The sequence below is a fragment of the Notamacropus eugenii genome, chromosome 1 (assembly GCF_028372415.1).
Source record: "Notamacropus eugenii isolate mMacEug1 chromosome 1, mMacEug1.pri_v2, whole genome shotgun sequence".
Classification (NCBI taxonomy): domain Eukaryota; kingdom Metazoa; phylum Chordata; class Mammalia; order Diprotodontia; family Macropodidae; genus Notamacropus; species Notamacropus eugenii.
The window spans coordinates 452,329,067-452,437,920 of record NC_092872.1 but is presented as its reverse complement, the minus strand read 5'-3'; the positions used below and the strand labels follow the sequence as shown (position 1 = coordinate 452,437,920).

Genomic DNA, 108,854 nt, shown 5'->3' with positions numbered 1-108,854 from the left:
CCCACCATCCACTGGCCACGTGACTTCATGTTCCCCTCTCTGATAGGCTTTTTCCTCAAACAACTTGTCAAACCTGCACCCAAGTTTTTGATCTTTAACCTGACCATGTTAGGTCGCAACTCTGATCACCCAAAGCTGTGGAAACAGAACTTCTTCCTTGTTTCCCCAAAACTCCCTCTTTCTCTTTATTAAAAATTTCTGCTTTCACACCTAAATCCAATTAATACCTCTTCACTTTCTTTCCCCTATGAATTCTTCTCTTCATCTGTCTCCTCTTTATATAAATATAGGAAGGGAGCAAATTGACTAACGTATTGATAAATATAAGGGGACAGTTCCCTTTCATAAGTGCAGCTACAGAGACTCAAAAAGGCAAATCAATGAATTGTCCTTTTAGAAGTTCCATCTCATACAGCAATCTGGGGAGGAACATCATCTGATGCAGTTTTCTGGTCTGGATGCTTGTTCAAGCCATCTTCAGTACAGCATCTCAACATCTTCTTCCCTTTATCTTCTTGTAGAAATCCAGATGTCCACTCTCCTACAAAACTGACATTGATACAATTTTAGATCATTGTTTCAGTATCAAAATTGGAACTTTGATCAATTGTTATGTTTAAGAAATTCACATTAGGACCCAATTTTTGCATTTTACATTATTAATTCACTATTCATTTCCTCCATCAGGAGGATGAGATTTCACTAAGGAATTAATAACAGGCTCCAGTACATACTTAAATACAATAAATAAATTTTTTAAAAAACAGTACATATCACATCATAAAACAATTCCAACTTCTGGTCATGTGATGCTTCTTTTAAAGCATATACAAGATGAACCACAAAACATTCTTCTTTTAACATTAACCAACTGAGACAAGAATAATATTAGCTAAGTGTGCTAACCTCACAGGCCCTCAATCTGTCTCCATGCTATTACTAAGAATTAAAGGACCCTAACTTATTGTTGTTGATCTAAAATCCTACGAGTTTTTTATTAACAGATCCCTGAAATCCTAAAGCAATCTCTTTATACAAACTTTAGCACCTCCCAGATCTGAGAGAAAAAAGATTTTCCCTTCCTTTATCTTTCTTTTCACATTCAAAAACTTGTTCAGAGTATAGAATGCAGAAAGATTTTTTTAAAGGTTTTCAAACTCTCTGTTACCATTCCTGCAACCAGATCAAGCCAAACAGCAATATATATATACATATGTATGTATATATGTTTGCACATATATGTGTACATATACATACATAGATACACATACATATATACATGCATATATACATACATAGATACATATATATGTGTATACACACACATATATGTATATTCTGTCTCAATCCCCCACCCTACACATTCCTCTGAAACTGCTCCAGAGGGGGTATAGGAGAAGGGGAAATAAAGAGAAGGCATTCCTTGCTGGTTGGCTACATTTAGAATTTTATGAAACACTTCACAAATACACACAGACAAGACATATAACACAGCATTATAGAGTGCACATCAATTTCGAATTCGAATTCAGACTTGTCAAAAACTCGTGGTTATTTACTCTGTTTGATTTCTAGTCAATTTTAAGGATTTAATCCCTCCCTAATAAGCTCACTCCAGCTTCTGGGACAAACAAGAACCTAGAGGTCGTTTGTCTATCCTCTCCAGATGACTTAGAAAATGCCTGCCGCTGTTGAGACTAAAGTCCATGGGCCCCAGCAACCAGCATAGTCCTTTTCTTTGGTAAACTCCTGACCTGGGAGCATCCTCCCAATAATTCTAGGGACTCTGTCCAAGTTCACTCGTTAGCTTAGGGTCAATCAGGAGACTCCTGTGCAGGGATATGTCTAACAAAAAGATTTGCAACACTGTCAGTAAAAGAGCGACCTGAAGTGCAAGTTCCCTGGGCTGACCTTATCTTTGTCCGGTATACCAGTTCACCTGGTCAGCTGACAAGTTTCCTCCCCAATTCCTCTGGACTCCCTGTCCATGGTCTGAGGTTGCATGTTTGAACCAAGTACATTTAACTTACAGGTACTATTAAAAAAAAATTTTTTAACGGGAGTGCTCTCTCTATGTCTTATCTCATTCTGCCTGAGTCAGCATATCAGGCCCCACATTGGACATCAAATTGTTAGAGACATGCTTGACACACAAGAAAGTGTCAAGGAAAATTTATTAAAGTGGAGTTCAGAGGAAATGAACACTTTGGCCAAAGCTGACTCCACCCCTCTTCAGGAGGAGGGAGTGCCTTCTGCATTCGTGAACAGGTAGCTTCCAAGTAAGGCTATAGGAAGACTACAATTTGTTCAGACTAATGTAAGCCATTTATACAGTTCTGAATTTTGAACTCTGCGCCCCATCATCCACTGGCCACATGACTTCATGTTCCCCTCTCTGATAGACTTTTCCCTCAAACAGCTCGTCAAGCCTGTACCCAAGTTTCTGACCTCTAACTTGACTGTGCTAGGTCGCAACTCTGATCACCCAAAGCTGTAGAAACAGAACTTCTTCCTTGTTTCCCACAATGGGAACATTTAAACATACCTAAATTAAGTCAGTCAATTGTCCAGAATGATGTGCTGCAAAATGTAGTGCAAAATCTGTGGAAAGGCAGCCAGAATGAGCAGTTGGGGCTTCTTCAAGGAAATTTAATTTGACCCCTTATGCATCTGCTGGAGCTGAAGGTATAGGTGGGGTGTGTGAGAGGAAACCCTTGTCTTTGAAGAAGGGGTGGGGGGTGGGGGAGGGCTGGAGCAGAGGCATTGAGGATAATAATAGTCAGCCACAGGCAGCATTTACACAATCATCTAAAGATTACAAAGTGCTTTTTGTATATTATTTCATTTGCTCCTATGACCCTACTAGGTTATTATCTCCACTTTAATGGTGAGGAAGGTTAAATGTCTAGTCCGGTCATACAGTCAGTAAGTGGTTGAAGGAATATTTGACATTAGGTCTTCTTTGCCTCAAGTCTCCTGTGCCCCTCAAGTCCAGGCATCTCAGTCACTACTTTGAAACCTCATAAACAGTAAATCTGGATTTGGAAATATACTCTTGGAAAAAATTCTGTTACTTCAAAGGGAATGGGGTGGGAGTAGGAGTGGAATATGCAAGAGACAAATTTCCATTCAATGTAATGGGCTGTTGAGAGGCAGCTTGATGTGCCACACAGTGCTCCATCTCACCCCTGCCGAGAAATAGGGAGAGGTGTTTTCTCCCATCACTTCTTTGAGGCCAAGATTGGTCACTACAATTTGAAAGCATTCAGTTTTCATTGTTTTGTTATTTCTTTTCCCCCATTTACATAACTGTAGTCATTCTGCATAATATTTCCTGGTTCTGCTTATTTTATTTTGTATCAGTTCACATGAAAGTTTCCTTAGAAGCTGTTAAGTCCAACTCTGCTCATGTCACAGGTGAGGTTAGTGAGGCCCAGACAGGATAAGAGACTTGCCCAGGATCACACAGAAAATAAGCAACAGATCTGAAGTTTGTACCCAGGTCTTCTGATTCCAAATTCAGTGCTCTTTTTTTTTACTCTACCTCATTCCCTAAGGCATGTGCCTTGAATAATAAGAGTTAGAGCTGGAAGGGAAGAGGAGGAAAGGGGAAGGGAACCAGTACTTATTAAGCACCTATTATGTGTCAGGCAATATGTTAAGTGCTTTATAAATATTATATTATGTTATGTTATATTAAGCTGGGAGGCAACTTGGAGGTCATTGAATCCAGCCTCTCATTTTTACTGCTGAAGAAATGGAATCCTAGAAGCTCCTGACTTGCTGGATGTGAAATAAAACCAAGGGCAAATGTGGAAAAAGTTTGGCATGGTGGAAACAGCTCTGGGTAGAGTCATAATAAGATCAGAGAATCTTGGTTCTAATCCCAGTTTATTTTACACACACACACACACACACACACACACACACACACACACACACACACACACACACACACATACACGCACGCACAATGAGACAAGGAGAGAGAAAGAGAGAATGAGAAGATTCATTCTTTAACTGTCAGTAGCTGGACACTGCAGAATTGTAAATTGTAATCTGAGTAGTCTGGTGGGTTATTATTGTATAGAAGTTTGAACATTTTGCAAAGCAGCTGACATCCATTTGTAATGATCCGATGATTTTTGTGTAAGGGAGATTTTCCAGGAAAGGTACCATGAAGTTCTTACCAAATTTTCATAAATATTCTTTACAGCAAAGACTTAAAGGAGCCTGGATTATAATAGTTATTCTTAAGACCACAAAAGGGATATTAGGGTTCAAATATATCCTGTGTTTTTCAAAATACCTCCTTTTTCGAGATTGTGTACTGATGTTCTGAAAAAAATTAGTCTTGAGAGTTCTAATTGTCCTATATTTTAAAGGTATACATTTAATACACAAATGAGACCAGTAATCCAGTAATTTTTATCTTATCTTTGAACATGGGAAAGAGGAACATGCTAAAAAATTTCTTGACCAAAAACATTAGAATTGCAGTCAACACTTCACTATAATTCTGCATTAGATCATTATGTAATCTTGTGCTATATTGTCTCAAGAAGGGGTCACTAAAAATATGAATATCATTATTAATGAAAACTAAAACCCTAGTACTTTTTGAAAATGTAAGAACAAAAACAAAACTCAAAAGCTACCTTGACTGCAATTAAAAAGGGAAATTATTGTAGGGGAAATTGTTAAAAAAAAGTTTTTTAGTGTCCTCTTATTCATTTTAAGAAATCATAGACAGCTATGGGTAAATTGATAAGCTATGGCTCTAGTGACTAAAGAGTCTTTCCTTGACAGCAGCTGGCTGATGAATTTTTTTAGATTTTTAATTTTAATATTTTTAAAAATTTATTTTATTGCTAATTTGTGGAAAAAACAAGCATTTCTATAACAATACAATAGAAGATTGCACATGAAACTGTAAACTCTAACATGTACTAAAATGATACTGCAAGTTTGGTTTAATTTGCATTTTATTCATCAATGGATTTAGAGCAGTTTTTCATATGACTCTACCTTGTTGAGATTCCTTCGTTGGAAAACTGCCTGTTTATATCCTTTGACCATTTATCAGTTGGGGAAGGCCTTGTATTCTTACAAATTCAACAAAATTCATTATATATTTTTAATTTCAAACTTTATCTGGGAAACTGTTTTTCTCCATTATCTGCTTTCCTTCTGATCTATGCTATATTTGTTTTATTTGCACAAAACCTTTTCTTAATGTAATTAAAATTATCTATTTTATATCTAACTTTGCTTTCTGTCTCTTGTTTTTTTTATAAACTGTTCACCTATCCATAAATCTGATAAGTAATATGTTCCATGTTCTTTTAATTTTCATGTAATATCTCTCTTTGTACCTATGTCATGTATCCATTTTTTCCTTATCTTGGTAGATGGTGTAAGATATTGGTCTATGTCCAATTTCTGCCATACTGCTTTCAAGTTTTCCAAACAATTTCTACAAAATAATGAAATTTTCCCCAAAAGTCTTAATTCTTTACTCTTTTTTAAATACAAGGTTATTATGTTTATTTATTTATGCTGTAAATTGTACATTTTTTCTATTCCATTGACCTGAGTTTCTATTTCTTAGTCAGTAAAATAAGGAATAAGAGGGTAAGAGGAGAAAATAAAGTAACAGGGATAGGGTAAAAAGAGGCTGAGAAGGAAAATAGTGAATAAAAATAAGATGGAGGAAAAATCACAAGTAGTAATTATAACTTTGAATGTGAATGGCATGGACTCACAAAACAAAAATGGGTAGCAGAATGGATTAAAAATCAGAATACAACAGTATGTTGTTTACAAGAATTACATTTAAGAATGAGAGATACATACAGTTAAATAGAGAGTCATAGTAGAATTTATTATGTTTCAACTGATGCAAAAAAGTCAGGAGTAGTAATTACAGTCTCAGACAAAATTATGGCTAAAATAGATTTAATTAAAAGAAATAAACAGGATAACTACATTTTGATAAAAGGTACCATAGACAATGAAGCAATATCAATATTGAACCTATATACAGCAAATACTATAGCATCTAAACTTTTAAAAGAAAAGTTAAATGAATTACAGGTCAAGATAGATAGTAGTACTATAATAGTAGGGGACTTTAATCTTCCCCTCTCAGAATCAGATAAATCTAGCCAAAAAATAAATAAGAAGATGTTCAGGAAGTGAGTAGAATCTTAGATAAGCTAGATATGTTAGATGTCTGGAAAGAACTGAATGAAAATAGGAAAGAATACACTTTTTTTCTTAGTGATTTACAAAGATTGGCCATATATTAGTATATGAAAATTTTACAGTTAAGAGCAGAAAAGCAAAAACATTAAAAACATCCTTTTCAGATCACAATGCAATGAAAATTATATTTAATAGGGGACTAAGGAAACATAAATTAAAAACTAATTGGAGATCAAACAACCTAATCTTAATGAATGTATCATAGAAACAATCAATAATTTCATTAAAGTAAGTGACAATAATAAGACATCATATCAAAACCTATGGGATATAGCTAAAGTAGTGATTGGAGGAAAATTTATGTCTTTAAATGCTTTTATCAATAAAGCAGACAGGGCAGACTAATGAATTGGGTATGAAATTTAAAAAACTTAAAAACCCCCAATTAAGCACTAAACTGGAAAAACAATTGCATTAAAAAATATATCTAGGAGTTAGTTTTGTGAAGAAACAAATAAAATAGATAAGCAAGTGATTAATTTGGTTTAAAAAAGTGAGAAGAAAACCAAATCAATAGAATTAGTGATTCTGAACTGGGTGAAACTGAAAATGGTGCATATACCACTAACAAAGAGGAAGTTAAAAGAATGATAAGTAGTTATTTAACAAAATAATATTCCAATACATTTTACAATTTAAATGAAATGGAAGAATATTTACAAAAATATAAATTGCCTAGACTAGAAGAAGAGGAAAGCATGAGGAAAGATGTAGTTCTCATTTATGAGCAAGTAAATATAGATCTCAGGGCTATAAAGATGACATCATGACTTCAGTTCCTATGACTGCCTTCCCTAATTGCAGTCTTCAGTTCAGTGGGCTGAAACATACAATTCTGAACCATGCTGTTTGCCTTCAGTCCAACCACACAGCATGGCCAGGACCAGAATTCAGTAAATAGAAGCAAGGGGCCAAGTAGCCAGGGACAAAAGGCTATTCCCACCCTGCCTTCCTCTATCCCTCCCTCCTTCCTTTCTTTTAAAATAAATTTTTATTGATATTTTCTGTTTTTACATCTCTGTAGTATCTCATGTATGCCTCCCCCAGACCTTCTTAAAGAGCCATCCCATATAACAAATAGTATTTTTTAGAGAGGAAAAAAGTCAGTACCATTGGAAAAGTGCAAAAACATGTGCAATGCTTGACACCTGTGGACCACGCACCTCCCTGAAGGGGTAGATTGGGAGTGTCTTCTCATGTGTCTTTATTCAAGTCCTGTTTGGTCTTCATAATTTTGTTACTTTTACTTTTATTTTTTTTGGTGTCATTCTTTCTATTTATATTATTGTACTTACTATGTATTGTGTTTTCTTGACTCCACTTTACATCAGTTCGTATAGATCTTTTCATGCACCTCTGTTTTCATCAGACATATCATTTCTACCAGCATAGTAATATTTCATTGTATTCATGTACCATAGTTTGTTTAGCCATTTCCCAGTTGATGGGCATCTACTTTATTTCCAATTCTTAGCTCTCACAAAAAGTGCTGCTATAAGTATTTTGGAACGTATAGGGTCTTTGTTATGGATGGCTTCTGATTAGTTTTAGATAGATGCTTTTTATGATATTAAAAAAAGTCCCTCCAGTTTTTTTTTCTTAGCATCAAAGAGTACTGCACTTTATCAAACGCTTTTTATTCTTCTTTTGAAATGACCATATGGTTTTGGATGTTTTGATCTTTAACGTTATTAATTTTATTGATTGTTTTCCTAATGTTGAACCACTCTTGCATCCCTGGTATCAATTCTACTTGATCATAATGAACGATTTCTTCGATAAATTGCTGTAGTCTGTCTGATAGGAATTTTAAAATTTTTGAATTAATATTTATTAATGATATTGGCCTGTGGTTTTTTTCTGTGTTTTGTCTTTCTCTGGTTTAGGTATTAGGACTAAATTTCTCTCATAAAAGGATTCTGGAAGGTACTTTCTTACTCAATTTTTGAGAATAATTTATGAAGCATGGGCACTAACTGTTTTTAAAATTGATAGAATTCTCCTGTGACTCCATCAGGACCAGGACATTTTTATTTGGTAGGTCCTTTACGACATCATGATGTTGGGGTCAAGGTATGGTGTGTTTGATTATGGCTGATCAGTGTAGTAAGAGATTGGAAAGCTCTCCTACAGGTCAGGCACAGATAGTCCATTTGAATGTTTGGGATGAAGATGTCTCTAGATTTGTGCATCTCATGTTTCCTTTGTGCTACTGTGATTCTGATTCTGTGAATCTCTACTGAGGAAAAGGAACTTCACTGGAAAAGGCAGCCAGGGCCCAGGCAGAGGCTTGCCTAGTTGAGGTCCATGTTCCCACATGAGAATTGCTTGGGAGTTGGGAAAGAGCACAGCCCATCTCCCCACATTTCTCACTGAAAGTTTGGAGATAATTTGCTTGTCACACCACTGAGTAGAAGCAGGAAATAAGAGTGAATGTGTCTCTTCTTCTTAAAAGTCCCAAATACTCGCTTCTTCTAGTTCAGCCTCTAATGAGGAAATGGCTGTTTTTTCTAAAGTGCTGCTCTACTGCATCCCCTAAGTATCCAAGTTGTTCAGGGAGTTCATTATCTATTGAACTCACCACTTGGGGTCATCAGGAACCTGGGAAAGCAACTCTGAGCATTCTCCTTGGGATAGTTCTCTTTACACATGCACAAAGCAAGAATTGCCCTTTCTGAGAACATATACTGTGGTGAATGTGCTTCTGGAAATTCTCTATGACATTGTTGTTGCTGTGTTTGTCCTTCACTCTCGAAGAGGACCATGACATCAGGGAGATGAATCTAGGCACCTGATTGACTTTGCTGGCTGAGGAAGAAGACACAGCCCCTGTGCAGTGATGCTATCAGCATCAAACTTCTTGATGAATAAATTTAATAATAGAGTTATTTTCAAGCTGAGCCATCTCATTGATAGGCAAGCATACATTGTCTGTGCAGGGCAGACAAACATGGATATGGGAAGGGATATTAAAATTTTCTTTATTAAGATTAGGATGGCATGGTGGTGGGATGGGGAGAAGTGTGGGTAGCTGAGGGGACTAAAAAAGCCTCTTCCTTCCTCTTGCACTCTTACCTTATCTTTAATTAATATCGTCTTTCCCACTCTTTTAACACTTGCTGACTTTCTCTCACCTAATGACCTATGCTCAAGTGAGTGCAATGTTGTAAGTACCTAGCATATGCAGTGTGGCATAGCACATAGATGCCCCAGCTACAAAACTGTCCATTATAATAGACAATAAGCTCAATGCAGGAATTTGTAAACTAAAAGAGACCAGGGATGGGATGGTCAATAATGTCAAAAGGTTTAGAGACCAAAGAATGAGAACTGACAAAGGGTCACTGGATTAACAATTAATTCTTCTGTGCAAAGAGCACTTTCAGAGAGTAGTTGAGTCAGAAGCCTGGTTGTAAAGACTTGAGAAATGAGTGGATGGTAACACAATGAAGGCAGTGAGGGTAAACAATTCTTTCCTGGGGCTTAGCAATCAAAAGGATAGCTGGAAAGAGATATATACAGCAACAGCTTGAGATTATAATGGGATCCAGTGAAGGTGTTTTGGTTAGCTTGCTCTTTTAAATGGTGGAAGGGAACATGGATATGCCAATTGGGAGCAAGAAAGGAGAGAGTAGATCTGGAGAAAATGAATAAAGAGAGGGAGGCGATGAGCCAGGCAACTGTCCTGTGTACTTTACCACTATCAATCAACACGTAGAATATTTGATTTACTTGTCCTTGAAACAGTTTTTGGAAGGGTGTCCAATGTTCCCTCACAAAGGAATGCTATCAGGAAGATGAAAAGGCTAGAAAATAGATTAAAAGAGGAAAAGCTGAAGGATCTGGGGACATTTAGCCTCAAGGAAAGTTAACAGGGACATAGTAAACATCTTCAAATATTTGAGCAATTAATTTGTGAGAAAGATGTTAGACTTGTTTTTCTTGACCCTAATGGGTAGACTGGGGTAGGTAGGTGACACAGAGGATAAGTGCAGGGGCCTGGAGTCAGGAAGACCTGAGTTGGGCTTCAGACAGTTACTGGCTAGCTGTGTGACCCTGGGCAAGTCATTTATCATGCTTGCCTCAGTTTCCTCATCTATAAAATGAGCTGGAGAAGAAAATGGCAAAGCACTTCAGTATCTTCACCGAGAAAACCCCAAATAGACTTACGAAGTGTCTGACACAACTGAAATGACTGAACAAAACCAAAAAAGGAGGAGAACTTGAGTCAATAGGTGGAATTTGAAAGGACACAGATTTAATCTCCACAAAATGAAAATCTTCTGTAAATCTGAACCATGCAAAAGTGGAATGAGATGTCTCAGCAAGTCATGAGTAATATTTTTGAAGATCTTCTAACAGCTTTGCAAGGTGTTGTAGAAATATTATCTCGTTTTAGCCTTACAACAGCCCTGACAGGGGGATACTCTTTTTATTGCCATCCTACAGATCTCAGGTCTTTGCAATTCCAGGTCAAGCAATACCCACCATTTACCAACCTGCCAAGGTGCCACTCAAGTACAGATTCCTCTATATGATTGCTGAAGTCCCTTCTAACTCAAGATTCTGTGATTTTAGATCAAGCATTCTTAACATGAGAACTTCAGGAGATCTGTGACGTTGGATGGGGAAAAAAATTCATCTTCACTTTCACTTACCTCTAACTAACACTTAGCATTTCCTTCAATTAAGAGTTTAAAAAAAATTATTCTGAGCAAGGGCTCTGTCAGACTGCCAAGTAGTTCATGATGCAACAACAATTAAGACCCCCTGTTGTAGACTGAGGGACACACAGGTGGGCAACAGGCACTGAGATGAATTAGAAAAAAAATTATCCTCGAGTATATCTTGCTATCTCTCCCTCTTTTAAGAGTATCCAATACTCTTAGCTGGATAGCACTTAGTTGTGCAACATACTCAGTTGTATAACATTTATTTACACAACAAGCTTACTTGTATAATAGTTATATAACACTGGGAAAAGAAAGGGACTGATCTCGGGTTCACCTGTTGCAGATGGCCTATCATCCCCTCCTCCTCTTTCCCTTCCTCATCCCCCAATATAATTGCCACCTGGATTGTTTTCTCTGGAGTCATATATGGAATAGCTGCATTGCCAAAGAAAAGAACATGGCAACTGGGAACCAAAGACAGTGACTCAATATGGTAACCATGACAGCATTAGGACTCATCTGCTTGGTCCTACTCCCCACCACAGGTAAGTCTGTCCAGCTGTCCCTTGCGTAGGTAAGATCAGTCACTCTCAACTAGACCCCACTACTACATGATGCAGTTTAGGAGAAAAGTTACTAAATTTGGGTTGAGAAGACCTGAGTGTTGGCTCCACCAAAACTTATCTATGAAGCTTTGAACACCATTTTACCCTCTGGCACTCACTTTACTCATTTCTGAAAGGTCCCTAGATGATGATGTCTCTAGAACAGTGGAATGGACAGGGTGCCAGTCTTGGTGTTAGAAAGACCTGTGTTCAACTCCTATAACATATATATGAGTTTTGTGACCATGGGCAACCATTCAATGGCCCTCAGGCAATTTTCTCAAACTATAAATTGAATTGTTAATCTGCATTGGCAGAAGGAGTTTCATTTCCTGAAAAAACACAGGTTGTAGACCCTGAAATCCCTGTTCTGCTGACCTCATAAGGCTGTTGTGAAAATCAAATAAGATATTGCAAGGACTGTAAAAATTGCCATGTGTGAGTTATAATTATTTTTGCTGCTTTCTTTTTTGGGATGCAGAATTAGTTCCCAAGAATGAATACTTTGAGGTGGGAAGTACAGAGGGAGGAACATAACACACAGTATTCAGGTCCAGATATGTGACCACTTCAGACCCACTGGGTAAAACTGTCAAAGGGTGTGGCAGGTGGCATCCAGCCCCACGCTTCCCAACAGTCTGGACAGATGGCCAAACCCAGAGAAAGTGCTGTCATAAGGAGGACAGCTGCACTCTCCTCTGTCAGATATTTCAGATTCTCTGATGTCTAACCCCTATCTTCTCTTTCCTATGACCACCTTCACCTTGGGCCTCCCCCATCCTCCCTGCATATATAACCTCTCCTCAAAATAAAGAAAACTACATTAATGCAGTGAAGTTACACCTCAGTTGAAGAAACGGTAGACACTGCAGTAAAACTCAAAGACTGTGAGGATTTGACCATGATATCTCAATATCAAAATGGAATTTTCAATTTTGGGGTAAGGTACCTCTTCCCAGCGGTTCCTGACCTGTGTCTACTTCCTACCTGAATCTTCCTTCCCTCCCACACACTGCTTATTCTTTTTCCTCCTCAATGTAGGTCGTGCAGAGAATAGAACACTGTACGTGAAGTCAGGAAGACCTGAGTTCAAATCCAGCCTCATCCTAACTATGACAAACCTGGCAAGTCAATGAATTTCTGTTTTGTCAAGAAAACTTCTGTTTTCTTTCTCCTTTTCTTTCCTTCACTCCCTCTCTCCCTCCTTCCTCTCCCTCTGTCCACATAAGGCTCTCATTGACTGGCCAATAAGAGATCCCAGGCTAAGCCCTACTTTGCCATTGTTTGGGCCCTGATTGGCTTAGGTTCTGTTTTGGCCAGAAACCCTGAGATTCTTCTATGACTAAGTAAAAGACGCCATTCTTTGCCTCATTTCTTACCTAATCTTAATCACTGAATGGATTTTGCCTCAGTGAACCTACAATTTGGGAAAGACCTTAACTTAAAAAGACCAAGACCTCCTACTGCATCTGGGGCCATCTCCAGTACTTGGGATCTATGTCTTGCCACTGGACCCAGATGGCTCTGGAGGAGAGAGTAAGATTGGTGACTTTACACAACCCTCCCTGTCTTAAATCTACTTCACTTGCAAGTCATGGCATCACCTTTCTGATATCATGGTCCTCTTGGAGAACAAAGGACAAAGAACAACAGTCCTTTACATCCCAGTGATTTTAAACTCCTGAAGATCGTCATCCAAATTCCATACCCCATTCCATACCTGCTACTACCTCATTCCTCACTCCCATTCCCCTGAACCCTCCCACCACAAAGTTTTGTCATAACTCTACCCAGACCTTCCACCATGCCCTTTGGAATGCCTGGTCCAAAGGCAACAAACTCCCTTCATCTTAAATCTATTCTTCTCTCACTCCTCTCTACCAGCTCTTACTGAAATTTGGCTTATTTCTGATGACACAGCCCCTCTGGCTACCCTGTCCAGTACTGGTTGAACCTTGCCTTATTGTCCTTGGTTCACTGGTTGACACAGGCAAGTTAGAATATTCCTTGCTCCCCATTGCTACTTCTAGGTACTCCTCCTCTATCATTCAGAAACCTATCTTCCTTTGAGGTTCATGCTATTTATATCACCAGCCAGTGAAATCATGGTAGCTGTTGTCTATAGACCCCTAGGTCACTCCTCTTCCTTTCTCAATGAATTTGAGAACTGGCTTACAAGTTTTCAGTCCAATCATCATAGTCGGGAACTTCAACATACAAACTGATTCTCTCTCAGGTACCCTGACCACTCAGTTCCTTGACCTGATCACCTCCCCTGAGTTACTCCATCCCATCCCAGACATACATAAAGATAGCCATATCTTTGATCTTGTTATCACCCACAACTCTTTCACTTCCATGTTCAAGAATTCTGAAATCCCCTTGGTTTTTTACTTCTCCTTCTGTCTTAGACAACTTTCTTCTTCATTTGCACATTGACTTCTAATTCCTTGACCTGTCAATTCTCTTTCAGACCATATTCCCTGCACTAACCACTCTTTCTTCTCCCCATCTTGACCTCTTGATGAATCAATTCAACTCTTGCACTGTCTTCCTCTCTTGAAGTCCTTGAACCCTTATCATATCACCTATTATGTCCAGCCAATCCTCAGCCTTGGACATTCCCACCATTCATCCCCTTCATACCTACATGTGTGCTGCTGAATAAAGGTAGAGAAAACCATGCAACTGTTCTGACTGACCCCACTACAAATTTATGTTATGTAACCTCAACTGATCCTTCACTGCTGTTAGGCAATCCTATTATACTTTCCTTTTTCAACTTACTATTGTTTCTCCTACAGTTGCCCTTTGAAACCTTTTCATCCCTCCTCAAACTTCCGGTGGCTCCCCCCACTCCTCAGTTAAGATCCTGGCCTCTCGTTTTACAGAAAAATATGAGGCCAAATTGAGGCCATTCATTGTGAACTCCCTTGGTTCTCCCCTCTTCTTCACCTTCCATCACTCATATACCTTCTGCTACTTTTCATCCTTCACCTGTTACACATGATGAAAGTGCCTTATTTCTTACCAAGCTAATCCTTCTATTTGTTCAAATGATCCCTTTGTATTCTATGTCCTCCAACAGATTGTCCCCTCTGTCATCCCCATTCTTGTTTATTTTCACTCTCTCCCCGTACTGGCTTATTTCTTACACCTTCAAATAAGCCCATGTCTCCTCTCTCCAGAGGTCCTTTCATCCCTGCTTATCTTTGTCCTATTTCATTTCTGCCCTTTGTAGCTAAACTCCTTGAAAAGGGCATCTATGATAGATGCCCCCACTTTTTCTCTTCTCACTCTCTTGTTAATCCCTTACAGTCTGTCCTCTATCCTTACTATTCCACCAAAACTACACTCTCCCAAGGTACTAATGAGCTTTTAATTTCCTAATCCAATGGCCTTTGCTCTATACTTATTCTCCTGGATCTCTCTATAATCTTTGGCAGTGTTGATCCATTTCTCCTCTTTGATATTCTCTTTTTTGAGACACTACCCTTTCCTGGTTCTCCTCCTACCCATCTGACTGCTCCTTCTCTGTCTCTTTTGTTGGATTCTCCTCTGGATCATGCTTTCTAATTGTGATTGTCCCTCAAGGTTCCATCTAGGGTTTTCTTCTCTTCTCCCTCTATGCTACTTCACTTGGTGGTCTCGTTAGCTCCCATGGATGTAATTACCGTCTTTATGCATTTACTGTCCCAATTTCTCTGTTGACCTCCAATCTTGCATATCCAGCTTCCTTTCAGACATCTTGAAGGGAATGTCCACTAGACATTTCTGTATGTCCAAAAGAGGGCTCATTGTATTTCCTTTTAAGCTCTTCCCACCTCCCTCAATCTTATCTATTACTGTAGAGGGCTACACCATCCAACCATTCCTTCAGGCCTGCAATCTCGTAGTCATCCTAGATTCTTCACTCCTCCTGTTCCCCCATATCCAAGCTATTTACCAAGGCCTGCCAGTTTCACCTTTGGAACTTCTCTCAAATATGATCCCTTCTCTTGAATAACACTACCATCATTCTACTGAAGGCCCTCATCACTTCAGACCCTGATTGCTGCAATAGACTGCCTATTGATTTGCCTCTACCCACTCCAAACCATTCTCCATTCAGCTATTAAAGTGATTTTCCTGACTTGTCTTACCCAATAAACTCCAGAGGCTTTCTATTGCCTCTAGAAGCAAATACAAAATGCTTTTTTTGTCACTTAAAGCATTTTAGAACTCAACCCCGTCTTACCTTCCTAGTTTTCATATACCTTACTTCCTATTTTTGATCTAATGACATAGGCCTTCCACTTGTTTCACGAATGAGACACTCCATTTCTTGACTCTGTATATTTTCTTTGCTGCTGCCCATGCCTGGAATGCTCTTTCTCCTCTGCTACAACTACTGTCCTCTCTGGCTTCCTTTAAGTTCCAACTAAAATCCCAACATCTAGAGGAAGGCTTCCCTAATGCCTCTTACTTCTGTGCTTTCTCTCTTTTAATTTCTATTTAACCTGTAGATGTGGAATAGTGCATAGAGTATTGGTCTTGGACTCAGGAAGATTAATTTTCTTCAGTTTAAATGTGGCCTCAGATGCTAGTTTCATGACCTTGGAAAAGTCACCTAACCTTGTTTGCCTCAGTTTCCTCATCTGTAAAATGAGCTAGAGAAAGGAATGGCAAACTACTTCTATTTCTTTACCAAGAAAACGTCAAATGGGGTCATGGAGAGTCAGATATGACTAAAAATAACTGAACAACAATAACAAACACAAATTTATCTTGTGTCTACCTTGCTTTCTATATATTTGTTTTCATGTTGTCTACCCCACAAGAAGATTATGTGAACCAAACTGACTCCATCTTATACAAATGACTCTATATTGAGATCCAAGTTTCATTTTCCTTTAAATTCTGTCTGCTTGCTAATTGTGTCTTTTGAGTGACATCTTGTTTCACACAGGGGAAAGTTTACCTGTTCATTCTCCTCCTTCCCAACTCTTGAAACTTGCTCTTCTCCTCCCAATTTGGAAAGTCCCTAATCTTTCTTCTAATAAGAAATCAGATTACCTAATCTCTCATCCTGGTTTGCATGCTGTTAATTGCAGGCTTTTAACACATAACGATCTGTCTTCCCTTGCATTTGTGGTCCAGTGCCAAACTAAGGAGGCAATTAGCATGTTTTGCTTAATAAAGTAATATAATCAGAAACCTGAACCTTTGTTCCCTCAGTTATTCCAGATTTCACCAGCCACACCTATTAGACTGCAAATTCCTCAAGGGCAAGGACTCTCTTTTCCCTCTTTTTGTATCCTCAATGCTTAGCATAATTCTTGGCACGTAGTAGGTGGTTAGTAAATGTTTACTGATTGATTGACTGGGAAAAGATAATGGTGTGTCATGCTGAATTTGAGATATTTATGGGGACACCCAGTTTGAAAAGGGTAGGAGAGAGTATTTCATAGGAAAAAGTGGCCAGCAATATCAATTGCTGCATAATAAATTAAAATTTCAGGAGTGAGAAAATACCATTGAATTCATTGATTAAGAATTTACTGTTGATTCAGATGACGGCTTCAGCAGACTGGTGGGAATCAAAAGCCAATTGTAAAGTTCTGAGTAGAATTTGGGGATGGAGTCAGTGGAAGTTCTGGGTATAGACAACTTTTATTTTTTTCTTTTTAAAATTTTCTTCTTTTTAAGAAACAGAGGGTCAATAAAATAGTGATTTTCATATAAAGAAACAGAAAAGAGTTGTTTATGAAGCTCTGAACTGCAACTGTGTATAACTTTGCTTTTTTCCTCATGAGCATAAGATACATTCAGCATGTAACTTCTTTAAAATTTTATTATTCCATTATTTATTTAATTTTTAACATTTATTTTTAAAATTTCAAATCCCAAATTCTCTCTCTCCAGCCCTTCCCTCACCCTTGAAAAGGCAAGCATCATGACACATGTGAAGTTATGTAAAGTATATTCTTATATTGGTCATTTTGTAAAAAAAAGGCAAGAAAATTTTAAAAGTGGAAAAAGTTTGCTTTAACCTGCATTAAGTTCATCCATTTTCTCTCTCGAGGCAGATAGTATTTTTTATCATGAATCCTTTGGAATTGTCTTGGATTATTGTCTTGATGGGAATAGCTAGGTCATTCACAATTGATCATTATACAATATTGCTTTTACTGTGTATAATGTTCTTTTGGTTCTTTTCACATCACTTTGCACCAGTTCATGTAAGGCTTCCAAGGTTTTTCTGAAATAGTCCCCCTCATCATTTTTTAAAGGAGTGACACAATAAGGGTCAAGTGACTTGCCCAGGGTTACACAGCTAATAAGTGTCAAGGATCTGAAGCTAGATTTGAACTCAGGTCCTTCTGACTACAGAGTTGGTGGTCCATCCTTTGTGCCACCTATCTCTCCCCCTTTTTCCTTGTCATTTCTTATAGCACCATATTATTACCATTGATAGGCAACCCCTCCATTTCCAATTCTTTGCTGCTATGAAAAGAGCTACTATAAATAGTTTTGTAAATACAGATATTTTCCTTTTTCTTTCATCTCTTTGAGATACAGGCCTATAATAGTATTGCTGTATCAAAGGGTATGCACAATTTTATAGACCTTTGGGCATAGTTCCAAATAGTTCTCCAGAATGACTGGACCATTTCACAACTCCACCTATAGGGTATTAGTACCCATTTTTCCATATCTTATTAACTTTTGTCATTTTCCTTTTTTTCATGTTAGGCAATCTCATAGGTGTGAGGTAGTACTTCAGAGTTGTTTTAATTTGCATTTCTCTAATCAATATTGATTTAGAGTATTTTTTTTCCATTTGGCTGGAGATAGCTTTGATATTTTTTTCCCCTGAAAACTGTTTGTATGTATCCATCGAACATTTATCAGGAGGGGAATGGTTTTTATTTGTATAAATCTGGCTCAGTTCCCTATACATTTGAGAAATGAATCCTTCATCAGGCAAACTTGTGGTAAAAATTTTCACCTCTTTCCTATTTTCCTTTTAATTTTGGCTTCATTGATTTTGTTTGTGCAAAAACTTTTAATTTCTGTAATCACAATTATTCATTTTATTTCCATGATCCTCTCCATGTCTTGCTTGGTCATAAATTCTTCCCTTATCCATAGGTCTCTCAGGCTAAATTTTTCCATACTCCCTTAATTTGCTTCTGATATCACCCTTTAAGGCTAAATCACGTATCCATTTTGACCTTACCTTGGTATGCAATGTGATAGATAATGTTAATGTCTGGCTTTCTAAGTCAATATTTGACCAATATGTATGATTAATGTATGTATGTATGTATGTATGTATGTTTGTATGGTTTAATGACCTTTTCTATTTGAGATTGACAGCACTGATGTTAGATAATGCCTTTGCTTCTAAGACTTTCAGTTTTTAATCCATGACTCTAATCTTTACAGATACTCTTAGATTCTTTCTGGTGGTATCACTTATGCCCATATAAATAAACAGAATGAATAGTATTCTTCTGGTTTTACAAGTTTTGAAATGTTTTGAGTTAGACCCTGAAAAGGAACACCTAGGAGGTGCAATGGATAAAGTGCCAGGCCTGGAGTTAAGATGACTTATCTTTGTGAATTCAAATCTGGTCTCAGACACACTACTAGCTGTGTGACCCTGGACAAGTCACTTAACTTGGTGGTACAATGGATAGAGCTACCAGTCCTGCAATCAGGAAGACCTGAGTACACGTTCAGTCTCAGACTACTTATTAGCTGTGTGACCCAGGGCAAGTTACTTAGCTCCAACTGCCTCCCCAAAACAAAAATAGACAAACAAACAAATTGGGTCTTTTTCCTTTTCCTATTCCTTGGGTTTTTCTGTTCAGTTTCTCCTCCTTGTTGAATTCTTCACCTTTAGTCCCACCTTTCAGTTTTAGTCATTCAGCTTTAATTAAATCTTAAATTTTCTCTCCCTAAACCCTCTATATGATCCTTAAAGTTCCATCTCCTTTAGCTCAAGTTCTTCTCCCACACAACCTTCTCACACCAAAGAGCCAATCCATATCTCCATATGGCATCTCAGCTTGTGAAACATGAAGAGCCCTGGACTTGGCTTGCTGTAGTGTTGAAGCAGTATAAATTCTCCTCCTGGGGAAGTGGTGATTGGAGGTTGGGGGATCTGCAAGAGTGGAGGTACTGAAGGGACAATGGGGAGGGCAGCATACTTCATCCTCTATCTCTACTGGATTTTACTAAACTGGCTGCTAGTGCTAAGGGACAGAAATCTGGCCACGGGAGTTTTGGTTACCTTCTTGACTGAGTCCAAGTGTCTGAGCTTCCAAGTATAAAGAATGGCAGAATCTTAGAGTTGATAAGCATCACAGAAGCATCACACCTGAAAAAGAATCTACAACACAGTTTAACTGAGAGATAACAATTCAGCCTTTGCTTAATGACCTCTCTGTGGGTAGCTAGGTGGTGTAATGGATAGAGCACCAGTGCAGGAGTCAGGACCTGAGTTCAAAGCTCACCTCAGACACTTGACACTCACTAGCTGTGTGACCTTGGGCAAGTCACTTAACCCCAATTGCCTCATCCTGGGTCATTTCCAGTCATCCTGATGAATATCTGGTCACTGGATCCAGATGGCTCTGGAGGAGAAGTGAGGCTGGTGACCTGCACAGCCCTCCCTCACTCAAAACAAAGTCAAGTGCAAGCCATGTCACCATTTCTCTCATGGCATGGTCTTATTCGACAACGAAGGACGAACACACACACACACACACACACACACACACACACACACACACACACACACACACTGACCTCTCTGGAGGAAAGAGTCATTATGTCCCAGAGGAAGCCCTTTCTCCTTATAAAGTGCTTTCTGTCAAGAAGTTTTTCCTTGCAGCAAACCTAGATTTGATTTTGAGACTTCCACCCATTTTTTTCTAGTTCTGTTCTCTGGGGAGACATAGAACAGATCTAATCCCTCTTTGACATAAATGTTGCTGTTTCCACTTTGTTTAATAAATATCTGTTGAATTGGATTGTGTGTGTTATGTGTGTGTGTGTAACGTGTTTGTGAATCTGAGTGTGACTTTGTACTTTACACATGCTTGAAAATAGCTATCTTCTTTTCTACTAAATCTTTTTTTTTATAATCTAAGCATTAGCAGCTGCTTCTGCTCCTTATATGGCACAATCTTTTTTTTTGTACTTATTTAATATTTTATTTTTCTGTGTAAAATAACAGTTACATGTAAAAACAACTTTCAAATATTTATTTTTAAAGCTTTTAGTTCCAAATTCTCTTCCTTCCTCCCCAGCCCCCATCACTGAGAAGGCAAGCAATTCTATATAGGTTATCCATGTATAGTTATGCAAAACATATCCATAATAGTCATATTATGAAAAAAAACAAGACAAAAAAGCACTTCAAGGAAAATAAAGTAAAAGGAAAAGTATGCGTCAATCTGTAACCAAATCCCATTAATTCTTTCTCTGGGGATGGATAGCACTTTTTATCATAAGTCCTTCAGAGTTGTCTCAGATTATTGTATTGCTGAGGATAGCTAAGTCATTCACAGCTTATCATTCTGCAATATTGCTGTTACTTTGTACACAGTACATTTCATTTTGCATCAGCCCAGGCAAGTATTTCCTAGTTTTTCTGACAGCATCCTACTCCTCATTTCTTATAGTACAATAGTATTCTATCATAACCACAGACTACAACTTGTTCAGCCATTCCCCAACTGATGGGGCATCTTCTCAATTTCTAATTCTTTATCCAGAAAAAGGCTACTATAAATACTTTTGCACATATAGGTACTTTTCCCTTTTATTTTTTTATCTTTCTTGGTATTGCTAGTCCAAAAGGTATTGATGGTTTTATAGTGCTTTGGACACAGTTCCAAATTGCTCTACGGAATGGTTTAATCAGTTTCCAACTCTGCCAACAGTGCATTAATCTCATTTTCCCCACATCCTTTCCAACACTTGTCATTTATTTTTTCTGCCTTGTTAGACCATCCAACAGGTATGAGATAGTACCTCAGAATTATTTGAATTTGCATTTCCCTCATCAATAGTGAGTTAGAATATATTTTCATATGGCTATATGTAACTGTGATTACTTCATCTGAAAACTGATTGTATCTTTTGATTATTTATGAACTGGAGGATGGCTCTTATCTTCATAAATTTGACTCAGTTCTTTACATGTTTGAGAAATGAGGCCTTTATCAGAGAAACTTGTTTCAAAATGTTTTTTCCACAGTTACTGTGGCTAAATGTATTTCCCTCAATACTCTTTCCCCCCTCCATTTATTCTATTTTTTCTCTCTCCTTTCACCCTGTCTCTCCTCAAAAATGTTTTGCTTCTGACTATCCCCTCCCTCAATCTGCCCTCCTTTCTATCTCCCCTACCCTTATCTTATCCCCTTTCCTTTCTATCTTGCTGTAGGGTAAGATAGATTTCTATACTCAACTGAGTGTGTATGTTGTTTCCTCTTTGAGCCAATTCTGATGAGCATAAGGTTCACTTACTCTTTCTCACTTGCCCCCTCTTCCCCTACACTGTAAAAGCTTTTTCTTGCCTCTTTTATGTGAGATAATTTACCCCATTTTATCTTTCCCTTTCTCTTCCTCCAAGTACATTCCTCACTCACCCCTTAATTTTGTCTTTTAGATATCATCCCTTCATATTCAATTAACACCTGTTCCCTCTGTCTACATATACTCCTTCAACTACCCTAATGATGAGAAAGGTCTTTTGAGTTACAAATAACATCTTCCCATGTGGGAATGTAAGCATTTTAACCTCATTAGGTCTTTTATGATTTCCCTTTTCTGTTTACCTTTTTATGATTCTCTTGACTCGTATTTGAAAGTCAAATTTTCTGTTCAGTTCTGGTCTTTTCATCAAGAAGTTTGAAAGTCCTCTATCTCATTGAATATGCATTTTTTTTCTCCTTGTAGGATTATACTCAGTTTTGCTGGGTAGGTGGTTCCTAGATAATCCTAATTCCTCTGCCCTCTAGAATATCATATTCCTAAGCCTTCTGATCTTTTAATGTGGAAGCTGCTAAATATTGTGTTGTCCTGACTGTGGCTCTACTATACTTGAATTATTTCTTTCTGGCTGCTTGCAATATTTTCTACTTGACCAGGGAACTCTGAGATTTGGCTATAATATTCCTGGGGATTTTCATTTTGGGATGTCTTTCAGGAGGTGATCAGGGGATTCTTTCAATTTCTATTCTACCCTCTTGTTCTAGAATATCAAGGGAGTTTTCCTTGATAATTTTTTGAAAGATGAAGTTTGGGCTCTTTTTTTGATCATGGCTTCCAGGTAGTCCAATAATTTTTAAATGATCTCTCCTGGATCCATTTTCCAGGTCAGTTGTTTTTCCAAGGAGAAGTGTCTGATGCCAGATTTGACCTCAGGTCTTTCTGACTCCAGGCCAGCACTCTATTCACTGTGGTACCTAGCTGTTCCATCATCTGTATAATGGGGATATAATGGAGATAATAATAACTACTTCCTAGGATTATTGTAAAAATCATATGTGGTAATATTTGTAAAGCACTTTATAAACTTTAAAACAGTATTTCTACACAGATACGTTGTTATAATTCATTTTGGAAGGATTAATTACTATCAAGTTACAATGTGTCCAACTGTGACTGATTAGACTGATATAAGCTTGTAATGCTCTACCACAGTCAGGCAAAGTAGTCCATGTGAACATTTGGTGTGGATTCTCTGATTTTGCACATCTCACATTTCTTTTGAATTACCTCTCCTGCTTTACTCATAGGGCATTGAACCTTCTCTGACGAGGGCATGCTATGCTGGGCTGTCCTGTGCCGGTGTTTTCCATGTCACACAATCAGTTCCAAAGTTTTTAAGAGGGACCTTGAGGGTGTCCTTGAATCACTTCTTCTGACCACCATGTGAGCACTTGCTTTGGTGAGTTCTCCATAAAATAAATAGTCTTTTAGGAAATGTATGTTTGGCATTTGAACAATGTGGCCAACCCATAAGGGTTGCGCTACATGCATGCATATATCAAATATAAATACTAGTTATTATTATTATTTTTCCTTTCCCCAATTTTATCTGTGAAAGCTGGTTTTCTTGAACCATTGTAAGGCTTTACATTTCTTGATATTTAATTTTAAATTATGGAATTTAACCCCATATTTTCCACTTTCTATACTTCCCAGCTTTATGTCATTTGCAAATTTAATAAGCACATGACCTATATATTTATTTAAGTCATGGATAAAAATATTAAACGTCAGAAGGTGAAATACAGCTCCCTGGGACACTCTACTGGAGACCTCCTGCCAAAATGACATTAAGTTATTAACCAATATCTTTTAAGTTCCATAATTCATTTAGTTTCTAATCTTTCTAATTATCATTTTCTCTTCTTTCCTACTCATCTTATACTGCATTATCCTGTCCTGTCCTGCCCTGTGCTATCTACCCTGTCCTTTACTATATTCTACAGTATTGTACTATATTATACTGTACCATTCCATATCATACTCGTCAATATACCTCCCTCTTATCTAAAAATATAGGGTGAGAGACATATCAAACTTTGATACAAGTTACATAAGTTATATTTACAGCATGATCCACAAGTCTAGGGATCCTTGGGACTTGTACAGTCTCTTGTGATCTATTCATATGTGTCACAAAAGCTCCTTTGTCCTGCATAGAGTGGTTGATATTTTGGCATATAACAGTTAAAAGTCTGGGTAAGAGGAATAGGTAAGTCTCTAAGAAGGAGAGGGTATCTTATTTTGAGTTCATGCTTAGCCTGATACATCGGTTGTTAAATCATTTCAGTCACGTCTGACTCTTTGTGGGTTTTCTTGGGAAAGATCCTTCAGCAATTTGCCATTTCCTTTTCTAGTTCATTTTACAGATGAGTAAACTGAGGCAATCAGGGTTAAGTGACTCGCTCAGGGTTACACAGCTAAGTTAGTGTTTGAGGCCATATTTGAACTCTGGAAGATGAATCCTCCCAACTCCAAGCTTGACACTTTATCCACTGTGCCACCTAGCTGCCATCTAGTAGATGCTAAACAAATATTTTTCAATGGAATCAATTATCATGTATCTGCTCTCTCTCTCAACAGTCTCCTGCTTCTTAAGGACATTATTCACTGTGTGTGTGTGTGTGTGCGTGTGTGTGCGTGTGTGTGTGTGTGTGTGTGTGTGTGTGTGTATGCTTAGTCCTCTAAATTCCCATCTCGAGCCCTGGAAACATGGGTAGAATATACCTCATTGATCTAGCCCCAACCTGAATTAGCTACAGTCAGATATTTATACTTCCATCCACCTCTGACCTTCTGATTCAACACCACTAGAAGGTGCTGCGACCCATGGAAACGATGCAGAAGCATTCCTCTACCCACTTGACAGGAGCCACAAGTTTAAAAAGAAAGTTTTATTGACAAAAGAAAGCCTACTAGGTTGCCCCTAGGATGAAACAGGGGAACATACCCAAAAAACATAGTTACACTGATAGGCCCCATGTACAAAGACATATTTCTTAACACCTGCAACAATGTCACACATTCATAATACACATAATTTGTAACTTACACAAATGTCACAGATAATACAAAGGGAATTCAATTGGACAGGTATCGGTTAAATAGTTACTTGGTGTGAACAGAGTACTGTTACATTTGAGAGAGAGACATTGTTTGATGAGCTGTGTTCCCTGGAAGTACTGTTCTTACACGAGCAAAGCCTTGTCTTGGTCCTATATACCTCCGTGGAGTTTTGCACTTTCATCAGAGGCACGCAAATGTTTTTTATATAAAAATGAAGCCTGAAGAATAAAGCAAAATAATTATGAATGACTTACACAACCAAGTGGATGTTATCTTATTTGTATGGAATACTTTGTATCAATCAGTAAGTATTTACTAAATGCCTCATGTTGCTCCAAGCACTGTACTAAGCACCAGGGATACAGAAAGAGGCAAGAGACAGTCCCTGATCTCAAGAAGCTTACAATCTAAAGGGGAGGGGAGCAACAAGCAAACTAATATATACAGAACAATTTATTACCAGGATAAACAGAAAATAATAAAGGAATAAATAGGATTTGGAGAAGGCTTCCAGTCAAAGAAGAGATTTTATTTGGGACTTAAAGGAAGCCAGGGAAGTCAGTTGTCAGAGCCAAGGAGTAAGGAGCCAAGAGATGAAATGTCTTGTTCGTGGAACAGCCAGGAGGCCAGTGTCACTGGACCGAATGGAGTAAGGTGTAGTAAGAAAAATGGATAAATGATTAGATTATGAAGGACTTTGAATTCCAAACAGAGAATTTTGTCTTTGATCCAGGAGACACTGGAGTTTATTGAATAGGTCTATGGGAACATTTGAATATACATAAATTATGGCAGTCAGTTGTCCAGAATGGTGTGATGTGAAAGTGGTGCAAAACTGGTGGAAAGGCATCCAGAAGGAGCAGTTGGGGCTGGTCCAAGGACATTTAATTTGTCCCCTTTTGCTTCTACTGGAGCTGGAAATCTAGGTGTGGTGGGGGTGGGGGGGAAGGAGAGGAACCCCTTATCCATGAAGACTGGGGGAAGGCTGGACCAGAGGTATTAATAATAATATTAATAGTAGTAGTAATAATAATAGCAATGAGGAATTTAGGGGTACTAACATGTTTTAGTGGTGCTGGGACCCCCAAATTATCAGGGAAGAGGGTGGCATTGCCTCAAATGAATTCACGCACTCAAATCGTCTTCCAGTCAAGTGGCAAAGTTAATTGCAACATGTTAGCAAATTGAGCAAAGTTCCTAGAGAATCTGAAACATGGCAGGAGTGATGCTAAAATATGGAAAAGGGACAGAAAAAGGAATGCCATGTATGTTAATTAAATAATCTGGGGTCTTCCAAGGAATTTGCAAGAAGTCCATGTGTCTTTGGGAGAAGTTGCCAGTAGTCTGGACTCTCAGAATACATGGGAAAATTCAGGGAGTCAATAGAGATAGCTCTGTTGAAGGGACAACATAGTTCCATTTCAGGTGCCAGAGAGAGTTTTTGTAGCAGGCACCTCTGTGCCTGTAATGATAATCTTTATCTGAGGAATTAAAGGGTCAACTCTGTATGAGCCTGTAAGAAGAAAAGAATTGTCTCCCAGGGGACTTCTGGGACTCGGGGTTGCTTCCAGAGATATGGTCTTTGCCTTTTTAGGTCCAGGTCCCATTACCCCAAGAGCAAGAGCTAGCATTTACATAGACTTCTAAGAATTGTAAAGTGCTTTTTATATATTATTTAATTCTATGACTACGACATTATCATCTTCATTTTGATGGGGGAAAAACCTGTGGATGAAAAAGGGTAAATGACTAGTCCAGTGTCACATAGTCAGTCAGTGAGTGACTGAAGGAAGGTTTGAAGTTAGGTCTTCTTTGCCTCAAGTTCACTGTGCCCCTTAGTCCAGGCATCTCAGTCACTACTTTGAAACCTCATAAATAGCGAATTTAGATTTGGAAAGATACCTTTTAAAAAAAATTCGCTGTTGTTTCAAAGGAGTGGGGTGCAACTAAGAGTGGGATATACAGGGAGCCAGATTCCCATTCAGTGTAAGAAAGGGACTGCCGAGAGGCAGCTTGATGTGCCGTGCAGTGCTCCATCCCTGTAATTGCCCACTCCTGCAGAGAAATGGGGAGAAGTTTTTCCTCCCATCACTTCTCTGGGGTCGAGGTTGGTCATTACAATCTGGAAGCATTCAGTTTGGATTGTTCTGTTCTTGTTTTCCCCATTTATATTATTACAGTCATTCTGCATAATATTTTCATGATTCTGCCTATTTCATTTTTATCAGTTCATATGGAAGGCTCCTTAGCTCATGTTACAGGTGAGGTCACTGAGGCCCAGATAGGACAAGGGACTTGTCCAGGATTACACAGGTATAGCAACACATCTGAGGTTTGTACCCAGGTCTTCTGACTCCAGCTTCAATGCTCTTTTTTTACTTTACCTCATTCCCTCATGGCACATCATTTAATGTCCCTTGAATAATAAGATTTAGAGCTAGAAGGGAAGGGAAGGAAAGAGGAAGGGAGCAAACACTTACTAAGCACCTACTATGTGCCAGGCAATATGCTAAGTACTTTATAAATATTATCTTATGTTGAACTGGGAGGGAACTTAGAGGTCTTTGATTGAAACCTCTTACTTTACTGGTGAGGAAGCTGAGTCCTAGAAGGCTGAAGTGACCTGCTGAATGTCACAGTAGTAATAAGCAACAGAATGTGAGATAGAACCAAGAGCTAAAGTGGAAACAGCTCTGGATAGAGTCAGAAGATCAGAGAATCTTGGTTCTAAGCCTGGTTTATTTTATGAGAGAGAGAGAGGGAGAGGGAGAGAGGGAGAGAGAGGGAGAGAGAGGGAGAGACAGAGAGAGGGACAGAGAGAGAGAGAGACGGAGAGAGAGGGAGAGAGAGGGAGAGATGGAGAGAGGGAGGGAGGGAGGGAGAGAGAGAGAGAGAGAGAGGATTCACTAACTGTTAGTAGTTGGATGCCGTGGCGAACTGCAGATTGTGATATGAGCGGTTATTATTCTGGGTTATTACTCTATAGGGATTTGGGCACTCAGCAGTGCAACTAACATCCATGGACACTGATTCAATGATTTTTGTGTAAGAGAGAGTTTCCAGGAAAGGTACCATGAAGTTCTTGCCAAATTTTCATAAATTTTCTTTATAGCAACAACTTAAAGGAACCTAGATTACAATGGTTATTTTTATGATCACAAAATGTACATTAGGGTTAAAGTGCGTCCTCTATTTTACAAAATATCCCCTTTTCCAAGACTGTGTACTGATGTCCTGAAAAAATTTGTCTTGAGAATTCAGTTGTGTCATATTTTAAAGGTGTACATTTAAAACACAAATGAGACTAGTGATCCAGTAATTTTTATAATGCTTCAAGATGGTTTTTGTAAAACCATGTAGGAAAATTTTATCAACATATTGGTCATCAGCTGCATGGTAATGTTACCTGGCCTCTATAATATTGAGCTGTCTTATGGATTTTCTTGTCCTCCCTCTTGCTACACCCTTTGCTGTGCTAATGTTACTGAGGTAATAAAGATGATAAAAGTACCAAAGTACCATACATACAAGTATGTATGAATGTGCTTTATATGAGGTTTTGAAGTAAAATGCTTTGTCATTGTAGATAAAAGAAAAATATGACAGTTATGTATAAGCCTTTTAAAATATCCTGAACCTAAATTAGCAAAATTGCTCAAAGATGTGAGAATTTGAATACTTAGAAGAGACAACTCTGTTGAAATATGTTAAACTTAAAAAAAATTTCTTATATTTATTTTCATTCATATTATGGTAAATAATAAATTAGTGTGCCTCACATGGGCCCATGAATTTTGTATTCATTTAAAAATAAAGTTGTTTATATAGACAGGGTCTTTCTCTACCCTCCCCAACCACTATTTTTTTTTTTGCCAATCCCTATATGTACAGTATCCCATTTGTTTCTAAGAAAAACTCTTTGAGGAAGGTGCTATCCTCATTTCATAAATGAGGGAAAAGACTCAGTGAGGTTAAGTGACTTGCACAATTAATAACTATCTAAGATGGGATTTGAATCCAGATCTTGCTGACTTCAAGTCCAGTGCTCTCTTGACTATGAGGAGATAACGTCTCTAAGAGTGGGTGTCCCTCAAAGCTCCATTCTGGGTCAGCTTCTCTTCTTTCTCTATACTTTGTTCAGTCTGGTTTTAGGTTGATGACTCCCAAATCTATATTTGTAGCCCTAATCTTTCTTCTGAGCTTTTGAACACCAATAACCATCTATTTGGGTGTTATGTTGGTATCTCAAGTTGATTATGTCCAAAATAGAAATGAGAACTGATTATCTTCCCCCAAATGTACCCTTCTTTCAAACATTCCTGCTTCTGTTGTGGGCACCACCATCTTTCTCATAATAATGATGATATGTAGTGTTGGATGCTGGTGATTATGAGTTGAATGCTGCTGACCTTAGGACTGCTCTATGAGAATCACGCACCAAACCCCCTTCTCAGGCACCTCAGTGCTTGTTGCTGCTTGATACTCTTGAGTTGCAACTCCCTTACCTGAATTAAAGACCATAATTTTTGCTTTATTGGCAGTCTTTTCTTTAACTCAGGTTGACATTAGCTAGCATTTATACAGTGTTTTAAGGTTTAAAAAACACTGAATATATACATAAACACACATATATGTACATATATACACATATACACATATGTTTGTGTATATGTTTATATGTGTATATATGTATATATACACACATTTTATACATATATGTATACTTATGGTTTTTGATCATCCACGTTTGAAATTTTAATATTATACTAAAGTCTTCCCTTTACCCCATGCTCTCTGTCCAACTGGTTGCACAAATCTTGTTGATTTTATCTATCGCCAACATTCATCTCATTCTTTCAAAACATATGTTTACTGATCTGATTCAGGGCTCATCACCTCTCTCCTGAACTACTGTAATAGTGTGGGAAACAAAAGGAAGAATTTTGTTTCCACAGGATTGAAACTCCTCCCAACTTTGTGTGAAAGCTGAATGTAAGTCAGAGGTGACTGGTTCCAATCAGAGTTGTGACCTAGCAGAACCAGGCTCCTGATCATGTAAAACGTCAGAAGCTTGTATGCGTGCTTAAGCTGTTTAAAGGAGGCAGTTTACCACAGAAGTAAACAGATGGATAACCTTATCCATAATGGAAACTAGTGCTAGGCAAATGAGCACTAGTGCCGACAGAAATGCCTTCCTACGTCTTGGCTCCTAGTTCTCAATTATTGTAAACTCTTCTCTGGCAATGACTTTGCTTCTGTAGAGAAAACTTCTCAGAGGGTAAATATCCTGAGGCCTCACACCTTGCTAGGAAGAGGAGAGAAAGAGAGCAGGAAGATGTCTACATCAGCAACAGCTGCCAGGTGGAACCCCTGGTCAGTTCTCACATTTCTTCCCAGGGTCCCACAGGGTAGATAGCTTGACAAAAACAAACTTACAAACAAAATGAATAATAGACCACCTTCTAGAGAGATATTCTTAGAGAAAAACTTTCTTTTTCTGTCTGGGAGCAGTGTCTGTTGTTCATCTGTCTGTCCCTCCATCTAGAATTACAGATACTTGAGTTAGAAGGGAAATTACCAGTCCTTTATTGACTCCAGGTAACTGAGTACCAATCCCCTTCCCCAGATCACTGCAAGGGATCACTCAGCCTCTGTCTGAAGACCTCCAAAGTTAGATCAGTCCCTGCTTTCTGAGGCAGCCCCCTCCACTTTTGGACAGTTCTCAGTGTTTTAAGTTTTTTCTTTTGTGGAACTGAAATTTATCTTTGCAGCTACCACACACTGGTTCTGGTTTTGAGCCAAGTAAAACAAATCTAATCAGCTTCACCCTCAAGTATTTGAGGACAGCATTATGCTCCTATCAAGTCTCTTCTTGAGACAAACACCCCCAGTTCCTTTAACCCCCCAAATTCTACTATATCTTTGTATAAAGTCTTCCCACTCTTTGTGTAATCCTGTTCTACACACATTCCTTCTTATCACTGTTCTTCCTAAAATGTAGTAACCAAAACTGAGCACAATAGTACATGTCTTGTTTGACTGGGAAAACAGCAGCCTTTCTTCCTTCTACCTCTTTCCTCTTCATCCTCTCTATATACTGGCTTTCGTCCTCCAAAATATGCAGGAATTTTCCATCTTTTACAGAAAACAAACGAACTTAAACTGACCTTTCTATCCTTTCAGGATAACATTCTATAGCTCTTCTCCTTTCATCTTTCATTTCATTTTATTGATTGTCTGATTTTGATGCTTCCCCATCCTCACTACGCATTCATTTCTCAGCCTTTCTGTTCAAGGTTCTGATCCCAACACTCTAATGAAACTGCTCTTTCCAAGGCAATCAATGCTTAGAATCTAAGCTCTAATGAACTAGGCTTTATTTGCTGTACCTTCAATAATAAAGTTATACCTCATCCCCTACTGAGAGTTCAGCCCCGGGGAATATCTGATTTCAACTCATAAGGGCCTAGGAGGCATAGTGGATCATGTTGGACTTGAAGTCAGGAAGACCTGAGTTCAAATCATATCTCATATTATCTGTGTGATGCTGGGTGAGTAATTTAACCTCTTGGAACCAGAAAGGACTCATTTTCCAGAGTGCAAATTTGGTCTCAGACATTTACTAGCTGTATGATGCTGGCAAGTCACTTAATCCTATTTGCCTCACTTTCCTCATCTGTAAAATGAGCTGGAGAAGGAAATGGCAAACTAGTCTTTTTATGAAGAGTTGGATATTACTGAAACAGTTCAACGACAAAACCCCAGAGGTTCTGTGCCTTACAGAGTCACAGACCACATAGCAACTCCCTCTTCTCAAATGGAATTGAGAGTCTTGCTAAAAGTGATCTGATTGCCTTGTGTGCTTCTCCTTCAAGAGTCAGCTCACTTGACTTTTGATGCTGGCAGAGACACTTCAACTGTTTTTTTGGCACCATGGTCCCCACAGCTCCTGAATCAGCCCTACATCTTAAGGCTATTTTTTGGCAATGTGTGCGCACCACTGATCCTTCCTTCAAACAAGATTGGTTTGGATGGTACTTGGCTCCAAGTATCAGGATGTTTGGTCAGAAGATCTAAAGGGAAGGTTCTTCCGAGACAATTAAGTGGCAATAAAGGCAATAAAGGCAAAATACCTCTGGCCTCAGAGAAACAATGTCCTGTTGTTCTTCTGTTTATGAGATTTTAGGATTATAAATTTAGGGCCCAAAGGGATTTTATAGATCATCCAGTGCATCCCCTTCAGTGTACTGATATGGAAATTGAAGTCTGGAAGATTAATTGATTTGTCCATGGTCCCACTGCCAACAAGTTAGAGGCAGGATTTATACCCAAGTCTTCTTTCCATGCAAAGATAGAAAGCATGTACCTGTCCTACTTGCATTTCTTTCCCAGTATTCCAAATTGGAAAATATTTCACACACCTTTCTATATCGAAAGTCACAATCCTAGCTAGTTCCTCTAAAGATTTCTTTTTTTTTTGTTAACACATTTTTATTGCTACCTTTTTATTTCTCTTAAATTTTCTAATGTATCTCCTTCTAGAAAGTCATTCCCTTATAGTAAATAAAAAAAGAAAATAAAATTAAGCCAAACTGACCAAGATGTTGAGCAAAGTCTGATAGTATATGCAATCTTCCATACCCACAGTCCCCAACTTGTACAAAGAAGTTGGGGAGTAGGTAGATTTCTTCTCATCTCTCTTTAGGATTCTCATTTGAAGCATTTGGTTTTGTGCTGCTGTTCTTTCTACGTCTATAGTTGTAGTCAATATAAATATTGTTTTCCTGGTTCCTTTTCACTTTTTTCATCTGTAAGTTTCCCTATGCTTCTTGTATTAATCATGTTCATCATTAGTTGTAGGCCAGTAATATTCAATTATTATCATGTTATAGCTAGTGCTAGGAGTCACAACTAGGTGAGCTTGTGCCTGGCTCCTTGGCAGTCCTTGTTTCTTTTGTGTTTTCTGCCCTTACTTAGGTGAGAATGAGAGAGAGAGAGAGAGAGAGAGAGAGAGAGAGAGAGAGAGAGAGAGAGAGAGAGAGCGAGCCAGACACACACACAAAGAGGCAGAGAGGACAGAGAGAAAGAGAGAGAGGAGAGAGAAACAGAGAGACAGAGGAAGAGAAGGAGAGAGAGATAGAGAGACAATGAGAGAGAGAGACAGAGAAACACACACACACAGAGACAGAGAGAGAGACAGAAAGAGAAAGAAACACAGAGAAACAGAGAGAGAGAGATAGAGAGAGATAGAGACAGACGGAGAGACAGACACACACACACAAAGAGACAGAGAGAGAGACAGAACAGAGAGAAAGAGAGAGAGGAGAAAGCAACAGAGAAACACACACATAGAGGGAGGGAGGGAGGGAGGGAGGGAGAGAGAGAGAGAGAGAGACTGACTACTGGAAAGAGTACTGGACTAGATTAGCAGTCTCATCTGTTGCTAATCTGGGTATTGTGAAACCAGGTGAAATGTAAAATAGCTAGTTAGGAACCTTTCAAATAAAGGTAAATCCTGAAAAGGCTTAACTGCCAGTCTCCTTGTACAGTATAACAGTAATTATAAATTGAGTTACTGAATCCTGTGTACATAATTTTTATTAATAATGCTTTTGTTGTTTCTATGTTTAGCATTTCATTCTAATGATAAACTACCTGTCCCACACTCAATTCATATTTGTACTTTGAGTGCCTTTTTAATTACCCTTTTGAGGTGCCCATTAGATTTGCAAGATATAAGTTTAATCTAGTTGGCATGGTCCCTGGAAAGCTAAGGTGGTTTTTTTTTAAGTAAGTCAATGATTTTAGAAATGAGGTCTTTATCACAGACATTAGTGGCAAAAATTCTTTCCCAGTTTTCTGCTTTCCTCCTAATCTTGGTTGCATTGGGTTTGTTTGTGCAAAAGCTTTCAATTTGATGTAAGCAAAGTTACCCATTTTGTACTTCATAATGTTCTCTATCCCTTGTTTGGTCAAACTTTTCCATTCTCTGTAAATCTGACAAATACATTATACCTTGCTCCCCTAATTTGTTTATAGCATCAGCCTTTATGCCTTTATGCATCCATTTGGATTTGATTCTTGCGTATGGTGTCAGGCATTGGTCTATGTCCAGTTTCTGCCACACTATTATCCAGTTTTCCCAGCACTTTTTGTCAAACAGTGAGTTCTTATGCCAGAAGCTGGGGTCCTTGGGTTTATCAAGCAGTAGATTGCTATATTCATTGACTGCTCTGTCTTGTGTACCTAACCTATTGCACTGGTCTGCCCCTCTATTTCTTAGCCAATACCAAGTGGTTTTCATGATTGCTGCTTTATAATACAATTTGAGATCTGGTAGGGCTATGGCTTCCCATTTTTTGAACATGGAGCCTTTCTTGTTGGAGGCAAGGTTCATTCCATGGCTGTCAGTCAAATAATTTTTACCTGGAGCATCTTGATAATGCACTAGAATTTAAGAAAAACACCCTTATCATTCCGTGCACCAGCATAGTGCATCCTGGGTCATCTCCAGTTATCCTGGTGACTATCTGGTCACTGGATCCAGATGGCTCTGGAGGAGAAGTGAGGCTGGTGACCTGCACAGCTCTCCCTCACTCAAAACAAAGTCAAGTGCAAGTCATGTCATCATTTCTCTGATGGCATGGTCTTCTTCGGCAATGAAGGATGAACACAACAACAGCACAATGGGCATAACAAAGTGAAAACAAATCCCCCTTTGCAGGTCAGGTAGATTCTCTTAGTACCGAGTCTGGTCAAAATGAATTTCTGGGGACAGAGCAAGCAGAAAACCAGTCTCATGTCTGTCAGGTCTCCAGTCCCATGTATTGTTAGAAGTGGTTCCTCTATGACAGTGATAAATGCTGTGCACTAAACTGCAGTGAAATGTAGCAGAAACAGGCCTGGGGGCACTATTGATCCTTAAGTTGATGGATATTTCAAGGTGAGTGTCTGATTAGATACAGGCACACTCCTTAAATCCCCAGACTAACCAAATGAGCATTGGTATCCACAGAGAAGAAGAGCTAGAGGAGAGAGGTAGACAGTTCTGTGAGAGCTGGCATGCTCTTGGGGATGGGACTGACAGTAGTTAGTCCTAACAGGATGGGGCAAGTGGTCAGCAATGCTCTCTGGCAATTCAATGTCTTTTCTTTGAGAACCAGGCCAAGTTCAGAAAGTCTTATAAATAGAATGGCTACAGGGTAATCATTTTTTTTTAGCTGCATCAACTCTCAGTTTATTTAAAAAAGGTCTGGGGGGGTTTTATGTTCTTTAAGATCAGTATGAGTCAATGGCATGAAAGACAACTGAGGAAGCTAATATAGTCACAGGCTACATTAAGAGAGTTCTATCTTCCAGGAAGGAATAAGTGATCTTCTGAAGGGTAATGCTGAATTTCAGGAAGGACATTGATGAAAATCAGCTGTGTCCCAAGGAGGGGCTACCTGAATGGTGGAGGATCTTCAAGACATTTATCATGAGGATTGATTGAAAGAACTGGGAAAGTTTAGTCTGGAGAGGAGAAGACACGAGGATTGTGTTCCTGTGTCTGAAGAGCTAGCAGAAGAGAGAGGGATTCAATTGACTCTACTTGACTCCAGAGGACAAAATTAGAAATAATGAGTCAAAGTGGTGAAGAAGCAAATTTAAGATTTTACATCAGGAAGAAGTGAAGTAATCTCAAAGAGTTATGGGCTCTTTATGTTATTGTTAGTGAGGAAGTTCAGTGGTGCAGTGAATTCCCTGGGCCTGGAGTCAGGAAGGCCTGAGTTCCAATTTTCCCTTCATATTTACTAGCAGTGTGACCCTGGGCAAGTCATTTAACCTTGGTCTGCTTCAATATCTTCACTTGTAATGTATGAATCACAATAGGAGCATCTGCCTATCAGAGTTGTTGTGAGAGGGAAATAAGCACTTTGTAAAGTGCTTAGCATAGTTTTTGGCATACAGACACTTCCCTTTCCCCGCTTAATGGAAAGAAAGAGGAAGGGAGCACACGTTCATGTAATGCCTGCTATGTGTGAGCCACTGTGATTAGTGCTTTGGAGGTGTTTAAACAAAGGCTAGAGATTGTTTGAGGCAGATAGAGTGAATGAAGTACTGGGCCTGGAGTCTGGAAGCCTCATTTTCATGAGTTCAAATGTGGTCTCAGATACTTGTTAGCTGTGTGATCCTGGCCCAGTCACTTAGCATTGTTTGCCTCAGTTTCCTTATCTGTAAAATGAGATAGAGTAAGAAATGACAAACCACTGCAGTAAGAAAACAGCAAAGGCATCAGAAGGGGTCAGACATGCCTGAATGACTCAGTAACAAGATGACTGTTGTGGGGATGTCTGCTGTAAGGAGGCTGTCAGATATGAGTTGGAGTAGATCACCATTGAAGTTCTTTGCAACTCCCAAATTCTGTCATTGATGAGATCCAACTGGAAGCACCAAGGAGGAGACTGCCTCAAGGATGATGTTTGATTATCTCCTGAGGAAAAGGAAGTTAGTTGGAAAAGACAGCCAAGGGCCCAGTTAGAAGCTTGCTTAGTTGAGGCCCATGTTGCCACGTGAGAATTGCTTGGGAGTTGGGAACGAGCACAGCCCATCTCCCCACATTTCTCATTGAAAGTTTGGAGATAATTTGGTTGCCATACCACTGAGTAGAAGCAGGAGATAAGAGTGAATGTGTCTCTCTCTTTAAAGGTCCCAATTACTCACTTTGCTAGTTCAGCCTCCAATGAGGAGATTGCTGTTGTTTTTTTAAGGTGCTGCTCTACTGCATCCCCTAAGTATCCAGGTTGTTCAGGGAGTTCATCATCTATTGAATTCACCACTTGAGGTCATCAGGAACCTGGGAAAGCAACTCTGAGCATTCTCCTTGGGATAGTTCTCTTTATACATGCAGAAAGCCAGAATTGCCCTTTCTGAGAACGTATACTGTGGTGAATGTGCTTCTGGAAATTCTCTATGACATTGTTGTTGCTGTGTTTGTCCTTTGTTCTCGAAGAGGACCATGACATCAGGCAGGTGATGACATGACTTACAGCTGACTTTGATTTGAGTGAGGAAGGGCTGTGCAAGGTCACCAACGTCACTTTTTTCTCCTGAGCCATCTGGGTCCAATGGCCTGATATTTATGAGGATGACTGGAGATGGTCCAGCTTGCAATGTGAGAACCTGGCCCTTTTCGGCTAAGGTCTTATCAGATTCTTACTTTGAGTAAAATACACCCATTCAATGAATAGGCATCTTTAAATAGCTATTCAAGGAATGGCTCTTTAATAAAAAAAAAAAAAAATCAAACTGGGAGGGGAAGACCCTCCAGGTTCCTGGATAAAAGAGAAACAGTTACTATTTAGTAATTACATTCACTCTATGCTAGGTGGGTGGGGATGTATTTTCCAGTCTACAAGCTCCAGAATGAATAGGATTTAAGGCTTGTACTTTGAGCAAGAAATGTAGCCAGTAAATCTAGGAGAAAAAGATAGCTTTTGGCCATGGTAGCTTTGCCTGGGTAGAATACCAGAGGAGAGGAGAGGAAAGAAGAGGAGAGGAGAGGAGCTGCTACTCACTCAGAGGTTGTGTTTGTCCTTCATTCTCAAAGAGGACCATGACATTCGTACGATATTGAAGGGACTGTTACATATACAGAAAGTAAATATAAGGTAATTTGGTGGGGAGGGACCAATAGCTGGAGGATGGGGGTGAGAATCAGGAGTAGCTTCTAGTAGGAGGTGAGATTTGCTGAGAGTAGTTGGAAACTAGGGCTTCAGAGAGGTGGAGGTGAGGGGGGACGTTTTAGGGATAAGGAATGGAACAGCAGGGAGACTGGAAATGGAATGAACAGCACAAAGGTCTTTTTGTCTTGATAATAGAATGTACGAAGGAAGGGTAATGTGTAATCAGCCTGAAGTATGTAAAGGGGCATGGACATGCTCACATTTGCCTTGCTGCTTTCTTCTTCTGCTGCAGGTAATCTGGAACCAGACTTTGAGGGGTTTTACATGCCCAGCCACAGAATGCATAATGTGACTATAGAGCAATAAGAAACCACTGGAGCTTTCTGAGGAGGGGAAACTGTGTTTTAGAAATATCACTGGTGACAGTAAGACCAATAAGGGGTCAATAGGCCAGGAAAGAGATGAGGAAGGCCTGAACTAGGGGTGGTGCACTTGTAAGTGGACAGAAGGGGCCTGATGCAATACTGTGGCAGTAGAACCTAGATACCTGATTGGCTTTGTGGGCTGAGGAGGAGTCACAGTGAAGGTCAGGGTACATAGGCCAGCTGAGGTAGTATCTCAGGGACTTCCAGAAATTCAAAGTGAATGCCTCCCCAGCCTGGCTCTGCTCTTCGCCCTCTGATGGTTATCTCACCCCACTCCTGTCCCAAGACCATTTCCAGGTGAAATGGCACCCTTAGCATTCATTGTAAAAAAATATGCTAGTGGGTTTTTAGCCCCTGCAAAAAAATGGCACTGGAGCAGGCAAATGTTACACTGGTTTTGGGGGTTGTTAAATCACACTGACTGGGTTGGAGTGAAGAGGGCCCAATATATGTTAATCTTCAGCAGAAAACTTCCTGAGTGAGATGCGTATTGTGACCCAAAACCTTGATACTTTCCTTCAGCGTCCCAAACCCTGCAAATTTTCTGCATTTTTAAACAAAACCTTCTTCCCATTAGGGCTGGGAAGTTTGGGACATTGTGTGGAGTTGAGGAAGGGGAGAGTGATCGAGGTTGCAAAGGGGAGGAGGGTGGTGGTGGAGCAAAGTCTATAGCTCCAATTATTAACCTGATCTTATGGCCAAATAGTCTTCAGCCAAATGATGATGCAGTCAAGGATGTTGGCATTACCTGGTTCCGTGTACCAGATTATGGAATGTGAGCAGGCAGGGGAGGGGTAGGAATGGGAGGCTGGATGAGTGCAATATTTTTTCACTAGGCCTTTAGGCTCATTTGGGAGAACAAGTAGAAGGTGAAAAAACTCTTCTGTGGTACAACAAAGCCCTGAAGGTGGGGGAGGAGATGCAAGGAGAGAATGTGCCACATTGTTGTCTTGGAGGAACTTTAGATTTTAGGTGATATTCCCTGAGAGAAATCTAGAAGGCCAAGAAGAGAAGAAGAGTTGGCCTTATTAATCCAGAGTCTCAAAACCAAATAGCGCACTGTTTTGCTTATGAATGCTGAGAGTGTGTCTGGTCACTGGCCCTAACAAGAGCAAAACAGGGATAAACATTTGATATTGGGAACCTTTGGTGACAAAGAAGTGGTGGGTAGGTGGTTGTATTATAACCAAAACAGTGAAGGTGGTTCCCTTTCTTCTTTTTTGGCTTGCATCTAGTAGGGTCAGGTGAATAAAAAATGCATCTATAAATTAATGAAAGTGTTAACTGGAGGACATAGAATTAATTCTCTACTTCTGGCCATTAGGACATCAGAGCTGGATGAAATAATTTAAAGAAATTCAATTTTATTTAATTTTAATTGCTCAATTATCTCTCCCACCTACTCTCCATGACCCAGTGAGAATACAAGAAAAAGAAAAATCCGTTACAAATATATACCATCAAGGAAAACAAATTCCATCATTAGCCATGTGAAAAAAAAATGGAAAAGGAAAGGAAGGAAAATATGTTTCAGTCTGTGTTCTGAGTCCATTACCTTTCTACGTGAAGATGGATAACATGTTTCATCAGCAGTCCTTTAGAATTGTGATTGGCCATTGCATTGATCAAATTTCCTAAGTCTTTTAAAGTTGTTTCTCTTTAAAATATTGTTGTTATTATATGAATTGTTCTCTTGGTTCTGCTTACTTCACTTTACGTCAGTTCATATGAGCCTTTCCAGGTTTTTCTGAGCCCACCCCCTTCATCGTTTTTTTTTAACAGAAGAGAAAATGGTCTGCTTCATTCTGTGATGCAATTCCTTAGTTCTTTCTCTGGGTGTGGAAGACATTTTGCCTCAAGAGTCCATTGAGAATTTTTTTAGATCCTTGCATTGCTGTGAAGGATTTCCTTGCACATTGGTTGTTGCTGTGTACAAAGTCCTCCTGGTTCTGCTCATTTCGCTCAGTATTAGTTCATATAAGTCCTTCCAGGCCTCTCTAAAGTCTTCCTGCTTGTCATTTCTTATAGCACAACAGCATCCCATTCCATTCATATACTACAACTTGTTCAGCCATTTCCCAGTTGATGGGCATCCCCTCAGTTTGCAATTCTTGCTATTTATAGCAGCAAAGAGAGCTGCTATAAATATTTTTGTACATAAGGGACCCTTTCCCATTTTTATAATCCCTTTGGGATACAGTCCTAGAAGTGATGTTGGTGAGTCAAAGGGTATGCACATTTTTGTAGCCCTTTGGGCATGGTTCCAAATTGCTGTCCAGAATGGCTGGATCAGTTCACAACTCCACCAACAATGAATTAGTGTTCCAACTCTCCCACATCTTCTCCAACATTTATCATCTTCCTGTTTTTTCATGTTAACTAATCTGATAGGTGTGATGTGGTACCTCAGAGTTGTTTTGATTTGCATCTCTCTAATAAGTAATGATTTAGAGCATTTTTTCATAGGACTATTGACAGTTTTAATGTCTTCCTCTGAAAATTGCCTATTCCTATTCTTTGACCATTTATCAATTGGAGAATGATTTATATTCTTGTACACTTGACTCATTTCTCTAAATATTTTAGAAATGAGGCCTTTATCACAGACACAAGTTGCAGAAATTCTTTCCCAGTTTTCTGCTTCCCTCCTAATCTTGGTTGTATTGGGTTTGTTTGTGTAAAACCTTTTCAATTTCATGTAATCGAAATTATCCCTTTTTCATTTCATGATGTTCTCTATCTCTTGTTTGGTCAAACATTTCTTCATTCTCCATATATCTGACAAATATATTATTCCTTGCTCCCCTAATTTGCTTATAGTATCAGTCTTTATGTCTAGATCATGTATCCATTTGGACTTCATTCTTGTGTATGGTGTCAGGCATTGGTCTATGCCCAGTTGATGCCACACTGTTTTCCCGTTTTCCCAGCACCTTTTGTCAAACAGTGAGTTCTTATTCCAGAAGCTGAGGTCCTTGGGTTTATCAAACAGTAGCTTGCTATATTCATTGACTATTGTGTCTTGAGTACCTAACCTATTTCACTGATCTACCCCTCTATTTCTTAATACCAAGTGGTTTTGATGATTGTTGCTTTATAACACAAGTTGACACCTGACAGGCTAGGCCACCTTTCCTACCATTTCTTTTCCTTAGTTTCCTTGATATTCTGGAGTTTTTGCTCCTCCAGATGAATTTTGATATTATTTTTTCTAGCTGTAGAAAATAATTGTCTGGTAGTTTGATTGGTAGGCACTGAATAAGTAAATTAATTTTGGGAGAACTGTCATTTATTTATTTGCTTGGCCTCCGCATGAGCAACTAATCTTTTCCCACTTACTTAGATCTGACTTTATTTGTGCAAGAAGTGTTTTATAATTGTGTTCATATAGTCCCTGGGTTTGTTTTGGCAGGTAGACTCTCAGATATTTTATAGTGTCTGCTGTAGCTTTAAGTGGGATTTCTCTTTCTATCTCTTGCTGTTGTGCTTTGTTTGTAATATATAGAAACACAGATGATTTATGTGAGTTTATTTTGTATTCTGCAATTTTGCCAAAGTTGTTTATTTTATCAAGTTATTATTTTTTACTTGATTCTCTGGAATTCTCTAAGTATATCATCATATCATCTGCAAAGTGTGATAACTTAGTTTCTTCTTTGTCTATTCTAATTCCTTCAGTTTCTTTTTCTTCTCTTATTGCTAAAATTTATATTTCTAGTACCATATTGAATAATAGTGGTGATAATAGTCATTCTTGTTTCACCCCTGATCTTATTCGAAATGCATCTAGCTTATGTCCATTGCATATAATGCTTACTGGAGGTTTTAGGTAGATACAGCTTATTATTATATGGAAGGCTCCATTTATTCCTCTGTTCTCCAGTGTTTTCAACAGAAATATCAAAAGCTTTTTCCACATCTATTGAGATAATTTTATGGTTTCTCTGTTAGTTTTTTCAGTAATATGATCAATAATGCTGACAGTTTTCCAAATATTGTACCAGCCCTTTATTCCTGGTATAAATCTTACCTGATCATAATGTATTATTCTAGTGATAAGTTGCTGTATTCTTTTTGTTAATGTCTTATTTAGAATCTTTGCACCTGTGTTCATTAGAGAAATTGGTCTATAATTTTCTTTCTCTGTTTTGACTCTTTCTAGTCTAGGTAACAGAACCATATTTGTATTATAAAAAGATTTTCGTAGACTCCTTCACCAGTTTTTTCTAATAGCCTGTATAGCATTGGAATTAATTTTTCTTTAAATGTTTGATAGAATTCACTTGTAATTCCATCTGGTCCAGGAGAACTTTTCCTAGGGCGTTCATTGATGGCTTGTTCAATTTCTTTTTCTGAGATGGGGTTATTTAAGTGTTCAACTTCCTCTTCTGTTAATCTGGGTAATTTATATTTTTAAAAATATTTATCCATCTCATTTAGGTTGTCAAATTTATGGACATGCAGTTCGGCAAAGTCATTTTTAAATATTGTTTTAATTTCCTCCTCATTGGAGGTGAGTTCACCCTTTTCATTTTTGATGTTGGTAATTTGCTTTTCTTCTTTCTTTTTTTAAATCACATTGACCAAAGGTTTATCAATTTTATTGTTTTTTTCATAGAGCCAATTAGTTTTTTTTCTCAATTCGATTTAATTAGTCTCTCCTTTGGTTTTCAATATTTCTAATTTGGTATCCCCTTCATCATTTCTTATAGCACAATAACATTCTCTTGCTTTCATATACCATACCTGGTTCAGCAATTTTCCAGTTAATGGGCACCTGAAGGGAAATAATTTGAAGACAATTCCCAAGTTATTAACAAGGGATCCTAGGCATGTTGTTTCCCTAAGAAGGAACAGATTGGGAAGAATAAAACCAACACTAGACAGAACAATAGAAGAGTTATGGAGATTTGGGCACATTGATAACTAGTGAGGTAACACCAGAGAGAGTAGCTTTAACATTGGGACCCACCCTCCCCCAGCTGCAGTCATCTGTCCTTACCTTACAGGCCCTGATCCTGAAGTCTCTCTCATCTTGACTCATCAAGAAATCTAGAAGAGGACCCAGAGGGAGAGACACAACTGACTGTCTTCTCTTTACTCTGCTTACCAGGAAGTCATACCTTCAGACTGCCTGCCTTATTGGACTCCTGACCCTCAACTTTTCCTTACTCTCTGAGTGTCTGTGTCTTTGTCTCCCCATTTCTCTCTTTCCCTATTTCTGTCTCTTCCCTTCTCTGCTCTGTCTCTGTCTCTGTTAGTCTCTATCTCTCGGTCTGTCTGTTTCCCTCTCTCTCTTTCTCTCTCTTTTTGTTTGTGTCTCCTCCTCTCTCTTCTCCCATCATATACATGGTCTCTGTCTGTACTTCCAGGTTCCTCGTCCTTTTGCTTAGAGTGTACATGTCAGCTCTCTTCTTCCTTAAAATGTATTCCTATGCCCATGGTGAATGTCCTTAAATCGTTAGCTATTATGAAATCTCTATTGTAAGTGGTCTTCTTGAGAGTTCCTTTTGTGCCAAGTGCCATGTATCACACAAATGACCATGATATAGGTCCCTTCTTCCTTGTAAGCTCAGAAAATGCACAATTTGAATAAGTGATGAGAGATCAGATTAGGTTCACAGCCTTCATTATAACTCTTCATTGCTAGTATATATGCTGTATGGGGAAAGGAAAAGAAATTAGGACCTATGCCCTAGAATTCACTCTCTCTGTGTCTCTGTATTTGTTTATTTCTGCTTCTCAATGATCTCTCAATCACTCTTCTTTCTTCCTCTCCCTCCTGTGCCATGCAGTGAATTCTTTCCTCTACTCAATCCCCCACTACTCTCTCTGTTACATATATTTAGTCCTCCCATTCCACACCAGCTCATGAATTCCCAAGCACTACATACAAGAACTAGCTTTCCTTCCTATATGGGTCAGTTTTTAACCCATAAGTTGAATGTGTTCAGTCCTGAGGCTACTTACTTGAGGCACTAAATAGGCTTAGGGAATTAGAGAAAGATGCAGTCAGCTATGTGTGACCCTACAGCATTGGGACTGGATAATTGTATCTTCAGCTTCAATGTCTGTCATTTTGTCGCTGACTGCCCCTTTGTATAGTGGACACCTTCCCAGTAGTGAATGAATTAGTGGATGGATTTGTGGACATGGAGATGGTAGCACCATTCATTTTAGTTTGTTTACTCATAAGTCACTTGTACATACAAGTAGAATGATGCAGCCATACATGGGGTGACACTATTATTTGTACTTTAGCACGCAATGATAGTGGCATACATAACCTTACACACTGTGACAATCACATAGTGAGTGATAAAAGACAGTGACATATATAGAACTGAATTTCATTTACTTTATTGGAATAATGAAGGTGAACTACAAAGACAGGGTCTTTTGAGCTCCGTAGTTTGGTCTATAACAAGCAGGGATAGGATAGGGATGTGATGAACAGTGAGCTATAATGGAGGGATTGGTGATTCATTGCCTCAGTTGGTCCAGCTTCCATTATCCTAGTTGTTTGTGCATTGTGGGCTGAGTGCTATTTTAGTCTGAGAAGTAAAGGAAAATACACATGGTTAGGAGGTCAGGGAGTAATCCTACCTACTCAGGGTCTGGGCCAGTTTTCTGTGGTGATATCTCTGGCTATGGTCACCACCTTTCTCATTCCCAGATCAATCAGTGGTAAAGGGGCTTATTAGGTGAATGGGACTGCAATTACATATGGTAGGATGGGCATGATCACACAATTCAACATACACAACGTACATACCTAACTACCTATTCCTGGGAAGTAATAATTTTGCCCTGAGAATCAGAGAAACCTAATCAGGGTAATCACCATTTGGCTTCAGAGGGAATTTCCCAGTTGGGATGCCTATGGCTATAGTTACCACTTCTTACATTCTGAAATCCCTTCCTCCCATATTTTTAAGGAGGACAGATGCCCTCCTGGAAAAGAGAAAGGGAGCTCAGGCTCCTGGAAAGATATCAATTCTTTGGTTCACTTTTGAGTTCTTTCTAAACAGAGTCTTGGAGCCAGAGTGTGAGGAACCATGCATGCATAGGAATGTGAAAGTGTTCATGTGCATGTGATGGTAAGAGTGTGTGAGAGTGTCTGTGCTTGAGGATGTGAGTGTGTTTGGGTGTGTTTATTTCTTTAGCTACAAAAGCATCTGTATTTGAGAATTTGAGAGGGTGTGATTGTACGTGTGCATCAAAGGGATTTGCATTATTCTATGGAAGGAAAAGTACTGAAATTTGTTCTGGGGAGATACTGGCACACAGTCACACATTCACATATGACAGATATCGTACCTCAAGTGCTGTGTGCCTCAGCTTGTCACTCAATGTGAGGGCTGAAAAACATTCGTGGAGTTGATAAAATCCTTCTTGAGTGGTGTTATCAGCTCTGAAATTCGTGAGGAAAGCAGTCAATGGCAGGCGGTTGTTGATGTTGATATCCGCAAGCAACTTATAAATAGGCAGGCAAGCATCGACTGTGAAGAACAAACAGACATGGGCATGGGAAGGGATATTATAATTTTTTTGTTAAGGTGAGGATGGCATGATACTGGGATGGGCAGAAGTGTGGGCAGTTGGGGGGGTGGTAAAATCAGCGAGAAGTAGAGTCATTGGGAGACATAGTATTGCAGTATTTAGACAGTGTTGGAGAATATGGTGAATTGGGGAATTGGGTCAGTTTGGGGGGATAAGGTCATTGGGAATTGGGAGATGGAGGAATTGAAGGGATAGTGTGGAGGTAATGACTTTGGAGTACTCACTACCCCTGCCACCTCCTGAGTCTTACCAAGCAGGTTGTTCTGGGTCAGAGTCAGAAGGATGGTTGAAAAGAGAATGAGAAACTTCATGGTGGAGCGAGAGGATCTAAACTTCCAAGAGTTCGAGGTTCCCAAGTACTGCAGCCTGAGTCTCTGTAGGTAGAAATAGCCAGAGGCTCGTGAATTTATAATGTGTTTTCTTGGATTCTGTCCATGTCCATCCCAGGAGCTTCTGAAGTTCCTCCTCTAGAGGAGGGCAATATTCTGTCTCTGATGGGAAGTTTCTGACTGTGAGAACCAGGATTTGTGACATGCTGGTTATGTAATATTGGGAACAGGAAGATTATGCAAATGTATTTGCTTGGAACGAGTGAGTTGTGTGTTAATGATAGTTTATGACAGAAAGGTGAGACAGGCATGTTGTATGTTAAACAGGTCATATCATGTTTTGTGACAGATTGGCTCTGTATGTACTGTCAGGAAGGAATAGGATGACTTTTTTATGGTAAACTAGTGGAAACAGAAGTCAAGGTCATGCCTTAAGACTCACTAAACCACTGGTGGGAAGGGAATATTTAACATAAATTGCCCCCCCTCCACTCAATTTTATTTCGTTTATGGTTTGTTTTCACATATTTCTTGGAAGTAAAAAATTGTAGGGTCTTTAAAATACCAAGTGTGTCTTGTGAGTGGCAGATGGTAAGTTTTCATTTTCTTATTAAATGTCGCTGTTTCTTGATTGTTTTATTGTATTGTTTAATTCATTGACATTGAAAATTTTTAGTTAGGTTTATGTTTTTCTTCATTTATCTCTAACACCATTTTTTTCAAGTTATGTTTTCTCCCCCCCTTTCTCTTTTACAGTAAACATAGTATAAAGTCTCTTCAGTTTCTTTGCCTTTATCTTTTTTAAGGTGGATCCTATTCCCACTGGCTCCCTTCCCCTCACTCCAAACTTTTCCCCATTTGTTACTCCTTTCCTTTTGGAGTTTGTCTTATTAGTTCCTTTTACAGTCCTGCTTTTATCTTTATTTAATTTATTTATTAATTTTATTCATTTAATTTGTTTATTTAATTCTTTTGTCTTCTTTGTTTAGTCAAATAAGTTTCACCTTCCTCTTCACCTCGTCCTGTTCGTTAGTTTATTTAGATTTTATATTTTGTGTGTGCCCATTGCCAGAGAGAATTTCTCTCTCTCACTCTCTTTCATCTCTCTTCTGGATCTTCCTTCTCTGGCTCATGACTCTTATACTTATCTAGTCCCCCTGTATTTTCTTCATTCTGTAGAAAGTGAGGTACAGAGAGAAGGGACTTGCCAAGTTCTCATAGGTGGTAAGTGGAAAACCAGGTTCTCTGATCCCAAACCAGATATTAATTTCACTGAAGTGTCCTACCTTTAAGTTGACTGTCATATACAGAAAAATGGAGAACCTCAACATTCTGATATTGGGAATAGAGGCAAAAGATTTTAGGAATGTCCAGAATGTGAACCAGAAAGAAACAATTCGAGTATTGTGGAAATACAATCAGGATAACACAAGATCCAGAAGCTTCTATATTAAGGGATTGAAGGGCTTGGAATATGATGTTGCAGAAGTCAGAGGAACTAGGATTAAAACCAAGAATCACCTACCCAGCAAAATTGAGTATAATACTCCAGGAGAAAAATGGTTATTCAACAAAATAGACACCTTTCAAGCATTCTTGATGAAAAGACCAGAGCTAAATAGAAAATTTGACTTTCAAACACAAGAATCAAGAGAAGCACGAAAAGGTAAACAGGAAAGAGAAATCAAAAGGGACTTACTAAAGTTGAACTGTTTACATTCCTACATGGAAAGATTATATTTGTAACTTTTGAGACTTTTGTCAATATTTGGGTAGTTGCAGGGATTCTATACATATAGACAGAGGGCACAAGGTGAGTTGAATAGGAAGGGATAATATCTAAAAAAATTTCTTGACCTGGGAACTCTAGAATCTGGCTACAATATTCCTAGGAGTTTTTCTTTTCTGATCTCTCATGGTTCCTCACACTCTGGCTCCCAGACTCTGTTTAGAAACAATTAAAAAGTGAACCAAAGAATTGATATCTTTCCAGAAGCCTGAACCTCCTTTTCCATTTAGCTAATTCTGCTTTTTAAATCATTTTTCTCATCATAGACTTTTTGGACCACTTTTGCCATTTGAGTTTATCTATTTTTAAAGGTGTGGTTTTCTTCAGCATTTTTTTGGGTCTCCTTTAGCAAGCTCTTGAGTTACTTTTCATGATCTTCTTGTGTCACTCTCATTTCTCTTCCCAATTGTTCCTCTATGTCTCTTACTTGGGTTTTCAAAATCTTTTTTGATCTCTTCCATGACCTGAGACCACTGTAAATTTATTTTTGAGGTTTTGTATGCAGAAGCCTTGACTTTTATGTCTTTCTCTGATAGTATGCTTTGTTCTTCCTCATCTGAAAGGATGGAGGAAAATACCTGTTCACCAAGAAAGTAACCTTCTATAGTCTTATTTTTTCCCTTTTTTGAGTATTTGCCCAGCCAGTTACTTGACTTTTGAGTCCTTTGTTAAGTGGAGGGTAAACTCTTGGGGCCTGTAAGTTCTCTGTTCCTCCAAGGTGGCACAATCAGGAGAGAGGAGTTTACTCCTCTCCTGGCCTGCACTCTGGTCTGGGAGCAGCCACAAGCTTTTCTGTCCAGGATCTGAGAGTAGGGTTCCCTCTCCACAACCACCTCCAGCTCCCCCAGTCCAGCACTCTTCCTCACCCCAGGGCTATCACTCAGGGCTGATATTGAGATCAGCTGTTTGATTCTCCCCAGGTCTGTAGGTCGAGAGCTGCAAAAATGGACGCCTGGAGCTGGGGCTAGGGCAGGACCCTGCTCCCTTCTTACCCAGGTGAAAGAGCTTTCTTACTGACCTTTGAAGTTGTCTTTGGCATTTGTGAGTTGAGGATTCTGGGGACCGCAGCTGCTGCCCATGATTTCACACCCTGAAGCCTTCTCTGGTCACATTTGTGCCACACAGTGTGGCCAAGACTGGGCTGCACTCAGCTCCACTCTGAGCCTCTTGCAATAGACCTTTCCTGTCAGCCTTCCAGGCTGCCTTGGGCTGGAAATCTCTTTTAGTGTGCTGTTTTGTGGCTTCTGCTGCTCTACAATTTGTTTAGAGTCATTTTTACAGTCATTTCATGGATTTTGGGGGTAGAGCTACAAGAAGTCCATCCTTCTACTCCACCACCTTGGCTTCATCCCCCTTAGTTTTGTTTGTTAAATGAAACAAATTTTAAGTGTGATTTCATGCTCTTGGCTCCACCTGAGGGGAAATCATGTAGAACCACCCAAACTATCTTCTTCCAAAAGCTATGGGGTTTAGAAATGATTCACGAGTAATATTTATGGTACACCTTGTCAGAGATAGCTAAGATGATTATTGTTAAGTTTCTGCCTGAAGTACTTCAACTCTGGAAGGTTAATGGAACATAACAGAGATATCAATCTCCATCATCAAACAATTTCCAGATAGCTTTTGGTATAAGGGTGCCAACCTTATCATCATCAAATTTCAGATCTATTCATATTGTTTCTTTTCACTCATGATATATAAAGACCTGAGGAACTAGAACTTCTCTGATGTATTACCACTGAGGAAATGTCAAACAATGGCTTATACTTACCTCCTTTCTGTGTACCATTGATGTTGTTACATGTCTTTGACTGTCCATTTTCTTTTCTGTCTTCCAGATATTTGAATTTTGACTTAAAGGAGACCATTTCTTGGAAGTTTTGATATACATCATTCATATTCAACCAAAAGAAGAGGAAATTTGACATTTTTAAGAATTTTGGCATTCACAGATTCTTTCTTTTCATTTCTTTTTCTCCTGAGACAGTTGGGATTAAGTGACCTGCAAGAGTCACTTAGCCAGTGTAGTCAAGAATCTGAGGCTGGATTTGAATTCATGTCCCCCTGACTCCTGGTCTGGTGCTCTATCCACTGTGCCACCTCGCTGCTCCAATTTTTTCTCTTTGTAAAAAAGATAAGATCATTTGAATAGTAAAGTTAATAGGCAGTCAGCTAATCTTTGAAGATTTTATGTATGAAGAATTTTTTTTGTAAAATTGGAGCTTGGTGATTTTTTTCCCCTGCAGAATCAATTTAGTTCCTACAAAAAGATACTTGACTCCTTGAATGATAAGGCACCTAAGCTGAAGTTTTATTTTTCTTTATATTTGGTCCTCAGGTGATATGGAACCACTTGAGTTTTTGAAGTAGGTTTGTGACATGGTCACAACCTACAACTTAGGGAAATCACTTTGACAGCTGAATGGATGATGGGCTGGAGTGGGGAGAGTCTTGTGGCAGGTAGCTCGGACAGCTATGCTATGTTCCAATCAAGACTATGCTATGTGTCAGAGGAAAGAAAAAAGAGAGTGAGTTTAGGATGACTTCTAGGGTTTGAGCCTTGGTACCTAAAAGAATGATGATGTCCTGGGTAGAAAAAGAAGTTGGAATTGGAGAGGGGTTAAGATAATGGTTAAGATAATGGATAAGATAATGGTTGAGATAATAAAGGGGTTCAGTTGTGGACATGTGGAATTTGATTTGTCTATGGAACATCCTGTGTGAGATATCTAGTAAGGAGTTTGAGATGTGACTCAGGAGATCAGCTGTCAGAATAGGGCTGCACAAGAAGATGTGAGAATTATTAGCACAGAAATTATAACTGAATCCATGGAAGCTGATGAGATCAGATGATGAGAATAGATTCTACTTTCCCTAGACGACTGCAAACATAAGAAAGACACATGAGCAGTGCTTGTGTGCCTGTAAAATAGTAGCTACTCACTAAAAACTTGTAAAATGCAAGCACTATTAAACCTTTGAAACTGGTCTGACATGACTTTCTGTCTCTGGAGAGAGAGAGAGAGATAATAAGAATGTAAGTCATATTTTGGTCCTGGATGAGCATATCACAAGGTATGAAGAGTAATCACCAGGAACCAGAAAGTTACCAGAGCTGCTAAAATGTTGCAGAATTATTGTATGTGGAGTCATTGACAGGCTTCATTTAGACCAAGGCAGAACCTTTGAAATGTGAGGGGTGAAATTTGAACTAACTGTGGAAACAAAGGCTCAAACTTCTGAGCATATAAATTTATTAAGCGATGCATGCCAATTGTGTTACAAGTTGATACCAGGCCTCCTGAGTTTGTCAAAGGACCCTGAATATAGAGAGAGACAGATACTTTTGCTTTAACAGAAAACAATGAACAGGATATAAAATTAGGTAATCTGATTTCTAATTGGAGGGAAATTCAGGGACTTTCTTTTTGGAGGGGAAGATGAGACAGGTACAGTTCCCTTAAAGCATATAAAAGTGGTGTCCCATTTCCCTTCCATCAGGGTCTATATACAGTCAAAGGAACAAGGCCACAGTAACTGACTGACCAGTAAGGGATGAGTTTTCAGAGAAATCACATGGGTTGCTTGAGATGTATAATTATGAGAAAACTTCACAAATAAATAGTTCACATGTGACTTGGGCTTCCATGTGATTTAAGCAGATCACAGGGGCCCATTATGGGTGGGAAAGATCTTCAAATTAAGCAAAAAATACATTAACAATACAACTTCCCAGTCACACAGGGCTAGGTTCAAACAATGCAAAGAAGTTTTCTCACAATTTGTATAACTGAATAAAGATTTCTCTCAAGACAAAAATTGGACTAGTTTCATATAGGAACAGAAAGGGAACTGAGCTAGATCCAGTCACAAGATGAAGTCAGTGTGGTTCACTCAGTTCCAACAATTCCGATATTCTCCACTGTCCACCACAAAATCTCCTTTGTGAATTATTTGTTTTTATTTTTGTCAAACGGTATGATATGGGGATAAGAGAGACAGAGAGAGAGAAGGGATGAGATGAGATGAGATGAGACTGGCCGCACTCTGTTGTTGCTTTGGTATCCTAAAAGTTCCACACTCTTCTCTAGGATTCTTTACATTTCTGCTTTTTTAAAAAAAATAGTCATTTCAAATGTTGTATAATGCATTGCTAATAGAGAGTTATTGGCTTTTGTGAAGATTGCACTGCTTTACCAAAAGAAGTGGGGGTGAGAGAAGGGAGAGGTAGTAGTACTGCTTACATGTAAATTAATGTAATCCTGTTTTTAATTTGAGGAATAATACAAACATTTCCATAACACAGCATAACAATCTAAAAGATGATTGTACATGAAACTGCAAGCGTTATGCACAATGCTGTTCTTTTTAAACATATAATAAAATTATCGTGTAAATTTCTTTTTTTCTTCCCTCCCCCACCATGATGGCTCCCATTACAGAGAAATAGCTGTTTTATACATATATATGTATGTATATGTCTAAAATTAGTCTATACATATTCTATTTATCAGTTCTTTCTCTAGATGCAGATAACATCTGTCTTCATATGTCCTTTATTGTTAATTTGGGTATTTATACTATTCAAAATGATTTATTAGCTCAAAGTTATTCTCCCTCCCTCCCCCAAATTTATTAATTTATTTTTTTTCAGTTTTAAACAATCACTTCCATAAGTTTTAAATTGTCCCTGCCTCCCTGCCCACTCTGATGGCAGGCAATCTTATATGGGCTCTACACTCAAAATCATTCTTAAAACACTATTGCTGTTACTGTACGCAATAGTCTTTTTTTGGTTTCTGCTCATTTTGCTCTTTTGTTATTTCCTGTGGTCTTTCCCTGTTTTTCTATGATTGTTGAGATCATCATTTCTTGTAGGATGGGGGTATTCCATCACAATCATATACCACAGCTTGTTCAGCCATTCTCCAATTGACAGGCATGCCTGCAATGTCCAGTTCTTTGCCACCACAAAGAGAGCTGCGATAAATATTTTAGACCACATACGTTCTTCTCCTTTTTTCCTAATAATCTTTGGAAATAGACCTAGTGGTGCTTTTACTGGGCCAAAGGTTATAGGAAGTTTAATAACTCTTTGGGATATAATGACATAATGACATATAAGAACATGATAATGCAATCCTTTAAAAAAACCATTTTGTATTTTGCACTTTAGTGTCGGTTCTTTATCTATAATTGTCAGAATTATAGTGGGCCCTTCTTTCCCCTTTCTTGTTTTTCAGCACAGAAGTGAATGAAAGCTTGTTACAATCTCCTTAGGAATTCAATGAAATGGGTCTCAGTACTTGGGGGATGGGAGGTGTTTTGCCTATACACTATCTTAAGATCAGTAAATGTAAAAGTGTCCATGTTAAGGGGCTAAAATAGTGAGACACAATTAACATTGAGCAAAGGCATTTATTAACATGGCATGATAAAAACAATAGACACAAAATGTCTCCTCCTCCCCCCACCCCATTAGGTGGTATTACATGACTATCCATAAGCAGAGACTTAAAATATATTGGTAGGGGACATGGAGATCAAGACAGTTCCCAATTCTGAAACCGCAGGACCTTGAATTCTGTTTTTTTTTTTTTTCATTTACAACCTATTCAATCAGTTCTCCTCTTGGCTGCCGGGGTCAGCTCTCTTTTGAGGTCAAAGTCAGTTCCATTTTCGCTGTCAGAAGTCATTCTTGTTGAAGTTGCTTCTAAGCTTAGGTGATTGTGTAGTTGGAGAATTTATCTCTGCTTCTTCAGCTGTATCTCCAGTTTCCTCATAATAATTCTCTGCCTGTTGAATAGGGAATGTCCTCCTGGGCTAGATGCCATGAGTGATCCTCTCTCAGGGATCAGGTTCTTTCTCCAATGCTGGATCCAGATCAACTATTCAAATGTCCATCTGTTTAATATTTGAGGAATTGTGAGCTGTGTCAGTGAAGGGAGCCTCAGTGCTGACAAAATCATGACTCTTTGAAGCACAGTGATGTTTTTGTCTCTGAGAGTGTCTGTTAGTATCTGTGAACTTACTTGTCTGTGCCTTCTACCATCTATGAATGGAAGTATGTTCTTCACCCAGTACAAGGTCCTATTTGAAGCTGGAAGGAAGGCAGAACCTGGACTGCGGTGTGGGGTCTTTTTTCTCCGCCAGAGTCAATGTGCAGACACATCTTTATAGCAATAACCCTAAACAGTCCAGTTCAGCAAAGTTACATGTAGAGTTCATAGGAGAGACCAAAAAACCTTCTCCTTCCTCACCCACTTCAACCTTATCTTTAATTAGTATCACTTTTCCCACTCTTCTAACACTCCTTCTTGCCTTTCTCTCACCCAAAGATTTAAGTACGCAGCATATGTAGTGTAGCATAGCATAGCAGGTAGATGCCTCAGCTACAAAACTGTCTATTATAGTAGAAAAAAAGCTTGATTCAGGAGTTTATAAACTAAAAGAGATGAGGAATGGGATGGTCAATAGTGTCAAAAGGTTTAGAGACCAAAGCAAATGAGAACTGACAAAGGGTCTCCGAATTAAGAACTAATTATTCTTTGCAAACAGCACTTTTCAGAGAGTAGTCGAGTCAGAAGCCTGACTGTAAAGGTTTGAGAAGTGAGTGGGTGGTAAGGAAATGAAGGCAGTGAGAGTAGACAGTTCTTTCCTGGGTCTCAGCAATCAAAAGGACAGCTGGATGTATATATATATACAGAAACAGCCTGATATTATATAGGTCCGGAGAAAATGTTTTGGTTAAGTTGTTTTTAAATTTTTTAAAAATAATTAATTAATTGATTTGTGTTTTTAATGTTCTACAATCACTACCAAAACTTAGGTTTTTATCAGCCCCCTGTTATCCCTCACCACTCCCCTCCCTCCCCAAGATGTCATACAATTCTATGTAGGATCTACATATACTTTCCTATTGAACACGTTTTTACTATAGTCATGCTGTGTAGATGAACTAAAATAAATGGAAGAAATCATATAACAAATCAAAACATAATACACACACACACACACATATACAAACATGATCTGCTACACTCTGCAAATGAATTCCATAGTTCTTTGAGTGTGGAAGTCATTTTGCCTTAGAAAACCATTGGGAATTATTTTTTTCTTTCAAATTCTTGCGTTATTACAAAGTTCCAAGTCTACCAGAAAACACTCTCACTCACTGTGGTTGTTGCTGTGCACAAAATTCTCCTGCTTCTGCTCCTTTTGCTCAGCATCAGATCATATAAGTCCTTCCAGGCCTCTCTGAAGTCTTCTTGTTCATCATTTCTTATGGCACAATAGTACTCCATTACATTTATATACCACAACTTATTCAGCCATTCCCCAGTTGATGGGCATCCCCTTGATTTCCAGTTTTTGGCAACTACAAAGAGTGCTGCTATAAATATTTTTGTACATGTGGGACCCTTTTCCATTTTTATGATCTCTTGGGGATACAGTCCTAGTAGCGATATTGCTGGGTCAAAGGGTATGCACATTTTTGTAGCCCTTTGGGCATAGTTCTAAACCACTCTCCAGAATGGTTGGATGAGCTCACAGCTCCACCAACAATGAATTAGTGTTCCAATTCTCCCACATGCTCTCCGACCTTTATCATTCTCCTGTTCTCTCATATTTGCCAATCTTATAGGTGTGATGTGGTGTCTCAGAGTTGTTTTGATTTGCATCTCTCTAATCAAAAGTGATTTAGAGCATTTTTTCATATGATTATAGATACCTTTAATTTCTTCCTCTGAAAATTGCCTATTTATATCCTTTGACCATTCATCAATTGTGGAATGACTTGTACTGTTGTACATTTGACTGAGTTCTCTATATATTGCAGAAATGAGGCCTTTATCCCTGAGATTAGCTGTAAAAATTCTTTCCCAATTTACTACATCCCTCCAAATTTTGGTTGCATTGGGTTTGGTTGTGCAAAGACTTTTCAGTTTAATGTAATCAAAGTTATTCATCTTGCATTTCATAATACTTTCTATCTCTTCTTTAGTAACAAATTCTTCCCTTCTTCATAAATCTGATAAATACATTATTACTTGCTCCTCCAGTTTGTCCATGGTATCAATCTTTACACCTGGATCGTGTACCCATTTGGACTTTATTCTTGTGTATGGTGTCAGGCATAGGTCTATGCCTAGTTTCTGCCACACAGTTATCCAGTTTTTCCAGCAATTTTTGTTGAACGGTGAGTTCTTATCCCAGAAGCTGGGGTCCTTGGGTGTATCAAACAGGAGGTTGCTATATTCCTTGCCTACTGTGCCTTGAGTGCCAAGTCTATTCCACTTGTCTACCCTTTTGTTTCTTAGTCAGTACCAAGTGCTTTTGATAAGTGCTGCTTTATAGTACAATTTGAGATCTGGTAGCGCTAGGCCACCTTCCCTAGCATTTCTTTTCATTAGTCCCTTTGATATTCTGGACCTTTTGTTCTTCCAGATGAATTTTGATATTATTTTATCCAGCTCTAGAAAATAATTGTCTGATAGTTTAATTGGTATGGCACTAAATAAGTAAACTGATTTAGGTAAAATTGTCATTTTTATTATATTAGCTCAGCCTACGCTTGAGCAACTGATGTTTTTTCACTTACTTAAATCTGACTTTATTTGTGCAAAAAGTGTCTTGTAATTGTGTTCATATATTCCCTGGGTTTGTTTTGGCAGGTAAACTCCCAAGTGTTTTATAGTGTCTACCCTAGCTTTAAATGGAATTTCTCTTTCTGTCTCTTGATGTTGGACCATATATAGGAATGCAGAAGATTTGTGCAGGTTTATTTTGTAACCTGCAACTTTGCCAAAGTTGTTTATTATTTCAAGTACTTTTTTTACTTGAATCTCTGGGGTTCTCTAAGTATATCATCACATCATCTGCAAAGAGTGATAACTTAGTTTCTTCTTTGCCTATTCTTATTCCTTCACTTTCTTTATCTTGTCTAATTGCTACAGCTAATATTTCTAGTGCCATATTGAATAATAGTGGTGATAATGGACATCCTTGTTTCACCCCTGATCTTATTAGAAATGCATCTAGCTTATCTCCATTGCATATAATGCTAGCTGAAGGTTTTAGGTAGATACTGCTTATTATTTTATGGAAGGTTCCCTTTATTCCTATGTTCTCCAATGTTTTTAATAGGAATGGGTGCTGTATTTTGTTGAAAGCTTTTTCTGCATCTGTTGAGATAATCACGTGGTTTTTGTTAGTTTTATTGTTGATATGATCAATAATGCTAATAGTTTTCCTAATATTGAACTAGCCCTGCATTCCTGGTATGAATCCTACCTGATCATAATGTATTATTCTCACGAGAAGATGCTGTATTCTTTTTGCTAAAATCTTTTTTAAAACTTTTGTATCTATATTCATTAGAGAAATTGATGTATAATTTTCTTTCTCTGTTTTGTCTCTTCCTGGTTTAGGTATTAAAACCACATTTGTATCATGGAAAGAATTTGGGAGGACTCCTTCTTCCCCAATTTTCAAAATTAGTCTATATAGTATTGGAATTAACTGTTCTTTAAATGTTTCATAGGATTCACTTGTAAATCCATGTGGCCCTGGAGACTTTTTCCTAGGGAGTTCATTGATGACTTGTTCAATTTCTTTTTCTGAGATGGGGTTGTTAAGTATTCAACTTCCTCTTCTGTTAATCTGGACAATTTGTATTTTTTAAAATACTCATCCCTCTCATTTAGATTATCGAATTTGTGGGCATAAAATTGGGCAAAATAATTTCTAATTATTATTTTAATTTCCTCCTCATTGGAGGTGAGTACACCCCTTTCATTTTTAATATTAGTAATTTGATTTTCTTCTTCCTTTTTTAAAATCAAATTGACCAGAGGTTTATCAATATTATTAGTTTTTTCATAAAACCCACTATTCCTTTTATTTATTAATTCAATAGTTTTCTTAATTTCAGTTTTATTAATCTGTGCTTTGGTTTTAAGTATTTCTAATTTGGTATTTACTTGGGGATTTTCAATTTGTTCTTTTTCTATCTTTTTCAGCTGCATGCCCAAGTCATTGCTCTCCTCTTTCTCTATTTTATTTATGTAGGCATTCAAAGATATAAAACTTCCCCTAAGAACTGCTTTTGCAGTATCCCATAAGATTTGGCAGGTTGTCTCATTATTGTCATTCTCTTGAATGAAGTCGTTGATTGTTTCTATGATTTCTTCTTTAACCCACTCCTTCTTTAGGATTAGATTATTCAGTTTCCAATTGATTTTTGGTTTATCTTTCCATGGTCTTTTATTACATATAATTTTTATTGCATTATGATCTCAGAAGGATGCATTGATTATCTCTTCCTTTCTGCACTGGATTGTGAAGTTTTTATGTCCTAGTACATGGTCAATTTTTGTAAATGTGCCATGTACTGCTGAGAAAAAGGCATATCCCTTTCCATTCCCATTCAATTTTCTCCATATCTACCTTATTCAGAGTTTTATTTACCTCCTTAACCTCTTTTAAAATTTATTTTGAGGTTAGATTTATCAAGTTCAGAGAGGGGGAGGTTGAGGTCCCCCACTAGTATAGTTTTGCTGTCAATTTCTTCCTTCAACTTCCCCAACATGTACTCTAAGAATTTGGATACTATACCACTTGGAGCATACATGTTTAGTAATGATATTGCTTCATTGTCTATGGTGCGTTTTAGCAGGATATAGTTTCCATCCTTATTTCTTTTGATTAGATCTATTTCTGCTTTTGCTTTGCCTGAGATCAGGATTGCTAGTCCTGCTTTTCTTACATCAGCTGAAGCACAATATATTCTGCTCCAACCTTTGACCTTTATCCTGTGCGTATCCCCCCCATTTCAAGTGTGTTTCTTGTAAACAACATATTGCTGGATTATGTCTTTTAATCCCTTCTGTTATCCATCTCCGTTTTATGGGAGAGTCCTAAGTTGTTTTTTAAATGGTGGAAGGGAGCATGGACTTGCCAAACAGAAACAAGGAAGGAGAGAGTAGATCTGGGGAAAATGGCATAAAGAGAGGAAAGCAATGAGTCAGGCAACAGTTCCCCTGAACTTTACCACTTTCAATCAACTCACAGAATATTTAGTTTACTTCTGTGGGAAATAGTTTTTGGAAAGGCATTCAGTATATGTTACCAAGAAGATTAAAAGGCTAGAAAACAGATTAAAAGAGGAAAAGCTGAAGGATCCGGGAATATTTAGCCTGAAGGAAACTTAACAAGGACTGTAGTCATCCTCAAATATTTGAACAATTGATTTGTGAGAAAGATGTTAGACTTGTTTTTCTTGACCCTAATGGGCAGACTGGGGCAGGTAGTTTGTGCAGTGGATGAGCAGTGGATCTGTAGTGAAGACCTGAGTTGAATGTGGCCCTGGGCAAATAATTTAACCCTGTTTGCCTCAGTTTCCTCATATGTAAAATGTATCTGTAAAATGAGTTGGAGAAGAAAATCGCAAAGGACTTGAGTATTTTACCAAGAGAATCCCAAGAACAGTCATGAAGAGTCAAACACAACTGAAATGACTGAACAAAACCCAAAATAGGGAGACTTGAATCAATAGGTGGAAGTTGAAAGGACACAAATTTCATCTCAACGTAATGAAAATCTTCTGCAAATTTGAACTATACAAGAGTGAAATGAGCTGTCTCAGCAAGTAGTGAATAATATTTCTGAAGATCTTCTAACTAGCAGTTAAATAACTGTTTAAACTTTGCAAGGTGTTATATAAATATTATTGCATTTTATCCTCACAGTCACCCTGTCAGAATTCCCATTCTATAGATCTCAGGTCTTCTTGAATACAGGTGAGGCAATACCCACCATCCACCAAGCTACCAGGGTGACAGACAAATATGGATTGCTCTATATGATTGCTGAGGTCCCTTGTAACTCAAGATTTTATGATTCTAGAGTATACCTTCCTAGCAAGGGGATTTCAGGAGATCTGTGAACTTAGATGAGGAAACAAATTCTTGGTTCCCACTAACCTCTACTAACAGTTAGCATTTCCTTCAATTAGGAGTTTTTCTTTAATTATTGTGAGCAAGGGCTTTACCAGACTGCCAAAGCAGTCCATGATACAGCAAAAATTATATACTGAGGATAGACAGGTGGGAAACAGGAATTGAGCCCAGTCAGAGAATGAATTTATTCTATCTCTCCCTCTTCTAAGAGTATCCATCACTTAGTTTGATAACAGTTATACAATACTTTTAGTCATATAACACATATTTATATATCATACTTAGTTGTATAACATTTAGTTGTATAGCACTCAGTTGCATAACATTTGGTTATACAACACACTTAGTTATATAATAGGTATATAACACTGGAAGAAAGAAGAGACTGTCTCAAGTTCCCTTCTCACAGAGAGCCTGTCATGTGGTGTCCCCTCCCTTTCTTTCTCCTCCTCCTTCCAGGCAGGAGACAAGTCCCAATATAATTGCCATCTGGGGTGCTTTTTCTGAAGAATCTTATAGGAAATAACTTCATTGCCACAGGAAAGACCATGACAGGTGGGAACCAAAGACAACGACTCAGTATGGTAACTGTGATAGCATTGGGACTCCTCTGCTTAACCCTACTCCCCAGCACAGGTAAGTCTGTGCATCTATCTCCTCAATAGGTAAGATTACTCCCTAACAGCTTCAAATAGACCCCACCACTACACAGTGTAGTTTAGGAGAAAGGATGCTGAATTTTGCTTCAGAAGACCTGAGTGTTGGTTCCACTAATAACTGGCTATGAAGCCTTGAAGACTATTTTACCTCTCTGACTTTCAGTTTCCTCTTTTCTGAAAGGGTCCTAGATGAACAGGGGAATGGACAGAGAACCAGCTTGGTGTGACAGAGACCTGGTTTCAAGTCCTATAGCATGTATATGAGTTTTGTGACGATGGGCAACCATTCAATGGCCCTCAGGCAATTTTTTCAAATCATAAATTGAATTGTTAATCTGGATTGGTGAAAGAATAGCAGGAGTTCCATTCTCTGAAGAAATCATAGGTCCTGGACCTTGAAATTCCTGTTCTGCTGACCTCATAAGGCTGTTGTGAAAATCAAATCATTTTGCATAGGACTTCGTAAAAATTGTTAAGTGTGAGCTCTGACAATTTTTGCTGCTTTCTTCCTTGGGATGCAGAACTAATTCCTAAGAATGAATACTTTGAGGTAGAAACTGCAGAGGGAGGAACATAACACACAGTATTCAGGTCCAGATATGTGACCAGTCCAGATCCAGGGGGAAAAAAAGTAACAGGGTATGGTGGGTAGCATCAGGCCTCAAGCTTCCCAACACTCTGGACAGATGGCCAAACTCAGGGAAAGTGCTGTGATAAGGAGGATATCAGCACTCTCCTCTGTCAGGTATTTCAGAATCTCTGATGCCTAATCATTCCCTTCTCCTGTCTGTGATCTTCCTCACCCTAAGCCTTCATCCTTCACCCCCATCTATAACCTCTGCTCACTGTCCTGTGCTTCTCTCATGGCTGAGAATGAAGACTTTATCTCTGTTCCAGATTCCAAGCCTCTCTGCCCGGAACTATTAAATGTTATGAGATTGTTTTTAACTGAGGATAAAGAAGTCTACATTAATTCAGTGAGCAATTACACCTCAGATAGTAAAACAATAGATGTTGCAGAGAGACTCAAAGACTGTGTGGACTCCTCTATGAACCCTCAATATCAACAAGCGACTTACAATTTTCTGGTAAGGCACCTCTCCACACTGGTTCCTGCCTCACCTTTCCTGACCTGGGCCTACTCTCTACCTGAATCTCCCTTTCCCTCCCACACCCTGCCCTCTCCTCCCCTCCATGTTCTGACCCATAACCTCCTCAGTGGATACTCATTCCCTTAAGTCTATTTACACAGATAAGTCTAGGGCTGTTTTTTCCACCTGAAAACACAGAATTTATGATCAAACAGCAATTCTTTTTTTTTAAACCACCAAAGCTCCCTCTGTCAGTCAGTGAGAAACAATTAAATACCTACTATGTGCTAGGCATTTTTCTAAATGTTGGAATAGAAAAGCAAAAGGCACTTCCTGGCCTTGAGAAGGTTACACTCTAATGAGAGAGAAAAGAAATAAAGAAATACATAAAAACAAGCTATATACAAGACAAAACGGAAAAGCTAACAGAAGGAAGGCACTGGAATTAACAAAAATTGTTAAGGCTTTCTGATGGACGAGAGAGTTTAGTTAGAACTTGAAGGAATTCAGGGAAGCCAGTAGATGGAGAAGAGGAGAGAGAACATTCCAGGCATGGGGTCAGCCAGAGAGAATGCCCAGAACCAAGAGATGGAGTGTTTTGTTTGGGAATGCAAGTAGTACTGTGCTATTGGATTGAAGAGTATGTGGTAGGCTTAAGAAAACTTGAAAGGTAGAAGGGAGCTGGCTTTTGAAGGGCTTTGAACACCAAACAAAGGATTTTACTGGATGAGATAGGGAGCCCCTAAAGTTGTATGAATAAGAGAATGCCCTGCTGAAACCTGCGATTTAGGAAGATTGCTTTGACAACTGAGTGGAAAATGGAGTGGCATCAGGAGAGACTTGCGGCATACAGACTAATCAAGAGAGTGAGAAGCTGAGAGTGACACCTATGTTGTGAGCATGGGGACCGGGCAGATGGTGGTGCCCTTGAGGATATTGGAGAAGTTTGTTAGGTGGGATGGTTTGGGTGAAAGACAATGAATTAAGAACTCAATGCTGAGTTTATGATATATACTGGGTATGCAGTTTGAGATGTCTGAAAGGTAGTTGGAGATGTAAGACTGGAGGTCAACAGAGAGGTAAGAGTTGGGTAAGTAGATTTGAGAATTATCAGCAGAGAGATGGTAATTAAATTCATAAGAGCTGATGAGACCACTAAGTGAAATAATATAGAGGGAGAAAAGAAGAGAAGAGAGCCCAGGAGAGAAACCTGTGGGACACCCATAGTTTGTAGACATGACTTGCAAGAAGATTCAGCAAAGGAGACTATGAGGGAGGGAGTGGCTAGATAGGTAGTATGAGAATCGGGAGAGAGGCAGAAATATTCTTGTCTGAAAACCTAGACAGAAGAGAATATCAAGGAAAAGAAGGTGATTGTTTGTGTCAAAGGCTGTGGGAGAGGTTAAGAAGGAATGATTGAGAAAAGATTCTCAGGAAAGGTAGTCTGGTCCTGGCTGAGCTATGATCAAGGGTCAGACATTTTGGGCATGCCTCAGTCTCGCATATGTAGATGTACTGTGCCCGAAGCCAGGAAGGTCTGAGTTTGAATCCAACCTCTTCCTAACTATGGCACCCTGGATAGGTCACTAAACTTGTTTCCCTCAGTTTCCTCATCTGTAAAGTAAGTATACAAAGAGCTTCTATCTCCCAAAGTTGTTTTAAGGATCAAATGAGACTGTATTTGTGAAGTGTTTTTCAAACCTTAAAAGTACCATATAAACAGTAGATATTGCTAACTATGCTGGATTACATTAAATGTTCTCCCCTTCCTACAGGAATACCTCTCCCAAGATGTGTGCCAGAAAATTTTATAAGCCAGCTTGATGGACTACCCTGCAAGACGTCTATGTTCTTCCCACCATGCTTACTGACCATCATCCAGACTTGCTGACCTTCTTTCACTAATCCTACCATAGGTTACTGAGAAACCCATCATGATTCTACTACTTTGTCCTCTAGAGACCTCTTAGCCTCTATCCCAATCATGTCATCCCCTTATGATACAATAAATTCTATGCAATTCAATTCTCAGTGTCTGTGTTTCCTTCCAAAGGGTTGGGGGAACAATAAGTGAAAATCATTCCAGAAGTACAAGGGGCTCCTAAACCCCTCAGAGAGAGGGGGTATCTGTCATTGCCCTTGGAACTCTTTATACAGCTCCAGGGTACTTGACCTTGTAATATGCATGGCCCTCCTCACTGGACTCCAGCAGCAAAAGTCCAAGAGTGAAAGTCTATGATCTAGTCAAGTACTGCCTGACATTCAAAGAGAAAAAGTGTCCACCCAGAGGGCTCTTGTTCAGATGCTGATCTATGCATAGAAAGATTATTCTGCTGCCCACACTCATTCTTCTCTTCCAGAAAGCAGAACCACTCTGTGCCCCAAATTCATATATTTGGTTCCAGGATTATGTATTAAGAATCTACTATGTTCAAGACCCTAAACCAGGCCATGAGGTCACAAAACTAACAACCCCCCCCCCCAAAAAAAACCCAACCTTCATATTATACTTTTAAGTATCATTGTCTAACAATAGGTTTCCTAGTCCTAATCACTGAATGGGTGTTGCTTCAGTCAAACTGAGACCTGGGAAAGACCTTAGCTTAACAAGGCCAGGGTCACCCACTGTGTCCTGCATTATCTCCAATTGTCCTGATCCATATCTTGCCACTGGACCTGATTGCTCTGGAGGAGAAAGTGAGGCTGGTGACCTGCACAGCCTTCTCTCACTCAAAACAAAGTCAAGTGCAAGTCATGTCATTATTTCTCTGATGGCACAGTCTTCTTTGGCAATGAAGGATGAATGCAATATTATACTGCATTGTACTATACTATACTGTACCATTCCCTATCATACCATTCTATACCATAATATACTCCATAATATATCTCCATCTTTTCCACAAAAATAGGACATATCAACCTTTGACAACAGTTATGCAGGTTATATTTACCAGTATCATCTTCAAGTCTAGGGATCACTTGTATACTTGTATACTCTCTTGCACTCTATTCATATGCCTCCTTTGTTCTACAGACAGTGGCTGATATGGTGGCATATAACTGGTTAAATGTTTTGGCAAGAGGAGTAGGCAAGTCTCTGGAAGGAGAGTATCTTTAAAGCTTAGCACAGTGCATTGGTTGTTTAGCCATTTCAGTTGTGTTTAACTCTTTGTAGCCCCATTTGGGGTTTTCTTGGTAAAGATACTAGAATGGTTTGCCTTTTCCTTTTTGAACTCAGTCTCCAGATGAGGAAACTGAGGTAGATAGCATCAAACTTGCCCAGGGTCACACAGCTATTTGGCTATATTTGGACTCTGGAATATGAGTCCTTTGACTCCAAGACTGGCACTCTCTCCACTGTGCCACCAGCTGCCATCTTGTAGGTGCTAAATAAATATTTTTCAACGGAATTATATATTATGTATCTGTTTTCTCTTTCAGCTGTCTCCTACTTCTTAAGGACCTTACTCATTCAGCGTATGTGTGTATGTATGTATGTGTGTGTGTGTGAGTGTGTGTGTGTGTGTGTGTGTGTGTGTGTGTGTGTGTGTGTGTGTGGTGATGTTCAGCCCTCTAAGTTCCTATCTATAGTCTAGGGGACATGGGTAGAATGTACGTTAATTCACATTATGATAAAAAATAAATCAGTTTGTCTCAAATGGGTCCATGAATTTTTTAATTCCTTAAAAAATTTTTTATATGGATAGGGCCTTCCCTCCCCTCCTTAACCATCATTTTCTTTCTTCTTTTTTTCTTTTTGCAAAGCATAATATACACTTTATCCCATTTGATTCTAAGAAAAACTCTTTGAGGAAGGTGCTATCCTCATTTCATAAATGAGGGAACAGAGTCAGTGAGGTTAAGTGACTTGCACAATTAGTAAATATCTAAGATGGGAATTTAATCCAGTTCTTGCTGACTTCAAGTCCAGTGCTCTATTGACTATGAGGAGATGCATCTCTAAGAGTGGGTGTCCCTCAAAGCGCTATTCTGGTTCAGCTTCTCTTCCTTCTCTATGCTCTGTTCAGTCTGGTTTTCAGTTGATGACTCCCAAATCTATTTTTCTAGCCCTAATCTTTCTTCTGAGCTTTTGAACATCAATAACCATCTATTTGGGTGTTACGTTGGTATCTCAAATTCATTATGTCCAAAATAGAAATGAGAACTGATTATCTTCTCCCAAATGTACCCTTCTTTCAAACATTCCTCATAATAATGATGATAGGTAGTGTTGGCTGCAGGTGATTATGAGTCGTATGCTGTTAACCTTAGGATTACTCTATGAGAACCACACACCACACCCCCTTCTCAGGCACCCCAGTACTTGTTGCTACTTGATACCCTGAGTTGCAACTCCCTTACCTGCATTAAAGATCATAATTTTTGCTTTATTAGCAGTCTTCTCTTTAACTCAGGTTGACATTAGCTAGCATTTATATAGTGTTTTAAGGTTTACAAAACACTGAATATATATACATAAAACATAAACATAAAACACATATATGTATATATGGATGCATATATGCATATATACACACACACATCACATATACATATACACACGTGCATCTATACATACATACAAACATATGCAAACATATATATATACATATAGATGTATGTTTTTTGATCATCCAGGTTTGCAGTGTTAATGTCATGCTAAAGTCTTCAGCAAAACTAAAGTAATTTTGTTTCTTTATCATTTCTAGTCTTTGTAAGTGAATATTGCCAAGCCAAATTCGAATAAAACAAGACAATGTTGGATTGTTGGATCAGTGCTAATGATTACAAATATTAGAAAGTATTTCTCTGAGCACATAAAAACAAGCCAACTGCATACAATAATTCATGTTTTTTTTCCTCCATCACAATTTACCAAGTGATGTTGAGAAATGATTATTAATAACTAATGATTTGGAGACATTGAGTTCCCCTTTTTTCTCTCTTCAAGAACTTTAGTCTCTGGAGGTTGAGTTAACCTTCTCCTTGATCTAACCTCAACCAACCTTACAATGAATTTCTAGTCTAAAGTGAATTTTATTTAATGAATCTTGCATGGAGACATGTTAAGGTACAAGCTCAGTTTTCACAAGAACGGTCTCAGGTCAGGTAAAGGTGAAGGCTTCTTGAAACTGCTGAGCTCTCATGAGGGCCCCCAGAGAACAGCTGGGAATTGGAGAGTGAGACACGAGTTATCTCATTTTCCACCTCTTCTCAGTGGAAACTTGCTGGGGAGAGCATGCCACCCTGGAGATTGGTCCGTGGTCCGAGTACACCTTTTGTTAATTGACTAAGGGGCTGAGAGCATGGATGATCCACGAGTGAACTAGCAGCTGGGAGAGCTTAAATGGGGACAGGAAAGCCTGAGGGAGAGGGGTTTTTCTTTCCTTTCTCCTCGGAAAGGAAGGAGAGGGCTCCCATGGGGAGAACTCGCCCTGCATGCTGACATGTAGTTTGTATCCAGAATAAAGCCTACACCTCTGTTTGACTCTGGAGGTCTCTTCTCTCATATGCTTATCCAGCTAGCCACCGAAGACCTGAGATAGGTAAGAGGACCTCGCAGCCCAGGGCACTAGGCTGGACAGAGACAGATCTTTTCGTCTAAATTGCCTAAGGCTGAAACTGGTCTGGGTAGCAAGATAGTCTCTCTGTTCAAGCATGACAAGATGTTACTCAGTCCCTCATTGTAATATTTACTCTTTCTTCAATTGTTAACCAATCAAGGTTGATTCCCACTCTGGGGAATACCTATTCTTTGAAGAACATATAAACTGTGAGCCCCACTGCCATGATTGTCTTTGGTCAAAGACAGATGGCCAAATGATCATCCTTTCATTGAGAAAGATGCTAGCCTTATTAAGAAAATAATTAAGTTATCCAGAAATTGTGTCTCTTGAAGCTTTTTAATCACTAGTGTTAATGATATTCCTGGTCAAACACAATTGGTAAAGACTATTTACAGTGAACATGGCTAATAATAATAACAATAGCTAGCCTACTATGCACGAGGGGCTATGCTAAGCACTTTACAAATATTATCTATCTTATTTGATCCTTAAACTATCCCAGTAAGGTCAATGCTATTATTCTCACTCCCATGATGAGAAAACTGAGACAAAAAGAAGTAAAATGACTTGCCCACGGTGATATAACTAGCATCTGAGACTGAATTTGAACTCATTTCTTCCTGCCTCTAAACTTAGCATTTTATTCACTGTGCCACCTGGCTGCTTCTGGTGAACATTATTTATAGATACAGAAATACTTCCCAGTGCATTATAGTATCATTATACTGTACTTGAAAATGGAACATTTCGTGCATTATTTTAATTAATACAATTCCATGTGGGAAATGTTCTTGATTTTATTATGACTGTAATACTTGCATGAAAATTCTCTTAAAAACACTAATTTCCTATAAGAATTTAAGATACATACTCTGCATTAGTGGTCTCAAACTCAAAAAGAGAGGGTGAAGCACTAAAATATCCATAAACATTTTTGTGAGAGTGTTGTGGGCAGCAGCAATGTGGACTGCTGGTGGCATTTGGAACAGTTGTGGGTTCTATACAACAGGTCGAGGCAACAAAAAAAGAATTCCTGATCATTGGAGTTCTTGATAATGACACACAAAAAGTGATTCTATTCTTCTATTCTTCATCAAATCCCCAAACTCTTACATAACTATATGCGAATGATTTCAACTTTAACATCAAAAGGTATTTTTGTGAGAAAGATAAGAGTTGAAACTGATATATAATTGCTAGAGAAAGTAAAAAATGTTAACTAGATATTGATTATTAGAATTCATGTCATTAAATATGAACATTAAATACAAGTATCAACTTTCAAAAGGATAAAATAGAAAAAAGTTTCACTTTGATCTGGTGACCTTGATGACTTCTTTGTTACCTCTGGAGCTCCACTGTTTCATTTTTACTGGGTCAAGGGCTCTTTTTGGGACATTCCCTTCTCCAGGAGGATTCCTTGGACACCAGACTCACGAGCCACCAGGAAAGCTGTCATGGCATCTGCACCTGAGTTGGTGTGAGAGAAATTCCAAGGAAAAGGGGAGTTTCCTGGCCAATGCACCAAAACTGTATGGAATGACCCCCTTAATGTAATTAGAGTCTTGAGCAAAGGAGTAAAGAGGAGAGATATTTATTCAGCTTTCTCAAGAAAAGGCACTCCGACCTTCACTCCAGATGGCAATGACTGAGGAGGGCAAGTGTGTGCCCTGCACAGCAATTTTTATAGACCCTGACCACAATACCCCTACTCTAACCCCTTTCCTCTTAGTCCATTGGCTGAGCCTTGAGGGTAGAATCTATTCATGGAAAATCTACTCCAGCAATAAGGAATAAGTGGACAAGAGTAATTTTTAGAAAAAAGGGAGGGTAAGGGAGTGAGCAACTTCTATTCAAGGACTGTCATGTAAGTCTAGGGAAGGAAGTAAGGGAGTGAGTAAAGTATCTGTCAAAGATTACTTTCATTCTTACATTTCATGTAAGATGAATTACTTTGTAAAGTGCTTAGTATAGTTCTTGAACTCAGGTCCTCCTGACTCCTGCACTGGTGCTATCCATTGCACCACCACTTGACATTCACTAGCTGTGTGACCTTGGCCAAGTCACTTAACCCCAATTGCCTCATCCTGGGTCATCTCCAGTCACCCTGATGAATATCTGGTTGCTGGGGATGGAAGCTCAATTCCATGTGGACAGTCTCGGGTGGGTAAAGGTGGGAACTTCTAAATCTTAGAGTTCTCACGAGGCCCCCCATAAACACCAGGGAATCGAGGAGTGAGACCGAGCAATCTCGTGTATTTCCGCCTCTTCCCATGAGAAACGTGATGGGAGAGAGCTCTCCCCGCCCTCGAGATTGTCCCGGATCTGGGCACACCTATTGTTATCTAACAGGCAACCCCGCAAGGAAAGTAATACCCAGGCTGGAAATAAGGACACATGGGCCATGGTAAAGGATATGGTCTCAGGGAAATGGCAAGGTCCGTATAAGATACTAATATGGGGTCCAGGGTATGTTTGTGTCTCCACAGGAAAAGGGGATGCATGGATTCCCATTAGAAGGATCCGTAGGTGGAAACCGGTGTCGGAAATGACAGAGACGCAGGAGGCGGAGACCCCGGAGACCCCAGAGAAGGATCATGCACCACCTGAGTCTGCTGCTGACAGCTTTAACCTTGCTGCCCAGAGAGGAAGCAGCATTCATCCCAACAAATGACATTGCTGCTCACTCCATCTAGGCATCTCCTTTCAGCGGCTGAAGGAGGACTTTGATATCACAAACCCAGGACACTCGGGGGGGAGGGGGTGACCAACTTTTCGGGAGATGACCAACTTTTCACATGAATACCACAGGCTTGGCCATTCAGGCTTGGCCATTGAGATCCATTTGCATGACTGAGGGGGTGGTGATGTGTAAGGCGCCAGCACTAGCTACTTCTCTTAGAATATGTTTTGGAATTAGTGATTGCCCTTTCCCTTGTTGTAATTCAGCCATTTAGCTTCATCTTTGTTTTATTTGATGCCTCTCTTTGTCAGTTGTGCTAGCTGCAGATTTCCGTGTAAATGTAGTTCTTGTTGTGAGGTACTCATATGCTAAAGGCCTTCCTAACCCACTCAGCCTCCAGCCACTATTTGCTCTAGAGCCATGTGCGTGCTGCGCAAAACAAAAAAGGGGAGATGCTGGGGATGGAAGCTCAATTCCATGTGGACAGTCTCGGGTGGGTAAAGGTGGGAACTTCTAAATCTTAGAGTTCTCACGAGGCCCCCCATAAACACCAGGGAATCGAGGAGTGAGACCGAGCAATCTCGTGTATTTCCACCTCTTCCCGTGAGAAACGTGATGGGAGAGAGCTCTCCCCGCCCTCGAGATTGTCCCGGATCTGGGCACACCTATTGTTATCTAACAGGCACGGTATTCAGGTGCAAACTATGCGGCTGGAGAGCTTAATTAGGATCGGGAAAGCCTGAAAACGCTCTTAGGCGGGAGGGGCGCGGATCGGACAGGACAGAAGGCTCCGTTTTTCCTCTCTCCACTCTCCCCTCCCCCTCTCTCCCCACTTACACTTCTACTTCCAATCTCTTATTGTAAGATCTTGCCTCCTTGGGAGATTCCTTGCTCCCTCCTAAGGAAGAATTCCCCCTGCACTTGTAACCAAGACCCTGAATAAAAGCTTAACCCTTGTTCGACTCTGGGAGGTCTCTTCTCTCATATGATTATCTGGTTTGGCCAGCCGAAGACCTGCGAGAGGTAAGGTAAGAAGACTCGGGTAGCCCTCAGGCCTCTAGGCCTGGCATCTGGTCACTGGATTTAGATGGCTCTGGAGGAGAAGTGAGGCTGGTGACCTGCACAGCCCTCCCTCACTCAAAACAAAGTCAAGTGCAAGTCATGTCGTTATTTCTCTGATGGCATGGTCTTCTTTGGCAACGAAGGACGAACACACTGAGCATAGTTCTTGGCACATAGACACTTCCCTTCCCCCCCTTAATGGAAGGAAACGGGAAGGGAGAACACATTCACGTAATGCCTGCTATGTGTGAGTCACTGTGATTAGTGCTTTGGAGGTGTTTAAACAAAGGCTAGAGATTGTTTGTGGCAGATAGAGTGGATGGAGTACTGGGTCTGGAGTCTGAAAGACTCATCTTCATGAATTCAAATGTGGTCTCAGACACTTGTTAGCTGTGTGATCCTCGACCAGTCACTTCACACTGTTTGCCTCAGTTTCCTTATCTATAAAATGAGATGGAGTAGGAAATGACAAACCACCGCAGTAAGAAAACAGCAAAGGCGTCAGAAGGTGTCAGACATGCCTGAATGACTCAGTAACAAGATGACTGTTGTAGGGATGTCTGTTGTAAAGAGGCTGTCAGATGTGAGTTGGAGTAGATTACCATTGAAGTTCCTTCCAACTCCCAAATTCTGTCATTGATGAGATCCAACTGGAAGCACCAAGGAGGAGGAGACTGCCTCAAGGATGATGTTTGATTATCTACTGAGGAAAAGGAACTTAATTGGAAAAGGCAGCCAGGGCCCAGGCAGAGGCTTGCCTAGTTGAGGCCAATGTTCCCACATGAGATTGAGTGTTGGAGTTGGTGGGAAAGGGCACAGCCTATCTCCCCACATTTCTCACTGGAAGCTTAGGGACAACTTGGTTGCCATACCACTGAGTAGAAGCAGGAGATAGAGTGAACATGTCTCTTCTTTTTAAAGGTCCCAAATATTCACTTCTTCTAGTTCAGCCTCTAATGAGGAAATTGCTGTTGTTTTTTTAAGGTGCTGCTCTACTGCATCCCCTAAGTATCCAGGTTGTTCAGGAAGTTCATCTTCTATTGGACTCATCACTTGGGGTCATCAGAAACCTAGGAAAGCAATTCTGAGCATTCTCCTTGGGATATTTCTCTTTACATATGCACAAAGCAAGAATTGCCTTTTATGGGAACATGCACTGTAGTGAATGTGCTTCTGGAAATTTTCTATGATTTTGAGTGGACCATTATACATCCATAAGGTAAATGCAAGGTAATTTGTTAGGGAGGGACTAGTAGCTGGAGGCTGGAGGTGGGAATCAGGAATGGCTTCATGTAGGAGGTACTATTTGCTGAAACTATTCGGGAACTAGGGATTCAGAGAGGGAGAGGTGAAGGGGGACATTCTAGGGATGGAGAATGCAAGTGCAGGGAGGTTGGAAATGGAATGAAGAATCATTACGAGGTCGTTTTGTCTAGATAATAGAATGTATGAGGGAAGAATAAGCCTGAAATATGTAAAGGGGGCAGGGCGCATGCTCAGATTTGCCTTGTTACTTTATTCTTTTGCTACAAGTAATCTGGAACCAGAATTTGAGGAACTTTACATGTGAAGCCACAGAATGGGTATGTGATCCTAGAAACCACTGAAGCTTTCTGAGGAGGGGAAACTGTGTTTTAGAAATATCACTTTTGACAGTAAGACCAATAAGGGGGCAACAGGCCAAGAGAGAGATGACAAAGGCCTGAACTAGGGCTGGTGCACTTGTAAGTGGACAGAAGGGGCCTGATGCAATATGGTGGCAGTAGAACCTAGACACCTGATTGGCTTTGTGGGCTGAAGAAGAGTCACAGTGAAGGTCAAGGTACACAGGCCAGCTGAGATAGTATCTCAGGCATTTGCAGAAACTCTAAGTGAATTCCTCCCCAGCCTGGCTCTGCTCTTTTCCCTCCGATGGTTATCTCACCCCACTCCTGTCACAAGACCATTTCCAGGTGAAATGGCACCCTTAGCATTCCTTGCAAAAAAATGTACTCTTTGGTTTTTACCCCCTGTAGAAAATGTTATTAGGCAAAGGTTGCACTGCCTTTGTGGGAAGATAAATCACTGTGACTGGAGTGGGGTGGGGCGAAGAAGGCCCAATTTATATTAATCTTCAATAGAGAACTGCCTGAGTATGATTCCTCCTGGGACTCAAAGCCTTGATGCTTCATTCACTGGGGTCCCAAACACTACAAATTTTCTGCGTCTCAAAACGAAGCCTTATTCCCATTAGGGCTGGGAAGTTTGGAACATGGTGGGGAGTTGAGTAAGGGCAGAGTGATGGAGGTTGGTTGGTGGTGATGGTAGGGGTGGTGGAACAAAGTCTAAAGCTCCAATTATTAACCTGACCTTAGGGCCAAATAGTCTTTAGCCAAATGATGATGCCGTCAAGGATGTTGGCATTACCTGGTTCCGTGTACCAGATTAGAGAATGTGAGCAGGCAGGGGAGGGGTAGCAATGGAAAGCTGAATGAGTGCAATGTTCTTTCATTAAGCCTTTAGGCTAATTTGGGAGAACAAGTAGAAGGTGAAAAAACTTTCCTGTGGTACAACAAAGCCCTGAAGGTGAGGGAGGAGATGCAGGCCGAGAATATGCCAAATTGCAGGCTTGGAGGAACTCTAGATTTTAGGTGATATTCCCTGAGAGAAATCTAGAGGGCCAAGAAGTGAAGAAGAGTTGGTCTCATTCATCCAGATTCTAAAAACCACACTGTTTTGGTGATGAATGCTGAGAGTGGGTCTGGTCACTGGTCCTAACAAGGGCAAAATAGGGATAAAGATTTGATATTGGGGAATGCTGGTGACCAACAATTGTGGGTAGGTGTTTGTGTAATCACCAAAAGAGTGAAACTGCTCCCCTCCCTGTTTTTTTAGATTGGATCTAGTAGGGCCAGATGAATAAATAACGCATCTATAAATTAATGAAAGTGTTAACTGGAGGACATAGAATTACTTATCTACTCCTGGATATTATGATGAAGAGTTCTTACAGAGCTGGATGAAGTAATTAAAAAAATTCAATTTTATTTAATTCTAATTTCTAATTTATCTCTCCTACCTCCCCTCCCTGACCCAATGAGAATGCAAGAAAAAACAAAACCTATTTCAAATAAGTAGTCAAGCATAACAAATTCTTTTATTAGCTATGTCAAAAAAAAAGGAAAAGAAAAGAAAGGAATATATGTGTCGATCTGCACTCTGAGTCCATTACCTTTCTATGTGAAGGTACTTAGCCTTTTCATTATCAGTCCTTTGGCCATTGCATTGGTCAGAATTTCTATGTCTTTCAAAGATGTGTCTCTTTAAAATATTGTTGTTATTGTATAAATTGTTCTCTTGTTTTTGTTCACTTTCAGTTTATATCAGGTTGGGAAGAGTAAAATAAAAACTGGACGGAACACGAGAGGAGTTCTGGAGGTTTGGGCACATTGATGACTAGTGAGGTAACATCAGAGAGGGACCCACCCTCCTCCAGCTGGAGTAGTCTGTCCTTACCTTGCAGGCCCTGATTCTCAAGTTCCGTTATGAGTCATTAAGAAGTCTAGAAGAGGACCCAGAGGGACAGACAGAGCTGACTATCTTCTCCTTTCTCTCCTTACACAAGAGGTCATACCTTTAGGCTGCCTTCCGTGTCGGACTCATGACCCTCTACCTTTCCTTACCCTCTGTCTTTGTCTCTCTCTCTCCTCATTTCTCTCTGTCTGTCTGTCTCTCTCTTGTCTCCCTTTTCTGTCTGTCTGTCTCTATCTCTTTCTTTCTCTCTCCATTTCCCCTCCCCTCAGTTCTCTCTCCTCTCACTTCCTCCATCACACACCTGGCCTCTCTTTCTACATCCAGGTTCTTTTGGCTTACAGTGTACATGTCAGCTCTTTTCCTCTTTAAAATATATGTCTTTCCCCATGTTCAATGTTCTTAAATAGTTAACTATTATTATTTTTCATAAATTTATTTATTTTTAGTTTTCAATATTCAATTCCATAAGATTTTGGGTTCCTTATTTTTTCCCCGTCTCTCCCTCTACCCCAAGATGGTGTGTAATTTGATATAGGCTCTACGTATACATTCATATTAAACCTACTTTTACATTTATCATGTTGTAAAGAAGAATTAGCAGCAATGGGAGAAACCATGAGAAAAAAGAAACAAAAAACAGTGAACTGTTATGAAATCTCTTTTTCAAGCTGTCTTTTGTGCTTTAACATATAATGACACTTAGGGCATACACAACCTCTTCAGTTACTTTATCATGATCTTTTTGTTAAGGTGGCCCCATTCCCACTGGCTCTCTTACCCTCATTCCAACCTTTTTTCTGTTTCTTACCCTTTTTTCCTTTGTAGTTTGGTTTATTAGTTTCTTTTACATCCCTGCTTTTATCTGGTTATTTAATTCTTTTCTTTTTTCTTTGTTAGTTAAATGAGTTTCACCCTTCTCTACTCTCCTTCAACTAGTCCTGTTCATTAGTTTTTAAATTTTTTTGTGTGTGTGTGTGCCCATTACTAGAGAGAATTTCTCTTACTCAGCTAAGAGACACTGAAACTTTTACTGCCCAATTGGCAAAAAACAGACACCTAGCCCTTGGCTTAACCAGGTCTGACAAATCCAAATATCTGGCAGTCTTACCCAAGGAAGCAACACAAACAAATATAATATAATAACAAAATATTAACTATCATCTGCTCTTGGCCAGCCACCCAGAGGTTTCAAAAATCCAGATCCTTTAAAAACAACATATATTCCCTATTACTGGATAAAATTTAATTCAGTGGGAGGCTGTAATCTCAGTATTCAGGAATGTGTGGGGTAGATGGCTGTAGCATGATCTATATCAGAGGATGTAGAAGCTCATAAGCCCCTTGGTGACTGGATGGGCATGTTTGTAGGCAGACCCTGGAAGTCTTCCCATCATTTATATACCCCAGGGATAGCTGCCCTTGTATGCTTAACTCTGTTAAATAAATCTCTATTAAAAAATTTGGGGTCAGAATTTTAGACTGACTGGACTGTGGGTCTGTAATTTTACTTCTAGGTTGCTATAAGGAGGGGACAAGTTAATAAAACCTATTGTAACCAAAGGTCCCACTGGCAACCAGAGTCAATATCAGAGTCCACCAAAAGCAGTAGCAATAGCCACCAGAGTTAGGAGGCATCTGAGAAATATCCTTAGGACTGATGTGCCCAGGAAGAAATTTTAGGAGAATTGCAAGATCCAGAGACATTGTAGGGTGGTAGATCAGCCTACCCCAGCAGAAGGCAAGCAAAGGGAGGAGGCAGATCCACATCCAAGCAACCCACTCGACCTGGCCCAGTAGCACACTGACCCATCCAGCTGAGACCCAGAACCCTGCCAGAGGCAGGCCCAGCTGAGTTGCTCATTCAGTAGAGATGCAGTGTCCTGTATTGTATGGCCAAACAGTCAACTTCATGAAGATCCCACAAAGGGAGCAGAGGACCTGTAGGGCCAAGAGTCAGGAGGTTCCCTTTAGTCTTATGTGTTCTCTGTACCTGTGCCTCATTATCTCTATACTTTAACTTGGAGCCCATTCTCCCCCAGCAACCTCATGTTTCATGGCAAGAGTTGCACCCTTGATTTGGGAGGAAGATTTTATGCCAGTAAATTCCTTTTCTAAAAGGTAATTTACATCTACTGACTTTTTGTTAATAGAGATACACACAGGGGGGCTCATGAATGCCAGTGCTAGAAACCCAGGTCCTTAAGTTTATACCTAGAACCCTTCTCTCTTACAATTATGCACACACACACACATGCACACTTACACACATACTCACACATACACGTACACACACAGAAAAAACACAGAAAGGAAAGTGAGTGTTCAATGGCCGGGCATGCATGGCCTAGAGACTGCCAATCATGCCCTCTCTATTCTAGTCACTTCTTTCTCCACCTACCTTGGTTTTTAGTCAGGGAAAAACCCTGCAAGGCCTTAGAGGTTGAGGAAAAAGGGATACGGGGAGGGCTGGAGGTAGAGGCCAAGGGAGCATATAAGCCCATAAGGGGCCTTGTTCACCCAGTGGCTCACACACTATGACTCAGTGATGAAAGGGACTCTTACGTTGGCGATGCTGCTCATTGTGTCTCTGAGCAGCCACCTGGGTGAAATGAGGGGTTTGAGTATTGGGATAGGGAAGAGTTCTTACCCTGAATTCACTGTTCCCTCCACATCCCTTTAATATTTCTATTGCCATAGACCCACTGAACCCTCACAGAGAATTTACAAGATTCCAACTCTTCAACTAAACTGTATCTATATCTTTTAATGTTTCACAATCAGCTCAAGTCTGTTTCCCTGTGGCTACAGTCCTGGTAGATCTCTTCCTGGAACGCCTCTTGTGAAGACCCTCAAATTGTACTAGGCTGATGACAACACTGTGGAAAGCTTTAAGATGCTGCACAGATAGTGCAGGACAATCATAGTGAAAGAAAAGAAAGCCAACACAGCTCTGAAGGTAAGGGCATGTCTCAGCATTTGTGTATTTGGTGGTGGTGGGGGCAATTTGTATTTCTCTGTGGATATGAGACTGGCACAGTGAGTATCTTGTCACTGTAGTTTCATTCTGTCTGTGTCTTGCTATCCTTTTCCCTGGAGTTCAAACTCTAGCTTCTCCTCACTCCAGACCAATACAAGCCTCCCTGACACACAGTTTCAGGTCTTCAAACCCATAGACACAGCTCACCTTCTCAATCTTACACTCATACACAGGCAAACATTGCCTCTAAGATCAGTGAGCTACATGAGGGAAAAAAATAAACCACAAAGAAAGAGAGGTTTCCCAGAGAACCAAACGGATTCTTGTTTCCTTTCCCCATCCTTTGGTCTAAGCAATTGACCTCCTCAGTAGAGTAGGACATATTTGTAGGGACTTGAGAATGAGAGGGGCACTGACCACAACAAGGAAACCTGGAACCGTGTTCTCTCTTCTGTTTCTTAGGGCAAAATCATTGCGAGTCCAGAATGCACAAAACACATGTGGTTGGTGGGGTAATGGAAGCTGGACTACTGCAGGTCATAAGTCCTGCCTCTCCTAATCATCCCTGACTGATCATTCCACCCCCATTCCTGCCTGTTACAGACACTACTGCTACAATCACATGACTTATTTGAATAAAGTAAAAGCAACTCAACTCATACCTCTGTGTGTAACACTCATTGTGTGGTTGTATGTCACTATGTATGGAACTATACATATCAGTAACATGATGGTCTGTCTCTGAGTGAGATGGTGTGTATGTCACTCACTGTAATATATGTGATTGATCATTTTACGTGTCTGTTTCACTCCAATTGTGGTTCTCTAAATGAGTGTTCTGTGTGACTGCCTAGGTCCCTGTGTGTCATTGTGTGGCAGCATGTCCCTCAACACATGTGACTCTGGATATTTGTGTGTCACTTTTTGTCACTTTGGGAAACACCAGTCAGAGAGGCTAGCTGGCACTTGGTGAGAACTCATAAGGCGCCTGCCTTTAGAGGCACTATGCCCAAGGGCTGAGAGTTACTCTTCAAGTCTGCAGCTTCAGGAAGAGACATGTGTTCTCTCCTTCCTGACCCCCTAGCTAGCAGATAGGTACCAATTGTCACACACATTCCCCTGTTCAACCCAAAGTCATTCTTGAAGGTGATAAAGGAAAAGGCTCAAGAGAGCATCCAATTGTGTGCAGTTTAAAGACATCTTGAAATATCCTCCCTAATTCCCAGAGATCTCTGTCCAGCCATCAGCTCAGCCTAGACCAAGCTAACCCTTCCACAGCATAAGTTCCTGTTCCCAAGGTCTATCTCCTTATCTTTGTTCTTAGAACTCTAACCCATACTCCTTCGCTCATTACCACTTATTGTCTCAGTTCCTTTGCCTATGACTATTCCTCTGAGTTCTTCACTCTCTGTCCTCTCCTTCTCTGTCCGACACTAAATCTCACCAACTATATTGCTCTCTCTCTCTCTCTCTCTCTCTCTCTCTCTCTCTCTCTCTCTCTCTCTTTCTCTCTCTTCCTTGTATCTTTGGATTACTCTGCAGGTGTACACCCCCCACCCCCACCTACATACATACATACACACATACTCATGAATAGATCGCTGTATATATGAGGAGGCCATTCTATTGCTGTCTCTAAGTGTGGCTATTTCTTCCTGTCTCTGTGTGCATGCCTCCCTGGCTCTCCTTTGACCACTGGAAGAAGCATATATATATAGATATATATGTATCTATATATCTATATATATATATATCTGTTTTCCCATTACCTACAATGGATTCAGAAAACTCTACCCCCATGTTTTATTACAAACTTAGCCTAGTACCTCTCCTCACAGAGTTCTCAGCCACTTAGAACTTGTAGTTCCTTACTTCTTCTCTTTAGATTTTGAGCCTGTAACTTTTCTGCTGTGTTTTTTTAAAGTGGAGTACTACTTTAAGTGGTTCTGGGTAGATCTGACACTGCTGACCTGAAGGACAATGGGAAAACTTATTGCCTCTCAGCAGAACAGTCAATACTGGGGTTGTGTGTTTGTGTAAATTCCTATACACTATTTTCCAGTAATGTTTTATCTTTGCCTCTGAATATACCATCAACCCCCACAGGGCTACTCAGCCTCAGTGGTCTGGCCCTGAATACTGCCATTACCTTTTTCTACATTTGGATACATTTATTAATCTCCTTTCTGTACATTCATTTGTCTGTATCTATCTTGTATCATCTCCCTCCATTTGATTTTGTTTCTCTGAGATGATGAATATGCTTTACCTTATTCAACTAAGAAAGGCATTTTGTTTAATAATCAGACATCAAGTCTCTGCTGAACCTGTCCCCCAATGCTCTAAGATAAATCGAGAAAAACCACAACAAAACATTTCCGTTCCTTCAGCTAAGAAGAGCCCTACTGGATTATTTCTCCAACAAAGGACACAAAGAACTGGGCCAGAGGTAGGGAGAGGGCCCTGGGCAACAGAACAGATTACAGCATGTCCCTGGGGGTGAATCCAAGTCATTGCTAAAACACTTAGCAAAAGTTGATCTCAAGGCAAAATTTCCTCCTGATGGCATTAGCCGTGTAGTAGCTTCATTCTCTTAAAATTAAAAGTTCTATGGATACTGCCTATCTAGGTCTTAGATCTTCTCATAAAGGCACAACTGAGGCCTGAGGGAAGAGTCCAAGGGCATATGTCAAGGGCATAACTGTCACTGAGCTAACATTGCACAAACACTTCTTTGCTCTCTGTGCCCAACAGCTCATATAGCTTGCCTATTGCACAAGCCAGTATAGTCAGATATCCCAGGGAAAAACCCATCCCAGGGGTATTGCTTTATTGTGGCTTGGATGCCTTTAATAAGGTGGGAAGATCTTGTGTTGCCCTGGCTACTTGTTGTGCCAACACAACCTTATTGATGATTTGGAATCAGAGGCAGTACATCTATTTGAGCTATATCTGGCATTGACAATAGAATGCAGAAGACATCAGTGCTAGAGACCAGAAAGTCTGAAACACTAGAACAGAGATGAGAATGACTTCCTAGAGACTCAGACTTAGTTGGCTGAAGGGGGCCCTGTACATGCACATAGGCTTCCTTTCTCACTCCCACCTCACCTGAGAACCATAGTGCTCCATTGATAGCAGCAGATGGAGGCAGCTGTGGAGGGGTGGAGAGTTCCTTGGCCAATCTAGGAACTATAGGAAAGAAAGGCAATATCACTGGAAAGGTGAAGGAATTCCTAGAGCAAGCCTTCTGAATTCAGACAAAGAATTCCTTTGTTGGGCATTTCAAAGGAGACAGAAGGAGCTAGAGCCAAAGACAGAAAGGAACAAAGTTATGATGTTCATTCATTCAGATAATAAATATTTAATAAGTGCCTACTATATGTCAGTCAATGTACTTGGTTCTGGGGATACAAAAAGAGGGAAAAGACAATCCCTGCTCTTAAGGACAGTATAATTTAATGGGAGTAGACAAAAAGCAAGCAAATATGTACAATGTAAACTAATTGAGAAAAACAGGAAACAATTTGTTGTTGTTGTTCAGTCCTGTCTGACTCTTTGTGACCCCATTTGGGGTATTCTTGGCAAAGACACTTGAGTGGTTTGCCATTTCTTTCTCCATTTCATTTTACAGATGAGGAAACTTTGACAAACAACATTAAGTGACTTGCCCAGGGTCACACAGCTCTTAAGTGTCGGGGGTTAGATTTGAACTCAGGAAAATTAGTCTTTCTGACTCTTGGCCTGGCACTCTATCTTTGTGTCTCCAGCTGCCCCCATGAAGAGGGAAAGCACTAGAATGAAGGTGGGTTGGGGAAAGCTTCCTGAAGAAAATAAGGTGTTGGTTGGGAATTAAAGGAAGCCAGGGATGTCAATAGTTGCAGCAGAGGAAAAAGAGCATTCCTGGCATCAGACACAGCTAGAGAAAGTGGTAATGGGGAGCAAGGGGTATTCTAACTCTGCTGCTTCAACCCCTGAGCTGAGAAGAATGAGGGAGAGTGCAGCCACTACTGGAAAGGGTCTGTCATCAGAGGAAAGCCAAATTTCAGTAAGAATTAGTAGCTACAAGGAGTGGGAGAGGAATAGATTTAAAATGAAGGGAAGCATGTTGCCTATGAAAAAGGAATGCCAGAGGGTACAGTAGATGAACCAGGTGGAGTTATGATGAAACTTTGTGGTGGGAGAGTTGAGAGGATGGGAGTGAGAAATTAGGTGATAGAGGGTGTGGAGTAGGGTTTGTGTAATGGTCTTCAGGAGTTCAGAGTCCCTAGGATGTGAAGGCTATCACCAGACGAATAGTGAATGCTCATCATTGGATGGAGGGCTTAGTTTTTCCTAAAAGGTGGCAAAACCTTAAAAGACAAGTGTAACAGAGGATGAGAGGAATGAAGTAAAAATAGGGGTTGTTCTTCTTTGCACTCAGGTTTCTGTGCATCACACCTGAGAGGCTGGGATGGCAGAATAGGCAGGAGATGTCTTGTGCTGGTACAGGTGGAAGTGGTTGATGTGGGGCAGATGGAAGATGCCTCTCCTTTTCTTAAGCAGCTTTTCTTCAGGGAATTCACTGTACCAAGCAGAGATGGAAGGCTCAAGGCCCTTGTTGCACCCATGGTCTAAGATCCTCTCACCTGAGGAGGCTGGCTATGAGGCAGCAGCAGGAAGCAGTAGACTCCCTGCACAGATGGGAGATGTCCAGCCTGCTGCCTAGCAATCTTTCCTCAGGGGACATGCTGTACTCTAGATAAGGAAGAGTAACCTCTGATCTTGCCACTGAGTGAGCAGACCACATGGGCAGGGAAGTGGCATCTACTCCATCAACCTTGAATGCCTTTCCTATCCCAGTTCCCAACTCCATATAGTCAGCAGGGCAGGATATGGTGAGTCTTTTGGTCTTCAGACACTTGCTAAGTCTCTAGGGGTCCCAAATCCATGTGGAAGGTACTTTTATGACCTTAACTGACCAGGAAGCTGCCTTCAAGGGGGACAGAGACCAGGTGGGTTTCTGGGATAGTTTTGCAACCTTTTAGTGAAAATTAAACCCTGTTGAAGGTGGTGTGGAGAACCTGATAGATATTGGTCCCATCACAAAAAAATTTTTGACTACAAAAAATAAACTTCACCAGTGGAAGATAGAGGAGGTAAACTTAAACAGAAATTAATCTGAAAATAATGTGAGGGCCACAGTGGAATGTGATTTAAGAAAAATGTTAATAAGTCTAAAAGTGTTTAGAGGAGGATAATCAAGATGGTGAAGGGCTTTGATTCCATATTAGCAGAAGGTCAGTTGAAGGAATTGGAAATATTTAGCCTGCAGAAAAAAAGAATAAGGCAAAGGAATGACAGCCTCTTCCAAGTATTTGAAGGACTGTCATAAAGCAGACAGATTAGACTTTTTCATGTTGAGGAGCAATTGGTTACAGTGGCAAATTGAGATGTGATGCCAGGAGAACTTCCTACCAAATACAGCTGCCCCAAAATAGAATGGGCAGCTTTGCATGGCAGTGAATTCCAACATATTGGAGGTTTTCAAGCACAGGCTGAATGAACACTTGTTAGTTATGTTAAACCAGCAATTCCTTTCAAGTATAGGTTGTTGGCTGCCGAGGATGGAAGTTCCTTCCAAATATAATCCCAGGATTGTCTGAACTCAGTAATGGTAAAGAGAGGTTTTCAAACCTCTTTGGCTAGTTTGCAAACACCTATGTGTGATCACACAATGGGTAAGTGACCAAGCCAGGAGTTGATCATAGATCCAGTGACTCCCTGTGCTTTCCTTACCACGTCAAGGTCTACACAGAGAACAAGAGGAGCCAAACACTTGAGAGTGTTGCGGTCTGTTTGGGCAAGTGGGAGCAGGACTAGGAGGCAACTACACAAGTGTCCAGGTCTAATGGACTGAGCCAGGAAGCACAGAGAGCTTATGTCAGCTCACCGTAGGCCATGCCTTTGTTAGGGGTAGAGGATTGAGCTCAGCTGAGGCTGTGATTAATGTTGTTGCTCTACACACTTCTCCTTTTTTTCTTTGCTTAATATAGTTCAAATATAAATATATTTGACTTTTCCAAAATTTTATTTATTTTATTCTGAACTGTAGAAACAAAACAAACATTTTCATAATATAGTAGAGTAGGGAAAAAAAGAGGATTGTACATGAAATATGTACAACTTGCTAGCCTTTTAAATTTATACTAAAGTTATAATGTAACTTTCTCTTTTTTTATCTCCTCCTTGCAGCCCTACAGATGGATGTCATTAGACATTAATATATATATTCTATATGTATGTATATTAAATCATTCTATACATCTGTTTATAAGTTCTTTCTCTGGATACCAATAGTGTCTTCCTTCATAGGTCCTTTGTAGTTAATCTGACTATTTATTATAGTTAAAATGACTTATTTACTCAACATTGTTCTTAAAACAATATTTTTTAATTGTATGTAATATTTTCTTGGTTCTGATCATTTCACTCTTCCTTATTTCATGCAAGTCTGTCCATGTTTTTCTAACATCATCGAGCTCATCATTTCTTAAAGTATAGTAGTATTCCATCACAGTCATGTACCACAATTTGCTCAGTCACTTCCCAGTCGATGGGCATCCCTACAATTTCTATTTCCTTGCTACTACAAAGAGAGCTGCTATAAGTAATTTAGAACACATAGGACTTTTCCCTAATTATCTTGGGAAACAGTTCTAGATGCGGTATTGCTATGTCAAAAGGTATAGGCAGTTTAACATCTCTTTGGGCATAATTCCAGATTGCTCTCCAGAAATGTTTGGATCAGTTCACAGTTTTACTAATAGTGAATTAGTGTCATGTCTTTCCACATCCCCTCCAATATTTATTCCTTTTCTCTTTAATTGTTTTAGCCAATCCGATAGGTGTAAAATGATATCTCAAGGCTGTTTTATTGCATTTTCTTAATTTATAATTATTTAGAGCATTTTTTCATATGACTATAAATCATTTTGATTTCTTCATTGGAAAACTTCATGTTCACATCCTTTGACCACTTATTAATTGTGGAATGACTTGCATTTTTACAAATTTGCCAAAGTTATGTATATATTTGAGATAGAAGACCTTTATCTGAGAAAATTTTGAGATACTCTGTGTTGGGGCTTGAGAGCAGTGAAAGACTCATCTAACTTCACATGCACAAAGATACTCAGGGAATACAGATTTGCTGTATGAATTCCTGAAACTTTTCCCTTGACATCAGCTCCCAAGCATCAGATGCAGTAAGAAAAAGGAAAAGTAAAAGAGCTCCAGATTTGAAAAATCCAACAGCCACCACACCACAAAGTTCATTCAGGCATTTCCTCACCATTCAGTTCTCCAGACATTACAAAGTAAGGAGTGCCAAAGAGTCAATATTGTGTATTCATTTCTAACCCTAAAACTAGTTTACTTTTGTTTTTGTACCTCCAACACATCTAACTCAGTTCCTGGAACCATACGAAGCAATTAACAAATGCTTATTGAGTGAATGAATGAAAGGAGTTCAGAGGTGGGCAGAAACTGGTAGACTTCATCTCTGGCACAAAGCCTCCACCATGTTCCTCTTTTTTCCTACATAGACTGCTGATAAAAGGATAAAGAACCTCCCGTGGTTAATATCTAGAAGTCTGGACAATAGATGTGGAGGAAGCACAGGGTCAGGTACGACTGCCAGAAATCCACAGGTCAGGCCCTATGAAGGTCTGGTTCTAGTGTAGCACAGTATACCTTTAAACAGAGTAAAGGAAAGTAGTGTGCTTTACGTTTAGATTTAGTTTAGACTTCCTAATGTGGTCAGAGGATCAGGGCTGGCAGATAGAGGAACAATGGGTCTCAATTACTGAATTGTTTTTGTTTGCCCTCCCCACACCCTCAAACAACTAGATTTTTACTTTACTATTGATTTTTTTCTTCCTAACCTATGCCCCTTTCAAAGAATCAAGTTCTTTGTGATCATGCCACACTAAGTGAAGTGGGATTACCAAGAACTGGTCTTTAAATCACCTACCACTAGGTATGAAAATCCCCTTATCGTGGTCTGTGTGCACTTGTCCTTCGTTGCTGAAGAAGACCATATCATCAGAGAAATAATGACATGACTCGCACTTGACTTTGTTTTGAGTGAGGGAGGGCTGTGCAGGTATCCTGGTCTACTGAGCTATAAAATAAATCCATATCTTCTTATTGTTTCCTCTATCAATTTACAGACTCCTCTCATTCGCTTTGACACTGATGTATTTAACCCAAAGAGATCTCATCTCTATTTGCTTTCACACATCCACCTGCCAAATATTTTCATGGACACTGAAGTTTCTCCACTTGGCATATCCCTTGGCCCTATTCTATGTCTAGGCCCTCTTCTATGTCTATATTCTAAAAGAGAAGATGCCTTTCAGGTTGCATAGAGATGGAAGTATGTGATCTCTGTATTCCAGTCCCTGGACCAAGAAGACCCTTGGGTTTCCTGGTATCTTTGGTTGGGAAGGAAAGGGATGCTACCCAGAGTACAGACCCCCTCCCTCCAGCAGAGAAGCTTTGATATTCTCTGACAACACATCCTCCCATGCCTCTGAGGGAATCACTGTATCAAAGAAAAGCTCTGTAGTCTACAGACTTGGTGTTCTAGTGTAGCCAATAGCCCTGATGACAGAAAGACCCACTGCCCTTCATGTTTTCTCCTCTCCTTTGCCCATTTATATTCGCAGATATGGAATATGGAATCATTTTTGAGGAGCTTGAAGCTTGGCCAAAGACCATTACCTGCGAGGCCAGACTGCTAATCAAAGTCATTTGCCTTTCACCATCTTGCATCCACCTTTCCCTCTTGGCTTCTTCTCCCTATCCCCATTTCCCCAAATCACCTAATGCTCTGGGGATACCAGATTTTAAGACAGAAACATGTTTGGGGATTCATTGACTCATCTTAATATTTTGAGGTTTCCATTGGCCATCTCAGTCTAGAGCCCCTCCATACAAGGTAAGTGCAAATCCTCTCCAAGTCAGTATAACCCCCTGTTCCCCCAAGGCACTGAATAGCAGCTGCTCCCAGCATCCCTGTAAACTAGACAGTGTGATCAGTAAGGCATTCCCTTCTGTTTTGCACTGGCCTGCTAACATCCATGGGATCTTTCCATCTGACTTTTCTGTACCTTCCACATCTGTTGTTTCCCACATTATAATGTGAGCTCTTTTAGAGCAGTCACTGTCTTATTTTTCTATTTGCACCCCATCCCAGTCCTATCGCCAGATAATCACAGTGACTGGGAGGTTTAATTTCTGACTGTGTGAGACAGAATCACACTGACTTGAGGAGTGAGAGCTGTTAACTTTGAGGGAAATTATCTGACTGACTGGGGTACAATTAAGTGGTGCAGTGGATAAAGAGTTGGACCTGGAATTAGGAAGGACTGAATTCAGATACAGTCTCAGGCACTTACAAGCTATATGACATTGGTCAATTCACTTAAGTTGTGTCTGCCTCAGTTTCCTCAGGGGTAAAATTGTGACGATAATAATAGTACCTACCTCCCAGGGTTGTTCCAAGGATAGAATGAGGTAATATTTGTTTAGCTCTTTTCAAAGTTTAAAGTCCTATATGAATCCTATTTAAAGTGCTAAATAAAGGTAGCTAGATGGCTTAGTATGCAGAGTACTCTGGCCTGGAGTCGTGAAGGCCTGAGTTCAAATTTGGCTTCAGACACTTAACAACTGTATGACTTTGGGCAAGTCACTTAACTCCTATTTGCCTAGAAGGCAACTAGGTGGCTTAGTGGATAGAATATTGGGTCTGGGATCAGGAAGAACTGAGTTTAAATCTGACCTCAGATACTCACCAGCTGTGTGACTTTGGGCAAGTCCCTTAACTTCTATTTACCTCAATCCACTGGAGAAGGAAATGGCAAACCATTCCAGTATTCTTGCCAAGAAAACCCCATAGTCATAGGGTCAGTGAAGACCTGAGCAACAAACAACAAATAAATGCTAGCTGTTATTGGTGTGGGGTGAGATAGCAGTAATTGGATGGGTGAAAGGAGAGAGCATTATACTGATGGAAAGAGCAGTTTACACTATCAAAGATTCATATCCCTCTCTTTTATGGGAATTTTCACTGTTCATGTATGGAGAGATCTCTACGGGAGGTAACTATTGTGATCCTCAAATCTCTGAGCTCTCATAGTGGTTTTTAAGGACTGAAGCCTCCAGAATTTTTCTTTGTCTGAAGACCAAACTCCAAACCTCTGGAGAAGGAGGCTAGACATCTCAGGGACACAAAGAGTGGGAGGAAGGTTGGGACATAGAGAAACGGCACATGTTGCAAGTTAGCAATGTGGTCTCATGGACAGTGTCCTCGGCTACATTTGACAACAGATCTTTGTCGGGGAACATAAACAGAAGGATTAGGGAGGGCCCCTGAATGAAGACACCAGGAGTTCATGCCAGGACATGAGAATGCCAAGAAAACATTCATGCACATATCCCAGAACATTTCAAGTTAATATCAAGCCTCTTGCATCACTGCAATTAGATATCCCATTGTCCTCTAGGCTAACAGCCCAAAACAAAATGTGAAACAGACAGGAGGAAGAAGAGTGGTAAGAGAGTTATATGAAGATGTATAGATGTGTGATTTCTGTATAAATTGAAGGGTTATATGTCAGTGCCAGATGTGTGATCAATATGTAAATGACATATAGGAGTGTGATTGAGGAATGATAAATAAATGAGCAGCACAGCCATGTGTGGATATGATGAATGAATTGGTTAGGGGTATGGCTGTGATGATATATAATGCAAAAGCACTTTAGGAAGTGGACATCACTTCACTGAGCACTAACAGAATCTAATAATAGGTACAAGCCACTAGATTGGTCCAATGTAATCAAATGTAATCAAAAGTGGCTTATGTCCAGATGTAGCCTAGAAAACATCTAAGATCCAAGAGTGAAATCAAAAGTCCCTCTTTAAGTGACATCTTCATGAAATCAGAAAGCAATATCTTAATAAAGGAACTTTGAACACATGACTGAATCATGCAATTTGTCCATAGGAAAGGAATGGTTCATACTAGCAAGGCTGTAAAAGTATATCAGAAAGACATGACCTTGTACCCAGCATAAGTCAATAGAAACTTGCTATTTTTCACAGACAGACAGATTGCCGTATTACAAATACAGACCACCAAATGTCCTGATGAATTCAACCAATAATTCAAGACACCATCATGAAAGAAACTGTTATCCATAATCACCTCGATTAAATATTTAGCCATAAAAATTCAAGATGAATTTTAATGGACTTTGCAAAGCCACTATTTGTAATCTGAAAACTATATGAAGTGAAAAGCTTTTAAAATATGGGAAGCTAGCAGAAAAGGACAAAATCACATGGCAACAGGAAACAATTCATATCATCCCTGTGTCCCAGGGAAACTTCCACTTAGACTATAGAGGAAAAGCTTATATCCTAACAGCAAAATGCAGTGATTTTATCCATCTACACAATAATACACAAAATATTATATATAATATATGAAATATATACATACAAATACATACACACATTATATCTAAATCCATATCACCTATATCTATATCTATACCTATACCATACCTATATCTACATCTACATCTGTCTGTCTCTATTGCTATCATCTCTGTCTCATCTATGTTGGTGCCAATTGCATAGCAAATCAGGAGAAGCAAATCAAATCTGTGATTTTAACAGACTTAAAAGCTTCCAGGAAGAACCTTTCTCTACCGTTGCAGATTAGCAACTATTCTGCAACTTATAGACTTATCGAGTTTCATGGGGACACTGAGAGTTTAAGTGACTTGCCGAGGGACTCATAGCCAGTATGAGTGGGAAAGGTGATTTTGAACCCAGCTGCTCCTGACTCTGGGTCCATCTCCCTATTTGATACTCTGTGCTGACTCTCATTTAATACAAATGCAAAATATCATCTATAAAATAACATCAAATATAAAAGAATGATAGAATGTCTCAAGATCATTTTATCTGAACTACATTGAAAAAGATAAGAACAAAAAGATTATTGTAAATAATTATAATAAATAATAATTCACATTGATATGTCACTGTAGGCTTTTAAACAATTCTCCCTCCCAACCCTTCCTTTCCAAGTAGCCCTGTAAAGTAAAAAGGGAAACTATTATGATCTCTGTTTAACAGAGAAGCAAATAATTGCAAAGGAGTTAGTCCATAAAAGCCCAGGATCTACTTACAGAAAAAGGAGTGATAACAAAGTGTTAAATTAACTAAAAATTCACCATGTCAGATCATACTTTTAAGGGGGCAAACAAATTCTCTAAGTGAATTGGAAATGGAGAGAAAGCATAAAAAATGGCATATATATTAACCACATACACCCCACTTCTAAAGTCAGATGGAAGTCAAACTCAAAGAGGGACCAAGCTTCTGACAAGACACATAGAAGATGAATGGAACTGAGCCAGGAGAGGTCATGAGAAGATAAATGGTTCTAGGCACACAGGCAGAAGACATTACCCCAAAGAAAGGGTCAGGGCTGTAGGAACAAGGTTACAGGGCCTATGGGGCTTGAGAAGTGTCAAGGCAAATGCTAACGTGGCTGAAATCTCCCTCCCAGACTCCAAGACATTAATTCTGTATCTTCTTTCTTCCCATTGTGCTACCTCATAAACTTCTGAAAGCTTTATCTTTCAACATGGGAAAAAAGTCTGTTTATCTTATTTTAGAATGTTTGTTACTGGGGTGGGTGGGTGGAAGCCAAGATGGCAGAGTAAAGGCAGAGACTCAACTGAGCTTTCCAAAATTCCCTTCCAAATAACTTTAAAACAACACCTCAAAATGAAGTCTGGCGATGTAGAACAACAATAGAAAGAGGTAAAACAATTTTCTAGCCCAAGAAAACTTAGAAAGTCATTAGCAAAAATCTGTCTCACTGGAATGAGATTAGAGCACAATTCAGTGATGACTGGGCCCTGGCAAGCCAATAGCAGGCCTTGGAGCCAAGTGAATAGTTTCTACGTGTAATTGGTAAAAAATCCTGAAACAACATATTACGTATACGTATACATACGTATATATGGGGCAGCTAGGTGGTGCAGTGGGTAAAGCACCAGTGCGGGAGTCAGGAGGACCTGAGTTCAAATCTCACCTCAAGTACTTGACACTCACTAGCTGTGCGACCTTAGGCAAGTCACTTAAACGCAATTGCCTCATCCTGGGTCATCTCCAGTCATCCTGATGAATATCTGGTCACTGGATTCAGGTGGTTCTGGAGGAAAAGTGAGGCTGGTGACCTGCACAGCCCTCCCTCACGCAAAACAAAGTTAAGTGCAAGTCATGTCATCATTTCTCTGATAGCATGGTCTTCTTTGGCAACGAAGGACCAACATACAACACACACACATATATATATATATATATATATACATATATGTGAGTAAATATATCTATGTGTGTCTATAAAATAAGAAAAAAATATTTACTACATCTTTATAAACAGTTAACCAAAGACCCCATATCTCTTCTGTTTCTGCTTGGTGCTCATCTGGGTAATTTTTTTCTTTTGAATTTAATTTTTCTCTACTTTGGGGGTTTGAAAATGATCTTACTTCTTACTTCCTGCTTCTCATAAGCAAGATTTTATGACATTACTACTGCAGAAATTGAATTGAGTATAATTTAGTTCAGCATTTTTTGCTTATTATTCAAAAGAATAGTTAGTTACTTGCTGAATTTTATAATTTTTATATACAATTGTGTTTTCTATTATAAAATATACTTTGTTCCTTTCCCCCCTTAGTTCTTTAGCTTAATTTTGTTTTATGTCCTTTTTATATCTTTGACTTCTTTTTGTGTAGGTTTTCTTTTACATTGTGTTTGGTTATCTAGTCTCTCCATTGCAACCATTTTAGAATATTCCTATTTTAAATTTGCTATTGAAGACTGCATTTAATGATCTATCAGTGACACAAAATGTTTTGTTACCTGTCGTTGTGCAAATGGAATTTTGTTATTGTCACTGGTAATAATTTACATATTTGCATTTCTGTTATTCACCAAGTGTCAATTGCCTGGATTACTATTATGGTATCATTGTAGTATATAAATGTATAACTAATTCATTTTCATACTGTTAAATATTGTTGTTACTGATTGAGGCCACTGGATTTGAAGTGAAGAAGATCTGAATTTAAATTATGCCCTTAGATACTTACCAAGCTGTGTGACCCTTGACAAATTACTTTACCCCCTCTGCCTCAATTTCCTTGTCTCTAAAGTAATTATTGCATTTGATGATCTCTAAGGTCCCTCCCATTTCCAATTCTATGATCCTATGGACATTATAAATATATGGGGGCTGAGGGACATCTGTCACATAAGCAACAAGATGGACAAGACCTTTCCTCTGTTTTATTACCTCTCAAACCCCTCCAAAACACAAATTATATAGCAAAAATAAAACAACTCCAGCTATCTCTGTTTGCTAGCACACCAGTATTCAAAAGAATGTTTAAAAAAACCCAACATGAACCAAAGCTCACTGACCCTGACTTCATGTAGCACCCCTCCTCCATCTCTCATAGTACCAATAATAAGACTAAACTAGCAAACCCTGGACACAACACAAGTTTACAACAAAATCCATTCCCACACCCCAGTTCCTCTTACCTCTTTCTAGTCCCATGGAGATCTTTATTCCTGTCAACAGAAATTAATCCTGATCAAGACAGAGAGTCAAAAGGCCATAGTCCTTCAGGAGCAGAAGTCTGCTGGGATGATAACCCCATAGTATCAGCACTACAAAGCTCAGAACTGCAGGTACCATGTCAAAGAACTCAAGAACAGAGGGAATGGGACAGGACATTAGGATATTGTGCTGGAAAGGGGAAGTGCAGCATTCCACGAAGCCTTAGGAAAAGAGCATAGCATTGACCTGGGGCAAGTTCTGACCACCAAATAGTCCCCTGGAGGCAGAGACCCAGGCTGCTGAATCCTGAATTACCTAACATAAGAGGAAGCTGGTATACTTTTTAAAGAGAAAACTCATAGTTAGTGGGGAGAGAGTCAGAAGATGAACAATGGGGGAAATGAAAGGGGAAAAAGACTATAATTACCAAGGGTTTTAGGAAGAAGAAAACTTAAAGACCTTGAATGGAAGCAGATAAATCAACAGGAAAAATAGTAAGAAGAGAAGGAAATATGACCTCAAGGTATACTAAATTAGTCCAGGCATCTATGTATAAATTCTGTAAAACAAAAGAAAATGATCCAACACTTGATGAGAAAGAGGGCTCTTTGAAATTTGAAGACAACTGCAAACCACAGTACACTATTCCTGTATGGTTCAAAAAAGAAATGAGAATTATGAGGACAGAATTTATGGCCTTCATAGCAAAAATAATGAGTATAGTAGAAAAAAAAGTGAAATCTGCAATGGCAAGCCTCACCAAAGAAATGAAAAAAGAGCAAAAGATCAAGAATGAAAATGCACAGAAGTAAATGAAAACCTAGAAGAAAGAAGTCCCCCAAAAATAACGTTAAAAGAAAATTTGCTCACTATGCAAGCAAACCATACTGATTTTGAAGAAAGCATGCATAGAAACAACCTAAAAGTTACAGGTCTCCTGGAAGAACATGACAGGACATAAAACTTTAATGCCATAATGAGGGAAAAGTAGAAAATAAGTGAGAAGGACTTTTGAACAAAGAAAATGAAATTACAATAGAAAGAGTTCACAAATTGCCTCCAGAAAGAAAAATAAACTCAAAGCTTCAAACTAAAAGGCACATAATGGTTAAATTTAACAATTCAATTTAGACATGACAAAAACAAAAGCTGGTGAGTCAAAAAGTGAGCTGGAGAGTGCTTAACAAAAAGACTAAAAAAACCCGTTCCTGACAATTACAGCTGCCCCAAAGTGGAATGGGCAGCTTTTCATGGCAGTGAATTCCCACTCATTGGAGGTTTTCAAGCAGGGGCTGGATGAACACTTGTTAGCTATGTTATACCAACAATTCCTTTCAAGTGTAGGTTCATGACTGCTGAGGATGGAGGCTCCTTCCAGGTACAATCCCAGAATTGTCTGAAGTCATTCAGTAATGGTAAAGATGAATTTTCAAATGATATCAAGTTTGGATAGAGTGCAAACACCCATGTGTGAACACACAATGGGTAAGTGGCCAAGCCAGTATTTGATCATGGATCCTGTGACTCCCTGTGCTTTCCTCACCATATCAGGCTGTACTCAGAGAGCATATGGAGCCAGACACCTGAGAGTGGTGTGACCTGGTTAGGCAAATGGGAACAGGAGTAGGAGGCAAATACACAAGTGTCCAGGTCTAATGGATTGAACCAAGAAGTACAGACATCCTATGCCAGTTTGCTCTGTAGGCCATGTCTTCATTAGTGGCAGCATGTTGAGCTCCTCCCAGTCTGTTACTAATGTTGTTACTATACAGAATCCTCTTTTTTTCCTTTGCTTAGCAGAATTTAATTGTAAATATATTTGACTTTTCCAAAATTTTGTTATTTTTAAAAAATTTTTTTTAATATATATATTTTTAAATTTATTTAACTTTTAACATTCATTTTAACAAAATTTTGGGTTCCAAATTTTCTCCCCTTTTGTCCCCTCCCCCCACCCCAAAACACTGAGCATTCTAATTGCCCCTATCGCCAATCACTCTCTTCTATCATCCCTCTCTGCTCTTGTCTCCATCTTCTCTTTTGTCCTGTAGGGCCAGATAACTTTCTATACCCCTTTACCTGTATTTCTTATTTCCTAGTGGCAAGAACAGTACTCGACAGTTGTTCCTAAAACTTTGAGTTCCAACTTCTTTACCTCCCTCCCTCCCCACCCCTTCCCTTATTTCCCTCCATCCTATCCTGTCCCCCACTACTTCTATTCTCTCTTTTGATCCTGTCCCTCCCCATGAGTGTTGACCTCAAATTGCTCCCTCCTCTCCATGCCCTCCCTTCCATCATCCCCCCCACCCTGCTTATCCCCTTCTCCCCCACTTTCCTGTGTTGTAAGATAGGTTTTCATACCAAAATGAGTGTGCATTTTATTCCTTCCTTTAGTGGAATGTGATGAGAGTGAACTTCATGTTTTTCTCTCACCTCCCCTCTTTATCCCTCCACTAATAAGTCTTTTGCTTGCCTCTTTTATGAGAGATAATTTGCCCCATTCCATTTCTCCCTTTCTCCTCCCAATATATTTCTCTCTCACCATTTAATTTCATTTTTTTAAGATATGATCCCATCCTCTTCAATTCACTCTGTGCACTCTGTCTTTATGTGCATGTGTGTGTGTGTAATCCCACCCAGTACCCAGATATTGAATAGTTTCAAGAGTTACAAATATTGTCTTTCCATGTAGGAATGTAAACAGTTCATCTTTTGTAAGTCCCTTAGGACTTCTCTTTGCTGTTTACCTTTTCATGCTTCTCTTCATTCTTGTGTTTGAAAGTCCAATTTTCCTTTCAGCTCTGGTCTTTTCATCAAGAATGCTTGAAAGTCCTCTATTTCATTGAAAGACCAATTTTTCCCCTGAAGTATTATACTCAGTTTTGCTGGGTAGGTGATTCTTGGTTTTAGTCCTAGTTCCTTTGACTTCTGGAATATCCTATTCCATGCCCTTCGATCCCTTAATGTAGAAGCTGCTAGATCTTGTGTTATCCTGATTGTATTTCCACAATACTTGAATTGTTTCTTTCTAGATGCTTGAAATATTTTCTCCTTGACCTGGGAATTCTGGAATTTGGCCACAATGTTCCTAGGAGTTTCTGTTTTTGGATCTCTTTCTGGCGGTGTTCTGTGGATTCCTTGAATATTTATTTTGCCCTTTGGTTCTAGAATCTCAGGGCAGTTTTCCTTGATAATTTCATGAAAGATGATGTCTAGGCTTTTTTTTTTTGATCATGGCTTTCAGATAGGCCCATAATTTTTAAATTGTCTCTCCTCGATCTATTTTCCAGGTCAGTTGTTTTTCCAATGAGATATTTCACATTGTCTTCCATTTTTTCATTCTTTTGGTTTTGTTTTGTGATTTCTTGGTTTCTCATAAAGTCATTAGCTTCCATCTGTTCCATTCTAATTTTGAAAGAACTATTTTCTTAGGTGAGCTTTTGAATCTCCTTTTCCATTTGGCTAATTCTGCTTTTGAAAGCATTCTTCTCATTGGCTTTTTGAACCTCTTTTGCCAATTGAGTTAGACTATTTTTCAAGGTGTTATTTTCTTCAGCATTTTTTTGGGTCTCCTTTAGCAGGGTGTTTACTTGTTTTTCATGCTTTGCTTACATGTCTGTCATTTCTCTTCCCAGTTTTTCCTCCACCTCTCTAACTTGATTTTCAAAATCCTTTTTGAGCTCTTCCATGGCCTGAGCCCATTGAGTGGGCTGGGATACAGAAGCCTTGACTTCTGTGTCTTTCCCTGATGGTAAGCATTGTTCTTCCTCATCAGAAAGGAAGGGAGGAAATACCTGTTCACCAAGAAAGTAACCTTCTATAGTCTTATTTCTCTTCCCTTTTCTGGGCATTTTCCCAGCCAGTGACTTGACCTCTGAATATTCTCCTCACACCCACCTTGCCTCCTGATCCTCCCAGCCAGTGTTTGGGGTCTGAGATTCAAATGCTGCTCCCCAGCCTTGGGGCTTCGGCAGGGGCAGGGTTGCTATTCAGTGTGAGATTAAGTTCAGGTGCTCAGGTGGGGGCAGGGCCGCCTCACAGGCTCAGTTCCCTCAGGGGGTTTATGTGGAGACCTTCAACAATGGATCCGAGTTCCTGTCTGCTTGGGGAGCCCTGGTCTGCTCCTGCCTCCACTGCTGCCTCCCGAGGGGGCCTGAGTTATGGGGGCACCCCACTCCCCTCTCACCGACCCCCATCACCTGTGGGTGGAGGGACCCACGCGGGCACTGGAGATTCTGTCCCCGAAGCCCGCTTGGATCTGCTCCTCTCGGCGCCGCGCCAGGGCTGGGCTCGGCTCATCGTCCGCAGCATGAAGGACCTTTTGTGAGAGGTTTGCAGGGCTCTCTGGAAGAGAAATCTCCTTCGCTCCACAGTTCTGTGGCCTCTGCTGCTCCAGAATTTGCTGGGAGTTCTTTTTTACAGATATTCTATGGGCTGTGAGTTCTGAGCTAGTGTATGTGCATCTTTCTACTCCGCCATCTTGGCTCCGCCCCCCTATTTATGTTATTTTAACTTAAGAAATAAAACAAGCATTTCCATAACATAGTACAATAGAAAAAAAAAGAGGATTGCACATGAAACTGCAAATCTGTTATGCATAGCTTGCTATCTTTTTAAATATATAATAAAGTTATCATGTAACTTTCTTTTTTCCCTTTTTTTTCCTTCCCCCCTGTAGCCCTAGAGAGGGATATCATTGAACATAAATGTGAATATATATGCATATATGTGTATGAATATCAGTAATGACACTGATGCACTGGTTGCGCCTCTGTTCTCCATCAATACACAGATTACATTTTGATATGCTCATATGGAAAGATATTTTTTGGTGGTCGGGTGGTAGAAAGGACTCTGAGTTTCTTGTATTGGTGGTGCTCTAATGAGATTCTTATGACAGAAGTCTCTACTAGGCAACTAGCTTTCACTGTAATATATTTACTACCAATGATGGAGCAGGCTTGAGCCTAAGTCACTCCTTGTGGAGTAAGTGACTACCATAGCTGCCCAGTTGGAGAACTCATACACTATGTTGTTATGTACCTTCACTAAGGCTATTGGTTTTGGGAGTGGTATCTATGATCTGTGATAAGGCCACCACTGAATGGTTTTTATACAGTGTGGAGGACTCTTGGATGTAGCTGATATCTTCTGTAAGCTGATTGAAACCTAGAGACCTTCCCAGGTCCATAAAGAAATACTGGGAAAGAGGGTACTTGAGAAAAAAAGAGAAATAGTTATAAAAACCTCTATTTCTGACCAGGAATTGCTGAATTAGATCAGGTCTCTCACAAAGTATGCAGGCAGAATGTAGATTATATAAGGAGACAATTGGGGAGTCAGACTTCCCAGCTCTCTTCACCTGAGAACCCATGCCAAATGCGTCTCGTCACTTTCAGCTCAAAGATTGAGACAGTGCCAAATCATTCCAGGGCTCCAGAACCAAGACTGGCTTTGGCATTAATATTTCCAAAGAAAGAGGACACCAACCCGTGAATCTTCTGGTTAGAGATTGTTCCCACGCACAGAATAAAGCCCGCAGGGAGGGGTAAAGGGGGGAAACGGGAGAAGGGAAAAGGAACAGGTGGGGCGAAGGAAAGTGAGAAAGAAAATTGGAGTATCTTATTAGCTTTTGTTTGAAATTTTGCTGGAGACCCACCACAGCTGGCGTCTCCCAGCCGGTCTATCCTGTCTCCTCCCACAACAGAAGGGCAGCATAATTGTTGAGAGCATTGTAAACTCATCCTTGAGCAGATACTCGGAACAGCACATTCTGGTCCCAGAATCTCCATAGAGCCTGGGGGCAAAATTGCCACCGAGGCAGCAGCGACTGTAGAAGAAAAGAAGGCTCAGTAGAGAGATCAGGAACGCTCTGCCTCTGAAAGAAGCCCTGTTGGGGTTAAGGTTTAACAGCCTTTCTCCGCCTTCTGGAGAGGCAGGTTGTTGCATTTGGCCCCAAGGAGGGGAGAGGAGGGAAGTGGACTTATTTAGAATCGGGCCACTTAGAGGCACCACTTTAAAGGCGCGCTTCACAACCTAGTTTTAGACAGATAAAAGAGGTTTCGACTAGTTACACGGTCCTTGATGAGGGTCAAGTGTAGTCTGAGAAACTGGACTCTGGCCAGAGATCAAAACAGCAGCTGACAAAGGGGTAAAGACGCGCAGCCGGAGGCAGCGGATCATAGAATGTCGTAGGCTCCAGACCAGCAGAAAAGAGAGGGATGAATTGCCTAGACCCTAATCATTCGCAGGGATCCAAGGTCACTCGGCCAATAGATGCTGCCCCGCTGGGCCCCAACAAGCTAGGGTGAGGACCGAAACTTTCCCACTAGAACAGAGAAACAAATGCACCCAGCCTGGCACGTCCCCACTTAGAAGGTAATTGTAGTTAACAGAGGTAAAAGAGCCCAATCAAAGAAGAGTTAGGAAGGGAAAAGTCACCCAGGATGACGTTGTTCATGCCGGAGATCCCTTGAGCTACGTGGGCCAGTATCTCAGTTTCCCACTTTGCAATTATGTCACTCTTCCTCCATAAATGCTTTTTTTTAAAAAAATTAGTAAGTATTTCCCACCCCTACTTGAGAAAAGAAAAAAAAGAAAGAAAACTTAAAAAAAAATTCATAATCAAACAAAACAAATTCCCACTCTATCAGGAGGTGGGTTAGATCTCTGTAATCACAGTTGATCAGAGTTCTTAAATCTTTCTTTTTTTAATCATAGATATTTAAGCACCTGCCATTACCCTATCTTCTGATGCCTGTTTTGCACATTTAAGCACGGTGATTTATACGAAGTAGCCCCTTAATAAATACTGACTTACTTAGGGGCTTCTTTAATGGAGCCTGGTCCTGATCAGTCTGACTTTGGTGTCTTCTGATTTACAGTAGCTACCTCCACTTTCTGTCTCCTCAATCCCTTTTTAACCCCTTATCATCTGGCTTCTCACCTTATTCCATAAAATCTGCTTTCCTCATCTGGAAAAACTTGTGTGAATGGATGCTGAGTGAAATGAGCAGAACAAGGAGAGCATTGCACACAGCAACAGCCACATTGTTCAATGACTGACTTTGATAGACTTAGCTCTTCTCAGCAATGTAAGGATCTAAGACAACTCCAAAAGACTCATGATGGAAAATGCTATCCACATGCAGAAAAAGAACTTTGGAGTCTGAATGCAGATGGAAGCAGACTATTTGCTCTTCTTTTCTTTTGTTATTTTGTTTTGTTTCTTCTTTCTCATGGCTCCTCTCATTAGTTCTAATTATTCTTTATATCATGACTATTGTGAAAATATGTTTAATATGGATGTATAAGTAGGTTACACTCCATCTTGGGGAGGGGAGAGGAAAGGAAGGGGAGAAAATTTAAATCTCAAAATCTTATGGAAGTGAATGCTGAAAACTACAAATAAATAAATTAATAATAAAAATTCTGCTCTCCCCAAAGTTATCAATGATCTCTTAGTTGCCAGATCCAATGGCCTTTTCTTAATCCCCTTCTCCTTGACCTCTCTGAAGCCTTTGCCACTTTTGATCACTCTCTCCTCCTTGATACTCTTTTCCCTCTAGATTTTTGAATCTTCACTTTTCCCTGATTTTTCTCCTACCTTTAAGACCACTCCTCAGCAGCCTTTGCTGAATCCCCATTCATATCACAGCCTCTTACTGCAGGTGTACCAAGGGCCCCATCCTTGGCCCTCTGTTCTCCCTCCATAACACTACACTTGGTGATCTCATCAGGTCCCACGGATTTATTTACTATCTCTGTTCTAATGATGATTCACAAATCTACCTATCCTGCCCTAACCTCTCTACTGACATCCAATCTTGCATCTCCCACCAACTTTCAGACATCTCAAACTGGATGTCCGGAAGACATCTTCAACTCAACACGTCCAAAGCTGAAATTATTGCTTTCCCCCTAAACTCTCTTCCTCCTCCATACTTCCCTATTGCTGTTAAGGGCACCACCATCCTTCCAGTCCCCCAGGCTCAACACCAAGTTTTCATCCTCAGTTCCTCACTATCTTTCACCCCCTATAGCCAATCTTTTTCTGAGGTCAAAGGTCAATCTCACCTTTGCAACATCTCTCCAATATGCTTGCTTCTCTCCTCTGTAACTGCTACCACTCTAGTGCAGATCTTCATCACTTCACCCCTAGACTATTGCAATATCCTGCTGGCGGGTCTGCTTATCTCATGTCCCCCAACTCCAATCTAGCCTCCCTTGATCCATCAAAGTAATTTTCTTAAAGTGTATGTTTGACCATATCACCTGTCCCTCAAGAAACTCCAGTGGCTCCCTATTGCCTAGGATCAAATAGAAAATTCTCCATTTGATATTCAAAATCCTTTATAACCTGTACCCTCTTCTACCTATACCTACCTTTACAGCTTCTTATACCCTATTCTCTATTACATATTCTTCCATCCAGTCACACTGGTCTCCTTGCTATTCCCCAAACAAGATACTTCTCTCAGTTCCAGGCTTTTTCTATGGCTGTCCTCATGTCTGTCATGCTTTCCCTCCTTCTCTTTCTTTAAGTCCTAACTAAAATTCCATCGTCTACAGGAAGCCTTTCCCAAACCCTTCATAATTCTAGTGCCTTCCCTTTGTTAATTATTTCCTCTTTATCCTATATATAGCTTGTTTGTATCTATTTACTTATTTCTCCACCATTATATTGTGAGCTTTTTGAGGGTAGAGATTATTCTTTGACTCTTTTTGTTTCCCCAGTTCTTAGCACAGCATTTGGTATGTAGTAGGCACCTAATTAATGTTTATTGGCTGATTGATTTGTTCCTGACCTGAACTGTGTTACTTGGGCTCAAGGAGCAGGCATTGTCTGAGTAGCCTTTAAGGCTGTATTGCAAATTATGTCTTTGATTGTTCCACATTTTATTTCTATAACCTATATTTTCCTGTGTTAGACGTTGAAAAAACCTAATCTTGTACTCCAGAGGGTGGGATTGAAGTCCCCCACTAGCGTAGTTTTGCTATCTATTTCTTCCTATAGCTTACTTAACTTTTCCTTTAAGAATTTGGATGCTATAGTACTTGGTGCATATTGATATTGCTACATTGTCTATGATACCTTTTAGTAAGATGTAGCTTCCTTTCTTATCTCTTTTAATTAGAGTTAATTTTGCTTTTGCTTTGTCTGAGATCAGGATTGCTACCCCTATTTTTTGTATTTCAGCTGAAGCATAATAGATTATGCTCTGGTTCTTTTTATTTACTCTGTGTGTCTCTCTGCTTCAAGTGTGTTTCTTATGAGCAACATATTGTACGATTCTGACTTTTAATCCACTCTGTTTTATGGGAGAATTTATCCCATTCACATTCACAATTTTGATTACTAAGTGTATATTTCCTTCCATCTTTTCTTTCCTCTTGTTTACCCTCTCTCTCCTTTTACTTTCCCTCTGCACTAGCGTTTTTTTCTGTCCACTGTCTCCCCTATTCTGCACTCCCTTCTGTCAGTCCTTGCCCCCCTACTTAATCTTCTTCTCTCCTACTTCAGCTGATTGTGTACATTTTTCCCTCTTTGATCCAATTCTGATGAGAGTAAGGTTCAAGTGATGCCCATTTCTCATTCTCCCATTTTCCCCTCCACTGTAATAAGTCTTTTATGCCTATCCATGTTAAATAATTTATCCTGTTCTACCTCTGCCTCTTTCTGTACCCAGTGTACTACTCTTTCTCATCCCTTAATTTTTTTATGTCATTCCATGAAATTCTAGCTGCACTATGAATGATACAGTTTTTGAAGAATTACAAGTATCCTCTTTTCATGTAGGGATGTAAACATGTTAGCCCTATTGAATCTCATGTTTTCTTTTTTCTTTTTACCTTTTTATGTTTCTCTTGAGTCTTGCTATTGAAAATCATATTTTTTTTGTTCAGCTCTGGTCTTCTCCTTATGAAGACTTGAAATCCTTCCATTTCATTGAATGACCATTTTTTTCCCTTGAAGTATTACGTTCAATTTCACCAGCTAGGTGATTCTTGGTTCCAGTCCTAGTTCCTTTGCCTTCTGGAATATCATGTTTCATGACCTTCACTCCTTCAATTCTGCAGCTGCTAATTTCTTTGTAATTCTCATTGCAGCTCCCTGATATTTGAATTGTTTCTTTCTGGCAGCTTGCAAATTTTTTTTCCTTGACCTGGTAGTTCTGAAATTTGACTATGATGTTCCATGGGGTTTTCATTTGGGATCTCTTTCTGGAGGTAATTGGTGGATTCTTTCAATACTTATTTTGCCTTCTGCTTCTAGGATAACAGGACAGTTTTTTAAAAACAATTTCTTGGAGTATGTTATATGTCTTTCAGCTAGTCCAATTATTCTAATTTTGTCTCTCTTGGATCTATTTTCCAGGTCAGCTGTTTTTCCAGTGAGGTACATTTTGTTCTATTTTTCATTCTCTTGATTTTGTTTAATTGATTCTTGATGTCTCACAGAATCATTAGCTTCTACTTGCCCAATTCTAATTTTTAAGGAATTATTTTCATCAGTTAGCTTTTATATTTCCTTTTCCATTTGGCCAATTCTACTTTTTACAGTTGTTTTCTTTTTCCAAGATGTTGACTCTTTCCCCATAATTTTCTTACATCACTCTCATTTTTTCCCTCAATTTTTCTTCTTCCTCTCTTATTTGATTTTTAAATTCCTTTTTGAGCTTTTCCATGAGTTCTTCCTGGGCTTGAGATCAATTCCCATTTTTCTTAGGAGCTTTGCCCAGAGGTGTTTTGACATTGTTGTCCTCTTCTGAGTTTGGGTCTTGCTCTTCCCTGTCACCATGATAACCTTTGTTCAGAATCTGGTTTTTTTTGGTTATATATTTTTTTTTTTTGCTTATCTTTTTCAGCCTTTTCCCTTATTTTTAAATTTGAGTTCTGTTTCTGGGGTGGAAGGGGCACTGTCCCAAGCTTCTTGTGCCAGGGGCCGCAGATCCTTGTTGTTTACCTGGTGCTTCCCTGGTGTTGCCCGGAGACCCATGGGACACCCCTTGTGTCTGATGGTGCACCAAGGGCTATGGTGAGGGGTGGCTTGTGCTGCTGAAGGCCATAGGAGCCTGGCAGCTTATTTTGTGCTAAGTTGAATCCCATGGAGGTTCAGTCCCACTGCTTGTATTTTTGCCTGTGTACTGAGACCTGTGGGATCCTGGTATAGGCATCTACCTATGGGTGTGGTATGAGTGCTGGTGTCTGTCTGTTTGTCTGGCTATGCTGGGCTACATGAGGGGTCCCAGAATTGGTGTCTGCCTGTGCCTAGAGCTAAGTTGAAGTATTTGGCATGCCCCCATGCCAGTTCTCCTGGCTATGCTAAGGCCCTTGGTGGGTGGGATGGTTAGTGTCCCAGCACCAGCTATTCTGAGTCACATGGGATGTCCTGGTGTTGTCATCATTTTCCTGCTCTGCTGCACTGGGGAACAAGACCTCCCACTGGCTGGCTGAAGTGGGACTTGCTGCTGGCTTACCTGGATGCTTTCTATGCTGGACTGAACTCCCCTTTTACCTGAGTGAGACAGACCTTTCCTGACCTTCTAAGATTTTTTCACCCATCTTTTTTTGCTGGTTCTGTTGTTTTAGGATTCTTTTTTGGGGTGCTATTTTATGGTTATTTGGAGGTAAATATTTGGAGGAGAGTTAAGGCAATTTCCTGCTTATTCTGCCATCTAGGCTCTTAGAAATCTCTAATATAACTCTTTTTATTAAAAATATCTTTTCTCTTTCCTTAAGCATCAAATTTTCTCATGTAAATGGAGCAGTTTCTAAGACAGATTGTACATTACATCATAGCACCCTGGAAAATCAAAGAAGAATCTAATATTGGAAACATCAGTTGATAGAAATGATAGCTGAATTATAAGAGGTAAATTTTCCTCCATGGTCCCAGGGCTAATTGTTATGGTGCTGTCATCCACTGGCCAATTATTTAACTAAAGAGCCTACTTTGTTTGGTAGAAAGAGGAAGAAGCATCTTCCCACCTGATTTCTTCCTGGCGTACCTCCGCCTCTATCTTTGTCTTTTGTCAACCTGAAAGTTTGGTTAAAAGAGGCAAACAGGCTAAATTCATATTGTTTATTCCCTTAAAGCTAGCAGATACACACCTGGAGCCAGAAGGAAACTTCTGATTACCTGATATAAGAATGACCAGGCTTAAATACACTTCACCATGAGAAAGGAATTTTCTTAGTTGTATAAGTTGTAAATTCAGTGAGACAAGACAATTAGCAAGGTAGTGTGTGTTGGAATTTGTGATTCCAAGAAATCTGAGTTTCCTCTATATAGCATATGTCTCTGTGAAACAAGATAAATAAGAGTTCCACCACTCTAGTTGCAGGCATCCTGTCGTAAACAGGTCTTTGAAATTGCTGACACAGAAAAGGGCATTTTTAGAGCGAAATGAAGTGGTCTGATTGATTAGTTCAGGCTTGGGTCCTTATTAAACATCCAGAAAATGATATTAAATGTTATCACTTTCAAATGTTCTACTTATTTACAGTTACACATTTACATACCTTCTTTATGTAGACAAAGACACAGTCTGGGGGAAGATTGTTCAGTTTTCCTTCGGCATCTAATTCATTTTCTGAAGTTGTAGGGGATTATGATGACATTCTCAGGAAGTGTAAAGAAGACAGGCCTTGAGAACTAAGCTGGAATCAGCAGTTAATACACAGCCCCCAGTTTGTACTGGAGATCTGGGTAAGGAGAGGTGTAGAAAATCCGATCAACTTTTAGAGCAGAGGTAGGCTGCTAGCTGCAGATTCTGAGCAATATCCAAAGTACAGGGAAAAAGTATTCTCAAGTGGTGATTGGTGGTTTACTCTTTTTGCATGGATAGTCTAATCCATGTTGTATGATGTGTGTTCTTGTAATGGTTTCAGCAGATTAAAACTAGACGGGGAGATACAGTAATCTTTTGCTGAGGACTGAAGCTGGTGTATTTTGGAAAGCATGATTAGATACCGATAGCCATATTCATCCAACATAGTGTAGGGAAACTGGGAGGTTGATAGGATAGGGACAGGGACAGAGTCAAGGACAGACACTAGATCTGTGATTTCACTGATGGGGGAATGCTCAGTTGAAGAAACTCCATCTAACAATGCAGGTTAAAACCTTCTTCTGCATATAGTCTATTTGTAGTCTTAAGAGAGTCTTCAAGAAAATTGAGAGAGTATGGGTCACACAGTCAGTTGTTTGAAACCAGAATTAAACCTAGATCTATTTTTACTCCAAGGCCTGCTCCTAGTGATATCAAACTTAGATGGAAAGGGATCACTGCAGGCTGAATATTTACTTAGAAAATCACAAATTAGCTATCTATATTGTGCTATATTTTTATTTATTTTGTGAAATATTTCCAAATTACATTTTTAATCTTGCTCAGGCCACACTCAGCCAGGCTGATAATTTGATACCTCCGGACACCATGCTGACTCACTTCATAATTATCAAGTTTGAAATAAATTTGTATTGTCCAACAAAATAAATTCACAAATTAGTTATGTTGTATGTATGTCACACTTACTAGCTGTGTGACCCTGGGCAAGTAGTTTAACTCTGTTTGCCTCAGCTCTTCATCTGTAAAATGAGCTGGAGAAGGAAATGGCAAACCAACTCCATTATCTTTGTCAAGAAAATACCAAATGGGGTCAAGAAGAGTCAGACATGACTGAAAAAGGATTGAAAAACAAAATTATAATCATCATCACTACCACCATCACCAGTACCACCACCATTACTACTACTATCACTGCTTCTTCTAGTAGTACTACAGTTAGTATAATATGGTTATAGATATTTTAGCCATGGTTAAGGTCCTGGTATATTTTATTTTTGGATAGTATAGAGTTCACTTTTCAAAAGTGTGAGCTAGGCCCATAGTCTTTTTCAGGGAATTCTTGAATTCCGTATTTCTCAGGCAATAGATCAAAGGATTCACAATTGGGGTTACAACAGTATATATGACTGAAATCAGCTTGTTGGAACTCTTTTGGTCAATGGCCTGGGGACGGACATACATGAAGATCAAGGCTGTATAGAAAATGATCACAACAATGAGATGGGAAGCACATGTAGAGAAAGCTTTCCAGCGCCCTGTGGATGATGGGATTCGGATGACAGTTGAAGAGATGTAGCCATATGACAACATGGTGGAAATTAGTGGAAACACCAGGATGATGAATCCCAGTACAAAATCTACAAGTTCAGCTGTTGAGAAGTCTGTGCAAGCTAGTTTAAGGATAGGGGAGACATCACAGAAAAAGTGGTTAATGGCACCGGAACCACAGAATGTGGCATGAGAGATGAAGTAGACCTTGATCACAGAGATGATGAAGGCTGTTGCATAGGAAAAGGTCACTAGTTGCACACATAGCCTTGTGGTCATGATTACTCCATACCGGAGTGGGTAACAGATGGCCACATAGCGGTCATAGGCCATGGAGGCAAGAAGGACACACTCAGTACAGATGAGAGAAATGAAGAAATACAGCTGGATCATGCATCCAACAAATGATATGCTTTTTTGCTGAAAGAGAAAACCACTCAGCATCTTAGGAATGATGTCAGAGACATACCAAACTTCCAGAAATGACATGTTGCTTAGGAAATAGTACATAGGCTTATGAAGGGGGGTGTTGACCCAGACAGTGAAGATGATAATGAAGTTTTCCATCAAGACAAAGATATAAACAAAAAGGAAGACAAGAAAAAGCAGATACTGGAGCCACAGAGCTGTGGGGAAGCCTAAGAGAATGAATTCACTGATGTTGGTGATATTCCTTCCCCTCATTCTGCTTCACTTGAGGGTCCTAGATCTAGAAAATAAAAATCGTCATACACAACATAGAATACTGAAGGTTAGGTGGTCAGAAGAGAGAGTACTTTATAATGATATTTGCATTTAATACAAATTTAATAATTTTTATTTATAAATATGTATTATAAATACAAAAATTTATATTTATAATAGTAAAAATAACTTAGTCACTCAAAATCTTTCTTAAAACTATATTGCTGTTACTGTATACAATATTTTCTTGATTCTTCTCATTTTGCTCATCATTATTTCATGCAAGTCTTTCGACGTTTTTCCAAAATCATTGAGCTCATCTTTTCTTATAGCACAATGGTAGTCTATCACAATCATATACCACAACTTGTTCAGTCATTCTTCAATTGATGGACATCCGTGCAATTTCCAGTTCTTTGCCACAATAAAGAGCACTGCTTTGAATATTTTAGAACATATAACTTCTTTCCCTTTTTTCCTAATCATTTTTGGAAATAGACCAACTAATGGTATTGCTGGGTGGAAGGGTATAGGTAGTTTAATAACTTTTTGGGCATAATTCCAGATTGCTCTCCAAAATAGATAATTTTACAATTCTACCAACAAGTGTCCCAATTTTTCCACATCCTCCCCAACATTTGTCACTTTATCCTTCTGTCATTTTAGCCAATTTGATAGGTGTAAAATGATATTCCAAGGTTGTTTTTATCTGCATTTCTCTAATCAATAATGATTTAGAGCATTTCCCCCTATAATTATAAATTATTTTGATTTCTTCTTTGCCTGTTCATATCCTTTGACCATTTTGTCAATTGGAGAATGACTTGCATTCTTATAGATTTAATAAAAGTTCTTTATATATTTTAGATATTAGGCCTTTATCTGATAAACTGTTTATAAAATCCTCCCCCTCCAATTTTCTGCTTTCTTTCTAATTTTGGCCATATTTATTTTATTTGTAGAAGCCCTTTTAAATTTAATGTAATTGAAATTATCCCTTCTATATCTAATTTTGCTCTCTATTCCTTGTTTATTCATAAATTTTTCACCTATCCTCAATTATGATAAATAATATGTTCCATGTTCTTCAATTTTCTTGTAAAATTTCTCTTTATATGTAGGTCATGTATCCATTTTGGCTTTATCTTGGTAAATGGTTTGAGGTATTGGTCCAGGTTCAATTTCCACTATATTGTTTTCCCCAAATTTTTACCAAATAATGAATTCTTATCTCCAAATCTTGTCTTTACACTCATCAAATACAAGGCTATTATGTTTATTTGTTACTGTAAATTGTATGCCTACTCTATTTCATTGATCTACTTTTCCATTTCTTAGCCAGTACTAGAGAGTTTTGATACTAATACAGTTTAAGTTCTGGTGTTGCTAAACTTTCTTCTTTTACTTTTTTTCCACTATTTTTTATAGTTATTTTTTAAATAGCCCTCTCTAGAAGAAGGAGCATTAAAGCACTGGTTTAAATGCTTATTCTTTCCTTTCTAAATGGACTTATTTGTTTTTAGTCTGAATTTGTGATTTGATAAATGTTTGGGGAACTAACACCAAAGATGTAGACCTGCAACTCTTCTGTCATGTAAAGTTTTAGACAGCTGTTTGGGGTACTGAAAAGTGGCTCACTGACTATTAAAACGGCAGACATTAGTACAAGTCAGAGCAAAACCAGAGCCTGTCTCTTCCTGACAAGGCCAAGCTTCTTATTACATTATGTATGCTGTGCTGACTCTCACAAATTTATTATTCTAGCTTTCTTCTATTTGATGAATTTGCATGTTTAATTCCTTGCTTACCTCTGGCATAAGAAACAAATCAAAACCCCCTCTATTGATCAAAGTCCATCTTTTTCTTATTCATGGTTGAACTCAACTTTGTGGGAT

The 108,854-nt window shown here is 39.4% G+C and overlaps 2 protein-coding genes and 1 long non-coding RNA gene across 3 annotated transcripts; 1 reads left to right on the top strand and 2 right to left on the bottom strand.

Annotated features, from left to right (window-relative positions):
• Positions 1–11,346: 11,346 nt before the first annotated feature.
• LOC140519196 (uncharacterized) lies at positions 11,347–63,671 on the top strand. Its single transcript, XR_011972119.1, has 4 exons — positions 11,347–11,485; positions 60,356–60,532; positions 61,453–61,643; positions 63,422–63,671. It is a non-coding gene; the product is annotated as an uncharacterized lncRNA (long non-coding RNA).
• SCGB2B2 (secretoglobin family 2B member 2) lies at positions 44,597–46,186 on the bottom strand. The gene is made up of 3 exons (XM_072632010.1): positions 46,066–46,186; positions 45,573–45,754; positions 44,597–44,806 (listed from the first exon to the last, which is right to left on the bottom strand). The coding sequence occupies exons 1-3, from the start codon at positions 46,124–46,126 to the stop codon at positions 44,768–44,770; spliced, it is 282 nt and encodes a 93-aa protein (XP_072488111.1). The 5' UTR covers positions 46,127–46,186; the 3' UTR covers positions 44,597–44,767.
• A 42,346-nt stretch (positions 63,672–106,017) lies between the features above and the next one.
• On the bottom strand, positions 106,018–106,959 carry LOC140526774 (olfactory receptor 6B2-like). Its single transcript, XM_072643292.1, has one exon. The coding sequence runs from the start codon at positions 106,957–106,959 to the stop codon at positions 106,018–106,020; it is 942 nt and encodes a 313-aa protein (XP_072499393.1).
• Between the last annotated feature and the right edge of the window lie 1,895 nt (positions 106,960–108,854).

Excerpts from the sequence above, each read along its gene's own strand:
- SCGB2B2 (XM_072632010.1), bottom strand. The coding sequence starts at position 46,126 with ATGAAGTTTCTCATTCTCTTTTCAACCATCCTTCTGACTCTGACCCAG. Across the intron at positions 45,755-46,065 it reads GACCCAGAACAACCTGCTTG|TCGATGCTTGCCTGCCTATT; the intron begins GTAAGACTCAGG and ends TGTTCTTCACAG. Across the intron at positions 44,807-45,572 it reads TGAGGCACACAGCACTTGAG|ACTAAAATAGCACTCAGCCC; the intron begins GTACGATATCTG and ends TTTACTTCTCAG.
- LOC140526774 (XM_072643292.1), bottom strand. The coding sequence starts at position 106,959 with ATGAGGGGAAGGAATATCACCAACATCAGTGAATTCATTCTCTTAGGC.